Below are 121896 nucleotides of genomic sequence, written 5' to 3'. Positions count from 1 at the left end.
CAAATTCGTTTTTGCTTTCCTTTGGCTTTTGGTGAAACTCCCATGGAGAAAGTCGGCCTGCCCCAACTGTGCTAAGGCAACCAAAAGGAGGCGAGTGGGATGTGTGGCAGATAGCAACCAGGAGGGGATGGGGAGGGACAGCAGGAATCCAGGTGAGGATACCCAAGGTGAGCCGGGAAGGTGGCATGGATGTAAAAGGGCAGCAGCTCCCCTTCAACCCCCCAACACCCCGGGGAGTCTCCTTCTAGAATCCTATTCTGCACAGCCTGGAGGGCTTGACGTTTTTGTCATTCCATCCACTACACCTTTTATATTTCCACACAAGGCCAAAGATGCAGCCCATGATAAAAAGAATTCAGTGGATTACTTAGTGTTGGGATTTGCTGCGGGGAGTTGCTGACACCTTGACCACCTTCCGCCACAGGCTGGAAATGAACTTCCCACCGGCCCATGGTTCCCTGTGGTGATTTCATGCTCTCCAGGGTCCTTACTTCCTCCTCATTCACACTCTCTCACACTGAGCTTCTGAGGAAGGGAGTGAGTTTTTGCCACTAAGAAGTAAAGTGGAAATGGAGCGCGGGAGTCCAGGGTCTCTGAGCCAAAAGACAGACGGGCCAGGCGTTCCTGTTTGAGTCTCTTTTGCTACTTGCCCCTCTTCCTTTCGTTTTGCCTTCCCAAACTATGCCCCTGCATCTGCACCTGTCACTGCCCCTGCGACCCTGCATTCACCTTTCCTGTGTCAGGCTGCTGTGCTGGGTGATTGCTCGGCCTAGAATCCTGGAGAATCAGGGCCTCCACGTGAAAGGGACCTGGACCTGCCGCTGCAGCCACACCTTGTTAGCTTCATGGCACACCTGTAGCTGTACATCGTCGTCGTGGGACTGAGGGGAAGGGGCCTCTACCAGAAGACGCGGGGCCACTGACTGAATGACAACGTGCGGTGGCTGTGCCCAACCTGCGCTGGCTGCCGGCCCAACACCACTCCACCTAGTCCTTCTATCAGGGCAAATGCTTTCTGCTGCGTGTGACAAACAGGATTGGCTACACGCTGAACCAGAAGAACTGCAGCTGTTGGGGCAGCACTGGCCTCAGTCTGCTGGGGCCTCAGTGGCCCTGTAGATGACATGGATGTGGGCAGATGTCCACAGCAGCTGGGCATGGAGTCTGCAGACACCGCGGACTTCGGCTGGGAGACAGACTTTCTACCTCTGTCCCCAGGTCCTTACTATAATGAGCTCTACCTCTGGTATCGGGTACCTAGGGTGGTCCTCCCCGGCCAGTGCTGGAGTCCTTACCAGGTCCTTCTCAACAGATATTGTTCAGGTTACAAATAAACAGATGCCACCAAGGTAACCCGCTCAAGGCCACCCAGCCTTGAAGTGGAGGGCCTGGTTTCAAATTCAGATCTGACTCCAAGGTTCCTGCTCTCAACCAAAGCCACCCCCTCTGTTCGCCTCTCCAAGCAGCCTCTCCTCTGTCCTCAGAGTCCCCTAAGTTCCACACGGCAGCTCCTTCCCAGAAACAGGGTCATCTTGGGAGTCATTGACTTTTCTGCTCCCTGGATCCCCACTGTGGCTCTGCCCTGCCTGTTTCCTTCCACCACATGATGAAGTATCTGACCTGCCACCTCGTGCCTGGATGTTGCCCTGTCACCAGCCCCGGCAGAGGCACCCTCCGCTGGGCCACTCCCCGCCTCCAGTTCCCCGCCTTGACCAAGACCGTTCCCTGACCCGCCTCTTAGAGAACAAACCAGCAGCTCAACCCCTAGACAAAATCACTTCCTCTTTAATTGCTGTTGAAGAAGATTCACACCACCTGCCTCAGAGGAGATGGGGGGCCTTTCCCCCTGCCCCCATCCCTCTCCCCTCCCCAAAATTACCTGGTCCTTTGAAAAATATTTTAGCCGAGAGAGAGAGAGAGAGAGAGAGAGAGAGAGAGAGAGAAAAGAAAGAAAGAAAAGAAAAAAGACCGGAAACCACTGACACAGACGGCCCAAGGGCTGGATTGATTAAAGGAGGCAGGGCTGGGCCAGGTAAATCCACCCCACCACCCCCTTTCTGGGGATGGGGAAGGAGGCCTGGTAACCCTCCCAGCCACCTCACATCCTCTTAGCTCTGGCTGGGAGGGATCATGGGGTTGAAGGACGGGTCTGGAGCTGCTCCAGTGGAAGGGAGGGACTGGACAGGAAGAATAGTGGGGGAGGGGTCCCACTGTAGGGGTGCCCCCTACCCCAGATCACCACGGGCGCTGCACAGTCACAGGTACGCAGTCACGGTCACAGACACTCACAACCCGAGAGCACCCCCACCCCACCCCACCCTCTGCCCACCCTTGGCTTCCCCTACCCGGAAACGCCCTCCCCGAGCCCCTGCCCGCCCCTGCCCCCTTGTTGGGGAACAAAGCAATAAATTACAAGGTCCCTCCCCAGTCCCCTTAGCCCGCTCTGCTCCTTCTCTTCTCCCTCCCAAGATAGTAGTGAGGAGGGACCCAAGCTTTTGGCTCCCCCGGCCCTTTAGCTTCCATCCATGGGTGGGTGTGGGGGGACGTCCTGATTTCCACTCCTCATGGTCCCTTTCACGGAAAGGGTTGGGGACCCCCCTACCCCCTTGGGCAGCAGGGGTCCTGCCCCTCGCTGCCCTTCCCCCTTCACTGGGCAGTGAGATTAGCATGGAAGAGGTGGGGGCCCGGGTATTGGCCCCAAGTCCCGGGGCTAGCCCTCCCGCGTACTAACCCCTCCCCCTGGCGTGGCGTCGCCCCAGGAGCCAGCCTGGGTTTGTGCTCCAGCCTTGGGATTGTCGAGCACAAGCAGGACTGGGTCTTCCCCCCTCCACCCCTAGGGGGCGCGAGCGGGCATAGCCAAGCTCCCTGCAGCAGGTACCGCGACAGGGCGTCTGCTTCCGCAGACACCCAGTGGGTAGACCCAGCGCAATCCAAGTGTGGAAACGGTAGAAAGGGGGCGTGTTGAGCTGGGGTCTCCATGCCTTTTTGGGGAGAGGGAGGTGAGTTTGTGTCTTCTGGGAGGCGTGGGGGCTGTGCCCTCGTGGGGGAAAGAAGTGCTCCCGTGGGGCGGGGTGCGGTTTAGAGAGGTGAGTGGGTGCATCTGTCCAGCGGTCCACCCGGTGTGGTCGTGCCCGGCCCGCGTGGGAGTGGGGGTGTCTCTCCCGCTGGGCAACTATACCAGCGCGACGGGGGCGTCGGCACGGCCCATGCTGGCGGCGCTGCTCCTGCGGCGGGGGCTGGGCGTGGCGGTGATGCTGGGGGTGGTGGCTGCGCTGGGGGTGGTGGCTGTGCTGCCGCCCTCACCCGGGCAACCGTGCTGGAGAAGGATGTCGGCGCACAGCTGGCTTCCAGCCTGGCGGGCGTAGAACAGCGCCGTGTGGCCCTGTGCGTCGCGGGCGGCCACGTCGGCGCCGTACTAGAGGACAGAAACGGCCGCGTCACCAAGCGTCCCCGTAGGGCCTACACTCGCAGACATTCTCCCCACAATTTCCAGGCCCGCTTCCAGGATCCCCCGCTCCTGGCTGTTTCCTAGGTGGAGCTCTCAAAGACCCCTTTCCCCACCCCAGCACCCCCACGTACCCACAACAGCAGTTGCGTGATGACCACGTGGGCGAGCTCGGCTGCCAGGTGAAGGGGGGAGCGGAGCTGCGGGTCCTCTACGCTGGTGTCGAGGGGCCCGTGTCGCGCATGGGCCAGAAGCAGGAGAACGGTGGCCACGTCCTGGGCCTGCACCGCGGCCCACAGCTGGCGGCCCAGAGGCTCCTCTGGAGTGCCCAGCGGCGCCAGGAATAGCAGCTGCTCGTACTTGGCGCGAATCCATGACTCCCGCTCCTCCCTGCAAGACCAAGGATGAACGGGAAGGGCTCTAGGGACCGTCACCCAGGACCTCTGCCCCTTCCTCGGCGAAACCTCTCGGGATCCGCACACTCTAAGCGACCCCCTTCCCTCACACGTACCGCGAAGAGTCCCGCGTGGGTTTGGTGCGGCCCCGCGTGTCGCTCTCCCACACGCGGTTGGCCATGTCATTGCCAATGGCCGTCAGCACCAGGGTCAGCTCCCGAGGCCAATCGTCCAAGTCCAGAGAACGAACTCGGGACAGGTGTGTGCCCAGGTTCCGGTGAATGCCAGAACACTCGATGCAGATGAGTGCGCCCAGGTTCAAACTGGCCCACGTGGGGTCTGGGGAGGGAGGGCAGAGGTTGGCTTCTGGCCGGACAGGCAGCATTCGCCAACTCCAGCGAATCACATTCCCTCCCAGACCCCTCCGCTGCCCCCTTGCGCTCACTGGGGGCCCCGCAGTCCACGCAGGTAGAGTTGCCCTTGGCGTTCCGGATCGCCTGGATGGCCACCGCTTCACTTTGGCTGTCTGTGCGTAGCTGCAGAAAGGGTTGGGGTTTGTATTGACTCTCCCTCTGAGCCCTTCTCCAGACTCTTGAGACACTCATCTCTGCTCTCCCGCAACCCTCCCCCCGACCATTACCTTGACCTTGCTGCTCTCACAGCATTGCAGACTGGCTAGGATCTGACTTTCGATGGCCTGGACCCAGGCATCCCGCTCCTCAAAACTGGCTGCCTCAAAGTGCCACGTCTGACCAGTGCTGGACACGATCAGGAATTCGAAGTTTTCCTCTGGGTGGGGGGATGGGATGAGGGTCATGAGGGACAGGGTTCAAACAGGGGTTGCCTTCCCCAAACCCTTCCTCCCTGATGTCCATCCCAAGCCCCTGGGAGTGGGGCAGAGGGGTTGGGGAAGCAGAAGGTGGGGGAGAGCAGGAAGCCCGAGCACATGCAGGGGAAGGCAAGGGCACCCCCACCCATCTGCACCCCAGCTGAGCGCCCCTCCCAGCTCCCCGCTTGTTACCTGCTTTATAAATATTTCTTAAACTACCAAAGGATTTTAGTTTCCACATTTTGCGCTTGGCTGGTTTCCCGAAGCGAAGGAGATAGAGATAGAATGGAGAGCAGAACAGAGAAAGAGACCAAGAAAGGAGAAAAAGAGAGGCAGATGGAGAGATGGAGAGAAATAGTGACAGAGTGCCAGAGACAAAGCAGGACAGACAGATGGGGAGAGAAAGCAGAACTAAAGTCAGTGGCCCCGGAGCAGAGTAGAGCAGAAGCCAAGAGCCATGAGAGTAGGCAGATCTGGAACCTGGGTCTGAGCACCCAGCAGAGAGCAGGGCGTGGGGACCAGTTATCATGACCAATGAGGAGCCAGGTCTCTGGGAAGGGAAGGGATCTGAGTGAACACAGGGAGAGGGGGCAGAAGCTGAGTCATGGGCCTGGGACAAGGAGGTCCTGGGGTTCCAGAGGAGTCTCAGGGGTCTGGGGAGGTCACCAGGGGCAGGAATATGGATCACTGTGGTCAAGGGCTGTTGGCAGAGTTTGGTGACCATGAGAAGTTATGGGGAACAGGGGCTGGGTGGGTGCAGAGTCCAGGAGCTGAGGAGTCACTGGGGGACACTGAAGTCAGGTGATGAGTCACTGGGGACCATAGGGGGTTCCGGGTGCAGGGACTGGGATGGCAAGTGGAGTTGAGGGCAGGAACAGAAACCAGAGGGTCATTAAGAGAGGTGACAGGAGCTACAGACTAATGGGGGACATTGGGATGGGGAGTGGCAGGGCTGGGAACTACTGGGTAAAAGGCATCGTCTGGCGAACGGGAGGAGGGACAGGAGCTGAGTGGTCTTCATCCATTTCTTACTAAGTTATGTGCAAAGTGGTTATGATAGTCAAGCACTCAGCTCAGGCACTTTTCCTCCTCCTGAAGGAGCTAGGCCGGGGATCTGGAGTTGGGGGTAAGGGTCCAGGGTGGGAGTGGAACTGCCCACCAGGGCCTCACCTTCAGCCTGCCCAGCTGAGCCTTCGGTCTTGGACGGTGTTGTCAACTTTTTCCTCCTCTGCTTCTTCACCATGGGAGAAGGAGGGGGTTCCCGACTCAGGGGGCTCAGGTCTCCAGATGGGGTACAGTCTTAGGGAGGGGGACAGAGCTACTTCAGTTGCCCCCTCCACAGATTTCCTGATTTCTCCATAGCCTGTCTCCTCCCCTGAACTAGCTTGGGTCCCCCTCCTCTCCAGGAGGTCCCCCTTGATCATTCCTGGGGAGGTGGGCAGATGAGTGGTTTAGAGTCAGACCTGCACTCAGATCCTGGCTCTGCCACTGACTGGCCTTGAGACCTTGAGCAAGTCACTTAATCTTCTGAGCCTCAGTTTCTTCATCCCTAGAATGGGGATAACAATCTTGACCTGACAAGGTTGTTGTGAGGATGATTTGTTACCATTTACTTGTCACATACATACGTACATATATTATACCTCCAAACATTCCAAATACTGATGGCTGGCTATGTGCTGGACAACGTTCTCAGTTTGTTTAAGCCTCAAAGCAACTTCTGAGATAGAATCTATTATCTCCATTTTACAGATGAGGAAACTGAGGCATGGAGAGGTCAAGCAACTTGCCCCAGTGGCAAGCCAGGATTTAAGTTCAGGCAATTTAGCTCTAGAACCCACTTGTGTTTAACCACTATGATAATCATAGTATGACTGAGCTGGTGCCTGGCACCCAGCAGATGCTCAGTGTATCCACTCATACACTGATTCCAGCCTCCCAGCTTCTACCCCAAGTTCATTTCCCACCCACATCCCATTCAGATCTGGAAGACAGTGGATGGAGGGTGGGTCCTCACTGACCAGTGCTGAGGGCTCGGGCCAAATTCCGGTCTGGCTTCAGCAGGTGCTTGGATGTCTGGTCTGGTGGTGGCTGCAAGGAACTGGGGCTGGGGCTGGGGCTTGGGGTGGGAGTGGTGGCTTCTGTAGGAAGGGGAACAAGATAAAGCTTCAGCGAGCCCCTCTGTCTTTGGGCCCCACTCCTTATGTAGTCCCTCTTTATCACCTACCCTCCCACTTACCCAGTCCCAGCCCCCACTTTCCTCCTCCTTCTCCCCCAGCTCTGGCCCCTCTCCTGCTTCTTTGTCATGAGAACCACTCACCAGGACCTTCACCCATCTGCACAGTGCTCATGTCCTTGACCAACCCGTTGATGCTGGCTGAGGGGCCAAAAGCAGAGATGGCTCTTGGGGGCCTTTTACCAGGGACTTTGACTGTCGTTCGTAGCAAGTCCATCTCCTTGCCATGGGTACTGTGGATGTAATCCTGGAGGGGGACAGGGGTTGAGAGTACGGGAAGGCTGAGGTCCTTGGTGCTGCTGGGAAGTGGCCAAGAGTATGAGCTGGAGAGGTCCTAGGGAGGGGACACCGTGTTGGGGGCTGCCTGTGTTGGGACGAGCTTCTAGGGGATGAGCCCAACAGATCTGGCCTGCGACTATCTCCTCCAGAAAGTATTCCCTGGATGGCAGACCCAGTGGAGGTCCTTCCTCCATGCTCTCCCACTAAACTGCAAGTTCCTGGGGAGATGTCTTTATTTTCCCATCTCCAGCATGGGTGCACGGTGGATGCCTCACACATGGCTGCTGAACTTAAGAGAACAGGACCAGGGCTTGCCCAGAAATGACATTTACGTGTGTGAGAGCACAGACCGGTAGAGGCGGAAGGGTGTCCAAGGCTAGCCAGTGTGGTCCAGCCAATCTTTCCACTCACATTAATGCTGGGGTGGTAGAGTAGGAAGCCGTTACTGGACAGGGTCACGTATTTCTTCTTCCATTCTTTGTTCAAGGAGTTGCCACTTCGCTTCAGTAGGAAGCTCTGGAGTACGGAAAGAGACATGTGGGAGGAAAGCCAGTCAAGACCAGCTACCTGCCCCAACCTGCCCCCAGCCCCTGGACCACCCACCTGTTTGATGGGAATGGCTCGCCCACTCCCTGTTGTCTCTCCCCGACTGTCCAAACTGCGCTTCTCAGAGTCACTGCCCCGACGATTCTGGAATGGTTATTGGCATCAGTTAGAGAACGGATAGAGGGATCCACTGATGGAAGGATGGGGAAGACGATGAAAATGGGCCCGACAGAGGAGTCTAGGGACCAGGGAAGATGGGCAGGGAACAGGGAACAGGAGGATGGGGGAGTCATCGCGTCCAATACCGCAAAAAGGCTGGTCCTGCGCTTGGCTGCCCGGTGCAGGGACCCTGGAGTGCTCAATCCAGCCACTGCAGCTGCCTCAGCTCGGAGCTCCCGGTGACCAACATTGGGTGAGGATGGGAGGGAGGAAGAGTAGTCGCTAGTGTGGCCCCCATTGCTAGCCTGGGGATCGATGAAGGAGTCAGCAGAACAGTTGAGATGCTCCCGCCCCACCAAGCTAGAGTTACATCTAGTGATGAGGGATTTGAGACACTCCTTGATCTCATCACTGTTGACTTGTATTATTATTAATAATAAAACTCCTCACTGTCATAGTGCCTTAGGTTTTGCAAGTATCATGCCATACGATCTTCCTGAAACCTTGGGAGGTATGGGTGCTCGAGGACATTACACTGTTTCAAACCTGGTTGATTTCCAGCCCAGTGCCCTTTTTAAAAAATGGTGTCACTGCCATATCCATTTGTCCCCCTCCCCCACCTCCTTAGGTCCTCTGTACCTGTTCTTGGATCACCAGCCCCTCCTCTGCATCTTACCAGCTGTGGACCCTGAAACCCCAACTCACCTGTCCAGCTACAGGAGTGGAAGCAGCTGAGTGGCTTGGGGAGCTGGGCAGGGACTTACAGGCAGCCAGAAGCTGTTGCTGTTTTCGTAAGGTCACTACCTTCTGGGCCACTGAAGGAAGGGGGAAAGGAAGGATGCATGAACGGGGCAGATACCCAAGACCCCCCGCCTCTGTTGCCCAGTTTTGAGAACTCCCCAGGAGATAACACCGGTGCCAACTTTACCATGGCCTTCATGCCACCTGTAGCCTGAGCAGCTCATTCAGCCCAGAAAGACCATGTGGGTATTAAGCACACCTTCTCTGACCTCTCTGATCCCTCCTCCCTCCCATGCAGGCTAATTTCCCGTCACTCACTGGGAGCGGCCTCGATGCCCAAAGAATACCCCAGGCCCTCAGCTCCTGGCTTCCCACGTGTCCGGGGAGTCACCGTGCTCACCCTCCTGGAAGACCCGGTCCACATTGAGCCCGTAGGTGGCGCATGTCTCGTAGTAGCTGCAGCGTTTCATGTCCGTGCACAGAGCCCTGGCCCGGGCATCGCCCACCACTCGAGGGGAGGAAGCACTAATCCTGTCTGAGGGGACAGGAAAGGGGCAGGATCGGACGAGGGGGCCTTCCCGCCACTTTTCCTACTTTCTTCTCCCTTTGGCTCCAGTCCCAGGCTGGGCCCACTAAGGACAGGTTATGAGAGAATATTCCCTCCTCTTCGAATGCAGGGCCTGGCTCACAAGCCCAGCTGCGGTATGAGTAGGCTGGGTGAGCTCTGTGCACGTGTCTTCAAAGAATACTCGAGAGGTGAGCAGAGTTTCCTGACAAGGTCTGAAGTGGCTGAGACTCACAAGTGACCATCGCCCTGCCCTGCAAACCCAGTGAGCCCTGACCTGAGTGGGAGGTCATCTGGTGTGTGAACTAGGAAAAGGCTGAATGTCCACGGGCAACAGGTGGACTGTTCCCTCGGCAGCAAGGAACCAGGAGGCAAGCGGCAGGTGGAAACGGGCCCCTGCAGCATAGGCCTCCAGACAGAAAGTCTTGCCAGCTCAATACCGGTGGGTACGGGGCCATGGTGGCATCTGAGCGCCTCTGAATCACTTCTGTGAGAATTTTACAATTCTATAAAAATTCTCTGCCCCCTTTATTTTTGCCATCATTTCATTCGTGCTTTCTCTTTGTTAGATACGTTCCTCTGAAAGGTGTCCGCCTGACCCAGCTGAACCAAGGGAAAGATGGAAGGCTCCTGTCCACATCGGAGCCTGAGATTTTCTGTTTCCCAGGGTGGTGACAGGAAATGACAGTGTGAGAACACAAGGTGAGTGACACCTCAGAGGAATGGAGATTGCTGTGATAGCTGTCCCTTCCTTCCTGAAGAGTCCTCTTTTCTCTGCTCAGACCCGGGGATGTTTTTGTTTTTGTTTTTGTTTTTGTTTGTTTGCTTTGGTTTTTTGGTTTAATGGCTCCCTTATTTGGAGACCAGCCTCCTTCCAGGGGGTTACTGCAGTCCCAGGGCCATTTCCACACCTCACCATGCTCTCACCTATGTTGGGCAACACCTCAGCAGCCGTCTCAAGGACTCCCCTGAAAGCTGTGCTTCCCCAGACCCTCCTTACCTTGTGTCCCCACCAGTGCCAGTGCCAGGCCTCCTCGTCCTTCCCCCCGAAGGGAGCTCAGCTGCCCATGGAGACGGCTCACGGCCTGGAAGCTGTTTTCATCCTCCAGGCTGAAGACCAAAATGACAGCATCTGCCCAGCCTGAGAACTTGCGGGGCGTGAGGGAGCAAAGGGAGGGTCAGACAAGTCCACTCCTCTGGACATGATGCCCAGGGAGGTCTGGGGAACTAGAGCTTTCTCTCTCGGCCCCTGCCGACCCCAGCCAGCCTGCCTACCCCAACACCTTAGCTCTCACCTTGGCATCAGGTGCCCCGGCTTCCTCTCGGATCAACACTAGATGAGTCTGTCCATCCACCAACATCTCTTTCTTGTGTTGTTCACCTGTCCAGGAGGGTTGGAAGTGGTAGTAGGTCAGGGGTCACAGGTCACGAAGCTTCCCCATGCTTCTTGTACTTTAGCTATTATGGCTGCATCCTTTCCTCCAGAGGTCTCCAAAGCTGCCTAGTCATTGATCCTGGATTCCTGACCCAAAGCCTTAGCTTCCTATGGCTCCTGAGAACTCACTTTCTGTCTTCTCCAGCACCTGGTATGAGCCAGTCAAGAATCGGTGGATGAGAGATGACTTCCCGCTCCTGGCGTCGCCCAGCACGCCCTGAGAACAAGATTGTGGAGTAGAGATGGTGAGAGTTAAAAGGAGGCCAAATGCTTGGGCCTGAACGCTCCAGAGAACTCAAAGACTGGCAGTGTTAAATCATCCAAGCAGGAGCCAGCAGGGACCAGATGATGGTGGGTCAGGTGAGAACGTTCGGGAAGATCAGATGAGGATGGTAAGAAAGGATCCCAAGCTCAAAGTGGACCACAGGCTGAAGATTTTCAGCAACCCAGTACTGTGTATGTGTGGGGTGGGGGGAGCGGGAGGGGGTGGTCACGTCACAGCCCTAGACACTGGTTGGAAAGTTTTACCCAATTCTGTGCAACAGAACATGAAAAGCTAAAGGGGAGATGCCAGAAATGAGGAGAAGCCTGGAGGAGGACCGTGGACAAACAAGAAAAAAGAGACTAGAGAAGAAAAAGTTGTAAGGATAGATCAAGCCCCAGGAAAGTGCTACCAAGGCAGGATCTCAGGAGAACTGGAAAACTATTCCCCATTCCCACAGAGACAGGGAAGGGAAGAGGTGAAGGGGAGAGACTTGAGTGAGGTGGGTGGGATGTCGGCCCTCAGACAGACTAAGGGACTTGGTTACCTACCAGGCGCAGTTCAGGAATGGAGCGGCTCAAAGTCCATTCCTGGCTATTGACCACAGCTTCTGTAATAGGAAAGGAGCCATAAGAGAGGATGTTGCAGGCCCAGGAGCATCCCCACCCCTCAGCCACCCCTCCTCCTTTTTCAGCTTCCCTTAACCCCCAGGACTCTGGCTGGGCCGGAGAACTATGTAGAAAGGCTAGGTTTGAGAGTGGTCCCCAGTCCTCCCATCCTAGCTGCTGCTCTCCCCACAGCTGTTGCTGCCGCTCAGTGGTTGCTTAGCAACGGAGCCAGCTAGACAAAAATACTTCAGTTGGCATCTCCCTTAAAGCACATCCCCAAACGTAAGTCCCTGCCCCAGATGGGGGACCAGGGTTCTGACAGTGGTGGGTTTTTCCCTGTGGAAGCACGGAAGAGGGTCTCCTCCCTGCCGGCCTGACTTGGATTCCCGGGCAGATCCTGGGAGGTGGGGCTGGGACATGGAAGGGATTGGGTCTTCCTCAATCTCCACTTCACAAGAGAGAAACTGAGGGATATCCCTCCCCCTTTTCAAGGTCAATAGCATGGTGGCCCAGACCGCTTCCTACAGCCCGAGCAGTGGAGCTTGGATTTGTCTATGCTTCCCTCTCCCACACCTTCCCCACAAGCACCCTCTGAAAGAAGTGTGGGGAAGGGCTCAGTTTCCTGGCCGGGAGAAGCCACAGGCCTGGGGGCGGGGGTACGATGCTCCTTCCGCCCGCCGGTCCAGCCCCCGCGCCTGACACTGGCCGGACGTTCCCGGGGCGCCGCAGCTGCGGCGGGAACTCTGGGATCCGGAGCCATCTGCTCCCACCCGCTCCAGAGCCAAACCTCGGGGGCCGCCCCCGCTCCCGAACCCGCCTCCCCTCCGGGGAGTGTGAGCCGCACCAAGAGTCCCTAGCCTGTTTCTTCCAGAAAAAAATAAAAATAAAAATAAATAAATAAAGACACCCTCCCCCCGAAAAAAACCAGTACCTTCTCGGTACCCCCTCCCAAGTCTCTGGGGGGTAAAAATTGCCTTTGCAGCAGTTCCGTCCCCCTGAGTCACTCCAGGGCAGCCCCCTGGGGGTTTCAACGCAGCTCTGGGGACGGGATGGGCTGTGGGAAGTGAGGCCTCCCATCCGCCCCCTCTCACTTCATGTTCAAGTATTCATCACGTTCCAGCCCCCACGCACTCCCGCACTCCCGTACTGCCCAATCCACCTTCACTGCACGGAAAGAAACTAGAGTCCCTCCCTGCTGCCTCACTAGCCTGGTCTCAGCCCAGGGAAGACCTATCCCTGGCGAGCAGCTGCCTGCAAGGTCACTCTCCTGCCACCTGCCCCAAGCGCTCAAGAGAAACTGAGGCTGCTTTATTCCCTTCCCCTTCAATATCCCTCCGGGCAAGGCAAAGCTCTGTTCCCACGCTCTCAGAGTCCAGCTGAGACTGGAAGTGGGGTCTGAGCCTTCTCTGCGAGCGATTTCCTACAGTCACTCCGACCAAGGGCATTATTTTCCCAAAAAACTCTGAGGCTTTCTGAGTCCCTCTGAAATCAAGGCATCTCTCAGGTCGCACAAGGTAGCTACCCACCTCCTTTCAGGACCCCTTAGTCTTTGGAAGTGGAGTGAATTAGGTTCATCCCCCCACCCAAGAGAGAAGCTTCCTTAGGTCAACCCTGCACACCTCTCCTCCACCCCAAGCTGAGCATTCCACATGCCCTCCCCAACCTGTTCTCAGGCCCTGGTCCTACTCACTAGGGGAGGCGCGGAGCTCTGCGCCCAGCAGCTCCCTGGACCCGCTGCCAGAAGACAGGCCCGGGGGTCCGGGAGGGGGCCCGGAGCCAGGAGGCCCCCCTGTGCTCTTGGTGAAGATGCCGCTGATAAACTTGAGCATCTTGCGATCTCGAGTGGATGCTCGGCCCCCCTCCCGGCCCCGTTTCAGCCCTGGAGCTGGAGGCTCTAGAGTGATTGGAGGTGCAGGCCCAGTGGGCTGCGCGGAGGCGGCGGTGACAGCAGCGGCTGGAGCCGGGGTTGCTGGGAGGGTTAGCGGAGGAGGAGAACCAGCAGGCGGTCCCGGGTGCAAGTCACTGTTGTCCAAGGTCTTACTCTTGCCTTTCCGAGGGGACAGCTTCCCTCGGGCTCCGGACCCAGCCCCGACCCCACCAGAGGTCGTGGCTGCCGCTCCCCCTCCCCCGGCGGCGGCGGTGGCCGCGGCGGCGGTGGTAGCGGCGGCGGCAGAAGCTCCAGTCCCCGCGCTGCTCTTTGACCCCTTGACCCTGGGCTTGCCTTCGCTTTCGGGCCATGACAGGCGGCTACCCGCGCCCTTGCCCCCGCCGGCTTTGGCGCCACTCGTGGTCACGGTCTTGCAAGGCTTGGGAGCCGGCGGAGGAGGCGCCACCTTGAGCCTCCGACTGCCGGTGCCCGGGTGCGGGGAGGACGAGCCTGGGACGCCGCCGCCAGCCCGGCCTTCAGGTTCCGGCCCCCCCCAGCTCGGGCTGCTGAGCAAGGGGCGCCGGGAGGTGGGGGCGCCCCCGGGCTTGGGGTCAGGGCTCAGCCCCCCGGAGAGCGGGGGCCCCGGAGGGGCGGCCCAAAGGGAGAGGCGGCGGCCGGGAGCGGGGGAGACGGGGCGGGCCGGACTGGCCGGAGCCGGGGACAGGGCGGGGGGCTCGGCGCCCCCGGCGCCCGCGCTGCTCGTGCTGATCCACAGCGCATCCTGCCGGTGGAAGAGACGCTCGTGCCGCTTCTTGCCCGGCTCCTCCGCGCCTCGGGGGCTGCCAGGATCCCCGGTCTCGGCACCTCTGGTCCCGGGGGCGCCGGCTGCGGCCGCAGACGGAGAAGGCGGCGGCGGAGGCACCGACTCGAGCTTGACCAGGGTCAGCGAGATGAGGTAGGTCGTTGTCCGGCGCTGAAGAGCGCCCGCGCCCCGGCTCATGGGGCCCCGAGACCCCCGAGCTGGGGAGGGGAGGGGACTCCCCCGGACTGCCTCAGGGGGGCCCGGCCATGGGGCCGCCCTGCTCGCTGCCCCCAGCCCCCGGACCCCGCTGAGCCCCCAGCCCGGCTCCGCTGTCGCCGCCGCCTCCGCCGCCTCCGCTTGCGCCCCCCTCCCATCACACGGGGCGCCCCCTCCCCATGCTCCCCGCCCTGCGCCCCCACCCCGTTGGAGCCCCGGGACCTTGGTGCTGCTCCAGGGAGGCGCGCCGGACCTTGCACCCCGGCCTGGGTGGGGGCGCCGAGATGGGCGGAGGAGGGCGGGGAGGACAGTAGTGGGGGCAAATAGGGGAGAGGGAGGAAAAGGGGGCAGAAAAGGGGGACCCGAGGCTGGGGAAGAAGAAGAGCCGCTGCGGGGGAGGCAGGGGCGGGGAATGGGGACTCAGGGGACAGGGGCCGGGGATGGGGGTCGGGGAGGGGGGTCTGTAGGAAGGTGGGAAGCTAATGGGCTGGTCGTGCGGGGGATTCGCAGGGGCGCGGGGAGGATGCTGGGGATGGAGATACAGGCGCCGGCGGGGGAGGAAGGAGGGAAGCCTTAGGGGGTGGGAACCCACGGGTCTGGGGTCTGGGAAGGAAGGGGCGTGAGATCCCGGCGAAGGGTCCGGGGGGCTCGCCGGGGCTCGGCTCGGTCCGGATGCGCGCTGTGTCCGGGCGCTCCCCTCACATTGAGGAGGAGGCGGCCCCCCGCCCCCCCCACCCTATCTCCCCCCCAACCTTCTCTCCACCAGCTCCGCTGTCTGAGAAGGCGGTACAAAATCCAGGACTGGATTTCCCTCCCAAATCCTGGGCTGGATTTCCTAGAACTTGGACTCACCTACTCCAACAATCTAGCCCCCTCCCCCAGCACACCACGGTTAGGGAGCGCGACTGTTGGGTGTGTCATTTAGGGACCAGGGTAAAAAATCAGTTCGTGGGTGGACGGTCCGAGGGGGAAACGGAGCGAATTTAGGGGGTCACTGCCAATTTGGGGGAAGTTGAAGTAGGGAAATGGGGAGGCCTGAAATCCCTTTCCCAGTAACCCTTGTCTCCCCCAGGTAATTGCACGCTGTTCCTTTCCCCATCACCCAGCCGCCTCGCCCACCCCCACCCTCCGCACGGCGATGCATTGGTCGGGCCACGACTTGAGCCCAACTGTCCCAAAGTGAACTTGTAAAGTGTTCCCTGGGGATGGGGACAAACATGGAATTTAGCAGGGTAGGAAGGAGGGGGGTGCCTTAGGAGGGGAGAGATCTAAGGGCTCCAGGACCCCAGGCCAAAAAGTGAGTCAAAGGCTCCAGCTTGAGGTGGAAGGAGAAGGAATATGTCTACAGATTGACACCCCCCATACCAAAATGCATCCAGTCTCCATAGCAACCGTAGCTCCAAGAGTGCCTCAGAATCAGCGGGGATAAGCAGAGAGGAGAATCGGTGTGTATGGCGGGTGGGGGGGATCTGCCAGGGGACTGGGGTTAAGGAAGGCACCATCCTCAAACCTGATTACCCACATGTGAGGTTTTTAGCACCCCTGAATACAAGGACCCCTTCAGTTGAGGTGGGAGGCGGCATCTTTTGGGTTCCCATTCAGTCTCCTGAGGTTTTCAAGGTGGAGCTCTTTTAGAAGGTTAAAGAGGAGATAGAATGGAAAACGTCTGTCGGCTTTGTGTCTACCACCCTTCCAGGGACCCTGGAGTTCGACTCACTGTCCTCTACCCTGGGGAGAGGGCTGAAGGCGTTAGGCCCATGGGGAACAGAGGCTGAGTGAGACTTGGCAGGGATGGGCCTGAGTGGTGGGAGGCCTTCCCACAGGCTTGGAGACACCCCCCCAACCCACTCCCCTTCACCCCCCTCACCCCCCCCCCCGACTCGGGGAGTCTCAGTGTTCCCCTAATTTGGCGTCCCACCCTCCTGACGCAGCTGAGACTATAATAAGTGCTGGCGTGGGCGGCTCTAGGAGGCAGGAGCCAACAGCGTGCTTGGCCTGGTAGGGGGTGAGGGGGGGGGCGGTACCAGGATGCTGGATGCCCTTTGTTCTCCCTGAGACCTGTACCCAATCCCTCTTGGGTCCAGTCCTGAGGTCAGCACCCCCTCTCTCCACCCCACCCTGGGATGACACCATTCCCAGGACAGGAGACTCTTCAGTAGCCTTTTCTGAAAGAGAGGGTGAGGGAGTTTTGTTGATTCTGCCTTAATTTTTCCTTCCTTCCTTTGGTGGCCTCAGTTTTCCTTTATGTTCAGTGGGAACAGAATCCTGACTCTTAGAGGAGTTGAACAACTCGCTAATGAAGAGCGGAGTCTTCTGGGAGATTTCAGCCTCCACCCCTCCTCACTCCCTCCTTCTCCAGAGCTAAGTGGAGCTTCTCTACCTGGACTAAACCTTTTTCCTCCCCCTCTTTCTTTTCTACTGGGATGGGGCTTGGAGTTCCTCCCCTGGGAGGCCCCATGGGGCCACTCCCTCCATGTGGTCTTTCCACCACTGAGGCTGTAGGTAAGGCACCTGCCAGTGGTTGTTCTCAGCAAAGGGTGGGGGGGACAGGAGATGAGAGGGGCACTAGCCTCAGAAAGGCAACGGGAAAGGGATCAGACTGTCCCCTGAGGAACCCGAATCAAATGTTCCTTCTCCAAGTTACGGTCTGGTGGCCTCTGCAGTCAGAGAAGTCCGGCAGGAGGTATCCCTGATGGAAAGAATGGCCTCTCGACCCCCCACCTCCACCCCAAGTAGGCAGCTAAGAATGGAGCAGCTGGGAGAGACCAGGATATGATGAAGGATGTGCTCTTCCCAGACACCTTTCACGGACAACATAGCTGGCTTTTGTCGTTCTTTGCCACCTCAGAGGTAAATGGGATGACAACAGGCTGGAGACCACTTTCAGTTCCACCAGTTCCCTAGTGGTGGGGCCTTGTGGATATGGAGTAGCTGTTCCTGCTGGGGCCCCACCACAGGATTGAAGGTTGGGGTGGGCAGGAGGATGTGGCGGATGGTGTTGCCATGGCAGCACTTCCTCCCTGTGTTGTCATCACTTGTTCTAATGGCACTAAGGAGGTAGAGCGGAAGGTGTGTGTGCTGGGGGTGGTGGGGAGGACAGGAACAGGGGCATAGGGAAGAGAGGGGACCGAAAAGAGTCCTGGGGACTTCTTTGCACTTTAGCTGTGCAAAGCATGTAGTAGGAGTGGCAGTGTGTGCCTGGGGGCCTGAGATTCTCTGCGTGGTGTATTTTCAATGTGTGTGTGTTTCTCTCTACAGCTGGAGAACAAGAGGTCACCGATCCTTTGTGGGTCCTGGGAATGGACACATTATCCAGTCCCAGAACCTCCTGCCCCATACTGCTTCCTGCCCTGGACTCCCCAGGCAGGGTCCAAGTCTACCATGGGTCTGTCACAGCCTCTCTTCCCCATGCTCACCCACTTCTCCATTGCCAAGAAGGTCAGCTCAGCAGTGACTTGTATTTTGATCCCCTGGGAGAAGGATCAGAATTGGGGAAAGAGGGAGAATGACACCTCCCATATCTTTTTCCATCGTGTCCAAATGTATTCTTCCCCCGAGTCCCAGCTCCATCTAGAGGACTAGGAAGTGGCTGATTGGGAAGTGACGTGTGACACAGCAAGCCCTTCTATCCCCCTGCTGGTCCCCGAGACACCCAAGTTTGGAGCTAACCCTTCTCTTACCTCGCACACTGTCCAGTGAGGCCTGGATGCTGTTTCGAAGTTCAGGGTCGCCCACCCTCTCTGCCAGCTTCCTGAGGCGGCTTAGAGACTGCTTGGCCACCTCGTGTCGTCTGACTTCTGCTCTCACTGCAGCAACAGCCAACTGCCTCTGGGCATGCATGTTGCCCAGACCTGTCTTGCCAGGCTAACAGCAACTTCTGGTCCTGAAGCCCATGGCCCTGCAGTCCCCAAACCCCAGAAGGCCCCTTCTGCTGTGCCTCAGAGCTCACCGCTCCTGCCCGCCCTTCCGTCTGTCGGCCTCACTTCCTGACTGGTGAGTTTCAAACCCACAGCCCGGGACAGCACTACCTCCTGCACCTCCCACCCCCTCTAGCGTTGGCTCATCAACTTTGCCAGCCAGCCCCTTCTATGATTCCCCCAGCCAGGTGGATGGAGAGACCTTAACAAGGATCCTAGGGCCTCCTGTGGGAGGTAGCTAATTAAGATGGGTGTTGGTGCTAGGAGAATGTGGCAAGCCAGGCCCCGGGTGCAATCCCAAACTCTTGGTGACCAACAGATTTGTGTTCAGTCTCAAACTCTGACAGGAACGCATACACACTCGGTCTCACTCTTACAGCCCTGCATTCCAGCTTAGGATTGTACCCACCGCCCACACCACACATCCAAAGAGTTTGCATACCTACAGTTTGCTCCATAACCCTTCCTTAGTCAGCCACCCCACGGTAAGCAGCTTTTAAAAGGCCAAGTAGTTATGGGGAGAACAGGTTATGGAGGAGAACAGTAATTCTAACCAGACAAAACCACCAGGCTCTCTGCTCAATTACTTTCATAATAATTATCTATAACACTTAATAGTTTACGACGCACTTTCAAATATGTTGTCTTCATGACAGGCCCCAGGGGTGCAGGAAAGGAAATCGAAGCTCTGAGAGGCCAGTGTGAGGTGAAACAAATCTGTGGGTCTAGGTCTCCTTCTTTTTTCAAGTTTTTATTTTTAAGTAATCTCTACACCCAACATGGGGCTCGAACTCACGGCCCTGAGATCAAGCACCGCACGTTCCACTGACTGAGCCAGCCAGGCGCCCCATGGGTCTAGGTCTTCTGATTATAACCCCAATACTCTTTTCACTATACCCCCCAACCAAGATGCTTGCTAGTCAGTTTCCCTTATCCCTGATAGCACTGTCTTGCCCTTGATGTAGGACCTGAAAGAGAAGAGGGTGGATGAGGAACTGAAGAACAGAATGAAGACGCAGGGGAGATATTGAGAGAAAACAGTGGCTAGTTTGATCTAATCGCTTTGCTTCAGGACTCAAACCTTTCTGGCTCTGCCAAATGTCTCTTCGCCTGCATACCTTCTTGACATTAATTTGTGAAGGATAGCAGATTATAACTATGGATTCTTTATTGTATAGATAGAGACAAGGGAATCAGAGTTGGGGTTACCTACTGGAACTTATAAAACAGCCTGATTATAATAGCGAACATTGAGTGTTTACTATATGCCAGGTAATGTCATAAGCATTCTGCATATATTAACTCATTCAATTCTCCTAACAACCCAAGAGACAGGTGTATTGTTATTTATCCCCATTTACAGATGAGGAAACGTGCAGAGAGAGCTTAAGTAATGGGCCAAAGGTTACACAGCCAGTAAGTGGCAAAGTTGGAACCCGTGCAATCGGACTGTAGCAGTTAAGATTTACTGCTCATGCAGTCCTAGAATCTAAGTACATACAAACTGAAATCATCCCGTGGGGTTGAAGGGAGGTTTTTCGTTTGTGTTCCCATTACCACTGTTTCTCTTGGAAAAGAAGAATTATGCCTTTTCTCATCTCCGTGAAAAGCATTTATTCAATAATAAGCATATTTTAAATTTTTTTTTCAACGTTTATTTATTTATTTGGGACAGAGAGAGACAGAGCATGAACGGGGGAGGGGCAGAGAGAGAGGGAGACACAGAATCGGAAACAGGCTCCAGGCTCCGAGCCATCAGCCCAGAGCCCGACGCGGGGCTCGAACTCACAGACCGCGAGATCGAACTCACAGACCGCGAGATCGAACTCACAGACCGCGAGATCGTGACCTGGCTGAAGTCGGACGCTTAACCGACTGCGCCACCCAGGCGCCCCTCAATAATAAGCATATTGATCAACCTCTATGCCCACCTTCAGAGTGAAAATGTGGAGACTCCTCCTTCCTCTCATATTTATTCATATTCCAGACCCCTCCCTTTGGCTTTTTTTTTTTTTTTTTTTTTTTTTTTTTTTTTTTGCAAGCCATGGATCAGGCATGTGTTCTGAAGACACCGAGTACACTCATGTCTGCCCTTGTGGCTTTGTCACTTCAGAAATGTTCTGGCCCGAGGCGGCTGTTTTGCACACTGCATTTATAGCATATTCACACCCAGCTACGAGGGGATATGGAAGAGGATATGTGTACTAGTGGACACACCTGCAAACGCGTGACGATTTGCTGGATGTTGCTGTGCCGAACCCAGGGCTTCTGTGGCCGGGCTAAATAGCTTGATGTTTTGCTCCTCTGGGTGTTCTCGAGTGTGATGCAATAACAACCAACAATGGCGTCATCATGAGATCACTGCAGGACAAGGGGAAAGGGGCGGTGAAGGGCGCTCCCTCGAGGGGAGGAGCCCTTGGGCCCTGCCCTCCAAGCCGCACCTACTCGCTCTTCCACTGGGTTTCTCCTGGGCCTCCTTCCTCGCATTAGCCCTCTTCCAGCTGCGGCCACAGAAAGCTCCGCTTTCAATCCGGGGTTTTGAAGTTTAGGCTCTGGTCCCTATGAGAATCTATGGAAGCCCTACCCCCAGTTTTAAGTTTCAGCCAATAAAGAACCTAAAGGAGGGGCCGGCAGGCGGATTAGTGACGCAATGCAGACTGATTGGCATTCAGGCCATCGACGTCCTGGATTAGCCCCGAGTTTCTCCAATCCAGAGGCAGGGGTGGGCCGGTGCAGGCGCAGAGAATTGGGTTTGGCTGGACTCGATTTAAAGAGACAGAAGCTGTCGGGGTCCAAGAAGACGGTCCCCAAGACCCTCCCCCCAAGTCCTTGGGACCACTTGGGTCCCCAAAGCTGGGGAGATGGTTTGCGGTGGCTTTGCCTGCTCCAAGAATGCGCTGTGCGCGCTGAACGTGGTCTACATGGTGAGGTTTTGGAGGGGGGGGGTGGGGGGAGAAGCTTCAGGGCGGAAAGAGGAGTGGGAAGAATCTCTAGGGGACTTCCGGTGGGAAGAGGGGTGTACTGGGGGTTCCGGGAAAATTCCCGGGAACTTCCGGCGAAGAGGGAATTCCAGGGGACTTCCGTGGGAAGAGGGGAGACTTCCGGTGATCTGAGGGTTTGTGTGGAGGTGGGGGGAATGAACTGAAGGCTGTGGGTATAAAGGCCAATCCCTCCCTCCTGTGATTTTGTTTCTCTCAAAATAGAAGTAATGGATGAAACTACAGGTTCCTTTTTATATGCATAGACTCTCTGCCTGCTGCCCCCACCCCTGTCCCAGTCATTCTGATCTCCAGTGGGAGCATACACCTCCTCTCCTTCGTTCACGCAAGCCCAGTTCTTCTTTGTCCAAGACTCCCTTTAAGGCTTTTGGCTGTGCTGCACGCTAGAATTCTTTTGAGATGTAACGTGCTCTGTTTCCTGTAGCTGGTAGGCTTGTTGCTCATTGGAGTGGCTGCTTGGGGTAAGGGCCTGGGTCTGGTGTCCAGCATCCACATCATCGGAGGAGTCATTGCTGTGGGAGTCTTCCTTCTTCTCATCGCGGTGGCTGGACTGGTGGGTGCTGTCAACCACCACCAAGTACTGCTATTCTTTGTATCCTGACCTTAAGTGATGGGAGCACCCGGGCTTTGGGGAGGGCTGAATCTGCTAGGAGGAATGTTGGAAAGGGTAGACTTGAATGATCTTGGGGACGTGTCTCCTTGCCCTGCCTTATACCATACTTTATGAAACCAGACCTGATTTTATTGTTTTCAACTAACGTGGTTATAGTTCTGCGAACAGGTGAGATCAGATGGTTATTGTAGGTGCAACATAAAGGAATCTAGGCCTTTTTTTGTTTGTTTGTTTTTTTCCTGTAACTCTTCCTCTCAGTACATGATCATCCTCGGTTTGGTCTTCATCTTCCAGTTTGGGATCTCTTGCTCATGTCTTGCTATTAACCGAAGCAAACAGGTAAGTGGATGCCCTTTCAAGTACTTGCTTTTTTCCTCCCTCTCCCCTCTCCTCTCCCCCTCTCCCTTACTCCCCAACCCTAAGTCTGGACCTCTCAGTAGGCCCACTTCCAGACTCTTGAGCCATTTGCTTCCTCTGGGAAATCTGGCTAATTTTCCAGTATTTTCCAAAACCTGAGGTGGATTTTTATCATTTTCTGTATAATAAACCCTTATTTCTGAGGGATGTTGACTCCCTTTGCTGGAATAGGGAAATTGAGGTATTTGAGGTCAGGATGTAGGAGCATCCAATTTCCCTCTGCCTATATTCTCCAGACGGATGTCATCAATGCGTCTTGGTGGGTCATGAGCAACAAGACCCGGGATGAACTGGAAAGAAGTTTTGATTGTTGTGGCTTGTTCAACCTCACAACCCTGTATCAACAGGACTATGCTTTCTGCACTGCAGTGAGTTGTGCTGGGGGGAGGGGCGGTGTTGGTAGGAAAGCTGGTTAAGGACAATGCCCAAATTGGCAGATTTAAGAGTTTGAATGGGATTGTCTCTCTCTAGCAGCTCTCTTGCTGTGTGCTGGGGGGGAAGGGATGGATACAAAGGATAGAGAATTAGTCAAGTGAGATTTCAGTCTGTAGGAGAATAATCAGAAACTAGTAAAAATTTCTGGGGCCCTTCACCATTAGTGTTGGGATAGGGCAGCCTAGCAACTGTGCGTCCTACACACACACACACACACACACACACACACACACACGTTTTACCCTCAGATCTGCAAGAGCCGGAGCTCCACGTGCCAGATGTGTGGAGAAAAGTTTCTTAAGCATTCAGACGAAGCCCTGAAAATCCTGGGGGGTGTTGGACTCTTCTTTAGCTTTACAGAGGTAACATTCTCCATTTCTCTCTTATGTGTCTGTAAGTCTTTCTCTATACCTGTAGGTATTAGCTCCAGAGATTCAGAATTGGTGATAATCTCTTTCCCTTTGCTTTTTACAGATCCTTGGTGTTTGGCTAGCAATGCGATTTCGGAATCAGAAGGATCCTCGAGCTAACCCCAGTGCCTTTCTATGAGACTCTGGATCCTTCTGACTTCTCTCCTGCTCTCTGTTCTCCCTAAGCTTTTCCGCCCTTAGGGAAAACCTAGGGCCTATAGCCCTTTTTGAGAAAAAGGAAAGGCCCTTTGTCACATCCCCCAAAGATGACTGAACAGCCAGGCTGTGTGCCTTGACATGTTTAGGGGGAGCAAGATTATAAGGAATAAAGAGCAACTTCCTCTCTCTCTAAGTGGATATGGGAAGCTCCTAGGAGTGCATGAAATGGGATGGGGATTGGAGTCCTTCCTGGCTCTGTTTCCCCTCTTTTCCCTTCCACATGCTGGACCACCTCAACACATCTTGGCATGGCTGGCTCCAAGGGTAAATCAGGGACAGCCAGGAAAAACCATCAAGAACTCTTTCTTACAATAAGTAGGACCCAGTGTGGGGAATTCAGTGAATATAAAAATAAAAGCCATTTAAACTCCACATTCAAAGAAGCAACTTAAGTGCCTTTTTTTCTCTCTTGCCGGTTGGGCTCCACTGCCTACATAGGCTCTGTGACTGACCTGGGGAGAATCTTTCAAGATTCTATAGTGAAGTTCCATCTTCCAAATGGTTTTTCCAAATCCCCAAATGGCAAAGCCCATCAGAAGATGAAATATTTAAAAAAAAAAAAAGACCGTATTTCTTTGTTTTGTTTTGTTTTTCCTGTATAAAAAAAGATCCCAATATCAAGATAGGAAGGGGGAAAACAAGGAAGATACCCCTTGGTGTATGGAAATCGGGGGGGGGGGGGGGGAGGGGCAGGGGAAGGATAAGCTTCAAAAGGAGGGATGGGATGGGAGGGGAATGTCATTAAGGCAGCAAAATACTCTCTGGAGAGCTGGGAGGAGTTTCCACAGCCTCAGAGATGAAGCTGAGGTCGCCTTCTCAGTTGGAGGGCTCTCCACTTAAGTGTTCAAAGGAAGGGAGACGATGGCTTTTCTTCTCTTGGTCCTGTTGCAGCCACTCCACCGCTCACTCTGTGTTACCTTCTGCCTTTTGTAGATAAGAGTGCTGCAGGGCTCGGAAGGCAGAGATTCGCTTGTGTGGGTTAAAAGTCAGCATCTCCTGAGAAGTGGAGGCAAAAATCAAAAGACCGTGAAGACAAAAAAAAAAAAAAATGAAATAAAACAAAAAGACTTTTGCTCACCCCCAATAATACCTAGGATGGCGTATGTTCTACATCCCTCTTTTGGATGGCCTATTCACGGCAACATTAAAAACTAGCCCATCCTCCAACCAAGTCTTAGTCGCCATGACAGTTTAAGTCCCTTTTATACTGCTCTGTTTTCCTCCCCAACCTCCCCTTGTGCCCGTGCCCATGCGCAAGCCCAGTACCAGCAGCAGCTGTGCTCCAGACTCCTCCAACTCAGGTACCACTGACTGCACTGGACGGGGTCCTCTGGGGGAAAAGGCTCCTCGGGGCAGAGACACATCTCGGGGCCAGTCATCCTCTGGGGGCAGCCCGATCAGGCTATGGGGAGCAGGAGAACTCTGGTCAAGAGGGTCCTTCTCCAGCCTCCATTTCCAGGGACAGAGCCAGTTGCCATCCAGGGCTTAGCAGAAAGATTCAGAATGGAAAATTCTTTTCCCCCATGCTGGTCACTTACTCAAAGATTTTGCCTAACTGGTCAGCTTCAGAGTTTCCACAGAAGAGAGGCCTAAGGTGAGAAAGGACACAGGGAGCAGTCATTTTCAAAGATCTGGTAGTGGAATAATTATTGCTAGTGGCTCAAAACAGAGGGTATAGAGAATATGGGGCTATGAAGTTCCTAATTCCAGGCCGTTTGAGAGTTCCTGGTTAGGGACAAAATGGTCAAGAGTACTTAAGTGAAACAATGGGCAGGGAGTGGATGCAGTTTATGACTAAGAGATTTGGGAAACTCAAGATAGTTCAGGATACTTGGGTCTCATACTTGCGACGAAACATCTCTGCGAAGATACAGCCAACGCTCCACATGTCCACAGGTGTTGCGTACGTAGACTGCAGAAGAACTTCCGGAGCACGGTACCAGAGTGTAACAACCTAATGGGAATAAGAAAAGCGGATGAGGATTGTATGGGTTACCATGAACCACAACTGGTTAATTACAGTCACAAAACACATGACTTCTCAATTGCTATGGTCAGCCACTCCCCTACCCCCACCTTTCTACTGACCACAGGTGTAAGTGCCATCTGATAGCTGTAGATTCTGGCCAGGCCAAAGTCAGCCAGCTTGACTGTCCCACCACTTGTCACCAGAATGTTCTCTGGCTTCAAATCTCGATGAACAATGCAGTTGGCATGGAGGAAATCTAGGCCTCTTAGAAACTGGCGCATCAGATCCTAGTTTGGAAGGGGGAAACACACAGGAACTGGAAACTAGACACCATACCTGAAATCACAACAGGTTCTACCACAAAGGTCTCGATGTACCTCTCAGTGTCTACCCACCCTACCCACCTTGATAGTCTCCACTGGCAAGCCTGGTGGGGGTGCCTTGTCCAGATATGTCCTTAGGTCTTGGTCCACATGCTCAAACACCAGGGTCACTTTGGTCTCTCGGTCAGTTCGGGCAGTGGCACAAACATCCATCAGCCTGGCCAGAACAAATGGTCACTCACTGATCGATCCCTTTGTACCCAATGGCCTCCCCTATTTCCTCAGGGTCCCCACTTCCCTTCTGACCATCACTCCCCACCTTTAGGTTACCTTTTCCCCTTTACTACCCACTCCCAACCCTCCACCTCTTCTTACCGGACAACATTGGGATGTTCAAAAGCCTCCAGCCGCCTCAATAAGGCCACCTCACGAACTGTGCTGATGGGAAGGCCCCCGCTAGCACCTCCTCCGTTAGGGACTCTCACACTCTTGAGGGCCACAAAGTGGCCACTGTGGGGATCACGGGCCTTGTACACGGTTCCATAAGCACCAACACCAATCTCGGCCACTGGCTCATATCGAGGAGTAGCCATTCTCAGATCAGAGGAGACCCTACAATCACAGAGACTCCTGCCACTGAAAATCCCTTCCAAAGTTCAGATGGTGTAAGCCTGCAGCAATAAAGTGACTCCCACAAAAGACATTACAAAGACACCACATCAGCATCCCGTCCCTTCCCCAATCTTCCACGAGGCTGGCCTCTCAGGTAACACAATGACCCTAACTCCAACCCCTCCAGCCACGTGAAGCCCTAAAATAGAAAATTCCTCTTCCTTTGGGACAGACCATCGCGCCCCGCACAAGGTTGATCTCACACGACACACCCCCTGCGTCGAAGATCCGACATCCAGTCCCTAAAATGACACCTCCATATGACCACAAAGGAACAAATTACACCCTGCCCCACTTCCCGCCCTCGAGCCATCCTTCCATAACTTGCTCGGGTAGGAAGCCGTGCAGGACGAAAATGGTCCCCATTCCTGGGAAGGGTCTATACTTACCTCACTCCGTGCCGGGAGCTGCGGGGGCGGCCCGTTATCGGGGCCCCGGAGCCAGATCCTGAGGCGCCATACACTCGAGCTCTGTCCGGTGCAGCTGGACGCTACGGGCCCGACCATAGACACAGCCCGCAAGCTAGAGCGGCCCCCTTACCCCCACCCTCACCATGTGACCAGCTGCCAAAGAGGCGCGCGGAAACTGGAGGGGCGGGGCGAACGCCGGACGTTCGGGGCACGTACGAGACACTCATGCGCAGAGGAGCAGCCAGGAGAGGCTTTGACCGGGAAGGGGGCGGGGAGGAGAAAGGGGCGGAGGAGCAATGGCAGCCACGTGATCTGTTGCTATCACACGTGACCGCTTGACTTAGCTCTGAGGAGCAGAGGTGTGGTTACGCGGCAGGGCACGTGACTGACTGCCAGACCCTGGCGGGGGGGAGGGTGAGAGGAAGACAAGAGAGGGTGGAGTCCAATGCGGTGCCATGGCAACCTGGGCCACCCAGCTCCCAACTCAGGGCTGCAGGCCGAGCCTGAGCACTTCTCCAGTCTCACTGCACATCTCACTATATGGTGGTCTGGCGGGGAGGGGGCGAGACGTGGCGCGGTCGCCTTTCTGCTTTGAAGCCAACGTAAAACATACTCCCATTTGCGGCTTTGTTTCATTCATTCACTCATTCAACAAATTTTTACTGAGTGCTTGCTTCCTGTGTGTGTATGCAGGGTTTTTGTTTGTGTGTGGGTTTTTTTGGTGTCTCAGTCACTAGCCCTTTAAAGTAATGATGAGGCTGTCTGTAAAGATGTAGCCAACAGTGTGGTCGTATAAAACAGAGTAGACAATACCCATCCGAGGGCAAAACTAGGGTTAAATAATTGATGGAAGACAGATTAATGCAGTGATCCAACAGGAAGAGTGGCAAGGTAATGCCCTCCTCTCCTCCCAACTTCTACCCTTTCTTGGAAGTGTTAAAATTGGGAGTGCTTTCTGGCAGATAAGTTATCAATGAGCAAGAGACAGGAATGTTTAACCTTTAAGGTTCTTTCTAGCACTAAGATGCTAGGATATATATGTGTTTGTATATGTGTATACATATGTATACATTTTATACATTTTATATAGATACAGCAGTGGGCATGTGTGAAGGAGTCACCACTACCACCACCTTAGACCACTGCATTGCATGAGAATGATTTGTGCTTGTCTACAAACCTTGTGACTCCTTGTTTGGGGTCATTCTGCTTCTCTCTTTTCCCCAATGCAAGTTTTCTTAGCCCTTGCTCCCACCCAGAACACAGACTTTTCCAAATGGCCTCTATTCGCAGACACCTAGGTAGACAACAGACAGGTTTCTCTGACTTTCTTTGTCTTACTGGCTCTAACTTCCTTATTTATCTCCTAACTCTTCAGGGGAATGGGAATAAGGAGGGAAGGGATCAGTGTCTCATTTGTGAGAAATTGTCTAAAATCTGAAACCATTTTATAACTCTGTTTGCCACTCTTTCCATCTTAACTTCTATTCTCCTCAACCATCCTGCAGAGGATGTAAGAGTTCAGGCTTGAGATGAATATAAACTATGCTCCAGGGCAAAATGGAATACAGGTCAGTACAGATTCCCCCTCTTTGCATTCTGGTAGTTGTAGCTCTGGGCCCTTGCTGGCAAGGGCAGCTGGGACACAGGAAAGAAAGTCCTCAAGGTCTGAATTGGGTAAGGGGCTTCGGAGGGGAATGTTTTATTGGCTACCTTGCCGGGACTGGTTGGTTCATAAACCTTCTGGCAGACAAAGTGTCTCTGAGTGTGTAGAATTTCTTTCCTACGCCGGCAGGGTCCACTTCAGCTTCACCTTCCACAGCTTACTGTCTTTAGAATAGAAGTCATCCTCTAGGTTGCCTTGGGTTCCAGCCCCCTTTCTGATTCATGCATTCATCCATGCAAAGCATTTGAATGCTTCATAAAAGCATTACTCTCCTTAATCACTTCTATTGAGGAGACTTAGTTTGGCAGTCTGTCTCTGGTTCCATACCCTCTCTTCTCCTGTTAATTACTCTTTTGCTAATTAATTTTTTTTCCAGTGCGTTTGACCCAATGGGCTCCCCTGGAATCCCTTTTCCCTCAGCGTTGGAGAGGGGAGATGTAAGTGTAAAGCAGAAATGATGTGATGAGAGGGTAGAACTGGTTCTCAGGGTCAAGGCCTCCATAAAAGCAAAAGCAAAGAGGTGTGTGTGTGTGTGTGTGTGTGTGTGTGTGTGTGTGTGTTTGTGTGTGTGTGCGCGCGCGCCTGTGCTTGTAGTATTCACTTCAGTGTAGTGTTGTGGGGCAGGAGAGTACCAGGAAAGACACTTTAATCCCTTTAGTACTCTTGTCTCTCTTCCTCACTCACCTCCTCACACGTTACAATTACACACTTCTGTTTCTCATACCATCCAAATGCATCTCTTACTAATATGTTTTCCACTGCCCCACACCATGCACACTCCCGTCTTTTGTGTAAAAGTGTTTATTGCTTGAGTCCATCTCTTGTTCACCTTCCTCACACCTCAGACACTTGCATAGCTCTTTCTTTGCACACTCCTATCTTGCACAAGCTTCTCCCTCCCGGGTGCACCTGCGTCTTTGACCACTCACCTTGCTTCCTCGCTCGCTCACCAGCACCCGACCCCCATTAACACACCTATTCTCCTACCCGTGTGCACACTCCCCTTCCTTGGCCACTCCCCTCCCTCCACCCTCCCCCGGGCTCGCACACTCGCCCCCCGCCTCTGGGGACACCTGCTCGTGCGGGGCAGGGCGGGGATGCGCAGCCGCGGCCACTTCTCTCCCGCTCCCCGCCCCGCCCCTCCCTCCATCCCTCACCGGCTCCCCGGCTCCCGCCCCGCCCGCCCCGCCCGCCCGCCGCTCCGGGGGGGTCTCCGCCGCCGCCGCCGCCGGAAGGAGCCGCCATTTGCCACCGCCGAGCGCACGGGCCGAGCCGAGCCGGAGCCGGGAACCCGAGCGGGGCTGGAGCCAGCTGGACGGCGATGGGGGGCGGCCCCGCCGCAGGAGGCCCGGGGCGCGTAACCCCGGGAGCCCGGCCCGCTCCAGACCCGGACCCGCGGGGCGCGGCACCTTGAGCCCCCCTCCCCGCCCCCTGCCCCGGCCATGGCTGCCCGCCCCGCCGCCCCCGGGCCGCCAGCCCTCTCGGCCCCGAAAGCCCCGGAACCCCGGCTGTGGCAGCAGTGAACTGTGCTCTCAGGCCCCGAAGACCCCGGCCCGGCTCGGCTCTCCTGCGCGCGCCCCCTTCCCGGCCTTGTCCTCTCCCTTCCCCCCGCCGCCCGAGAGACCCCCTTGCACGCCGCCTCCCGCCCCCCCGGCGCCCGGACGATGCTCAAGTCTCGGCTCCGCATGTTCCTGAACGAGCTGAAGCTGCTGGTGCTGACGGGCGGGGGGCGGCCCCGGGCCGAGCCGCAGCCCCGGGGGGGCGGGGGAGGCGGCTGCGGCTGGGCGCCCTTCGCCGGCTGCTCGACCCGGGACGGCGACGGCGACGAAGAGGAGTACTACGGGTCGGAGCCGCGGGCCCGGGGCCTGGCCGGCGACAAGGAGCCGCGGGCCGGACCCCCGCCGCCGCCCGCGCCGCCGCCGCCGCCGCCCCCGGGCGCGCTGGACGCCCTGTCGCTCAGCAGCAGCCTGGACAGCGGGCTCCGAACCCCCCAGTGCCGAATCTGCTTCCAGGGCCCGGAGCAGGTCAGGCCTGGGCACCCGGCCGGGCGGGAGGGGTGGGGGCGCGTACCTGGGGCGCCCGGGCGGACCACGAACAGGGGGCGGGGCCTGAGGTGGCTGGGCGGGACCCAGGACCCAGAGTGGGTACTGGGTGAGGTTGGGGGGCTGACTGGAGAGGCCCCGAGCGCACGTTTGGGGTGGAGGGGGGTCAGAGGCTCCCGGGAAAGGGTGGGGCTTTCTCATGGGAGGACTCAAAATCCCTCACACCCACTAACAGGGACAGCCTTTCTGTCCCACTTCTCTCACCCCAGGGTCTCTGTAGGCCGAGGGGCCTATTCTCGGAGGTTGGCAGAGTGCTTCTATTCCCCCCTTGAAGGGAGGGACCCAGCCGGTGCCCTTGCCTCATTCAATATTTCTCTCCGTGGGGCACTTTTCTTCTTCCCATTCCATAACTTTCCATCTCATTCCAAAGAGTACTCTTTGTTCAAATGCTATGGACAAAGTTGTCCTGGGATGGTGCGGGGGCGGGGGGGGGGGTGTACCTTTGTTATGAGAAATGATTCCTTGATTCAGGGGGAACATATTCCCACTCCCAGGAACTCTCCCCCTTTTGATACTTGGAAACTGAAGACGATAACTCATCCCAGTCTGTACCACATCTGTGAAACACTTTACAGCGAAGGGATGGAGGAGGAAGGCATGGATCAGAAGCTCTGACCCTCCTGCCTCTCTGGAACCTAAGGGGTAGCTTTCCATCTGGGAAGCCTTAATAAAGAGCACCCTCCCCAAATTTTAGGAAAGGAGAAAACTCAGTCCTCTCCTAGCCCCATTTCGGTTCGTTCTTCATCTATTTGGGCAGGGAAGTTTACCCTGAGCTCTAACTTTTTTCTTTTTTCTCGGAGGCCTCAGCCTTCTTGCCCTGTTTTGGGTGAGAGGCCTGAATTTTTTTAAGGTTGGAGAATGACTGACCTGGAGAGGTTTCCCTCTCTTGGATTGGAGAGGAGTGGGGTCGGGTGGAGACAGCTGACCGGACCCTCCTCACTCTTCCTCCAGGGGGAGCTCCTGAGCCCCTGCCGCTGCGACGGCTCAGTGCGCTGCACACACCAGCCCTGCCTCATTCGCTGGATCAGTGAGAGGGGCTCCTGGAGCTGTGAGCTCTGCTACTTCAAGTACCAGGTCCTGGCAATCAGCACCAAGAACCCACTGCAGGTGAGATGCTAGGAAGGAACTTCCAGAGGGGGCAAGGGCTTTCAGCAGCAGAATTAGGGACTCTCCAGGGAGCCTATTTTAACCGCTTACTTTTTCCTCAAAGCACCCCTACCCACCATTACCATAATCTCCCGTCTGTCTGTAAGTCCTTCCTTCATTTATTCACATTTATCGGGAACCATGTGTATTCCAGGCACTGTCCTAGGCACTGGGACAACGAAAAGGCAAAAGACGATAATGCCGAAGGTGATGATGGTAGCAGACGTGTAGTGTGTTCTATGTGTCACACTGTTGGTGTGTAGCAACTCATTTAATCTTCATAATAATCCTATTAGTTATCTGCCATTATTATCCCCATTTTATTTTATCTTTTTATTATTTAAAAAAGTTCGTTTTAGCGTTTGTTCATTTTTGAGAGAAAGAGAGACAGAGCACCAGCAGGGAGGGGGAGAGAGAGAGAGAGAGAGGGAGACACAGAATCCGAAGCAGGCTCCAGGCTCTGAGCTGTCAGTACAGAGCATGACGTGGGGCTCGAACTCACCAACCGTGAGATCATGACCTGAGCTGAAGTTGGATGCTTAACCGACTGAGCCACCCAGGCGCCCCTTACTTTCCCCATTTTAGAGATGAGAACACTGATGCACAGAGATATTTAAAAACTTGCCCAAAGTTACTCAGCCAGTAAGAGATGGAGTTAGGATTTGGAATTCAAACCTAAATGGTCTGGGTTCAGAGCACTTGCCTGATCCTGTCTTTCTAACATAAGGCAGACAAGTGGTCTCAGACGGTGTGAAAAGTATCCCATACGAGGTTTGATCAGGACACACAGGAGACAGATTGTTAATCCTGCCTGAAGGGTTTCAGGAAGGCTCTGGAGCGTCTTCCTCTTCAGGGCCACTCACCACCTGGCCCTCTTTTTCTTTCTGTGACTTTTTGGAGCCCTTTTTCCCACACAGTGGCAAGCCATCTCCCTGACGGTCATCGAGAAGGTCCAGATTGCAGCCATAGTTCTGGGCTCTCTCTTCCTCGTTGCCAGCATCTCCTGGCTCATCTGGTCCTCACTCAGCCCTTCAGCCAAGTGGCAACGGCAAGATCTGCTCTTTCAGATCTGCTACGGCATGTATGGCTTCATGGATGTCGTCTGCATAGGTGAGGGCACCCCTCTCCCCCTTACCTACTCAGTGGTTTCCTCCAACTCACACACTTAACTTTCCCTGCCCATTCCCTTAGCTCCATAGCCACAATTTTCTACCACTGGGAGCCTTTAGGGCTATCTTGGTGCCCCTCCCTTCCCTGCCTCTTCAGGTCTTTTGCATACCCTATCTCCTCACTCTGGCCTATATTTGCTTAAGTACCCCTGGCCTAGGTCTGGGCAGCCGGTGACCCTGGATCTCTTCTCCCTTTCGCTCAGGCCTCATCGTGCATGAAGGCTCCTCTGTCTACCGCATCTTCAAGCGCTGGCAGGCAGTGAACCAGCAGTGGAAGGTCCTGAATTATGACAAGACCAAGGACATAGGAGGAGACACAGGGGGAGGGACGGCAGGGAAGCCGGGCCCCAGGACCTCAAGGACGGGCCCCCCCTCTGGGGCCACCAGCCGCCCCCCGGCTGCCCAGCGCATGCGGACGCTCTTGCCTCAGCGCTGTGGTTACACAATCCTGCACCTCCTTGGACAGCTGCGGCCGCCAGATGCCCGTTCCAGTTCCCATTCTGGCCGAGAGGTTGTCATGAGGGTCACCACGGTCTGAAATTGAACTCCAGGAGCGGGGATCTTGCATCAGTGCATCGGCCAGAGATAAGCTGTCATGGCTGCTGGAGGTACCACCTGGACAAGGTGCTTGGGGTGCACTGCCCCCACCACTGAGGATCTCTGTGGGCAGCCTCAAGCTGGAGACATTGTCTGGCCTCTACTGCCCATTGGGTAGAGACACCTGGATGACATTCCAGCCCCCACTGATAGTTCCTCACGCTTATCCTGGGGCAACCAGTGGGCAGGTGGGAAGAGCATCTTTTCTTCCCTAGAGAACCGTCCTTACCTCAGCTCCTAGGGCCTCCAGCCCCCCCAGCTCCACCATAGTGACTTGGTGAAGGGGGACCAATGCCAGAAGAAAGGGGTTGTAGACGCCCCATTCCCCACCCCATGGCCACAGGGCAGCTGGCAATAAGACTAGTATACATTGACCTCCCGTTCCCTGCATGAGGGCGGGAGGGACCTCCCCCTGCTCCACCCCCCATTGCATGGGGGGAGGGCATAAAGAATCATTTATATGCACGTGGAGACTCCTTTCTCATCTGGGGCTTTTCTGGAGGGTTGGGAGGTGTGGGGAGGTTTCTCTGCAGAGGTTGTGAATCCCCAGTGCAGCAGTGGGTTCTGAGTTGGAGCTGTAACTCCCACTTGTTGGTGAATAATTCACATTGGCTGCTAGGTGGCAGTGCTCAGAGGGACCTAAGGGGTGGGCCTGCCACCTGCAAGTTGTATGATCCAGAAAAAAAATCTCTCCGCCGTGGTTTTCCTGTCTACCTCATAGGGTTGGAATGAGGATAAATGAGGGACAGGTTGAATGCCATCACAAAGAAAATTAGTGATGGCATAAAAAGATTTCTAGACTAGCTGATGGTCCATTTATTTCAAATAGTAGCTGGTTAACAAATTCCAAAATGTGTTTTTTCATCTGGGGTTGCACAGAGCCTTGGAAATACATGTTGAGTGTCATAATAGATACGGAAATATGAGGGGAAATAGATACACAAGTGTGAAGGATGGTGGTTATTTGCAAGAATGAGAGCTCCCCAACCCCCTAAACATTGGGGACTGGGGAAGGATGGAGCTGTCCTTCTTCTTCTGGGGATCTTGTGGGTTCTATTGGTCCTTCCCAGGTAATGTGCTCACCCAGAGAAGTGGCATGAAATGAATTTGGACTCATTTGGAGTGAGACAGACAGAATGTCCCAATGTTATGAATCTCCAACCCCAGCTTAAGCTATTCCTATGGAAGTTCAGGGTCACAGGTCTGATCCCGTGCCCCAGCTAGTGGTATTAACTGGAAGGTATTGCGTTTGGAGGCAGCAGCATAGAGAGCTGTTGTTTATAGAGAAAAGGTTTGGGAAGGACTGGTTAAAATGTGGGTCAGCCTGAGGCCTCCTCCCTTTCTCCTGAGGCCTTGGGGCTGTGTATTATATGAATGATGGTGTCTTTTAAGTGAACTATTCATCAGCAATTAAAATAATTACTTCATACATTGTTAAGTCAGATCCAGACGCCTTTCCTATTATTGGTCCTTTCCTCAGGAAGATTCTGTTTTGCCTCCTCCCTGGGGATGTTTTTTGGGGAAATGCTTCTCTACTAAAGGTCTACTAAAGGTCACATCCTTGCCTTGGAAATGGTCTTCTCCATCCTTCTGTAAAAGGGGGGTGGGGGGGGGGTGTTGACTGCTGTCCATGGTGCTGGCACCCAGACTCTCCTGGGAATGGAGGAACTGAAGCTAAAGGCAGGTTTGAGTCATCTGGAAGTACTGGAGTATATCTCTTCTAACAAAAGAGAGGGAGAGAGATCAAAGAGAGGGGACAGAGGCCGATTTTTCCAGTGGGAAATTGTTTGCCTAGAGAGATAACCCTCCACATTCTTCACCTGGGAAGACAGAAGGGTCAGACTTTGCTGATTTGCTATTCACAAAATAGCTGGTAGGGACCAGAAGGAAGACAGCAAATCAGAGTGACTACTGGTACCTATCCTGGCAAATATGACAGGTAGGTATGACATAGGTGGGGTTTCTTGTGCCAAACCTGGGCTGTTCATGGTGATGGCCCTCCTTGGAAACTTAGACACACCAAAGAACATATACACACAAATGCACTCTCTCCAGTTTCACTCTGGGTCCTAAAATTAGGTCAGTTGAGACAGTATGTTTCCCTCCCTTTCAGTACCATTGGAGGTCTTGCTTGGTATGGGGGTTGGGACCAGCAACCAGTATGGTCCTCTCTCCTTCCTTTTTTCCAACTTAAAGAGACTCTAGTCTAGGAAAGGGGTCATGGGACTGCTGCCCTCAAGTGAGCAGTCCTACTTGCCCAATGAGGAGTGTGGGTGTACAGAGTTCTCATCACTGATTCCAGGCAGGGGACAGGGTGTGAGAGGAAGCTGGGCTTTATTCTCCCTCAAAGCTCAGATCTGCTAAAAATCAGGTCACTTAGGTTCAAGTTAAGCTTAGTGATAGAGGAGTGGGGGTGGAGATGGAGAATACAATAGAGAGTTGAGAGGAGGGGCAGTAAAGGCACACAAACCTTAGTCTCTGCACAGTGCCTTGGGTATATTGTGCCCCTCTGTAGATCTTACAAAAATGGATACCCCCAGAAGGCCCAGTAGCAGACAATGTCTGTGGTCAGGTAGCCATGTCTAGGGCAGGGGGCCGATGTGGTAGGGGAGGAGGAGGAGGAAGTGTGAAGTGAAATCTCCATCTCTATCCAGCTAATCGGAATGGAGAGGAGCAGGAATAAGGGGGGCAAGTCTTGACATGGGGAGGGGAATCTAGGCTACAGAGGGGCTGCTGGGAGTGTGCTGAGAGATTTATTTGTATGGAAGATGAGTTAATCTGTATACATCACAAGGGGAGAACTGTGCCCAGCCTCTGGGGGGGCCAGAGAATGCTGATTCAGGGAAACAGAGGCTCCTTCTGCCCACCCCCCTTCTGCCTCAGTGCCCCAGGGCTTCTGGCCACCCCCACACTCAGGTTTCATCCTGTCTGAATTCACTTCTGTGCATGTATCCCTGTCTTTCTCTGAAGGAAATTAGCTTGGAGCAACTTTTCCAGAGAGGGCAGACATCCTCCAGTCCTGGCAGTCCAGGTTCCAAAAGTACTTCCACCAGAGTCAGTTGCCTCTGGCCATCTCTGCAAATCCTGTGCTCCCCAACCCACTTTTATAGCCTAGCCCTTGCAGGTACTTTTCACCACCACCACCCCCTTAAATCTCTTCTAGGGAGCCAGACTTAGCTATTCCCTGTACAGACAGAAACGTGTTGGGTTTGTGATGCAAACCACTCTCCCAGGTATCTAGACCTCCCATTGTTATGGAGGTCACTCCCAGGACCAGAGAAATCAAAGTAGGGGATTTGGTTGAGGGCCTTGCCTCTAGGACTTGTAGGAAGTAGAAGTGGAAGAGAAGTAAATCAAAAGTCAAGGATGAAACATTCGATTCTTTTATTTCAAAACTATGAATATTAAAAAATTCCACATATGATAGGAAGGTGTAGGCAGGTACAGGCCCAAAGACGTCTCTGTCTGGGAACTAAATGGTGGGACAAGCCAACTCCTAATAGTGATTAGAGAGTCAAGGAGAGTTTTAAAACATCATAAACCAGGTGAGGGCACACTCTCCTTGGTAGGGGCAAGATGAGGAAGGAAGAGAGTAGACAGAGCCTGATAAGCTGCTTATCCCTTCTGCCACATGGTCCAGATTCAATCTGAGAACCTGTATGGAGTCACCCAATCAGGGATAGGCCTTGGCAGGGGATATAAAGACTGAATAAGGTCTCATTCTTCCTCTCAAAGAGCTCACATGCAAGGAGCCAGGTGCAGACCAGATGCACAATCACTTAGCTCACGTGGTGATAAGTGCTTAGCCAGCAGCTCCTAAACACTGTAGCAGCCCCAAAAGGGCAGTGGTTGAGTCCTTCCCCAGGCCACCCAACATTATTAGTTAAAATTTGAGTTGGCCCTTGAAGGGTACCTATGATATGACCAGAAGAAAGGATGAGCAGACACAAGGATCATGGTTTTCTCAGGGCCTGATGGGTGAGGCCAATGCCTACTTCACACCTTGGTCAGGGCTGCCTCAAACAGTTTGCTATGATCCCTTTAACCAGTCTGGTCAGATAGACAGGTTTCAGGGGGAATACATATCTCTTGGTCTTGTGCCTGATAGATCCCTGCAATGAGAGAAAGCGTGATGATGACAGCCTCCATCCACAGGACTATCTGTCCACAAACTGTAGGTTAATGCTCCTCTCCGGTACCAGGACAGTCCGGGTCATGGGTCTGACTGGGGCAGCACCGGGCTCAGGCTGCACCTCAAAGTGGGTCAAGATCTGGAAAGGGGAGGAAGAAGGCTATCACTATGGGAGGGGTCTACAATGGTGGGTTTGATTGGTAAAGGGCATTATTAGTGTTAGGTTGGTCGATGTTGAAATGGCACCTGTGGTCAGTAGAGAATTTCTTGGTTAATGAGGGTAAGGGATTATGGCAGGGAAAAAGATAGTCTAAATACCGTTGCTCACCTTCTAGACCTATAACAGGATTGCGATATTTCGGAGGATTAGGTTTACCAAATCATATATTTTCCTATGCTTGTCAGAAGAGTTCATGGCTTTAGAGGGTTAGAGTCTCTCATGTCTAGATCACTCACCTGAGCCAAAGCCATTTGCAGTTCAAGCTCTGCGAGGCGTCTCCCCATGCAGCTGCGTTTGCCAAAGCCAAAGGGAAGAGATGCGAATGGGTGGGGGGCTGGACCTTCCCCCAGCCAGCGAGCTGGACGAAAAGAATTTGGCTCTGGGAACTGGGCAGGATCCCTTGAAGTGGCATAATGACACAGTGTGACCAGCGTCTGGTGGGAAAGGAACATAAACTTGTCAGTTTGGGCCCATGAATGCAGGGAGGGACATGGAAAAGAGGATACATGGATTGGAGCAAAGGCAGGCTCTGGTTGGTTATGGTGAAGTTTTTTGGGGCTACTTTTGGAATGATTTCTCCACTGTCCCATTTTATCCTAGAGAGGGGCATTCAGGCCAAAGGGAGGGTGAAGGGCTTATGTGGAATGTTTGAGAAGAGGATGGGGCCCAAGAGAGTGAGGGGATGGCTTAGCAAAAGGGATCCATAGGCTCTACTCACATTTTTGGGGATAATATAGTCACCCACACAAATGTCTTTGTCTGGGACACGGGAATTTCCAGGTACCACAGGGTATAGTCTGGATTGCAGAGCCAGAGGGAAACAGCAAGGTGAGGCCAGGACTTGTAGCCTCCCTCTCATCCCTCAGCCCACAACGTCCAAACCCATTCTTGGCCAGGAGTAGAGCACCATTTTCCTCTGCTCTCTCTCCCTACTCCCACTCACTATCTGCTTCCCCAGGCCTTCCCAGCATTTTCTCTAGCTCCTCCTCTCCTGTTCCCTCACCTTAGCACTTCCTTGACCACCGCCTTCAGCAGGGGCAGCTGGGATAGAGCAGTAGCTGAAGGATGGGCATTGGAGCCAGGGCCCAGGGCAGCTGTGATCTCAGAGTAGAGTGCTGTCTGGACTTCCGGGTGCCGAGAGAGTTCATATAGAGCCCAGGAGAGTGTATTGGATACCTGAGAGGACAGGTGAGAGCATCAGAGGCGTTAAGAGTGGAGACCCAGTGAAGAGGGCAAAATATGAGGTAGTCTGGAGCTCAGGAGGTGTTAAGCCAAGCTGGCCTAAAGGGCCATAGTGGATCCCCTGCAGCAGCAGGGTGGCCCCTGAAACTGGAGAGGATAAGCTCTGGAAGGGCTCCCAACAGGGAGGAGAACCTCACTGTGTCCACTCCGGCCAGTAGCAGCTCTGTCACATTGCCCAGGATGGACGGGGCAGGCAACTCTTCCCGGAACAGGAAGTAGGTCAGGTGTGCCCCAGATCCCACGTCCTCCTCAGGCGTTCCCTTGCTCCTCAAGGCTACCTCGGCCTCTCGCCGCTCCACGTGCTGCTGGGCTGTGTGGGGAGAAGGTACAGGGATGCCTCACCATCCCCGAACAGCTTTATGTTCCCCTATCCTCACTTCATTTCCATGCCTTACCAAATGCAAACATGTGGTCCCAGTCTCGGCAGAGGCGGCCCCAGGGTCCGGGCACGAGGCGGTGAAGCCAGCTAGGCATCGCCATGGTCAGCAGCGTGGACACAAATACCGATCCCACCGCGCGGATGAAGGTCTCTGTGTCTGGAGGCACTTCGGCCTCCAGGCAGCCCAGGCGTGAACCCAGGAGCACGGCGGCTATCCCTGGGCGCGAGGGGGCGCTGTCAGGGCACTGAGAAACCCAGGCGGGTGCCTCCTACACTTGCCCGTGCCTTGGGACTCACCTTCTAGTCCAAACTTGTAAAACTCTCCTGCTACATCCCGAACCAGAGCGGGCGGCCCAGCGCCGCGTCCCCGCTGGCGCCGAAGACGCCGCACAAGGTCATGGACCACGTCGTCTAGGGTTCCGGCGTAGCGGGCGGCAGCTTGAGGCCGGAGGAGCAGCGGGGCCAGGAGGCTGCGGAGCCTCTGCCATTCTTCGCCTTCCCTACGGGTGTGCAGAGAGGGGGCGCATCAGAGCGGATGGGGGTGTGTGTGGGTGGCTGGACGGAGCTGGCTGCAGCGAAGATGGAGCGTGTTCGGCCGGGGTGGCCAGAAAGAGACTGCCGCCGCTCCCCTGGGGTACCAAAACCTGCCCCTGCCTGTGCCCGCTTTCCATTCCCCTACTTCGTTACTCATTTCCTGCCCCGGAGGGGCCTGGGTTCCTGGGTAACTTGAGTCACAGAATCTGACATTCCACCTAGGTCCTGGTACCTTCGCCCCTTCGGCGGATTCCCAGGATTTTGGCTTCAAAAGACAAAGAGATGGGCGGTGGGGCAAGGGCGGGGCTTTACCTGAGCTTGAGCGAAAATGGCAGGGGTGGGAAGCCCCATTTACCAGAAGGTTGAGGGAAAAGGCCGACCTCCCTCCACACCCCGAGACAGACTGTCTCCAGACCAGCCACAGGAGAGGGGCGCAGCAGGACGTTTGGGCTTTGAGGCCAGAGAGGACTCACGCGGTGAGCAGTCCGCAAGCCCGCTGGCGGCGGCGACGGTGCTCTGCCCAGGGTGAGAAGCTGCAGCGCTCGGGCCGGGGACCCTCCTGTCGCAAGAGCTGCTCGATGAGTGTAGGGGCCGCCACGTACACAGTGCGCACCTTCCCGAAGCTGGCCAACCACACGGGACCGAAGCGCGCGACGCCCTGCACCTGGGAGAAGGGGAGGCGGACACTGGAGAAGTGGGCCGCCGGCATCCAGCTCGGTCCGTACCAACTCCAAGGGTGTTCGCTGGGCTGTGCAAGGGGGAGCTTCAGTCTCTTCACGAGCTCCCAGCTGGTATGTAGCCCTGACGCTTCAAACCTCTCCTCCTTCTCTTTTCCTCGCTTCACATCCCTAGGAAGTTTGAGTGTGATGGGCAAGACGGAGGAACTTTGCACAAAGCGGACGGACATTCAGGTTCTCTCTTAGGTCGCCCGGGGTAAACCGAGGCGGAGAGATCCCAAAGGTTCCTCACGTGGACTATCTCGGGACGAGCCCCCAGCGACTGAATAGGAGCGCCTGTAGCTTTAAGCTGGAAACGCGGCTAAGGTACTGTGCGTTTCTGCCTCCTGAGCACTTGTTCTGGGCTTAACTCGGCCCCAACTTCTACAGAGCAAGAAGGCGCTTTTTGAGCGCACTCTTCTGCTGGGTATAGGGATGGACTCCGAGTAGGTCGAGCCACTGCCGGCAGCCCCAATTTCTCTATAGTTCATGGGCATCCGTTCTCACTGGTCCTCTTCCTACTTTCTGCACTAGTCTGTCCTTTCTAGCGTTGTCAAAGCCAATTTCTCCAGCATTAATTTCCAGGAACGACGTCCCCCCCTCTACCTGCAGCTCGTGTAGCCGCGACAGACCTCCCTTGCAGAAAAGTTCAGCAAGGAAGACGGGCGTGGATGGGCCTGGGATGTCCGCCAAGCTCCTGGGCGCGGAGTCGGAGCCTCTGGAACCCAGTGAGGCGCTCAGCTTGGGAGCACGGTGGACGCGATGAAACATTCTGGAGGCGAGCTTGAGAGTCTGGGTCATGGTCTAGTTCAGGGAGCCCGTGAAAGAGAGCACTTTTCCCAAGCACCTAGCTTTCTTGTTTGAACCCCTATTTAAGCTTTGGGAGGGATAGTGGTGACGCCCCCTCTTCAAGCTCCTCAACCAATCTCCTCCCGAGTGGTCAAGCTGGGGATTGGGGATTAATACCCAGGAACAGTAGGCGGGGCTGGAGTTGCCTGGCAGCTCTCTTGGGTCTCATGTTGCAATGACCCTCTTGGGAGGTGAGGCCTGCCTTAGTTTCCCCTTCTGGGCTGGTGCCCCAACCCAGCAGCCTGAAGATCTCTTCCTGGGAAAGGCTATTTGGTGAGGTTTAGGATACCGAGGTACAGGGTCAGCCCCTAGTATCCCCACTTCCCCAGGGAGCCAGGCCCCCTTGGGCCCATCCTCAGGAATTCCCCATCCTCCAGCTCCTTCCGGACTACTGTAGCTGTCTCCATAGTCTTGGCTTCTGGGGCTGCACCTTCTCTGGATATAAGCAGAACTTTCCCACACTACCACATCTCTCCCTCCCCCCTCCCATACCTGACTCTGGGCAGAGGGTGGGTGAGTTAATGGGTTAAAGTGGCTCCAGGAGCCTTCATCTTTGTTCCTCAGGAGGAAGGGGGTGGTGTTTTAGGTCAACAAACTCCGTCCTTCCAGCCATGGGAGTCTGGGGCTTGACGAGCAGAAACAAAGGAACTTTTGCAAGTTAGAAAACTTCAGAGATTTCTCTGGGCTCCTGGATGGAGCAAGGGCTAAGTGTTTGCTCTGAACCTCCAGCTGACTCAGTCCTCTTTGGGGGGGATTTCTAGTCAGCAGCTGATTTTCACTTTTAGCCTCAGAAGCCAGCATAGTTTAGTTCTCTGCTCCTCACTCCCCCACCCTGCCTCTACTGGGATCTGTGCCAGTCAGTTGGCTCTGAAGTTCTGGAACCGAAGGTCAACATGAAAAAGGAGAGGGTCTCTGTGCCCCCCGCCCTGACTCTCCTGAGACAGCAACAATAAAGGCAGCAGATTCCTCGGGTCAAGTCTCAGGCAGGGAGAGGATGGGGGAATGGGAGAAGGCACGTGACACACGCTCTGGTCTTTCCTGAGAAATAGCAACACACGTATACATGTTATCCCCAGGACTGCAAAGTAACACAAGTGGACAGGCGATCTGAGTCTAGCAAGCAGTTTAGATGGACAGTGGAGAATTCCATTCATCACTCCAGCTGAGAAGGAGAGATCCCAGAAGGAGAAGGAAGTGCTAAGGGAGAGCAAGACCCCACATCCTTCCAAACATCCCTTCTGGTTCAAGGTCTTTTGACCTTCCTAGTCAGTTTCTTTTGCTTTCTGCTGGTGGTAGAGGGGCAACAAGGTGAGGTCAGGGGTAGTTGTGAATCCCAGGTTTCTGCCCTGGGCAGTTTCCCAACTTCTTTGAAAGACTGTCGCCTCTTGGTCCTGGCAGTCTCAGCTCGGAAGGTCCAGGGGTCAAGCTAAGGCAAGGTAAGCAGTCAGTGGCCAAGAGAGGGGGGATTAGGAGTCACTGCCTGGAGGGTGGGATCCTGTATTCTTCGGAAGATGGCTGGGAAATTCTTGCCTCCATTGCGTAAGACTTTCTTTCCCTCTTCGGTTGAGGTGCCCAGGTGTCCCACAATGGGGTCTTCAGTCTGGGAAAAGGAAGAATCCAATAAATCCTTGCCCACCTTTCAGGTTGCCCCTGGCCCTGAGACTCCTATCTCATCCCCCTGGCACTGAGCTGGGTTCAAAGACTACAGAACCACTCTGGAAAAGGCCTGCATCTTTGCCATTTCCTTTAGGCCCCCTACTTACCAGTTCCTCCAGAGGCACACGCTCAAACAGGGGGTGCCTTTCAAAATGGGTGCACATCCAGTCGTGTAGCTCCAGCACATCCGTTATGGTATACACCAGCCCCTGCACAGGCAAAATCACTCTAGACAGGGGGCTGCATGCAATTGAGCGGGGAGCTGATGGGAGAGGTGGTGTGAGTCCTACATGCACCCCCACTGAATCCTTAGTGGAAGGTCTCTGAATAGGCCACTCACCCCACCCTCCCTCCTACTCCCGACTCACCCCGACTCTAAGCACGTAGGCATATTCTGCCAGCAGTGTGGGACTGATGATTCGCCACTTGTGCTTCGTCCGCTTGAAATGTGGGTCAGGGAAGAGGAAGAACATCTTTGTCAGCTGTGAGACAGACATGCATCGACAGGGTTGAAAACCTGGCCTCCGTGCCTCATCCGCCTACCAACCTAACCCATGGGGGCCCCTCCCCACCTGGCCCTTGCGGAAGAAGTTAGGAAGATGTTTCATGGCATTGCTACGGAGACAGGCGATGTTCTGGAAGCCACCTCCAGGAGCTGCTCGTAGGGCCCGAATCCGGTCCTGTACATAGTCTGAGACTTTCACCCGGATCTCCAGACCCAGAATCAGTGTGTCTGGGAACAATGGTGATAGTTCCACTGGGCACAGAAATAAGAATGGAATCGTCAACCTCATACTGGTTTTCATACACTGGTTTTCATACACCTCATACATGTGCAGGGTTTTCACACACTGTCTCATTTAATCCTCATAACACTCTGTGGTAAATTGTGAAGATGACAAAACTGAGGGTCAGAAATGCCCAAGGTCTTAGAGCTAAGAAGAGGCAGAATTGGAACTTGAACCAAGGTTTTCTGCCACCAAGTACCATGCTTTTCCTCTCTCTGTCACGCTGTTACCTCTATGGGAGGAACTAAAAATAGGGGTGCCTGGGTGGCTCAGTCGGTTAAGCATCCAACTTTGGCTCAGGTAACGATCTCACGGTTCATGGGTTCGAGCCTGGCGTCAGGCTCTGAGACACAGAGCCTGGAGCCTGTTTTGGATTCTGTGTCTTTCTCTCCCTCCTCTGCTCACACTCTCTGTCTCTCTCTCAAAATAAATAAGTAAACATTAAAAATAAAAATAAAAATAGAGAAGTGGCCTGGCATGCACGACTGGGACGATACAGACAATACAAGAGTAACCTGAAAACATGGGAGTAGAGCAGAAAGAATGAGTTCTGGTGAAGAAGGGGGGAGGGGAGGAAGAGTGGTGGAATCCCTGAGAAAGACAGTTCAGGATCACTGGCCACAGTGACTAATCTCTGACGCTTGTGCTGACCAGCTCACTGACCCGGCACCTTGCAGGTGAAGTGGCTCAAGTAGGGAGTGAGGCCGGGGTGGGGCCAGACAGGACAACAACCCAAGTTCTAAGAAGCATTTGAGACAACACCCTCCCTTCTCCAGGGCAAAGGCCACAGACCCCGAGTACAGGGAAGGTAGAGGCTCTCCACACTGATGTCACAGCACTGGTGTCTGGTCCGAAGGGGAAAGGCCAACTATGGCCCCCACCAAACCTGCTGAGGTAGCAGAACCCAGGCATTGCCTCTCCTTGCCCTAGAGAAAAGGCCAGAATGTTACCTAACAGGCCACCATAGCCACAGCCTATGTCTGCAAACTCTACTTGGGCCGGAGCTCTCTCTTCATTCTTATCCTTTGGGTCATCATGGCTCTTATTTTGAGTCAGTGGAGCGAAGAACTCTGGGTATAGCTCAGACCAGTCCATATCCTCTGGCTTCACAGGGCTATTGGAGAGAAGACAGGAGAGACGTGAGAAGGTGGGTCATGCCATTGCAGAAGTGGTACTACATGTGTGTGGGCGAATATGTAAGGGTGGGAGGTAAATGGGAAGAGCATTTCTCAAAAATTCTGTTAACAGTGGGCCCTGTGGTCTCTAGGAGACACAATGGAAACCACCCTTAACCCCCAGTGTGAATCATAGGCCCATCATGAGGCTCTTGATTGCTGACCTGTCCATCTCCACTTCTAGGAGTTGATGTGACTCCGGTCAGGCAGCTCTCCTTTCTGGGGCACAAGTTCCCCTCCCCCCGGAGACTGACTGACTAAGGCACCGGGACCTTACTCTTTTTTGTGTGCTTTGTGGTAAGAGGACAGAGTAAGGGGTGGGCGGGATTCATGTATATGTTTGTCTTTTTATTAAATCCGATCAACGAAACCGAAAGATGGAAACGCTATTCTGCCTGCATCAGTCCAGTCTCAGCAAGTTACTTTCTCTCCCCAGACTTGGCACCTCCACTGAGACTACGGCCAGAAGCCACGCCCCCTCCCAACCCTCCAACTCCGCCCCCGCCAAATCTCCGCGTCCCACCCCTAAAGTCACTCTGCCGATTATCCCTTCTCTGAGACCCCGCTGACCGTTCCGGCACAATAGTCTTTCCCGGCTGCTGCGAGCTGCTGCGAGCATTCCTCCCTCCTTTGCCTCCCGTCCCCCTCACTCACTACCGCAGCGTGTGGTCTGCCATGGGGTTGGAGTGAGCACGTTGCCGATAGTAGCGCTTCTGGGGCTGCGGGGCCTCGGCTCCTGCCGCGTCCCCAGTCTCGGCTCCCGCCATGATCCCCGCTCCGGGTTACTCCACTGAACCCACGTGGAGACCAAGGCCCGAGTCGCACGATAATGACGCATCAGGCAGGGTGTGAGCAGACCCCGCCTTTTAAAGACCCAGAGTGAATTCGGTGGCCCTCGGCGCGGAGGGCCGGAGGGGGTCAGAGCCCGAGGGCGCCTTTGAGGCACCGATCTCCCGCTGGACTGGCAAGGCTTGACTTGGCACCCTGCCTCTTTGCTTAGCCCGCTTCTGCGTGGTCTGGGTTACCATCCTAGTTGCAGGCACCTATGCACCCCGCAAGTGAGAGGGGTCCCAGGACCCCGCTTCCTACAGAATTGATCCTCGCTCCACCGCCCCCACCCCGTACCCGGGTCTCGGACCAGTCCGCCAGGGCCTGCCCCCCGTGGTTCGACGTGGGCCCCGTCGGGTGTCTGCTGGGGACCGGAGCGGGAGGGGCAGCTCCTCATCCCACCTCCAGGAAGTCAAAGTGCAGGAGGGAGGGCGGACTCGGGGAGGCGGGGCTCGGTGCCACGGAGAAGCCGAGTGGACCCGCAGCCCCCCACCCCTACCCCGCCTCAGATCCGGGATCCCAGAGCTGGACGCGGTGTCCGCGCACTCTCTCGGCCAGATGGCGGACCCCCGCGCAGATCCTGAATCAGAGTCCGAATCCGTGTTCCCGCGGGAGGTGGGGCTCTTTGCCGACTCTTACTCGGAGAAGAGCAGGTTCTCTTTCTGTGGGCACGTGCTGAGCATCACACAGAACTTCGGCTCCCGCCTTGGAGTGGCCGCGCGAGTGTGGGACGCGGTGAGGAGTGGGCGGCTCTGGACGAGGGTCCCGGGGAGGTCCAGATCCCCGACTCCCCCTCTCCCATATGGAGCCGTCCCCGCGACAGTTTTTTTTCTCTCTCCCTTTTTTCCCCCCGTAGGCTCTGAGCCTGTGCAACTATTTCGAAAGTCAAAATGTGGATTTCCGAGGCAAGAAAGTGATCGAACTGGGCGCGGGGACGGGCATCGTGGGGATCTTGGCTGCGCTGCAGGGTGCGTGAACTTCGTGGCAGGAGGGAGTGGCGGGGACTGGGTGGTGGAGGAATAGTCACTCCCTGGATTCTTGGGAGAAGGGAGTGGTTTGCAACCAGATCAGTCTCTTTTTAACACACTGTGTGTGTGTGTGTGTGTGTGTGTGTGTGTGTGTGCGCGCGCGCGCGCGCGCGCATCTTTCTGTGTGCCAGAGAAAGCACCCAGGGTAGTTGATTTGGGGGCCGGAAATAAAAATCGGGCAGGCTTTAGAGGAAGGAGTTGTTTCCACCTTTTTGCTCTTTGTGCTTTCGTGGACAATGCTGTCACTTAAAACCGCCTTTGCGGTTTTTGTCAAAATGCATATGTGGGGGGGACTCTGTAGGGGGAGCAATCTGCATGTATTAAACCTCAGGAGTGCTTTATAATTTTATCATGAATATATTTTAGATTTGTAAGGCTTTGACTGCTTGAGAGAAATAAGCTTCAGTTTCTGAGCGTTAGGGTGTGTTTTGTGGGAAGTGGGGTAGGAATTAGGCACCACAGACTTGGGAAAGGAAAAGGGAAGGGAAGTTTTGCCTCACTTTTGTCAAGAACCCGAAACTACAAAGGAAACATTTCCTTAATTTATAATCTAATGGACAGGCAAAACCTCACACCCAACACACTCATTTAAAACACTTATGATGTCAATGCAAATGTCTTCGTTCATGGGAATACAACTAGGTCACGTTCAGGGAGGTCTTCCCAGAGGCAGGCATTCATTCTTCTCTTCACTCAATCAGTATGTACTTGGAGTCTTCTATGTTCCAAGAATCATGCCAGGTATTGGGATACAACAGTGAGTAAGACAGCTTTCCTGTTCCTGAAGAGCTTATGGTCTAGTGGGGAAGGTAGAGGAAGATGTTCCAGTACTGGAATTATGGTGATGTATGCACAGAGCCAGTGGACATGCTCTGGCTATGTCTCCCTTGACTCCCTGGGAATTCATCAAGGGAAAGCTCTGTCCAATGAGAAGGTGAACAGTGTGAACACAGCAGGCTCAGAAAGAACCAAGGGAGTGTTAAGAGCAATTTTCCACAACGGATGAGCAGACGAGAGGTGTGCAGTTATGCTAAAATGGGAGAAAAGTGTGGAATATGGATGGGAACACCTGTTTCTATATGCTCGAAGACTGGCTTCACCTCCTTTGCCCCTGATTCAGATGCCAAGTAAGAAATCCGGGTGTCATCTTGTCCCTTGCCCTCTCCCGCTCACATCCCTGCAATCAGTCAATCCTGGGGGTCATATGTCCTTAATACTTCCCCTGCTGTCTGCTCCTCTTCCTCCCATCTCTAGTTCAGGCCACTTCCCTGGGTTTTCACAAGTGTCTTCCAGCTTTCCCCTGGGAAGTTTAGCATGCCTAAATTAGATCTTGTGATCTTCCTGAACCCAGGCTTCCCCATCCCAGTTAATCAAACCATCATCTCCCCAGTGGGAAACCTAGACATCACCTTTGACATACATGCCCCTTTTTCTCACCCCCATATCCATTACTCAACTCCTACTGATTTTATGTCCTAAAAGCCTCTTGAACCTCATGTTTTTCCATCGACACTGATGGTTCCTCAGTCCATGCCTCCACCGTCACTTGCCTGGATTACTACATTTAGTCAAACTTGTCTTTCTGCTTTGAATCCTTGCCCCCACCTAGACCTCTGCCCACTCTACCCAGCAGTCAGAGTGATCTCTTCAAGAATGCAGTTGTACTTACCTTTCACCTCCATCTTTCAATGACTTCTTGTTCTTTCAAGATCAAACCAACACCTGTAGCATGGCCTCCAAGGTCCTGCCTCCCTCTCTGGACTCTTTTTGTGCCCTCCCTCCCTTCTTGTACTCTTCGTGCTACATCTTGGCCTTCTGTCTGTGCCTCAAGTCTATCTTGATGTTCCCATCCTTGGAGCCTTCACACAGACTACTCTCTGTCTGCAGTGCTTGGATCACCTGGTTAATTCATACTCATCCTTCAATGCTCAGCTCAAACATCCCTTCCAAGGGAAGGCCTCTTTGATATCCCCATCTCCAGGCTAAGGTGGGCCCTCCTAGCGTATACACAACTGTGCTGACTGGTTTCATTTTAAATTTATTGTTACTAACCTCAGGTGAGTCCTTACCTGCCACCCAGCTAGTCTATTACACTTCCCTTGTCCACTTATTCGTCCACTCCTCTAAACATCTGTTGCTTACCTTTTCGCCTTCAAACCTGCCAATGCCTCCTCCCCCGTCTTCACCCTCAGCTGATGACTTTCTTGCCCATCTCTTCTGATTGCTTCTATTTTCCCATAGAAAATGTCCACATGTTCTTATCACAACGTCTCCTCACCTGTCTATATCTTTTTTAAGGGTTGCCTTCTCCCCTGTTACCATGGATGAACACATTGTGCCCCTAGTTAAGGTCAAGCCCTCCACTTCTCACAAGACCCTTAACCTTCTCATCTGCTCAAAGACATTGTTCCAGCAAAACTCCTCCCCACTCCCAGTCCCGCTGCATTATCAGTTTTTCCTTCTCTCTGGAACATTCTATGTGTGTGTGTCTATGCATGCATACGCATCTATATCTATCTATCTATCTATCTATCTATCTATCTATCTATCTATTTATCTATCTGGTATATTTTCTCCTATCTCAGAAGGAAACTGTTGGTTGTCCATATTCCTTCAGTTACCACCTCATTTCTCTGTTCTGCTTACAACAAAACTCCTCAAAAGAGTTACTTGTCATTGTCTGTAGTACCTGTCTTACTATTCTTCCCTCCATCTGTTCCACACTTCCACCTCCAGTTGCAGGAGTCAAGGTTGTGAGTTTCATTTCCAACTTTATTTCCAACCAGAGTCGGCCATGAAACCACCTTACTTGACTTTGCAGCATATGACTGCCCTTCCTCCTTGAGATGCTTCCTTTTGTTTCTAGAGTACCACACCTCTGCCTTCTGCTTACCTCACTGGCACTCTTTTCCAATCTCCTTTGGTTTCTTTTTATCTTGACAAATGGAAGTTTGAGTGTCCCAGGGCTCAGGAGCAGTCCTTTGACCCCTTCTGTTTTCAGTCTACACTCACTCCTGAGCAATCCCATCACCTCATGGGTTTAAATAACCTTTCTATGCTGATGACTCTATAATTCCCTCCTTTCCATCTCCAGACTTGTTTATGGAACCTCCTGCGTACTGATATCTTCACTGTCTGGGGGGGCATCTCATGCTTAGTGTGTTCAGAAAGGAACCCATGATCTTCATGTCTGGTCCTGCTCCTCCTATAGCCTTCCTTCTCTGAGTACATAGCAATTCGGTCTTCTAGCCAGTCAGGTCAAACATCTTGGACCCGTCCTCAACTTCTGTCTCTCTCTCTGTAGTATTTTGTATCCAATCTGTCAGCAAATCCTGTTGACTGTACCTTCAAAATCATTCAGGATTTGACCACTTCTGAGATGTTGCTACTGCCCTGGTTTAAACCACCATTACCTCTCACCTGGGTCACTGTAGCTGCCTCCTAACTGGTCTCTGGTTCTGGCCTTACCCCTCTGTGGTCCTTTCTCATCATAGCAGCTAGAGTGATCCTTTTAAAAGATATTTATTTTTAATGCTTATTTCTTTTTTGAGAGAGAGCACAAGCAGGGGAGGGGCAGAGAGAGAGAGAGAGAGAGAGGGAGACACAATCTGAAACAGGTTCAATCTGTGCTGACAGTTCAGAGCCTGATGCAGGGCTTGAACTCATGGACCGCGAGATCATGACCTGAGCTGATGTTGGATGCTTAACCAACTGAGCCACCCGGGCACCCCCAGAGTGATCCTTTTAAAGCTGAAGTCAGTTTATGCCATTCTTCCACTTAAAATTCTCCAATAGCTTCCTGTCTCAGTAAATGCCAAATTTCTCACAGCCTCCTTACAAGGCCCTGGTGAGGATCTGGCCCATGCTTTCCTCCTCACCTACTCTGCTCCAGCCACTGGCCTTCCTGTGGACACACTTCTGGTGGAAGGTCTTTGCCCTTGCCAGTCCCTCATTTGGTACGTTTTAGCCTGAGAGGTCCACATGGTTTGCTCCATCATTTCCTTCAGGTCTTTGCCCAAACATAATGTGTGTAGTGAGGCTTTTCCTAACCACTCAATTTAAAATCACACTCCCTGCCCCCTCCCATAAGCAGTTCTCCCCCTTCTCTGCTTAACGCTTCACCATAGCGCCTATTACCATTTGATGTACAGTGTCATTCCTTTTACTTGTTTCGTTCATTGTCCACTTTTTGCCACTAGACCATAATTCCCATGAGCGGAGGGATTCTTGGCTGATTGGTTCACTGCTGTATTCTCAGCACCTGGCATATAGGCACCTAACAAATATTAACGAAGAAAGGAATCCTTAGTACTTCCTGTTCTGTAACAGTCATCATGATCATGATTAGTTTTGCAGTACCTAGTGTAAAATAAAACTCAAAAACTCTGAAATAAAACCCAAGGAAGGCTGAGGTTTTATCTTGCTCACCTCTATACTGCCAGAACTTAGTAGGTGCTCGATACCTGTATTTCTTGCATGAATGAAGCTTTCTGAAGTGCTAATCTGATTATCTTCACTCTCTGCCTCTACCTATAAAACCCACCACCCTCGGGATCAAGCCTGAGTCTCTTCAGCATGTCGTCATTATTCTCTTGTCTTGACACTTTTCTCCTCCCTTCCACATGCCCTAAGATTCAGCCTTCCTTGAATATGCATGCCTCTCACCACCAGGCCTTTGTACTTTCTGTTCTCTGCTTGGAAGGCTCCACCTGACTAACTAACTCCTACTTGTTCTTTAAGGCTTGCTGAGGTCATGTCTTCTGGGAAGTTTTCCCGACCCATGAAGTTTGGTTTCGGTCAGTAGAGGCTGGGTGCGCAGCCCATGTCCAGCTTGGTCCTGCCCAGTCTTCTGCTGACAGCTGATTGTTGTGTGTTGGGCAGAGAGGTTGAAGATTAGCTCAGAGGGAACGCTGATGTTATAGAATGTAATGAGAACGGCAGTGGGTGAGATGGAGGTGAGAGTAACTAAAAGACAAAATGTTCACTTTGGGCTGTCAAGACACTGTCCTCTAGGCCCTGAGGTCTCTGGATCTTCTGGGCAGGAGCCAAGACCCCTCGACTGGTCCCTCTGACTTGCATTTCTCCTCCTTCCTCTCTCTCAGGGGGGGATGTTACCATCACTGACCTGCCCCTGGCCCTAGAGCAGATCCGGGGCAACGTCCAGGCCAATGTGCCGGCTGGAGGCCGGGCCCAGGTCCGCGCCTTGTCCTGGGGGATTGACCAGCATGTCTTCCCCGGAGACTATGACCTGGTGCTGGGGGCCGATATCGTGTACCTGGAGCCCACCTTCCCGCTGCTGCTGGGCACCCTTCAGCACCTATGCGGGCCCCATGGCACCATCTATCTGGCCTCCAAGATGAGAGAGGAGCACGGGACAGAGAGCTTCTTTCAGCATCTCCTCCCCCAGCATTTCCAACTGGAGCTGGCCCAGCGGGATGAGGATGAAAATGTCAACATCTATAGGGCCAGGCACAGGGAACCAAGACCTGCTTGACATCACCCTTCTGTTCCTCTGAACCCCTTGTCCTCAGAAAGAAACTGCCATATCTCCAAAGCCATAAACACAAGGAAGAAAAGTATGGGTTTCCCTTGCCTCTCTCTTTCCTCCTTTTTTGTCCCCCCCCCCCCCCCCGCCCCGATGCTCTTAGGCAAGTGCAGGAAGGTGCCTGCTTGCTAGGAGTCTCAGAGCCCTAACAGCACTGGGTTAGAGCACAAAGGAAGTCCCCAGCTCTTGTTCTCAGAGGAGGAAGATAGGAGGGTGTCCAGGATTTCTAGGGGCAGGGGAGGCAAATGGGAGGTGAGAGCAGTGGCTGCAGAGAGACTGTCACTGAACCTTTCTGGTCCTGCTCCAGGAGGATGGATTCCAGATTCTAATGGAATTTCTTTTAAAGGGAAAGAAGATCATTTCTGCATCCAAAGAACTCTGGCTTTTGCTGGGGTGGGGGTGGGGGCTAGGAAGGAAGAAGCCTCAGACCAGCCACTTCTTGCTTCTAGAGTCTGGTGGGACCATGGCCCTAACTGGGTCAAGTCCTCCCTGCCCTGAAGCCAGGGACAGGCAGCAAAGTTGTCCTTTGGACTCTAGCTTCTTTCATCTATTTTCGAGCTAGAGCCCTGACCACTAAGTACTAGGTTCTTCTCATCTTTGATTTTTCTTTAGGTTTCCAAGTGCTGTCGGTCCTTCCTTCCCAGCATGTTTTGTCTTCACCTGTATTCTCTCCCTGCTGCGGTGTCTCTGCTTGGGGCTCTCTTTACATACTCCTTGGGCCACATAACACCTCCTCCGGCCTCCTGGCCTTCAGTCTCTCCCCTTCAAGCCATTTATCAAACTCTTGTGATCTTCCAAAATCAGTTGTGACTGGCTTCTGCTGCCTACAGCAAGAATAAGCGCCTTGGCTTGGTGCTCAGTCTATCCTGTGTGACCCAAACCACCCTTCCATTGCATTTTCAACTGGTTTCCTACGTGTACTGCAACCCCTGGGCAAATTACAGATCTCTACTCTGTTCCCTAAATCAACACCCAAACTCCCTGCTTTCTTCATTCTTTTTGATGATTCCCTGCTTGGAAGGGCTATTTCTACCTGTCAAAATCTTTATTACTCTTAGCCTCTTTCCTGAAAAAAGATTTTACTGAGCCTCTTGTTTGGATGTGATTTCTTTCTCTCTAGAGACCCTGTCACTGTTCCTCTTATGGGTATGTCTTGGGTGGTCATTGGTACCGGTTCCCTATTTTCTCGCCATTAGATTACCTTGGAGGGTAGGGCTGGGGTTTACTCCTCTCTAATTCCGTGAAGCGTAGCACACCTCGCGGCATATGGTAGATGTTCAACAACTATTTTGCTCATTCAACAAGCATTCACAGGGTTTGTTGAAGGCACTCCACCCCTACCTCCTCCCTAGGCCACCTTGGCCAAATTTCTGAACCCACCCGCCTACCTTGCAGTTTGTCGTGTCTTAAATATATAATGACTGTGAAAGATGAATGGAAATAAAGAAGCATAAAGTGTTGCCACATGTCTTGGATTGTTATTTTGCGACGACTTTGTCTCACGGTTTGCGTTATTTTCACCGAGGGCGGGGGGGGGGGGGGGGGGGGCGCGGTAATTTCCTTGTGAAATGCAGTTGCGGAAAGTGAAGCCGAGTTGACGAGCGTGCCCACCCCCGGTCAGCAGGTGGCGCTGCCCTCGCTTGTGGCGTTGAGGTGGAGAAGTTTGGTCCCGCCGCCACGCCGTAGGCCTGTGGCCTCACCGCTGCGCCGGCCGCCGGAAGTGTGCTCGGGAGCCAGAGAGATGTCGCTGCTGCGGTCGTTGCGCTTCTGCCTGGTCGCGCGGGCCGGGACCTGCCCGGTGAGGGGTCTTGGCCTCGCCACCGTCCTGCTCTCCTTGCACATCTCCCGTGCGCTTGGAACGCACCCTTCCCTTTCTCTGTCCCCCCGTTCGACTCCGTCCCATCCTTCCTCCGACCTCAGTGTTTCTTCGCGGTCCAGTCCCCGGTTGGCTGCCTTTCCCCACCCCCCTGAGCCCCAGTCTCTCCTAAGGTGGCGTCCCTGCTGACGTGCTTTCGGCCTCCCGGAGCTGCTGGCTGCTTCCTGCTTCTCATACCTTTCTTCTCACCCCTGCAGGTGGGGCCCCTTCAGCTTCAGTCGTCTCAGCCCAGGCACACATTTCACACTGGGCCCAGGTTGGCTTCCTCGGCCTCCAGCAAGGAACTTCTCCTGAAGCTGCGACGAAAAACAGGTTACTCCTTTGTGAACTGCAAGAAAGCTCTGGAGGCTTGTAGCGGGGATCTCAAACAGGTGTGGGGGAGGGGGACGAGGGGAGCGGAGCGGGGCGGGGTAGTAGGGCCTGACCTCAGTGTCTGAGAGAGGTGCTTCCAGGGAGCAGTAAATCAGACCTGCTGCCCAGTGACCCGTAACGGCACAGCTCTAGATAGGATTCTGGCTTAAAATGACAACCTCACCCTTTTACTGTGTTTTGGCCCTAGAAGCAATGAGCTTAGGATCCCACGGTTAATAATCCGTATTCCAAGCACGACTGCTGTGCTGTTTCCTGCTGCTTGGAGCCGACAGGGCTTGTGTGGGCTTTGGGAGTCAGACCCACCAGGACTTAAACCGTGATCTTGGACACCTTACTTAGTCTTTTAGAGTTGCATTGTTCTTGTCTGTATAATAAAAATGCTATTGTCTGCTCCATAGGGTTGTTGTGAAGATTAAAGTTATCCAGAGCACCAGGCACTGGTGCTGGTATTTGGCAGTCGGTAGGCTGCCAGTAAATGAAAGACTACTTTAGTTTCCGTTATAGGATTGAAGAGAAGCAGAAAGAATCAGGGAACCTGAACGTACCGTAGAGCCCCTTTCAGTTCTAAATTCTGTGACTCCGTCATCTGCCCTGTTTTCAATTTATAGGCAGAGAGCTGGCTCCACAAGCAGGCCCAGAAGGAAGGCTGGAGCAGAGCTGCCAAACTCCATGGCAGAAAAACTAAAGAAGGTCTGATTGGGCTACTTCAGGAAGGAAACACAACTGTATTAGTAGAGGTGAGTTGTCCGAATTCCAGAGACCAGGAGCACTTACCTCTTGGGTGTGAAGCTTTGTGGTAGATACTTTGCATTCTTTTTTTATTATTTTATATTGTTTTGTTTTTCTAATTTACATCCAAGTTAGTTAGCATATAGTGCAACAGTGATTTCAGGAGTAGATTCCTTAATGCCCCTTGCCCACATAGCCCATCTGCCCTCCCATGACCCCTCTAGTAACCCTCTGTTCTCCATATTTAAGAGTCTCTTATGTTTTGTCCCCCTCCCTGTTTTTATATTATTTTTGCTTCCCTTCCCTTGTGTTCATCTGTCCTGTGTCTTAAAGTCCTCATATGAGTGAAGTCATATGATATTTGTCTTCCTCTGAGTGGCTAATTTCGCTTAGCATAATACCCTCTAGTTCCATCCATGTAGTTGCAAATGGCAAGATTTTGTTCTTTTTGATTGCCGAGTAATACTTCCTTGTATGTATGTATGTATGTGTGTGTGTATATATATATATATATATATATATATATATATATATATATACACATATATATATATATATATATATACACACACACACGCACACCACATCTTCTGTATCCATTCATCCATCGATGGACATTTGGGCTCTTTCCATAATTTGGTTATTGTCGATAGTGCTGCTATAAACTTGGGGGTGCATGTGTCCCTTCGAAACAGCATACCTGTATCCCTTGGATAAATAGTAGTGCAATTGCTGGGTCGTAGGGTAGTTCTAGTTTTAGTTTTTTGAGGAATCTCCATGCTGTTTTCCAGAGTGGCTGTACTAGCTTGCATTCCCACCAGCAATGCAAAAGAGATCCTCTTTCTCTGCATCCTCACCAACATGTGTTGTTGCCTGAATTTTTAATGTTAGCTATTCTGACAGGTGTGAGATGGTATCTCAGTGTGGTTTTGATTTGTATTTCCCTGATGATGAGTGATGATGTTGAGCATTTTTTCGTGTGTCGGTTGGCCATCTGGATGTCTTCTTTGGAGAACTGCCTATTCATGTCTGTTGCCCATTTCTTCACTGGATTATTTGTTTTTTAGGTGTTGAGTTTGGTAAGTTCTTTATAGATTTTGGATACTAACCCTTTATCTGATATGTTGTTTGCAAATTTCTTCCATTCTGCCAGTTGCCTTTTAGTTTTGCTGATTGTTTCCTTTGCTGTGCAGAAGCTTTTTATTTCAATGATGTCCCAGAAGTTCATTTTTGCTTTTGTTTCCCTTGCCTCTGGAGGTGTGTTGAGTAAAAAGATGCTGCGGCCAAGATCAAAGAGATTTTTGCCTGCTTTCTCCTTGAGGGTTTTGATGGCTTCCTGTTTTACATTTAGGTCTTTCATCCATTTTGAGTTTATTTTTGTGTATGGTGTAAGAAAGTGGTCTAGGTTCATTTTTCTGCAGGTCGCTGTCCAGTTTTCCCAGCACCATTTGCTGAAGAGACTTTCTTTATTTCATTGGATATTCTTTCCTGCTTTGTCAAAGATTAGCTTGCCATATGTTTATGGGTCCATTTCTGGGTTCTCTATTCTGTTCCATTGATCTGAGTGTCTGATTTTGTGCCGGTACCATACTGTATTGATGATTACAGCTTTGTAATACAGCTTGAAGTCCAGATACTTTGCATTCTTAAAGAAGAGATCTAAAAGGTTGCTGGAATTAAACTGTTGTGGGGCACCTGGGTGGCTCAATCGGTTAAGCATCTGACTCGATTTTAGTTCAGGTCATGATCTCAATGATCTTGTGGGTTTGAGCCCCAAGTCGGGCTCCACACTGACGGAGCAGAGCCTGCTTGAGATTTTCTCTCTCTCCCTCTTTCACTGCCCCTCCCCCACATGCATGTGTGTGCTCTCTTTCTCTTTCGCTCTCTCTCTCAAATAAGTAACCTTAAAAGGAAAATAAACTGGTGAGACCACAATTACTGTGAATTCACATAAGTGTAGAAATGCACAGGTGTGTTGACAATTAAAGGCCCAGCAGTCAAGAATATTATAGATATCCCCCAGTTTTCAAAAGCTTGTGTTACACACCCTGCTTTTACAAAAGACCTATATTTGTACCTGTTTTTGTTTTTTGTTAACCAAAGGAAATCTAAAGAGTACTTTCACTTTTATGAAAAAGGGTAAAAAGTGAGAATAGCATTCAGTGTTGGATTTGCACTGGGCCACTAAAGAGGCAGGGGATACTGTAGCAGTGAGAGTTGTCCTGCCAAACTTCTTCCCCCATGAACTATACTCAGCTTCCAGCCACCACAGCTTTGATCTTTGTGAGCATCTGTGCTTTATGTGCATTTATTTTGTGCATCCATTTCCATATAAATGAATGGTAATTGATTTTTCCGCTTTGTGCCATTTTAGCTTACGAAAAGTTTTATAGGAACACTACTTTTGGATAGTGGGGCAAACCTGTGCTTCTGAATGTGAGTCTCCTGTAGCCTTACACCTTTTCATGGATTGTTTCCTGGAACAGATTTTAAAGCCAGGAATTTATATTAATTAGTTGATGGATAGCAAGTAGCTGGTTTTTTTTGTTTGTTTGTTTTTAATTTTCATTTATTTTTGAGAGAGAGAGCATGTGGAGGAGGGGAAGAGAGAGAGGGAGACAGAGGATCAGAAGCAGGCTGTGTACTGACAACAGAAAGCCCGATGTGGGGCTCATACTCACGAGCTATGAGATCATGACCTGAACCAAAGTTGGACACTTAACTGACTGAGCCAACCAGGCGGCCCAAGTAGCTGTTTTAGAGGAGGTTTAGGGGCCTTAATTGGCGAAGAATCAGATGGGGATTAGTATAGAGTGAGAAAAGGAGATAGGCACGCTGACAGCCAAAGTGGTTTGGTGTTGGAGGAGGCTGGAGAATGAGGTGATGAAGGCCTACAGCCACAGGCAAGTAGTGAACTAGTAATGAATCCTTTGGGGACACCATGGAACCATCTTTTGAATGTGTGGGTCATTGCTAATTCACTGGCAGAGCAGGAACCGCTTCATTCAGTTTCTGACTTCAAGCTAGGAGAGGAACTGCAGCTTTAAAATTCTGGGGTCATTAAATGTCCATTGACTGATGAATGGATAAAGAAGATGTGTGTGTGTGTGTGTGTGTGTGTGTATACATACACAAAATGGAATATTACTTGACAATGAAAAAGAATGAAATCTTGCCATTTGCAAGATGGAAATGGAACTGGATGGAACTGGAGGGTATTATGCTGGGTGAAATAAGTCAGAGAAAAAAAATTAAATTCTGGGGTCATTTATTTCTGTCTTGTTGAGCCTGCAGCTTGTTCTACAGTACCTTGGTTTACTCTGCAATCTTAAGGCACTTTGGGAAACCATCAGTAAACAGCTTACACAGCCATGTAACTTTGTTCCCACAGGTAAACTGTGAGACAGATTTTGTTTCCAGAAATATAAAATTTCAGCAGTTGGTCCAGCAAGTAGCCCTGGGCACCCTGTTGCATTGTCAGAACCTAAAGGATCAGCTCTCCACATACAGTAAAGTGAGTTGTGGGGACTGTCAACATGCTGGGTTTGCACACACACCCCTTTCTTCGGGTCTTTGCTGTTCTCTTTTTTCAGACGTTCTCATGGGTCCCTTCCTTGCTTCCTGTTCCTGCTTAAATGTTCTCTCTTTGGAGAGGAGTATCATTCCTCCTGTTGCTCTATTCCCTTATTTTGCTTCATTTAAAATTTTTTGTTACATATTTACATACTGTGTTTTTATTTATTTATATATTGCCTTTCCCAACAGAATGTGAGAACTTGTCTTTTCACTACTGTGTGTCTGGTGAAAGAGGAGTGGGCCCAGCATTTGGTTCGGGCTCATTAAATCTGTGTTGAATGAATGAATGCCAGTGGGGCAGAGTCTGTCAAGTCAGGGGAAGCTTTGTATTCCGAAAACACAAAATTGGTTCTGGTAACTTAAATAATGAAGACTGTTTAAATAAATAACTATACTTACAATTGGCCTAGAGAGGATTTCTAAATACAGGTATTGGAGAAGGCACAATTTAGGAGAATAGGCATATTCTTGTCCAAAGAGGATCAGGATGGAATTATATCAGTCTACCTTTGGTTCATCCTTACTATTAAGGCAAAAACAAACCAACTGCTCAAAATAGTTTTTTTATGTTTAGTACCACCTTTTTCCTCCTATTTATCCTTCTCTTGAGAGCTCATAGTAACTGTTAATTGTTACTGGCATTAAGTAGTCATTATATGGAAAACCATGTGGTGATTATTGAGTATTGAGTAGATGAGCCACTTGAGCTACAAGTTCTAATTTTTTTTAAAGTGTGTTTATTTTTGAGAGGGAGAGAGAGTGTGCACAGGGAAGGGGCAGGGAGAGAGGGAAAGAGAGAGAACCTGAAGCTCACGAACCATGAGATCATGACCTGAGCTGAAACCAAGAGTTGGATGCTTAACTGACTGAGCAACCCAGGTGCCCCCCCCCCCCTTTTAATGTTTATTTTTGAGAGTGAGAGCGTGAACAGAGGAAGGTGCAGAGAGAGAGGGGAACAGAGGATCCGAAGTGGGCTCTGAGCTGACAGCAGAGAACCTGATGCAGGGCTCAAACTCAAGAACCATCATGAGATCATGACCAGAGCCAAAGTGGGATGCTCAACTGATTGAGCTACCCAGACAACCCATTTTTAACTTTAGTTTTGAAAAACATTTGGACTTACAGAAAAGTTGCCAGTGTTTTACAATAAGCTACTTGTATTTTTATGTAGATTCACCATTTATTAACATTTTGACTCATTTGCTTTATCATTTTTTTTTTTAAAGCTTATTTATTTGAGTGAGAGAGAGTGCACGCACAAGGGAGGAGCAGAGAGAGAGGAGAGAGAGAATCTCAAGCAGGCTCCACGCTGTCAGAGCAGAATCACAAATCATGAGATCATGACCTGAGCCAAAATCAAGAGTCAGACACTCAACCAACTGAGCCACCCAGGCACCCTGCTTTATTACTCTTTATATACATCTTATTATTATTATGACTATTTTATTTGATTTTATTTTTAAGATTTTATTTTTAAATAATCTCTACAGTGAATGTGGGGCTCGAACTCACAACCCCAAGATCAAGAGTCGTATGCTCAACTGACTGAGCCAGCCAGGAGTCCCATCAATATTTCAAAACTTTTTGCAAGTATGTTGCAGACATCAAGACCCTTTTCCCCTTGAACACATTGTCTCCTGAAAATAACATTCGTCTATGTAACCACAGTTTAGTAATCACATTTAGGAATTTAAACATTGATACAATATTTTTATTTACATAATATATGATAACATTGATATTTTGCCAGCTAGCAATTTTTTTTCTGTTCCAGGACAGTGCAGTACAGTTGGAATTAAGTGTATTGCAATTAGTTGTATGTCTGTTTAGTCTCCTTTCTTTGTTCCTCAGCCTTTGTCTTTCATTACATTGACCTTTTTTTCTTAAAAGATTCTGTTTTTAAATAATCTCCACATCCACGGCGGGTCTTGAACTTACAACCCCAAGATCAAGAGTTAGCATACTCTTCTGACTGAGCCAGCCAGGTGCCCCCATTGACATTTTTGAAGGGTTTAGGACAGTACTGCAGAATAATCTTCAGTTTGGGTTTGTCTGATGTTTCTTCATAGAGTATAGATTTTTAGCATGAATATTAAATGCTTATTTATTTTTGAGAGAGAGAGAGACACAGAACGTGAGTGGGAAAGGGGCAGAGAGAGAGGGAGACACAGAATCCGAAGCAGGCTCCAGGCTCTGAGCTGTCAGCACAGAGCCCGATGCGGGGCTTGAACTCACAAACTCTGAGATCACAACCTGAGCCCAAGTCGGACACTTAACCCCCTGAGCCACCCAGGTGCCCCTTGGCATGAATATTTAATAAGTTATCCTGAATTTTTCTCAGAATATCATATCAGGAAGCATGTAATGACTGTTGGTCCTATTATTGATGTTAATTTTGATCTTTTCTTGGTTAGGGTGTAAAGTTATTCTGTTCCTCTTTGTAATTAACAAGTAATCTGTGTGGGAGATTCTTTGAGACTATGTAAATGTCCAGTTCCCAAAAAAACTTACCTGAAAGTATTAGCATCCACTGACTCTTGTCAGGGTCAGTTATTTAATTTATTAAAAAAAATTTTTTTTAATGTTTTTATTTTATCTTTTTTTGAGAGAGAGTGTGAATGGGGGAGGGGCAGAGAGAGAGGGAGACACAGAATCTGAAGCAGGCTCCAGGCTCCAAGCTGTCAGCACAGAGCCCGACGTGGGGCTCAAACCCACGAACCGTGAGATCATGACCTGAGCAGAAGTCGGACATTTAACTGACTGAGCCGCCCATGCGCCCCATGTCAGGGTCATTTATTACTATGATAGTTGCGTAATGGTTATATTTTTAACTCTTACAGCTTCTTTTACATGTATTAGTTTTATCAGTTGGCATTCTACCGTAAGAAAGACTTCTCCCTGTGTTTAGTGATTTACTTAGTACTAGCATCAGTGCATGGATTATTTTATACAATATGTCGTAATTCATTATATGATCCATTATTTAGTTTGATGCTCAAATTATCCCTGGATTTGGCCAGTGCAAGCTGGCTGTACTGACCGTTTGAATATGTGCTCATTATTTTCTGAATATTTCCTTACTTTGTGGCATAACAAGATACTTTGGGCCTATGTCATACTTTCCTTGCCCCACCCGTGGAATTGGCCACTTCTCCAAGGAGTCCTGATCCTTTTTTTTTTTAATTTTTTTTTTTTTTCAACGTTTATTTATTTTTGGGACAGAGAGAGACAGAGCATGAACGGGGGAGGGGCAGAGAGAGAGGGAGACACAGAATCGGAAACAGGCTCCAGGCTCTGAGCCATCAGCCCAGAGCCCGACGCGGGGCTCGAACTCACGGACCGCGAGATCGTGACCTGGCTGAAGTCGGACGCTTAACCGACTGCGCCACCCAGGCGCCCCTCCTGATCCTTTTTAATGGGGGAATAGTTTTTAGAAACCAAGATCTGGTCATTACATATGCTTATTTCGACTGAGATGTCATTGCTGCTATGCTCTTTCAGCAGAGATCCAGGAAGAGAGAGAGAGAGAGAGAGAGAGAGAGAGAGAGAGAGAGAGTGTGTGTGGGTCTGTGTGTGTCTGTGTGTATCCTAATCCTGCATCACAGGGTTCTTCCTTTCCTTCCCCCATTCTATATTTGTATCTTTCTTCTCTCACAGTTAGTACACTTGGCTCTTAGCAACTTCAGTATGTTTACTTGTTTACCCATTGGTATAATACACACTAAATTGCTTTAGAGTTTCTATACCTGACCACTGCAAATAACAAACCTATGGAGTTCAAGATTTCTTTGATCTTCTTTTTTTTGTCTTTACACTTATGTGGTCAAAGGACTATTCTGAAAGTTACTTGGATTAGTTTTTTCCCCCTTTCTGTGAAGTTACGTTATTCGTTTGAAATATAGTTAGTCTTAGGTTTCTGTTTAGTCAGTTTCGGTTTTACCTCAGAATTCTCTTTAATCTAATTTTGTTTTCAAATATGTAAAACATTCACAAGATTCTGAAAGTTAAAACTGTAATGCACACACACACATCTCTCGCTACTTCTCTCCTTTGTACCATATTCTTGTCCACTCCTGTAGATAACCAGTTTCATCGGTTTTTGGTTTTCCTTTACCTTTTTTTGCAAAACTCAGCATATTTATATAAATACTAGTTTCTTATACAAATGGTGGTATACTGTACATGTGCTCTTTTAAATTGCTTTTTTTCACTTAATACTGTATCCTGGAAATAATCCATAGCAGCCTTTGCAGATCTTTCTTTCCTTTTTCCTTTCTCCCAGCAGCATGGTTTTCCACTATGTGGCCGTGCCGTGGTTTATTCAACCAGTCTTTGAGCTTTAATGTTTTATGATTGTTTGAAAATACTGTTCTTGGTATCTGGGAAATTACAATTTAAGAAGTTAGGCCAGAGGATGGGATTGGGATGGAATTGGGGGTGGTGCGGTGATAGAATAAAATATTTATAAAAATGGAACTGTTACATCTTTGGCTTATTGTAAACATTCATTTGTACGTAGTTGTCTTAAATCATTTTTTGAGAAATACGCTATTTTTGCCTAGACTCTTGATCATTTAAATAGGACAGAACTGATTCATTCATTTTCTTTATGCGCTAAGGGCTTCTTGAATTCCTCCGAGCTCTCTGAACTTCCCGCTGGGCCTGAGACCGAAGGCTCTCTCAAGGATCAGCTAGCCTTAGCAATTGGTAAGTATTTGTAAGCATTGTGGGAGCTGGAAGTTGAGAACTGGATCTCATGGTATCTTTGGTATTCTCCACACTCAGATCAAGAATCACAAACTCATGTGCCTACATGGGTCAGATGCTATGAATGTGGGAAGTGGGTCGTATTGTGTGGTAGATATTAGTGAGCTGTAGGCTCCCTGAAAAGCTCACGCTCTGCTGAACGAGACCATTACCAAGCTCCAGCCATTTGTTACCTCGGGGTCCCAGTGTGGTCAGAATTTTGAAATTCCTTTAAAAGAATTTAGCTTTGTATGCAAAAATTTTAGTTTTTTGGCTATTTGCTGCTAATCACAATCATTTTCGGCACTGCAGGCCTCACTTTACTGACCAAACTAATAAGCATGTCTTCAGGCAGGGATGGCCTTTGGCACCTTCCAATTGACTACCTCTCTCTCTACACTGTGGGAGAAACAGTACATCAGAAGTCATCTCACCTTCTTTATGGAGGGATCCAGGAATATTTTGGGGTGCCGTGTGTAGGAATTTCATCTCTTTTTTAGAACAATCTGATCCTGAATTTGTGAAGGTACGTTCTCTCAGAACCCACTGGCTGCAGGCACCACATCTGGGTCATTGTGCCAGAACGGGTGGGGATTTTGCTTTCTTTCTACATGTCCTTGATGGAAGCAGGGAAGTAGGGATGGGGTTGAGCTTGCTGGGAATTTACTACTCATCCGACGTTTCCAGTCAAGGCATCAATTCTGTTTTTATCAGGTTATCTTGAAGTATGTATAATTCAGTGAGTCATAGATGAGAAACCAGGCAGACAGCTGTGAATGAGACTTATTAAGAAATTCTGGAAGAACTGGGTGTTTCAGCCATGTCAGTTTCTGAGAATTAACTGTTGTTTGGATGCTTTGAGTATTTTTTTTTTTTTTTTTTTTAATGTTTATTTTTGAGAGAGAGCATGAGCAGGGCTGGGACAGAGAGAGGGAGACACAGAATCTGAAGCAGTCTCCAGGCTCTGAGCTGTCAGCACAGATGTGGGGCTCGAACTCACAACCATGAGATCATGACCTGAGCCGAAGTTGGACACTTAACCAACCGAGCCACCCAGACGCTCTGAGATGCTTTGAGTAGTTTTAAGTAGTTTTAAGATTGATTTCTGGATACTCCCCCCTTGAAGACTCTTAGATAGAACTATGGCTAATGCAGGGATATATACCCAGATCCCTTTTGGGGTCTTCTGCTCCTTCCTACCTTTTAGCTTATTTGAATTTCTGTTAGAGACAGGGAAAACTGGAATCATGTTTGTTTGTTTTTTTTGTTTGTTAATAAGTTTTTTAAAAGTTCTTTTTTTATTTTGAGAGAGATGGGCGTGGGGGAGGGGCAGAAAGAGAGAGGGAGAAAGAGAATCCCAAGCAGGCTCCATGCTGCCAGCGCAGAGCCTGACGTGGGGCTCAAACTCACAAACTGTGAAACCATGACCTGAGCTGAAACCAGGAGTTGGATGCTTAACCAACTGAACAATCCGGATGCCCCATTTTTGGTTCTTAAAAACAACTCTGAAAATGTTGCCTTTTTGTTTCTGATGGGAGGAAGTTGAAACTATCTGATGACTTGGGGTTTTGGATTTTCTGGGGCTTTTAGAGTTGTGGACTTTTTCCTGATACAGTGGACGATGACGAAGAGTTGTCTGTGTCAGTTAACGGTGATTTTCGGAAGGGATGGTAATTTGGGGAGGAAGAAAACTCTTACTTGCTTTGGACTGAGATGTGGGTTTTACTTCCAGCTCTGCTGTGTGACCTTGGGCGGGTAGCTTGAGGTCTCTAAGCCTAAGTTTAAGGTAGTAACAATAGCCCGCATTTGAGTGTCACTGCGTGCTAGATACTGTAGTTATGTGCTTTTACATGTTACTTTGTGTATTTCTCCTAAGAACCTTGCTTTCCGGTTATCTTAAGCAGTGTCCTCTCCATCTTACAGAGGAGGAAACCAAGGCTTGATAAATTAGTAAATGGGGTTATGTCCTTAAGTGGGTTGCCTAAGGTCATATAGCCGGTAAGAGGCAGAACTGTGTGACACCCTAGCCTGTGTTTTTAAATCCCAGGGTGGCACATAGTTGGTGCTCCATAAAGGTGTTCTCTATTTCTCCCACCCCCACCCGCCTACACACCTTTTCCTCTTTCTTTTTTTTTTTTTTTTTTCAACGTTTATTTATTTTTGGGACAGAGAGAGACAGCATGAACGGGGGAGGGGCAGAGAGAGAGGGAGACACAGAATCGGAAACAGGCTCCAGGCTCCGAGCCATCAGCCCAGAGCCCGACGCGGGGCTCGAACTCACGGACCGCGAGATCGTGACCTGGCTGAAGTCGGACGCTTAACCGACTGCGCCACCCAGGCGCCCCACCTTTTCCTCTTTCAACTGCAGATGGTATCTTTCCATCTTAAAGCATTTCCACAGTATGCGTGCAGAGGACTGTCTTCCAGACTTGACCATCTCTATGCATATTTTGGTACGACCACAGTCATCATCTCCTGGAAGTGTGTTATCTGCTTTTGCTTTCTTATAGGGAAACTGGGAGAAAACATGACCCTTAAACGAGCTGCATGGGTGAAGGTGCCAGCTGGGTTCTATGTTGGCTCTTATGTCCACGGAGCAATGCACAGCCCCTCGCCCCACAACCTGGTGCTGGGGAAGTACGGGGCCCTGGTCATCTGCGAGACATCTGAGCGGAGAGCAAACCTCGAAGACCTTGGCCGCCGCCTCGGGCAGCATGTGGTGGGCATGGCCCCTCTCTCTGTCGGCTCTTTGGATGATGAGCCTGGGGGAGAGGCGGAAACCAAGATGTTGTCTCAGCCATACTTGCTGGATCCCTCCATCACATTGGGACAGTACGTGCAGCCTCAAGGGGTGTCTGTAGTAGACTTTGTGCGGTTTGAATGTGGAGAAGGTGAAGAGGCAGCAGAAGCTGAATAGGTTCCAGAGACTTGGCCCGGGAGGAAATGCTTATTCTTAGCTCCGGACATCGTTATGAAGAGAAGTTATTTCCTGAGCGTCTTCAAACCCAGAATTTGTTTTTCATTTGCATTTATAATGAAGCGATATACTCAAAGGGTAAAGTTATTAAATAAAATTACATAATAACGAGAGTAGAATCTTTTCCTTGTTTGCATAATGCTGACTTTAGCTTTTCTGTCCTTACTTGTGGGAAGTTGTAGAAAACAACAGGTGGGCTTTATTGAGGTGACCGACAGCGTCTGCGGGGACAGGCAGGTGTAGTCATGCTGCTGCTCCCCCCAGCGTTATCCCTAAAATGTCTGACTCCGTTTATCCTACTGCTTCTGTGACCTGGGACTCTTGTTCTGCTTTAGACTGTGCTTCTATCCTGGAACTTCCCCAGTTACATTACTTCTGCCACATGGATTCCTGGGGAATTGTTGACTCAGACTTGTAGCTGTCTGGAAAATGTGGTTCATTTTGTTGATGTCTGTAGCGTGCTTTGAAGGCTCTCTGCAGTGGTATACATGCTGGGCTGGCCTCATTACTAAAATCAGTACCACATGGCTCTATTTGTCTTTTGGATAATGGGAGTGTAGATGGGTGGGGACCGAGGTTTCCTGGACAGCTGGAAGGCAGATTTTGGCATTCTTGTGCCAGAAACAGGACGTACAGTGGTCCAGTTATCCCGAGAACTCACTCAGCAGTGCCTCTTTATACCCGAGAGCTGAGACATTTCTCCCAACATAACAAAATAATCACCGTAAGAGGCAAACCCCAAATACTGAAAAGAACTATTTTCTCATACAGATATCTTTACTTGAAAAGTTAAAAATCTCTGGCACATACAGATCTGGGCATTTGGATTTTGACTTGGGGTATATATGCAAATAACTTCAGTGATTGGTGGGTTAAACTGATTTCGGAAATACGGATCTTAAAATTTATTTATTTTAAAGTTTACTTATTAGAGCACGCACAAGCGAGGGAGGGAGGGGCAGACAGGGAGAGAGAGAATTCTAAGCAGGCTCCACGCTGTCAGCACAGAGCCCGACTTTGGGCTCCAGCTCACGAACTATGAGATCATGACCTGAGCTGAAACCAAGAATCTGACGCTTAACCGTCTGAGCCACCCAGGTGCCCCCTGATCTTAACATTTAAAACCAATGTGCGTCCTTGCCCCATTATTAAACGCTTTAAACTTCGTTTTTTTTTTTCCTCTTACTTTGACTTCAGTGGATTCATGATGCAGGTTTAGTGCTTTCTGCTGGGACGCCGGAAGGCCACAAAAATCGAAAACTGAGTATTTAACATTTTAGGTATATAACAAGGAATGCAGGGATGAGAAAAATGGAGAACATGCTGTGATTTGCATCTGGCTTAAGGAGCTGGCTATTAGGCAAAAATTGGCAGGTAAATTCTTTTCCTGATATTGGCACGCTCTGCTCTCTTCTGTGGTCTTGCAGTAGGCATATAGCTTCTTGCCTTAGAAAAGCCCCTTTTCTTTCTTCATTTGGAGCTGCTTCCAGCCAGGCAGAGCAGCAAATTGCCCTCTTGTGATGCCAAACACAGAAATAAAGTCCTGTTCAGAGAGGTAATTCTAAGAGAGAAAACAGAGTCTCCAGTTAGAAGGAAAACATGGCACCTATCAATGCCAGCAGAAGTGGGGAGGGTAGAGCCAGAGAGTGTCTTTGAAGCGGGAAAGAGAGTGAAGTTTTCAGAAAGTCCGTAATAGACTTAAATTACTCATTGAAGAGTTCTTAGGTTGTGGGGTCTCATTTTGGCCAGAGGAGAAGCTGACTGGATTTGCTGCTCTCATGGTCCCACCCGGCACCAGTTTTTTTCCAGAAGAACAAGAATGGGTTATATATGATGAATTCTACACATTAGGTTTTGGCTGAATGGAGAACTGAATTGAGTGATGGTTTTCTGTGCTTCATGCCTTTATCTACCATTTTTATCCAGACATTTTCATTTTTTTTTTTTAATGTTTATTTTTGAGAGCGTGTGCACGTGTGTGTGAGCAGGGGAGGAGCAGCGAGGGGTGGGGGGTAGAATCCCAAGCAGGCTCCTCACTGTCAGCACAGAGCCCGACGTAGGTCTCAATCCCACGAACCACAGATCATGACCTGAGCCGAAATCGAGTTGGACGCTCAAACGACTGAGGCACGCAGGCATCCCTAACCAGACATTTCCAAATGCATGATCAAGTGGATCTTGTTGAGCGCATAAAATTCTCCTAACGTTTATTTGTTGATGCTTACTGAATATTTTCTGTCTGAATGAAGGTACGGCCTCTGTTTTCAAGAAAGTTGTAGTTCAGATACTTAAGAGTTGGTTGGGTAAGGCATTGGGGGAAACCCAGAGGCCCTTCCCAAATCAACTCCTTCAAGGGGAAAATGAGTTAATTAATTCAACGTGTTCATTCACTCAGCCAAAACTTAAAGAGGGCCTGCTTGTGGCAGGAACTGTTACAGGTGCTGAAAAGCGGAGAATGTGGTGGCGAATGAGACAGACAAGGAGCTTACTCTTAAGCAGTATTTGACAGGGTGGTCAGGGAAGGCCTTTCCGAGGGTGGGCATTGAAGCTGAGGCCTAAACAGTGTGGAGGAGCTGGCTCTGTGAGGATCTGAGAGAAGAAAGTATTTTTGGGTGGGAGCAGTAGCAAGTGTAAAGGCTTGAAGGCTGGGATGAGCAGGTTTGAGACAGAAAGGGAGCCACAGGCCGGAGGGGGTGGGAAGTGAAGAAGGCAGTGGTCGATGAGGTGAAATCAGAGAGGTGGGCAGGGGCCAGGCTGTGTAGAGCCTTGGAGGCCACAGAAGGGATTTTGGATTCTGTTCTAATTGCAGTGGGAAGCCACGTGAGGTGTTTCGAGCAGAACAGTGTTACCTGTGTTAAAAGCCTATTGGCTGTTATGTGGGGAACTGATCGTAGGGACAAGGGTGGAAATCAGTTGGGGGACTATTGCAGTCGTCCATGATGGCTGGACAGCAGAGAGATGGAGGGGAGGGGGCAGAGGCTAGCTGATGGGTTGCTGTGAGAGGTGATAAAAAAAAAAAAAAAGGAGCCTGGGGTATTGTCTTGAGCTACTGGGTAGCTCAGATGTCTGTTGAGGGGCCTACAATGTGCCAGAGCTGTCCTCCTAGGCCGTAGATTGAGACAGGTGCTTTCCTCATGGAGAGCTCCACTCACATTAGACGCAGCTCCTTTAGCTACTTACCTCCTTTTTGGCAGGGTTCACATCCTCGGGCAGCTCCTGATTTTGATTTTTCAACAGAACTTCTATAGGGTAATATTTTGGCTCAGAATTCAGGGAGAGGGTTGCATTCCTCATGTCCTGGGCAAGGTAAGAACGTAGACGGGATAAAAGACTGTTCCGGTTCAGTGCAATTGAAGTTCTGTATATATAACATTTAATATTTCGGCTTACACCACTGCACCCTTTGTGATCACCTTTTATTTTTTTTTTTTTAAATTTTTTTTTTTCAACGTTTATTTATTTTTGGGACAGAAAGAGACAGAGCATGAACGGGGGAGGGGCAGAGAGAGAGGGAGACACAGAATCGGAAACAGGCTCCAGGCTCCGAGCCATCAGCCCAGAGCCCGACGCGGGGCTCGAACTCACGGACCGTGAGATCGTGACCCTGAGCTGAAGTCGGACGCTTAACCGACTGCGCCACCCAGGCACCCCTGTGATCACCTTTTAGAACAATGGTCCCTAAAGCTGACTGCATGTCAGAATCATCTGGGAAGCTGAAATATTCAGATTTTGGGGTCCTTCTGGGGAAAACTGATTAAGTCTAGGGTAAATCCTGTATAGCCATTTTGGCATAAACGCTGTGCCTACATCTCATTTAAATACTGTGATCACATACCTTCTTTTGGCACTTGTATTTAAGCTCTACATTTCCAGCCTTTAAATGACTCTCAATTGAAGTCATACTATTCTTTTTTTTTTTTTTAAAGTTTATTTATTTTTGAGAGAGAGACACACATACACAGGATGCGAGCGGGAGAGGGGCAGAGAGAGAGGGAGACAGAATCCGAAGCAGGCTTCAGTCTCTGAGCTGCCAGCACAGAGCCCGATGCGGGGCTCGAACTCATGAGTTGTGAGATCATGACCTGAAGCAACGTCAGGACGCTTAACTGACTGAGCCACCCAGGAGCCCTGAAGTCATACTATTCCTACATATATTTTAAAGATACTACATCACCATCAGTTTTGGAATCTTGAGTTTGTAGAGCACAAAGGATAGAATTGCAGATGGTTTGGACACCTGGTACCATGTACTCATCCTGATGTTAAAGAAATGTTGGATTCCTGGCCAGAGGCTCCACTTCCTGTAGCCATTAAAACGGGGGTAATGGCCTGAGTTTCTGTGGACCTGACTGTCAGAAATCGGTAAGCATATCACGTAGGTTAAAAGCTTATTGTTTATGAAAAATACCACCAGTCAGTGTAATCTGTCCCGAATAACAGACTTGAATAATAAAATTAGTTTTTGTTTTTGTCGTTTTCATTTTGTTTGTTGTTTAGCTTAAACAGCAAACATTTATTTCTCACCGTTGTGGAGGCTAGGAAGTCCAAGACCAAGATGCCTGCAAATCCTAGGTCAGGCGAGAGGCTGATTCCTGGCTTGCAGGTGGCATCTTCCCATTGTATCCTCACATGGCAGAGAGCAGAGAGCAAGCCCTCATAGCTCTTCCTTTAAGGGCACTAATCGTATTCATGAAGGCCCCGCCCTCATGACCTAATTACCTCCTAAAGGCCCCACCTCCCAGTACCATCACGTTAGGGGTTAGGAGTTCAACCTATGTATTTTGGAGGACAAAAAATTTGGTTCATAATACTAGGTAGTTCATAGGTCGTAATTCCTTGTATTTATATTTAAAAATATGTTCGGCTTTTTTTTTTTTTTTTTTTTTTTTTTTGGTGGAGGGGAGGTGCCTGGGTGGCTCAGTCAGTTAAGCGTCCCGACTTTGGATCAGGTCGTGATCTCACAACTTGTGAGCCCTTGTCGGGCTCTGTGCTGACAGGTCAGAGCCTGGAGCCTGCTTCCGATTCTGTGTCTCCCTCGCTTTCTGCCCCTCCCCGCCTTGTGCTCTTTCTCTCTCTCAAAATAACTAAGCATTAAGGGGGTGCCTGGGTGTCTCAGTCGGTTGAGCGTCTGGCTTCGGCTCAGGTCATGATCTCACAGTTTGTGAGTTCAAGCCTGCTTTGGATTCTGTGTCTCTCTCTCTCTCTCTCTCTCTCTCTCTCTGCCCCTCCCCCGCTCTCATTCTGTGTGTGTCGCTCTCTCTCAAAAATAAACAAGCATTAAAAAAAAATTAATGAATAAAAATGTTTGTTTCTTTTTAAAGCAGCAAGTTGCTTCTAAATTCTGGAAGGCAGTAAAATGAGGGACTTGGCTTTGAGACCTGCTTTTCTGTTGATTAAAACAATCCTAAATCTGGGGGCACCTGGGTGGTTTAGTCAGTTAAGCGTCTGACTCTTGATTTCCCCTCAGGTTGTGATCTCTTGGGTTTGTGGGTTCGAGTTCTACTTTGGGTTCTGCGCTTACAGTGCAGAAACTGTTTGGAATTGTGTCTCCCTCTTTCTGCCTCTCTCCCGCTTGCATCCTCGCGCTCTCTCAAAATAAATAAACTTAAAAAACACCCCAACAATCTTAAATCAAAATGGACCACTAGAGTGATACTAAGAAGGACGAGATAGGGTTTTGCCCACATGACGTCTGTAGCATTTGCGGTTTCTCTCGGGCTCTGCTTGCTTCTCCAAGAGTAAACCCAACTCACCGCGGTGATTCTTGTGATAGCAGCAGTGTCTCCCAGCTCTTCTTTTAACTGTTCATACGATTTCCCTGCCTGAAACAGATACAAAACAGGACGCGGTGCTGTTTCTGCGGGGAGTGATGCCTCAGGCCTAGGCTGTACCCTCAAGGAGAGCAAACAGGTGAAAGAATCAGGGAATCAGAAGACATTGTGGGGGGGGGGAGCACAGATGAAAATCCCCCCTTCTGGTCAAGGCCAGGCTGGAAGGTACTTAAACATCTGCGTTCTTTGCTGGTGTTTCCTAATCCTCTGTACGAGACTGAAGACAGAGAGGTCGGCTAGGAGTCAGAAATCCTGGCTTCTTCCTATTGGTTAATAGTGACTTTAGACAAAACCCCTCTCCTCTAAGCCTCCTCATTCATAACATGGGAAACAGGTTACAAATGCCCCAGCTGCCAGGGTGGCTGTGAACCTCAAAAAGGTGATGTGTGTGGATAAACGTTATAAACTATTTACCTCCACGCACTGCTTATTCCTGAGACAAGCTGTGAATTTCCCTAACTGGACTTACTGCCATGGTGGGTGGAAAAGAGAAGGAAAGTAAAAAGCAGGGAGTGGGGAGGGGGCGGGGGGAATGTGGTCCTGGATTTACTCAGCCCTTAAGTCGGGACCCCACTTTCCCCCTGAGCTACCAGCGCTCAGCTCCCAGGCGGTAGGGATATCTCGCCCATGCTCTCTGTTCTTACACTCCACATATGCGAGTCCCAGGCCAAGAACCATCCTGTGAAGGTGGGAGGCTCAAACCCCTGTTTAATGATCAGGATCGGTGTGTCAGCGTCTCGGCCACTGGGGTGAGTGTGCAGGTACTCCGCGGCCGTCGTGAGGGCTCTCTCCCTCTCTGTGGCATTGGCCTCAGCCCCGATCCACAAGAATACCTGTTGGAGAGGTGGAATATTCATGTGCTTATATCAAGGACAAGGTGCCAGACCATATACCCTGCCCTATCTTGCCCCCTCAGCAAGTCACAGCCTCAGAGAACTTTCCCAGCTTGATTTGTTCAGCAGAGAGAAAAGTTTTCCCAGAATTCTAATTTTGCATGTGTCTCCTAGATCTCGTTAAGCTTCAGCTTCCTGAACCCAACTTCTTGCAGGACCCCCCCTCATCGTGGTCTCCGAGCACCTCAGCTACAACACCCCCAAAGGTGGCTCTTTTCTTCTAGACTTGGGTCTGTGTCTCCACTCTTGGTGAATGGCATCCATCGGGTCACCTTGGGCAGTGCCCCGGGAGTCATCCCAGATGCCCCTGTATCCGGCATTTGGCAAATCTGTCACCATCCCACTGTCCCCGTGCAGCTTATGGTGGCTCTTACTTGACTGTTACAATACTCTCCTGACTGGCTTCCCAGTGTGCAGTGTTCTGTTGTCCCGTCCCCCCCGCCGCCATCCCTCCTCTCCTACTTTCCAGAATGATCTATTGAAAGCACAGTGACCATGTCACTCACCTGCCTAAATTTCAGTAGCTTTCCAGGATGAAATTCAAACTGGGCCTGGTGGGTACGGCAGGTAATCTACTTCTTAGCTTCATCTCTAACTCCTTAACTCTATGGCTTGATGGGATGTCGATGGTAGTTCCCTGTGTATTAGACTCTTCCGTGCCTTGCTTTTACTTGTGCTGTTTCCTTTGCCCAGGACGCTCCCTCTACCTCTCTACCGAGCCTACTGGTCCTTGGAGATTCAGCCTGGGAGCCATCTCTTCTAAGGAGTCTTCTCTGAGCCCCTAAACGGTGTTGCGTGCCCCTAATTTGTGCTCCCGCGGCACCTCACACCCCCATCATAGCAAAAGGATGTTTCTATGTCCAGTTCCTCCATCGGTCTGTAAACTCTGAGAGCAGGGGCCCTTCACCTTGGTGACACTACACCCACCGCAGGGACTGGCATGAAGGAGGGGCTGAGTATGTGTGCTGAGCTGAATGTCAGGGAGGGGTTGCCCCAAAGATATCCCCTTTACAGCCCTATATTCCCTAAAAGGCCCATATCTCCGAGTGTGGAGCCTGTTGGCGGAAGAGAGAGGAGCGCCTGACTTAGATAAGATGGCCTGATTTTCCCAGGGCAAAGTGGGAAAATCCCCAAGGCGGCAGTTCTAAACAACCTTCTGATTTCTCCATCCCTGGCAAAGAGTGGGCTCTTCCATTGGTTACCCTTGACGAATGTTTGGTTGACTCGAGGGTGGGCCAGAGCTACCCTGGGTTTATCCTTGACAGGGGAGGCGCTACACAAAAAATAGCCTCAACTGTGGGGATCTCTGCCACTCGTTCTCTGGCTGCGTCTTACCTGGTCCCAGGTATCCAGGAGCATCACATCACCTGGGTTCAGGTCATCCTGGGTGAAGTCTGTGATCTCAGTGACAACGAACCGCCCTGTCTTGTTGGAACATTCAAAGAGACGGGGCTGCGCATCTAGGATTTCCTGCTGTAGTCTGCAATACAGTCCATTCAGAGGAACTGAACGACGTGGAAATCAGGTTTTTAAAACGGAAAGGCATCCTAGAGTTTGTGCAGTTCCCAAGCCTGGGCGGCAGGGGGAGCCCAGACGAGGGGGCGCTGTGTTTCCCTACCTTTTGTCATTGGCGTAGGCAGTCTTGCCTCCCAGCAGGTCCCAGAACTCAGCCGGCTCCTGGCCCTCGGCCACAGTGTCCTCGGTGCCCTCGCAGAGAAGGCCGGCCAGCTCCTTGGCCATTGCCCGCTCATCCCCACTAGACCCCTGAGTGGGGTGAGGAGAGCACAGGGGTTAGTCGTACATAGATGCGTTGACGTAGGGGGCGAAGCCACACTGAGAGTGTCCTGGGATCAGCTACCAAAGCCACAGCGCCTCAGGAGGGGGAGAGGGGTTTGTTCTAGTGCTGGGAGAGGAGGGGCGGGGGAGAGGAAAGCAGCGTGGTGGCAGAGAGCAGGACTGGACTCTGAAACCCACACAGAAGTCAGCAAGAGCCCCCTTGGTTTTGGCTTCACTTGGAATTTTAGCACCGACTTCGGATTCTTTTTTAAGAGAAAAAAACTTAAATTTGAAAAGTTACTTATTCAAGAAAATTCACTCTTTTTGGTGTACACGTCTATGAGCCTTGACAAACACACAGAATCACGTTACCACCATCAAAACGGAAGGTCTAGAACATTTGCCTCAGCCCCGCCAAAAATTCCCTCGGACTACCCCTCTGTGGTCAGATGCTCCCCACGTCCTTAACCTCCGGCAACCGTCGGTCTGTTCTCCATCACTACACTGTTGCCTTTTCCAGAATGTTATACACGGAATCACGCACTGTGTAGCCTTTGAGGCTGGCTTCCTTAGCACAGCGCATTTGAGATTCAGCTTTGTCGTGAGTATCAACAGCTTTTTTCTTTGCGTTGCCGAGAGGTATTCTACTATGAATAGTAGTATGAATATACCGCTGTTTTCATTTTCTAGTTGAGCTGCTTCCAATTTTGGGTGCTAGTGAATAAAGGTGCTATGCATATTTGTGTGAAGGTAGTTTTATTATCTCACATGGGTAAAACCGGGCGTGGGGCTGCCGGATCGTATGTGTGTGTTTTATAAGATTAACCGTCAAATTGTTTCCCAAAGGCTGTATTTGCACTGCCACCAGCAATGCCCACGAGTTCCTGTTGCTCTGTGCCCTCATCTGCACTTGATATTGTCTGCTTTTTTTTTTTTTCTTTTTTTTTTTAGCCACTCTCCTAGCTGTACAGTAGCATCTCTGTGGTTTTCACTTGCCCTTCCCCGGTGAGTGTGGCATTGAGCATCTTTCCCAGCTCCGTTCTCTTTTGTAAGTGTTCGTGCTTTTTAACATAGATGCGATCTGAATGGACAGAATCGCAGTTCTAGCGCTTTTGCTCAATGTTCATGCCTGTCCTGTTACATTCCACCAGACCGGTGTGGAAGGATTGGCTTATCCAGCCTCCGTCTGTGTAGAAGCTTATGGAGTGTCTCCTGGGTGTGAGCAATGTGGTCAGTGAGTTTCTAATTGCAAGAAACACTCGCACTCTTTGAAGATCCTTTAGGGAAAGGCTCATCTTCTTGAGGACTGCTCCGGTCTACTGTTTAGTTCCTCTGGCCTCGCTGACGGGAGGGAGGGCCCAGGGCAGGGCTCCCAGGGGCCGGTGTGTCTACCGGGGCCAGACGTCTTACCTTGCCATACCACAGGTAGTGTTCTGCTTGGGCCCGCAGCAGAAAGACATCATTGGAGTTTAGGGAGGAGGCCAAGGCTGGAACCTCCACCGCTTTGGTGTTGGATTTGTCATTTCCTTGAATCCGGAAGAGCCTCACTGGAGGGTCGGGCTCAGCGTTTCCCTTTCTGGAAGTCCCACCCTAGAGAGGAGAAGAGCAGAATCTGGTTCTCTGGAGCCCCACGTGAGCAGAGCTCTGGGGTCGCCGTTATAGAGACTGTGGATGAATTCAACACTGCTTTTGCCCACGGGGAGCTGCCATGCACACTGGAAGAGGTCAGGTGAACTGGCATCATGGAGCCAATAATATTAGCTCCCACTCTGAGACTTTTATTGTCTGTTAGGCTCTGTGGTTAGCACCTCACCTACATTATTTCACGGAACCTCAGAATAACCATGTGAAGTAGGTATGATTATCCTGTAGTACAGATGGGAAAACTGAGGCTTAGCAATCTGGTTAATAAATGACAAGGCTAGGACTTGACCACAGGCTTGTGTGATATCAAGCAAATGACATTACACATTCCTGGTGTTGCTTCGGCCAGAGCTTCATGGAGGAAGTGGGACTTGAGTTCGAAAGGGCACATCCAGTGGGGGAGGGAGGGTTGGACATGGCGGGGCTGGACGCGTGGCACACGTGAGGTCTCATGAGGAGACTCACCTCACTAGAGTGAAGTGTGTAGGTTAGGGAGCTGAGGGTAATACACCTGCAGAGGTAATATGGGTCAGATCATGAAGGACCTTGAACATTAATTGGGCAGTGGTTTGGACTTAAAGTCCTAGGCAGTTGGGATTCACCTGAATGGCTTGGAGAGATTAACCCTCTTCCCCTTCTTCTTTGTAAAAAATGTTTATTTATTTTAGAGAAAGAGAGAGAGAGAGAGAGGAGAGGGAGGGAGAGAGAACACGAGCGGGGAAGGGGCAGAGAGAGAGGGAGAGAGGGAATCCCAGGTAGGCTCCATGCATTCATTGCCAGTGCTGAGCCCGGCGTGGGGCTCAAACTCATGAACTGTGCTGAGCCGCCCAGCTGCCCCGAGATTAACCCGCTTCTTGTCTGTGTCTGCCCCAAGCCCTGGTCTCCCTCCCTCCTCTCCGATTCGGTAGCCTCCTGCTGACCTGCGAGTTCTGGGCATTCCTGCTCATGGTGTAATCTTATCTGAGGGGGTCTCACCTCAAAGATAACAAGCTTCCCCTTGAAGATGGCCATGAAGTGGCGTGGCTCCTTCCCCATGGTAACTCGAACCTGCACAGGGGCCCCAGCAAACTCCTGATCCACCTCCACGGCCTGGTATGCCGAGGCTGCCAGCTCATCCTTTGAGGCGTGGCGGCCCTGCGGTGGTTAGAGGGGGAGAAATGGGTCCCCGCCACCCCTTGCCCCCACTTAGGGGCCAGAGGAAGCATCAGCAGCCAGAGCTAAGAGCCTGCTTCAGGCCTACCTGCCAGATGTACAAGACGTAATGTGGCTTCCCATTCACCTCGTACGTGTAGAGGACCAGATAGCAGTCTCCCCCATAAAAGAAGCCATACCACTGATGCTCCACAGGGACCAGCTCCAGGTTTTCAATTCTCCAGACCTGGGTGCAGAAGGAGACACAATTTCCCAGGGATGGGGCTCCTGTTCGAAGGGACAGCTGCCGGAAGGGATTGGGCCGTGCTCAGCAGAGAACGCGGCAGGAAAGACACTAACGTCCACTGAAAAGTACACCTTCCCTCCCTGGTTCTTCTTTCCTCGCCGTGAGGGCTTATCACACTTGCAGGATCCAAATCCCGAGGAGAACCGGATCATTCCTGCTCAGGTGCGCCCCATCACGGCTCGGGGATGATTTGAATCTATCTGCCAGGTGAGTTATTGAGAGCACACTGGGCTGTCAGCCTTTCACGTCCCTGAGGCACTGTGGGAAAGCTTTGCAGACTCAGACACCTCTTAGAGACTGCTTCTGAGGTGCCAGAGGGGTGCCAAAGCAGACACGGAATCACCTGCTCCCTCCTCTCCAGCAGGACAGCCGGGAGGGCCAGTGCCGCCTGCCGCCCCCCCTCCCCCCCACCCTGAAGTGTGAATCACTGACTCACCTCAACTTTTCCATTGCCATCATCGACCATTCTTTCCTGGGCAGCCACCTCCGGCTTGGCGTGCAGCAGGGTCACATCAAATTTCTCCTGGAAAACTTTAGCTGCAGAGAAGGGGTTGGGAGAAGCCGAGTGAGTGAACGGCACCCGTGACTGCCTTTCTCGAGAGTCCTAGCCGTGAGAAGGCGATCTGAGGAGCAGCCTCACCGATTTTGCCAATGCCAAATGTTTTCCCCAGGCCGGTGGTCTGGTCCTTCACTGACCACTTCTGGAACAACTGCTTAAACATGGCCGACTCGGCACCGTCGTTGACGGTCTCTATGTTGGTGCTGCTGGGGTAGCCCTTCATCTGGATGAAGCTCTGCAGACACCCCCAACCCCGGAAGGCAGGTCAATCAGGGAATACACTGGGTTCTTTGCTCGGCTGCTCACTCACCCCTTTGAAGCCAGTTGATAGGATTGCTCCCTGCTGGGAGTCAGAATCAAATCCTAACTCACTTATGTGTAGTGGCCAAGTTACCTGTCTCAAGGGAAGGACAGAGGGAACAGTCCCAGTATCTCTTGATTGGGCTGTCATGATTATGACTAATTTTTTATTTTTCTTTTTTGCAAGATCGTCTATACTATGTTCTTGCAGCATTCACGTACTCCACTGATTTCGTGTCAAATTCGTTTGCTCGTTTACTGCTTTGTAAGTGCATCCTGCTGGGCTCATCTGCATGGGCCTGCATGGCATCCTAAGCTTCTTGAGGACAGGGCTGTCAAGCGTGATGGGACATCCTCTTCGATAACAGCAGCCGTGTTCTGAGCAGGGGTAGGGGCCAGGTACTGTTCTAAGTGCTTTGCAAATGTTATTTAATCCTCAGAACCCTCAGAATCCTCCAAATACCGGAGATGTATAGCAAACCTGGATTTGAATCCTAGTTTGTCTATCAGACTGAAGTTCACATACGTGACTGTGATGTTCTATGCCCCGGTTCCGAATATGGCTACATGTCTGAAGTGTTACTACCAGAATTTTGGGAACAATACCGTACGCCTGTGGCTCCTACCAGGGCTTTAGACATGGCTGTCTGTTTTTCAATCTTTGTGGCCCCTCTTCCTTTCCACACGTAGATCTTGGTCCCACTTTGGTCTAAGATGTAGCAGTCCTGAAGCAGTAGGGGATAAAAGTGGTTACTGCCACTGAGGAACATAAGGAAGATCTCTAAAGCCAGGGCTGGCCCCAGACGCCAAGCCCACCCAAGCTCTACTTACATCATGGTTCAGTAAGTCCTGGACCAGTGGTCTTGTTGCTACCTCTGTGACCGCCAGCTGCCCAGCTGAGTCTGAGACACTGGAAAAGGGGAGAAATTAGCCTGTGCCTTCTCTTCTACAAAGCGTTTGTAGTCAATCTGGTATTTTTGCTGGCTTTTAGTGTGGAGTTTCTGGATAAATTTTGACTTCTTATGACAGGGGTGGCTTAAATGCAGACAAGAATGTAATGGATTCTGTTCTCTAGAAGACTGCTGTGCATCTCTCTCCCAAACATTATCTCCTCCACCTCCCGGGGCATGTATAGACTCAAGTAAAGGAAGACCTTCCTCAAGAGACGAGGAAGGGTTGCTGACAAGAATAGACAGTAGCTGCCTCCTTGGGTGGGGAACACTGAGCTCCATCTAGAAGCTGCATATGAAAAGGGTTAAAAGAAAGCCAGACGCCTGTACCCAAAATGAGGAGCCAAGCACAGGTAGCTTGGTTTTCCAGGAGACATCTTCCCCCTACCCCGGCTTCCAGCCAGCATGTAGGTTTAGTTACTCACTGATACAACATGATGTTTGATTTCTGCTGCTGATCTATGATCTCATCGGGGACTGCAGGCTTGATAATGGAGCGTTGGCCGAGGGTGTCCTGAAGGACCTTCATCAGCTCCGGACTCGCTGCCTCCTTGTCTCCCTCGATCACACCTATTTCAGCACGGCCCCCTCGCTCTCTGTCCCGAATATCCTTTGCCAGAAGCATAGCCTATCAAAGAAGCCCAAGGAAGCAGTTAGCCCCACCAGGGCCCCTTCTGCACCTGCTGGCTTTGGGAGGAGCAACCCGGGTCCCAGACATAGGGGTTATTCTGATGCTTAGGACCCTGGAGTGAGTCACAGACTCACGCACTTGGCCTGTCTCTGAAACAGATTCTACTCAAAGGCAGAGGTCTGTCTTGCATCTCAAGGGAAGAGCCAGTGGAAGAAAGAAAAAGGAAAAGGCAACTGAGAGACTGCAAGCCCCATGAACCACACCTTCAGGCGCTCTCCGCTGTTGCTCTCTGGGCCATTCCATTGGATGATGACCTTCCCAAGGTCCAGCAAGAAGACATCACCTTGGTTAAAACTGTCCCAGCTCATTTCCACCTGCAGATGGGAAGCAGACATTGTTCAGGAGGAATTCTTAGGCGCCAGGTGGAGCAGACAGACGGTGGGGAGGACTTACCTCGGTGGCCCTGATGTTTCTTTTCCCCTTCACGTGTAGCAGCCGTTTCACGTCATAGGTGTTGGTCTCCACATGCTTCATCCCGGAGGCCACACCCCCCTTCTTGTAGCTGTGGGAATATCCAAATAACAGCCAGTTATTTACCGAGCACCTGCCACATGCTGGGTACTGGGGGGACCGTTGTAAACTACACAGCTGCGGCCTCTGCCTGTAGGGGCGACAACAGGACATAAGCAGGTAAACATGAGTGGTGGTCATGGCTGCCACAGAAGTAGACTGAGTGACAGACTTTTTGACAGAGTGGTCAGGGCAGTCTTCTCTAAAGGAATGGCAATCAAGCTAATATATTAAGAGGGATAGGAACCCGCCAGACAGAGGGCTAGAGTTCCAGAGGGTTCATCGTCAGTGCGGAAGACCCTGTGGCATGAACTTGCTTTGTTCTAGCAACTGTCTGAAGATCAGCGTGTGACAAAGAAAGGGGCACAAGTCGGGGAGCAGCAGAAGCATCAATGACACTCGGGCCTTAAGACAAACCCTCTCTCCAGGAATCAGCCCTCCTATCCCTGGTGTTTGTCCCAACCCGGCCTCCATCCCAGGGTCCTGCACCTGAAGGGCATGCAGAAAGCCACCCCGGAGCAGAAGGTTTGTCTTTGGGCTCCCTGGTGACACCTTGTGGTGCTCTGTGCCCAGCAGGTCCCCAGTCAGTGGGGACTGCCAGCCTGCAAGAGGCGAGCCTTGGACCAGCCTCAGATTTCTCCAGCTCGTTTGAATTCCTCTTGTTGTTTTTGATCTCAAGTGCAAAGTTTGGAGCTAATTAAACTCCTCCGTTCATGGGACATTATCAGCACTGTCCTTTACAAGACCCCTCGCTTGTTTTCAGTATTTATGTATTCCCTTTTATCTGCCTATGCTCGCCCATTCCTCTCCCTCCCACAGGCATCCCTTCCAACAGTGGAACAACTATCTTTTTCTTTTCATCGTGATAAGTGTGTCCTGTTGTTTGGTGGGCGTATATTTTTTAAAAACAGAAACTGGCATTGTCACGTAGTTCAAGTCTGTGTCTTTGTTCAGGAGCACCATGGATGTAAGACCCGCCCACACATTAGGCGTGTGTCTGACCCATTGTCTCCAGCTGCCACACAGTGCTCCTTGGCGTCCTGGAGTATTTCTCCTCTCCAATCTCCCAGGGGTGGGCACTCTACCTGGCCTACAGCTTCCTGCCACCACTAATGACACTGCTGTGGACATTCTGGCTCACGAGCTCTTGCAGACCCGGGTGTATGAGAAGTCCTCTGAGTCATGCCTCCAGAAGTGGGATTTGCCTCCGCGGAGCAGACTGCTCTCCAGAACGCTATGGCGGTCCCCCCGCCAGGGCGGCACGAGGGCTCCTATTTCCCCACGGCCTTGCCACCGCTTGCCACCACCCGGCCCTCTGATCCGGCCTTCTCCGACAGGTGGAAGTGATAGCTTTGTTTTGATTTGCATTTCTTGGACCCTTCACATATTTATTGGCCTTTGTGGTTTCCTGTTGGGTAAGCTGCCACTTATGTCCTTGCTCTGGCGTAACTACTCACACGATGCCCTGCTTGAAGTAGCCGTGGAAGGTGTCAGACTCATGGTACTGGACCTCTCGGTGCTGCACAGGGCTACCTCCCAGGTAGTCGTCCAGCTGTGTAGTGTAGATGGCCGCGCAGCTCTGCTCATCCTGGGAGGAGTCCTTCCCGATCCAGAAGTGGATGTCCTGGGAGAGGAGGCTGCCCACTCTTCGTGTCTGGGATGTCCAGAGAGATCGGGTCGGGGGCCGGCTCACCCACCCCACCCCTGCTCTGCTGCTGGCCCCTCCGGTGTGGGAGGGACACAGCATAGGGTGGCTCGTGTCCCGCCCTAGGGGGGCTCGGGGCCTCTCTCCCTTGCGGCAGTGGCCTCTGTGCAGACCTGCTGTGTGGCCCAAGCTCCAGCAGCCCACATTCCTCCCACCTTGGGGGCAAGTTGACAGCTTATTGTTCTCAAACTACATGGAGACCAGTGAGGATCCTTTCCAAGGCAGGGGGCAGACTTACCTTGCTGCCCCCCTGCCCTTACACAGCTGGCACAGCGCCAGTCTGTCCATCTGCGTGGCTCTGTTGGCATCGTTCTTGTGGGATATTGTTTCCTCAACTAGAACGAGCACTTTGAGGCACGGCCTTGTATTTACCTGACCTTCCTCCACACCACTTTAATGTGGGGTCTGAGCCCCGGGAGGGAGAAGTGATGCTTGCGGGCTACCCGCTGAGGTTCAGACTGAGGGCTCCATCCCCTAAGAACGGCCTTTGAGACTCAAGCTGGAGGCCTGTTCTGTAAAACACTGAGGAAAGACCAAGACGGATACCAGGGACCTGATTAGCGTCAGCAGCAGATCTCAGCGGAACCCGGGAACTGGCTCTCAGGGGAGAAGTTCTTGGGAATAAGGAGATGGTGCTCACCGAGAGGATGACGTAGCAGTCCCCCTCATAGAAGTTGCCATGGGCACTCAGGGGCACCAGCGCCAGCTCCAGTTTCTGGAAGGACAAGGGGTGTGCGTAGTCTGCAATCTACCCCACCCCTCCAGCCTCCCTCTCCTCTCCATCTTTTGGCACATGTGGCAGGGGAGAGGTAGGGGAGATGTCACCACTGATCCTACGGGGCATAGCGGCCGGCCACAGGATCAGCGGGGCCGCCCCCCTCGCTTTTGCTCGGCTCTGCCTGCATGGTCCCAGCTCTGAATCTGGGTCCCCATCTTCACCCCGTCCTCCTCCCCACCACCTGCATGGTCTCGTCTCACTACACTGTGAGGAGCCTTTGCAGGCTTTGCAGGCAAAAGAGCTGGATATAAGCTGACAAGTGAAATCCCACCTCGGAGCAGCCGCTCCAGGTGCCTCTAGCACTGTTCTCCAGCCCCGACCGCCCAGTGCTGGCCAAGGTCTGCAGACGGGACGTGGGGATACCATGGGGCTGTGGGAGGCGAGTGCCAGCAGGTGCAAAGGGGCTCCATGCCCGGTGTTCTGTATTGCAGCCTGGGGTGGGGGCCTGAGCTGCCACCTGCACGTATGGCTTGCCCCAGGAGAGCCATGCACCTGGCCTCACACGTGCATTTCCATCACTCTCGCCAAGTGAGGTAAACCTGAGTCATACTTGTGTGTGTTCTATGTAGAATGTGCGTGTCAAGTGTAAAAATGCTAAATAGACCATACTTTTGGTAACATTTAGTACCTAAATTGAAACGAACAGGTAGCCTTAAGTGCTTTGGGTTTTCTGCAGCAGCCCCTCTCTGGGCTCGGAGCAGGGAGGAGCAGGGACGTGGGAGCGCGGGGAGGGGGTCTTTACATCTGGCAGGTGGAGCTGCCCCGGGGCCAGGGCTGTTCCCAGCTACAGACTGTTGGAGCTGGAGCTGGGCGGGAGAGGCGCCCCTCCCCCCCTCCCCCCCCCCCCCCCCCCCCGCCCCCTACCTCCCCCGCCCCCTACCTCCCCTACCACTTGGCAGGAGCCAAAGTGCCCTGTGGAAGACAGGTTCTGGTTTTCCCACAGAAGCAGCCAGGAGTCGCAGGTCGCCCGGGTGGGCCCAGGCCCCACCCATCGCCCCAGGGCATTTACGGGAAGTGCAGACTCACGGAGCAGATGGCGGGATAAAAGGCAAGCTTATTTTTGCTTGGGGCCCTGCTCTCCAGGGCTAAAAGCGTTTCTTCCACCTGCCGCCACCTGCTTTGAGCACCCAGGAGGGGTCAAGGATAGGAAAAGGTGGCTCCGAAGCCGCCCCTTGCTGTTCCCAAAGACGGGAGGCTCGGGAGTGCCAGAGGGCCGCCAGAGCGTGCCCCGCGGTACGGGGAGGAAGGTGTGCCTCCGGCCCAGCTCACCTCGATCCGCCAGGTGATGATCCCAGGCTCGTTGCCCACGGCCCTGAAGGCGCCGCTCAGAGACATGGTGCTGGTCTTCGCAAGGCTGCCACGGCACAGAGTGAGCAGGGGAGACGAGGCCCCTCACGGGGGGGCACGCACCCACCCAGCTTTTCTCCTAGGTCATTTCCTAGCTTCTCATCAGCCATCCTGCCACGTCCTTGTGGTGCGCCCTGCGGCTCCACGGCGACGGGGGGGGGGGGGGGATGACTCATCGGAGTTCTCGAGGGAAGCCTGGCTGGTCTGGGGGTCCCCACCCAGAAGGTCTGCTCCCCCCTTGCTACTTCCCTTGTCAAGAGCTCTGGTCAGAGTCACGGTCATTTACTGAAGGGATCATAAATATGCCAAGCCAACGTGTTGGCTCACGTTATGTCACTTAATTCTTATAAACGGAGTATATTTTATCTTACATTGCAGGCGAGTTGAGGTTCAGAGAGGTTAAATAATTTGCCTAGGGTCACACACTAGAGCGAAATCCGTATCTGACCCTAAAGCCTGTGCTTTTTAGTCACTTCGATGTCGTGTAACCCTTCCTAAATGCACCTTCCTTCAGTGGCTCACGGGGAGAAAAGCTTACGTTGGAATATTTCCAAGCTGGGCTGCCTTCTCTCACTCATTCCTTCCAGCTCTTTCCAGAGGTCCTGCTTGCCAGGTCCTCTGCGGGGTCAACTCTCTTTCTCATTGGGCTTTTACTTTCCAGACTTTTCTAAGTAAACTATCCTAAAACTTGAACAGCTTTTTGTCTGATGACTAATATGTTCCCTGGGCCTCGAAGAAGAGGGAAAGTAAAATGGCAGAGCCTGGGCGGGGAGAGGGGGGACAGAGTTCAGGGAGCCAGCAGGGAAAGGCTGGGTGGCCAGGTCTTCCTGGGGGCTGATGCTCTCCTTCCCCCTCTCACACAGATCCACAGGAGCCAGTGGTTCAGTGGCTGCCCACGAGGCAGGGTGGGGAGAGGGAGGAAGTGGTGAAGAGAAGTCCGGTGCCCCACCATCTGTATTCAGGGCGTGTCCAGGGTTATCAAGTACTTACACACATGCATGGTCATGTAGGGGCTTTGTATAAATAAAATGCCTGCCTGTTGTCTGGTTCTTGCTCTCAAGGAGCTTGCATTCCGATACGGATAACTGATGAATGCTCTCAAGAGGCAAAGGAAAAAAGATGTGCTTGATGGATTTACAGAAACAAAAAAACCAAACCAAACCAAAACAAAACAAAACAAAAAACCGACAAAATAAAAACAGAAACAAAAAACAAAACATGAAACAACCCACCCAGAAAGGGCCGTATGGAGTTTTGCTACTTGGAGGCATACTGTGGATGAAGCCAGGTTTGGAGAGCTCGTGCCATTATGTAGTGTGTGGACTTTGGCAAAAAGCGCAGAAGAAACAAAAACAAAAAACAACAAAAAACCCAGACTCCATTTGTGTACTGCTGGAGCGAGACTAAAGCAGGGCACAGACCCGGAGCAGCCGGCGTCTGAGGATTTCATTGGATAACTTGTGCTGCCCCACCCTACCTGGTGCTGCTCAGAACTGCCAGGAAATATTTGTTCAAGTTCTCTTCAGACCCTAGATTTCATTCATTAAAGGCAAACGCCATGACCCAAATAGGGGAAGGGAACAAGGGCCAGTGAATTCATTCGTTGAAAATAGTCAAGCTTCCACCTGGTAGAATCGGCATTCATCAGGGCTGTGAGTCTGAGAGGCCAAAAGCAGTCCCGTTTCCCAGCAGGGACTTAGCAACAGGGAAGGAGCTCACTGGGCCAAGGTCCCCCCACTTAAGGAGAGGACATGCTCAAGGAAGGGACTTCCTGCCTCCCTGGGACACCCAGAAAAGTTGATGGCAGCTGTGGCATCAAAGTCCCCCAAAGCTCAATCTCTCCCTCCCTCTTCTCCAAGTCCTTATTAATTCAGGACTTTTGAGGCCCCTGCAGAAACCCTTGGGGTGGGGTGCAGTTTTGGAGGCCCAGGCTAAGAGCCAGAGGCCCTTAACTCTCACAGATCCCCCTGTGAACGGAGCCCAAGCAGAGGAAGCAGTTCTAACCTCCGCCTTGGCCCACACCGCCTTTCCAAGAGACGTGTGAAAGGGGTAGTCTCCACACTTCCCAGCTTTTGAAAACAGTGCTCTATCTGTTCAGTGGTTTCTAACAAGGGCCTTAACTTCGCAGCAGGAAGTTTGCACAACTCGTTACAAACTCCTGGTTTAATCCTTTAAAAGCCTCATCCAAGAAGACAAAGGCACAGAAATGTCGATCTCCTCTTCCCTTCGTTTCTTCCTTGCTCAGTAGGATTGCTCTGCTGATGGACACCCACACACCAAATAGACCTTACCTTGCCTTCTCCCCCACCGGTCTTCCTGGTTTTCTGGCGAGAAAGTAGCAGCAGTTCCGGAGAACCAACCCAAAGCAGAAGGTGCCAGGTTCCGCTGCCTTAGCCTAGTAATGGCTGCACAGACCACTGCCTTATATTTGCTTGTGTTTGCATCTTAACCTCATTTTCCCAGTCCTGGCCAATCACCGCCAACCTAGCCCTGGGCTTGACTTATTCAAACCAGAGGGGAAGCTTTATCTGTTCCTATTCAAAACAGCAGAAAGAAGTGCAGACTTTTAAAGGCTTCTTTTCTCTTTTAACTCCAGCTCCACGCCCTGATCTAATTGATTTTTTTTTTTTAAAGTGCATCACCCATCAATAATGCAGGGAAGAGGGTGGGAGGATATGAAATTCGCCATATTGTAGATATGGATGCATTATGCTGATGACAGGAGGCAGGGGCCAGAGCTGCCCCCTGAGTGCCTGTGATGTCCAGGCTAGCAAACGCCTCCCCGAGAAGCTTCTGGGCATTTCTCAGAGGGAGGGAAGTCTAGGAGAGGGGCGATCAGGTCATCCTGTTTTGCTCCTTAGGGTCTCCTTTGGGGTCCAAACATTATTGGAGTGCCTATTATGTGCCAAGAACCATGCTGGACTCCCAAGTTCTAGGGATCCCGCTTTGGGAGCATCAGTAAGGAACATGGGAGAGTGATGACTCCCAGTCCCTCGGGGCTTCCAGTTCGCCCTCAGAAGTCGATAGGACACCAAGTGTATGATTATTAAGCACCTGGATGGCAATGGAGTTGGTTCCAAACAGGGGCCAAGAAAGAACTAATGCAGCCCGACTTCTGTAACCTTGAGCAGAAGCCCAGTGCTGAGTCTGCAGCTGGTCTCCCAGCCGGAGGCAGCCGCTTGGCCAGCCTGGGTGCGCCAGCTTCGTCGTGACAGAAGGGGCTGCAAGGCAAGACGAGTGTGCCTGTGAAGTGCCCAAATGAATAACAGCAAGGTCAAGAAACGGCTCCCATTCCTGGATGGGTTTTTTTAAAACCCGCTTTTATTAATTGTAAGTAATACAAATATTCCAAAAATATAAACAGACACTTAATGGCGTCCTACATTTCAAGTTTTTGAATACAACAAATTTATCAAACCATGAATCTGTAAGCAAGGTAGTCAGAGTCCCATAGCCCAGTCACAGTGGGAAGCAGACGCCCTGCCCTCCAAATGGCATCTTGAGGGGGAAAGTGGCATGACCTGGAATGTGTCAAACTTGGGATACTATACGCAAAGCTCAAGGGGCCCAAAGAGGGTCTGCTCTGGGGCCCACCCCTACGGCGGGCACGGGACAGTGGGTCAAGACCTCCGCCTTCCCTCCCCTGCTCGAATGCAAATATTTATTGGCATTTTAAAAAAGAGAAAGATAAAACGAACTCCATTTTACAAAAAATGACTGAGGAACAGAGTGGTAACCGATTGAAGACCTGAAGGGGGCAAATAGGCTTACCTTCCACAGACACTTGGCCTGGCTGGGAATGGGAGGGAGGACAGCCTTCCCTGGGGGCTGCCCTACTGAAGGAGGCCTCAGGAACAGGGTAGGGGGAGCAGATTTAAATGGGATCCATTTCCCAGGGAATGACTGCTTTTCTACACTTCCCATGCTTTTAGCACAAAGATGCTTCTGGGCCACTGTTTATAGAGGTGAGTTTATACATTTACAAAATGGTCAAAATCTTTGGGAGGCAGGAGGAACTAAACGGAAGGTCCCAGGTTAACTGAAGGCAAATGTACTCAACCTCTTTATAGTAAGGGACCCCTGGGCCTACAGAGCGTCCCCTCTACAATGTGCAGAGTGACAACTCTTACCTTGACCGTTTCCAGACTGGTCCTGTGTCCAAAGCTCCCCCTATGAGAGGGACACGAACATCAGGCTTTTGATTTAGAAGCCCAATCAGAGAGACACAGTGTGTCCCTGAAGAGGCACCTTAAAGAACTGACCCTGGCAGTTGGGCAGGTTCCTGGCATGGCTTGGACGGGGGCTGACCAGGCACAGCAGCCGACTGCCTCCTGAAGACAGTCTCGGACAGGAAGGGCTGCTGGGAAGCCCCAGAACACATCCTGGGCTGAACTGGCTCCCTCCCAATCCCGCCCTCCTCCAAAATGGAGTCTGGCCTGATTCCTCTAAGGAGCGAGTTTTGCAATCATCACTTGCCCCTAACACACTGTGGAACTGGAAGCCAGACAGCAAAGGACTTCAGGTTGGCTCTGGTCCACACGGACGGACCCTGTTTAGGCTTATTTGGCTGAGCTGCTTCTCTGCAGACGGCAGGAGAAAGGGGACAGTGGGAATATGGGATTTCTGTTGAGGAACTGCAGGTGGGCAGGGCTTCACATAGAAGCAGCAGGGACACCCCTCACCAAGCTAACCGGGGGCTCTGGTCATGAGTCACACTCGGGGCATTTGGATAGGCCTGGTAGGAAAGGGGGAGGCACAGGCTCTTCCTTCACCTGGAGAAACATGGAGACCCAAAGGAGGGCAGAGAGGGACCTAAGAACTGGATCAGCTTAGAGCCTCTTATTGCTTAGTCAGAAAAGCTTGGCTGGGCCCAGATGGCAGATGTGGCCCAGGGGCTAACACTTAGGGTGGGGCTTGGGAGAGACACCCCAAGGCATTAGGGCAGAGGTCGAGCCAGGGCCTTAGAATCAGAAGCTCCCATCTTCCTTCAGGAGGTACCCCTCCCTGGCTAGCACCGGAGCCCTCTTCCCCTGCTTGCAGGACCCCGGGGGCCCCGGAGAAGGATACTGGCGGAAAGGGCCACACGAGCTTTGGGGACCTCTGTTCCACTTCTGTGACACCAAAGGGAAAGACCAGGCCCTTTGGCCTCGGGACGAGGAGGGGAGGTGGTAACACACAATGCTGGAGAAAGACGCTCGTCAGCCCAGTGCCACTCAGGACACCAAGCTGCTGCCCTACCGCCCGCTTTGCTCAAAACTCGTCAATTCCTCAGGCCGGACCCAGTGTGGATCCAGTGTGGACACTGCAAAGGGGAACAGGGCTAGGAGTCCTGAGTGGGGGGGGGGGGGGGGGGGGCGGGGGTGGTGTCCCCACACCTGAAGCAACTCACAAAGGCTCTGTGACACCTGCCTCCAGGGAAAACAGAACTGGGGAGGGGAGAGGAACTCCCTCCTGCCCTAGAAGGAGAAGGGAGGGGAGGCCGTGATTAAGGCAGTGATGCTGAGGTGGGGCTCAGCTCCTGAGGGGAACCCCTTGTGCTCCCAATTCCAGCAGTACTTCCTTCCCCTTTTGTTTTCCATCCTCAGGAAACATCCATTTTGTGGCTATTTTTTGTCTTTTAAAGCATTCACTACTGAGAAAGTCTGAAAGCCGGGCGGGAGGGGGGGGAGCAAAGTGCAGGTGTGTCAAGGGCTCACTCACACCTGATGCGAGAAGCAAGCGGCACGTGCATTATGCTGGCAAATGAGATGACGACAACGCCCGTTCCCCTCAGCCCAGGGAAAGCAGGAGTGCCTCTGAGGCCCCGGAGGAAAAAAAGCAACAGCCAGGAGGGAGGAAGACAGGAGTAGACAGAGAGAGGCACAGGCCAGGCCCAGGGGAAGACACAACGGGAAAGAGCCCTGCCCAAGAAGTAGGAGGGGCCGGGCGGGGAGCGCCCTTCCCGGACTTTGGAACACAAGCCCTCGCACCAGCACCAGCAGAGAATCCCTGAAGCACAGACTTAGGGACGCAGTCCCATACTGAGCTGATCTACAAGCCAAGGGGACACACACATTCATGCTTGGGGGGGGGGGGGTCTTCCTCCTCCCTGCACCCCCAGAGCCTCCCACATTCATCACAGGCCCAGGGCTGCAGCTCTGTCAGAAACAAAACAGGCCCAACACTCCATGTTTAGAAAGAGAATTTTAAAACAGAGTCGGAAGAACGGAAATCAGTTATCTGTCCTCTTCCAGGGCAGGGAGAAGACCTCCTTCCCCACAGGTTCAAGACTATGGCTGGGTGGTGAGGAAGGCAGGCCCGGAGCCCGAGCCTTGGGGAGACACAGAAAGGGCCCGTGCCAGGCACTTGGCTGGAGGCGAGAGCAGCCCTCGGACCACAGGACGTGATGGCCACTGGGGCTACCGGTTCTGGAAACAAGCTTTCATCTTTCCAGAAACGTTGTCTTTCTGTATGCAGAAAGCTGGCTGGAGAAAGGTTTCAGAAAGGTGTGTGCCTGGGACACCCGACGGCAGCCTTGGACTCCCTTTCTCCTTGGCACGAGCCTCACAACACTGAGGAAAGGCGCTGGGTTTGGCAGCAAAAGCCTTCAATCGTCTTCATCCCTATCGAGCTCAGCGGCTCCCAGGGTGACCGGACAGGAGACAGACTAACTCCGGGAGTCTTCATCTTTCAGTTTCTCCCTCAACATGAAACACTTATATCCCGGGGCCGCAGTTCAAAGGGAGACACACATATACACACAGACACACACAGACACAGACACACACACACTCACATCTGGGAGCCCAACTCAGGGAGCAGGCAGCTCTAGGTGCCGTCGGTCTGGGACATGCCCACTTGGCATCTATCCTGTCCTAAAGCTCTTTCCAACCACTTCTATTCCCAGGCCCCGTTTGGTGAGATGCTCCAGCTTCCGCTCTGTCAGGCTGGTCATAAAGGCACAGTGTAGGAAAGTCCCCTACTGGGATGGCCATTGCTCGGAAGCAGGGAAGGCTAAGGGGCCCGCAGCTGCCCGAGGCTGGTGTAGACATCCTCTGCTCCGCTCAACTCCTCAAAGATTGGGATTAGGTTCAGCAACTCAGTATCTGCCATGTCATCAAACCAAGACTGCACGGGCACCTAGGGCAGGGAAGAGGCAGCGTAAATCTCCTGCCAGTTCCTCCCTCCCTTGCCCCAAAGCCCCAGGAAGCTGGCTGGGTACACCTGGGTGCCATGCTCCTCTGGAGAAGCCCGGGCTTCCGATGCCCACTCCCTCTCCCCTCTGCCCGGGACTGGGACTCCCCAGTCCCTGCGGTGTGGCTGTGTCCGGACCACTCACTGCGTTTTCTGGGTGGAAGATGTAAGAAGCAGGAGAGTTGTCCAGAATGAGGGTTTTCCTCAGATCCCTTCCCAGGCGGCTGAGGTCCTTGACATAGCAGCCTTGGTGGAACACACAGGACTCCCGGAACAGGCGGGCCCGGAACACCCCGCACCTGTCCAGCAGGTCCGTCACTGGGTCGGCATACTGGAAGAGAAGGTGCTTTTGCTCAGATGCAGTCCTGGCTCCCCCCCGCCCCCACCACCGTGGCTTCCCGTGGCCCAGCAAGGGGCTGCGGGACACCCCCGCCCTGCGGCTGCCACAGCCGCTCTTGGCGCCTGACTTCCCTCCCGCCCTCAGGTACCTTGGCCAGGCTGGCAGTGAAGAGAACACATTCAAAGAGCTCCCCCATTCGTCTCAGGAACTCATCCACGTAAGGCCTCTTGAGCACATACACCTGAGGAAAAGCAGAGAGGCTTGTTGGACGCAGCCCCGTGAGGGTGAAGCACTGCTCATCCGTCAGCGTCACCACGTCCACAAAGACCGGCAGGCAGGTTCACACCATTCCTGGTCCGGCCCCTCCGCCCCAACCTCTGGGGCCACCTGGCTGGAAACCTTCTGCCCCCGCCCTCCCCCCCCCCCCACACACACAAGGGCACTGTATCACCTCCTCACCCAGCTTCTGCGGGCTTAGCAGCCCAACCTTGACCCAGCTCAGGAAGAAATGCACGCGCCTCTGTCCCAGAAGCCATCTCTGTTTCAGGCGGCGAACCATCAGCTGCCTCCAGAAACAAGTAATCAAGAATAGGCCTCACAGACGGAAACAGCCTATCCTGGATTACTTGAATCCAGCCACAGCCTCTGTGGGAGCTTCCTGTCCTTGGCTCTGGCGGGACACTCTGTCCAGGTCACCATCATGCGAGCCTTGGTGGAAACCAAGGCTGAAACCACACGCCCTCACACAGCTTCTCTGAAATGCACCAGGGAGAAGGGACTTCTCTCTGTCAGTGACCAGGTCAGATGCTCTGCGTCTTGCTCAAGCCCCACACCTGTCTGTGCTTGCTCCAGCCAGCCGCCCCGAACGCTCATGCCCACCTTTCATCATCTTGCACGTTTCGGCCTGAAAGGCTCATGGGCCACATGTACCTCATCGCTCTGCATCTACCGCTTCCCTGCCTCCGGGATCTCCCTCTCCCCTAGCCTCGATGCTACCAGAACCATTGCTTCAATGCTCTTGTTATCCACGGCACTCCCTGCTCAATGAACACGTGCCTGCCATGACTCTCCCTCCTTGGAGGTGGCCCAAACCGGCCACTGACTCACCACACCGCCGGTGGCTTTGCCACAGGAACCCTCGGCTCCGAGCAGCCACAACTAGGTTCCCCTGGATTTGCCGTTTCTTCAACCTTCAACAAGTCCCTCCCTCTTCCTGGCTGTTTATCAAGCCTGGCATCCCCTTGCCCCTCTTCTGCAGGTAGCCACGTGCCAATTTGAATCTCAGCTGTTTTTCATGATTCATGCTGCTCCTTGTTAATCAGGAGTTCACAGTGCGTATCTGCCCGTTTGCAAATATGCCTTCGTCTGGTCTCTGTGGGTTTTGTACATCTCCACATGTGCAAATGGACTGTAAAGGGTAGCTGGGCAGAGGCTGACCAGTCCAAGGGCAGAGGTGGTGTTAGGGATGAAAGCCTCTAAGGGACAGAGGACAGTGGTGACTTGGCAGGGAAGCCTCAATCCCCTCCTTCTCTACACATAAGTCTTCTATTTGACCAGGCCACGTGAGCAGGTATCAGGGCAACCCGGGTGTTGTTCCTGGTGCTTCCTGACGCGCAAGCAGACCTTCTGGGCAAGCATTTGGAGTAAATGCTTTTTCGCTATCAACACCTCATGATCCTGGACTGAGCAGGCTATGCAGGGCCAGAGCCTAAGCTTACTTGGATTTAAGTGCTCTTTGAATAACATTTACCGGGAGAGAATCCAGTGTAGGGACCCAAGGGGAGGGGGAGTAGAAAAGCTTCACAGAGGGAAGTGGAGAAGCCAGGGCTGGGGAGGAAGAAATTCCTTAGCCAGGAGGAGTGGGTGGGCCCGGGGAGAACAGGAAACAGCTAGTACTGGCTTCCTTGCCTGTTAACAGGCAGAGACACCACCTCTTCAGGATTAGAGGAAGTATCCTCGTTTAATAGCACTGGCCACTTTGGCCAGGAGGTGGTATTCAGTAGATCACAGCTATTACTATTATTAAATGATACTTTAATTTAACTTAATTTAATTAATTAATTAATTTATTTATTTATTTTTTTATTTTTGGGACAGAGAGAGACAGAGCATGAACGGGGGAGGGGCAGAGAGAGAGGGAGATACAGAATCGGAAACAGGCTCCAGGCTCCGAGCCATCAGCCCAGAGCCTGACGCGGGGCTCGAACTCACGGACCGCGAGATCGTGACCTGGCTGAAGTCGGACGCTTAACCGACTGCGCCACCCAGGCGCCCCAATGATACTTTAATTTTAAACAGCTTGGCTTCAAAGCAAAAAAAAGATGACAGCTGGATGGGGATGGATGAGAAGCGGATTTTTTTTTTTAAGATCAGAAAGCCTGGAGTGTGAGAGGTTCCAATACAGAAAGGAGAATGAAGTTGCAGGAGAGGGACCAGTGACGGAGCACACCAGAGGGGTGGAGGCCCTGAGGCCTCTAGGCTGGCTGTGGCCTGGCAGGCAGCTCACCTGGTGAGTGGTCCCCTCAATCTCAACAGGCACTATGAAATCGGCGTTGTTGATTGGCTGGAAAGCAGAAAAGTTAATGAGGTCAGCATGGTAGGAAGGAGACAAAAACCCTCGGCCACACCCCCACACGCGTGAGCACACGGTCCCTGCCACAGCACCACTGCGCTGTCCCCTGGGAGGGGCGGGGAGAAACAGGTCTCAGAGACTCCAGGAAGCTCCTCCCACCACCCTACTAAGACGCACGCACAGTATCCCCTCCAGGTTTTCCCTACTGCCACCACCCCCAATTTTACCAGAGCTGACAGAATTTCAGGACCTTCTTCAGTTAACGAACATCCTGACAAAATGGAGGGGGGCAAGGTCCGAGGCTGATTCAAACCCTCTTATATAGGCCTGCCCTGTACAGAGCTCTGGTGGTTCTCCGGGCTGTGTGACAGACAAAGCCCGTTGGCAGTGACTGGGTGGAGCAGGGATTCCTATTCAACATTCTTCCGTGTGGCCCCCGAATATGTGTGATGCCAGTGTGGCCAAAATGGCAGAGCCCCCATCCCCCACCCAGCTCCCCTGCCTCATCAACTTTATGCTGCCTCCGAGCACCTTCAGTTAGACAGGCAAGACAGCCCGAGATGGGGGTAGGGAGGACTCCAGATACGGAGTTACCTTAAAGGAGCTATGCACAAGGGTTTCATCCAAGTCGATGACCACGCAGATCCTTCCTTGATCTTCCTCTGTCACCTCTGGGAGCAGGCAGGTCCCCGGGATCTGAAACCAGAGCCAGGCTGCCGAGGTCTGCCACCAGGAAAGCCCAAGTGTTCTCTTCAGCAGAACTCTGGAAAGAACCAGGCTCATCGAGAACACAGAAGACCCCCGAGTTCGACCCAGAAGAGGTGCCGTTTGAAGGCCATGAAGTACACAAAGATGGAGTCGGTTCGTCGGCTCCAGCCTCCCACCGGACTATGGAATGATCTGGACACTGAGATGCAGGCCAGGGCGGCTGTGGGACGGATGTCAGCTGTCCCCCCCAAAAGCTAATGTCTTTGCAGAGTGGGCCCTCAGCAAATATCTGGGACAAATGGCTTCCCGGGGTGGGGCCAGCCAGGCACTGAGGAATAAGGGCGTCACCCAATGTGATCACAGGGTCTGGGGCTTTTGGGCATGTACCTGTCAGATTCCCATACCTGATAAAACTGGTACTGGAGACAGTGGAGCAGATCCGACTGTGGGAGGAAAGGAAGCAGTCAGTACCGACCGGCCAATGCCATCCTACCTGAAGCCCACTGCTTCCGCCTCAGGCCTGGTGGGTAAAATTCTCCCCAAGTTCCCAGCCCCCTGGAACGTAGGGCATAACAAAAGTGACTTTTGTTTCCTTCCCTTTCCATTTATTCTGAGAGAACAAGCGTGTGCATGAGTAGGGGGAGGGGCAGAGAGAGAATCTTAAGCAGACTCTGCGGCCAGCACAGAGTCCTACCGGGGGCTCAGTCTCCCAACGGTGAGATCATGACCTGAGCCGAAATTAAGAGTCAGACGCTTGACCCACTGAGCCACCCAGGCGCACCTCTTTTTTTTTTTTTTAAAGTAAGCACTATACCCAACATGGGGCTTGAATTCATGACCCTGAGGTCAAGAGTCACATGCTCTGACACTAAGTCAGTCAGGTGCCCCAAAAGTGACTTTTCTTAAGAGCTGCACAGGAAAGGGGAAAGGCCAGAGCTGCCTTTCAACATCAGGTCTGATGAAGGATGGAGAAGGCAGTGTCTCAGTTGGACAAACCGAGGGACAGGGAACTCAGTGGCTGATGCAGGGACACGGGAATCAGACAACCAAAATCGGAACTCCTCACTGTGGTGGTTCAGCGTCTTTGTGAGTCCTGGAACCCAGGCTTCTCTTTGAGAACATGTGTTTTCTATACTCTCTTCTGGGGGTGACACACGGTGCGGGGAGGGCGCCGAGCCCCTAGGATACATCAAGTATGCCAACGTGAGCCCACACTGTGGGTCCTGAAACATGAGGGGGGGTGGAGTACAGAAAGGTCAGAAAGGCTTCCCTGGCCTTTTGCTAATAATAGAGATGTTGTTATGACTGTAAAACGTGATACCTTGAGGAAACATTAAAATCCTAGCATTTAGAAAAAATTCACGTTGGCATTTTAGTGTATTTCCTTCAAGTCTGTTTTAGCAGCCCTTCCCCCCATAATACGTAATTTCACATTCTGCTTTTAGACTTAATGTTGCGACTCAATACTTTTTCCGTGTTACTGTGAACTTTGTAAGAACCAATTGCTAAGTAATACTGTCACATTGCACTTTATTTAAGTGCACTTCCGCCTACTGAGTAATGCACTGATGCATGTCTTCAGCCTGGTTTTGAGAGAGGAATCGGACAGCTAGACCTTGGTTATTTCGGAAAGAAGTAACCAATGGCATTCGGGGCAGATGGGTTTTTGGTCAGGGCTGTGCCCACCCTTGAAATGCCAGACATACCTTCTGTTCACTGGGAGGCTCAAAGACACCCATAAATTTCCCAATGTCCCCCCAAGACAGGTGAGAGTGCTGGAGTGTGGCAGAATTTCAAGAAGTCAAGTAACTTGGAAGACAGCTTTGCATAGTAAACAACAACAACAAACACAGGTGTCACAGCCAGAGAGATGGCTTGTACTCTGATACTTGCACTCTGATACTACTTACTATTTATTAACCACTAACTCTTCAGGGGCTACACAGACCCTCTGGATCTCTGTTTCCAGGTGTGTAAGTGGGAAGAGCCTGTGACCCTCCCTGCCGGGCTGCCGGTTGCACCACATGAGACAGTATATGCAAAGCGCCTTGTATGGTTCCTGGAACATGGGAGGATCTGGACCAGAGGGGCTCTCAGAAACCACAGGGATATCTGCATGGCCCACATCACAAATGGAAGCCAGGAGAAAGAAAATGGGCCACTCTAGGAAAGCCAGAGGAGGGGCCTCTGAGCCAGAGGTCTTTGAGACTTCAGGGAGGACTACCTTTGCCCAAATGCCATGGCTGCAGGGGCCCGCACTAGCAGTCCCCTCCTTGCTGGCGTCCCACCACCCTGATCTAGCTACCTTAGCAATGGTGTTGGCTTCCTCCTTGTATGCGGAGAGCTCAGTGGAGGAGCTGGACTGGCCAACATGCTGGGCGCGAAAACAGCAGAAAAAGGCCTTGAAGATGTTCCGTCCACGAGGTTTCTTAGGAGATGACTTGGAGACCAGGCCTAGGGCAGAGGGAACGATGAGGCATTAGCTACCGGGTGACTCTGTCCACAGGTGGCCCCGTGCCCGTATCCCCTCCAGTCCGGAAGCCCCACCAGGGCCCAAGCCACGTGCTGGGCAGATCGCCAAATACAGTCAACACTGAAACACACACGCTTATTCTGACGGTTCTCTAAAGCAGAGGCAGCAGGAATCCCCACTCTCTGGTTTAGGAAATGAGCTGCAGAGGATTCGGTCTTCACTCCCTGGTCGGGAGGGGCACCAGGTATCGAGTCCAGGTGTCCTGCACTCTGGAAGCGGCACACTGAAGGAACCCTCAGAAGTAAAATTCACCAGCGCAAAAATCCTCCTCGACCAACCCCAGTTCGCAGAACTAGCCGTTCTACACGAGGGAGAAACCTAGGCCCCTGCAAGTCAGTGGAGCTGTGGTTCTGTTCAGGGTCAGCTTCCCTAGAAGCTGGGTCAGTGGTGGCAGGACTGAGGCCAGACTGGAAACAACAGGCTAGAAAACAGAACAGCTGCAGCCCAAGGAAGAAGCTGTGCTCCTCCTTCACTGCCCCAGCCACTGTCCCTGCTGCTCTCCCCTCAAAGGCACAAGGCCTGATCCGTAAGCACAGGCACGCTGACCCCTGGGAAACACACCTGGTGTCGCGTTCTAAGCTAACGGCCTTGCTTCTAGACCAGAGCTGCCCCATCAGTCTAGCCTTTGTAACTCAGGCTTTGGATATACAAAGCCATGTTAACAGGACGCTCAGCAAGGCAGCCCCAGAAAAGCCAAGCTGATACAAAAAGCTATGGGCATTACAGGATCAACCAGAAATGGACTTCAGGGTATCTTTCCAGTGCCTCTTGCTTTTACAGGAACTGTTCTGGCAACTGTTCAGCAAGTGTAGGAAGACACGGTGGGTCCTGTGGCCAGGAGGTGGCGCCACATAACTGCTGCCAGACTGGTCCCCAGCCACAGGTCTCCACCTAGGCGGGAGGGGCTGAGGATTAAACCCAGCCCACTTCACCATAAAGCATGGGGCAAACTACAGTGCAGGAAACAAAATGAATCTGGAAACGCTTGTCTTTGTGGGGGGTTAAAAAGGCAAACAGAATGTGGCACCAAGGACAACCCTCCTCTGGCTGTTCCCTTTACGAAGGCAAGGGGGAGGCAAGCAGGTGGGGCCCACCCCAAAGCAAGGTAGGGGTTAGTCGTCAGAGCACAGAGGCCCTTGCAGAGAGGCGGTGGGACAGCCATTTAATACCCAGTTGCAGCCGCCTGGAACCCTGCAGAGGAGAGAAAACCAAACTCTATTCCTCATGACCCAGGGTGAGGAAATGGCCGCTGAACAGCAGTCAGTCAAGTGGCAGCCGGCACTGCCCCGGCCAACCTACTCCCTCCGACTCAACAGAAGCAGAGGGCTTCCTGCAGGTACAGGCTGGCATCTCTGCCCTTCAGAGCTCGCTCTCCCTCCCTGGGTGAGGCCAGACCCCCTGACACTGGTATGATCATTAGAAACCTTCCAGTAAGTGATCAGGCTTCCCTGGCAATTCGCCTACATACCCGGGGATCACTCTTGAGCTCTTGGCCCCAGTGGAAAAAGCAAGATTTCCAGGGACTGGGGATTCTGTGATAAAAGGAAGAAGTTGCACTGGGGCCCCCTCACCACACCCCCACCACGGCCCCTGTATCAAAGAGACAAACCTCAGAGCAGAGCCCAGTACTAAAGAGCAGGATGCCTGACTCCTTGGACTTTTTCCTACTCTTAATAATCTATGCAGGAATCAGAGGGCAAGGGCGGCTTCTCCACCTGCCTGTATGGCCCACATTCAATTCCGAGCCCGGGGACTCCAGCAGACGCTGACACAAAGCTCCAAGACCAAAGCTGAACCATCACTTTTCCTTTGGTTTATGGTTTCTTCACGCAGAACCACATTCAGAGGCTTAACCCGGGCATGGAGCCTTTCTTAAAAGGCCACACAGCCCGAGCCTTTCCTGAAGAGAGGCCGTCAAGAACGCAGTCAGCATCTTAGTGACAGACGATGTGAAGGCTGAGTAATCTTAAGAGGCAGGGGGGTGAAAGGGGCAGCTGGCTGGGGCCACAGAGAGGCCTGGCCGGTGCCCACTGTGGGAGGCCCAACAGGCAGAGGCGCTTGGGCCTTAGACGCAGAGCTTGGTGGGGTGGGGGGCAGGGCTCCTCAGCTTCATCTGGACTCAGCAGGGGATGAAGGTCTTCTCAAAAACACAATGTGACCAGGCAGCCCCTGGGCCTCAGGGACCACAAATGCCTTGACCTCGGGGGCAGGCACCTGGAGCAGAGCACAGAGCTGTGGCGCCTGGGGAGGGTATCCCAGGCCCACAGCAGCAAGGTCAATACCCCGCATGCCCCTCTGTTGGGGCCCTACTTCCCTCAATCCTTCTCCAGGCTGTCTGTCCTCCTTATATTTACCAACACTGCCTCCGAGAATCTATCAGGGCCTCTTTAGCCTCCTTATATTTACCAACACTGCCTCCGAGAATCTATCAGGGCCTCTTTAGCCTCCCCTCAACATGGCTGCCTCCTGATGGGGCCTGTAATGGCCTTGGCCGAGAGCATTCACCAGCCTCTGGAGCTCTGCACAGCAGGTACTCAGTAACTGTGACTGGCTCAGTGAACAACTGCGGGAACTCCAGGGCCCTGGGTGTCACTACTACGGAGCCCGGCCCCGTGGAAGCCTTCGCTGGTTTGCAACAACCCGGAAGACTTAGAAACAGAAAAGCATTCTCTATGTGAGGACAGTGAGGCAGGCACTGGAGGAGCGGAGCACCTGAGGCAATCCTGTTCGTTGTTCCGTGCCTTAGTCATGTTTACCACGAACTGATGACGTGCCAGCCCTCTCTTAGGACACTTGACACCATTACTTCATTTAATCCTCACTACAAACCCATCTGTAGGCACTAATGCCCCGTTTTACAGAAGCAAGACTGAAGCAGAGAGGTTAAGCAACTACTCCAGGTTACACAGGTAGTATGAGAGCAGAGCCATTGAACCTAGATCTGCTAACCCAGAGCCAGAGCTCTTACCCACTACCCCACAGGGCCCCTGACAGGGGGCATCGTGTACATTTATTCATATGACAGCAGGGACGCTTGTTTGTTCTACTCCTCTCTAGGCTAGGATGGTAAAGGATTAGTTTGGGGCCCACCCCCCTCCTTCACTGTCCTCTTGGGCAGGCCATGAAAGGTGCAAGGCTCTGGGATTCCACCCCAGGGCTCGCTTCACCCCCATCCCAGTCCTGTACCTGCTCTGACAGATACCTCTGGGAAATCAAGAGGACAATGGTGGAGGGAGAAGGGTAAGGGCTGGAGACGGGGCCTCTGGCCCGAGACCTGCTTTGTTCAGTGGGTTTAAGGGTAAGGGGGAACACTCATCAGAGTGGGATCTGAAACTTGTGTCAAAGAGTCTTTCAGAGGCTCCTTTCAGCCGGCACTCAGTATTATGCCCCTGACAGCCAGGGGCCCCTAAACCCCCTTCCGGGGCCGGGAACATGGGGCACGAGAGGACTTCCAGGTCCCTGGGGGGATTTCATTGCACACGGTCTCCCAAACAGGGAGGGCAGGATTCCAGGGGGTGCCATGGAGCCCCATAACTAGCTGCTCTCCCTCGTTCATTCCTTCTGCTACCCGCTTTGTGGACACCCAGCCTTCCTCTCCTGCCCGGCCACCGACCCGCATCTGCTCTCCCTGCTCCAAACATCTGGTGTGGGCCTGAGCGTCGGAGAGGACCAGCACAGACCTAATGAGGGGACCTCTGGCTTAAGAAGAAAGCGAGCAGGTGGCTGAGAACAGGGAAGCCAAGCCACTCCTCCAGTTCACTGGTGCAAGGCTTCCTGCCAAGGCAGGGTGTGAAGAGAAGGTGGGGTATGGCAGGGACCCCCGCTCCGAGTATCGCCTGGGCTGGAGGCCAGACCCTGCCAGTTACTGACTCTGACGTACAGCCTCTTTGACCCTCGGTTTCCTCATCCACTACCTGGGATAACACCAAGACCTCCCTCCTGAGTGAAGGGAGAAACAAAACCTGCCCTTCGCACGGCAACGTGCCGCGCAAACTCTACAACTCAATGCTGTGCTCGTTTTAATCATCTAAAGGGAGATGACCACTAGTGAGCAACACTGTGACCTCACTGCGGGAGACCAACAACAGGGGACCAGGGGCCCTCCCGCTCCCAGCATGTGGCTGAAGCTCCAGAGGAGACTTGTGAGCGAGGTGCCAAAGGACTCTGATCGTGAGCAGGTTTCACGAAGTCTAAACAGCCCCTACCTTCTTCCAAATCCACTACAAAAGTTGTTTCCCAGCTTGCAAACACCCTGGCTAATATTCTACAAATAACAGGAAAGCAGGTGAGGCTGCTCCACTTGAAATAAACAGTGCCCTCTCTCCGTCTGTCTACCACCGCTGCCCCCAAGAAGCACCAGATGGGGACGCTATTTGCCTCTGCCTCTTAAGAAGCTTGTGCATGTACAGGTCTGCGCGCACACACACGCGTACACACACAGATGAAGATTGGCTTTGCCAGGACAACACTATTTATAACCCTCTTCTGAAGGTCAGGTTCAGATATCACCGTTGCCAACAACACAGCTTCGTGTCCCAGCAAAGGAACTCCTCACACATCCGCCTAGGAGTCGGCAGAAGGCAAGCTCTCAGGCAATCGGGTTTTAACAAGCCCATTCACGTAGAAGGATGCTTTCTTGGTTCCCTCAGAAGTACTTCCTTCCCCACCATTTCCCATCCCCCCATAAGCAAAGGATTTAGTCTGGCTATCACTATAAAATGGCCTCTCTGAGGGGCCTCCCTCCCCTTAGCTATTGGAGGAAGGAGAGTATTTGGAGCATTTCCGGCCCTTCTTGGCCAGCTGCCTGGGCCCTGCAGCCAAGACACATCTGATTGGGGCTCCCCATGGAGAGGAGTCCTCCTAGGTCCACAGCAAGGGGCTCATGGGCCTTGGCTGGGGATAGGCCCTGAAGTGCCAGGTGGACGGAAGGGCTCCTTGGACCAGCAGGTGAGTCGGCAGGGGAACAAGAGGCTGAGAGATGCCTAGACATCCCCCCCACAGAAAAGACTGGAAACAATGGGGAGGGTATACCAGTTTTCACAATGTCAATTGCTGACACTGTTTTCTGCAGGTGACAAGGCAGGCAGGGCTTCACGCAGCTCAGCACCAGCTCCCGAAGTTCCAAAGAGCAACTGTGACTGTGATGGCACGGACTTTTAAAAGTAGTTTTAGGGGCACCTGGGTGGCTCAGTCAGTTAAGTGTCTGACCTCAGCTCAGGTCGTGATCTCGCGGTCTGTGGGTTCGAGCCCCGCGTCGGGCTCTGTGCTGACAGCTCAGAGCCTGGAGCCTGTTTCAGATTCTGTGTCTCCCTCTCTCTGACCCTCCCCCGTTCATGCTCTGTCTCTCTCTGTCTCAAAAATAAATAAAGGCTAAAAAAAAAAAATTAAAAAAAAAATAAAAGTAGTTTTAGCCAGGCTCTTTAGCTCACACCAGCATGTTCTATGCTGGTGCCCTCCCTGCTCTCCCGCATCCAGGCTGATTTATTCATGTGGTGTCTCTGTTAGTACCCTTCTCTGAGCGGGACAGCTCCTTGTATCTCCGTTTCTTCTAAGAAAGAAGAGCTTTTTTCAGTCCCGGGTCTTTAATGCCACCTGTAGGGTGGGGGTCACAGGTCACTAGCTATTCACCTCCTGCCCTTCCCCCTGCCTCTTCCCCCCCAACAATCTGGTCAACGATCTCAACACAGGGCCTCAATTTTAGGGACCTCCCTCAAGAAAGACCGTCTTGGGAGCAGAGGATTCCTGGTAACTTCTCAAACATGATCAAGATACTCTATCAAGCAACCTTTATACAAGTCATGGCCAAGACACCCACCTAGGCAGCTCTAACATACTTTAAAACCACACTGGGGTGGGGCTGGGGTTCCCAGAAGCAGCAGCAGGTCCTGGACTAGGGCCGAAGAAGCCGTTTCCTCACATAGGTGTCAGCGGAAGGCTCAGCCCCCAGCCGCACACCAGAGGGCTCTCAGTGGACAAGCGAGCGATGGCCCACAGTGGCAGCTGAGACAGACAAGAGATACCATCCGGGAGAACCCAGATAGCTGGATTCTTCCCCTGCCTCTGCCGGAGGCCTCGCCCCACGCACGCCAACTAGGGCAGAGATGTCATCGTGGGGGCCTGGAAACCACCTTTGCCCACCTTGAGCCTCTCTCTCCCCGTGGAGGTGCTGAGCAGGCCCCTGCGGGAGGCTGGGAAGCTAAGAGAAATCTGCCTAGCAGGACAGAAACACCTTGGTGGCTGTTTCAGCCCTGGTCTTGGCCCTCTGGCCGACTCCTGGAATGCTGGATTTGGTGGAAGGCCCCGAAGAACCCGGTGCCTCTTTCCCCCCCAGCTCCGTAAGCCCGCTTTCCGTGACATACGCATGAGCGAGACGAAGAGCAGTGAAGGCACAGGATAAAACGAGGGACCCTCAACCACCTCTCCTCCGACGGGTGAAAAAGACAGTGGTTACCCAAAGGGCCACGGACTTGGGTTTACATCCTGGCTCTACCACATATAAGGTATGTGGCCTTGGGCCTCAGTCTCTTCATCTGTAGATGGGAACTACCTACCTATTCCACCGAGCTGTGAGAATTATAAGGAGCCTGGGGTGTGGTCTGGCTCTAGTGTCAGCTGCTAGTCGTTCAGGGTAAGGCACTTTCATATCCTAATCTCGATCTCAAAATGTTCCCACTGACACAGACCACAGAGATTTCTTCTCATCCCAGAGGTCACACAGAGGTAGTGACAGGGCCAAGCCTGGGAAGTGGCCTTCCAGGGGACTCCACAAAAACCAATCAGTCTCTCTCTCTCACATACACACACACACTCACTCACTGAGGTTGACCAACCAGTTCCTTCCTTCCTCTAGTCGCTTGGCCTCTGCAGAAAGACTGGAAGGAGTCCGCCAGGGAAGGACTGCCAGGGAGTCTGTCCGCCTCCAGGGAAACTCACCTGCTCCTACCACACCCCTCCGCTTCACCTGGGATCAGCCAACCGGTATAGGTGTGTCCAACTGAGAAAGCACTGAGCTAGAAGTCAAGAAACCCCGCCCCACTTCGGCTTCTCAACCAGCTTTGTGGTCTTGCCTGAGGCGCAACCTCTCTGTGGCTCAGTTTCCTCACAGGTCAATGGGAAAAGGTCGACACTACAGGGTCCCTTACAAGGTGGCTTCAGATTACCTGAAGCTTGTGCTTTTAGAAAGTGGAATGCACAATGCAAATAAATGAGAGGCAGTGCGGGTCATGGTTAAGGCTTGACTCTGGAGTCAGGGTCCTGGCTGACACTCACTAGCCGTGTGTCCTTGGACAAGGTGCTTCAGCTCTCAGCGGAGTTTTCCTCATCTGTGAAGTAGAGATAATTCCCATCTCTCATCTCCCAAATCATTGTGAGGATTAAATGAGATGCTAGATATAAAAAACCAGGAACAGTGTCTGGTCCATGGTAAGTGCTCTATAAATCTCACCTGGGATCATTACTCTGTCCGTTCACACTCAGAAAACTTTAGGATTCCCCTTTACGAGCCACTGGATCTTTAACAAATAGCAAAACTGGATCCCTCCGGGGGACTCTTCCTGCTCAGGGCTAAGCAGGCAGTTGGGGCCATTGCTGTGTTTACCTGGCCCTTCTCCAGGGACACTTGTCAGAATCATAGGGAGCATTTGGAACACACACATGCCTGGCCCACCTGCTCATGCTCTGATTCGGCAGGACCCAGGTGGGGTCTATATTTTTAGTAAGTGTCACAGGAGATCCTGATGTGTGTCCCTGGCTGAGGGACAATACCTAAAGGTTGCCAGTGGTCCTTGACTAACCCTTCCAGGACTGGAGGATGATTCAGCCAGCGGCCCCTTGGTCCCTCTTCCCACCATGTCTCACTGGCTCAGTGTCTCTGCTATCTCAGAGGACTTGTACCAGCGGGGTCTGGTTTTCCTCTCTAGGAGTACTTGCTCTATCACGTAGTCAAAAAGCCTGCTATCTCTTTTTGCAGACCCCTGTTCCTGTGAAGGAGGGGCCCCAACCCCATTCTGCTATGGAAACAGAGGAGCTGGGACTCACCACACTGGGAAGGCGCTCCCACAGCCTGTGTTGTGCCATTTGAGCCTTCCCATGAATCTGCCTGGCTCTCACTGGGAATGGGGCTACACTTGTTCCCTGAGAACGGTGCAGGTGGGGAAGAGCAAATTCTACAGGATGCAAAAGCTATTCGTTCCTCAAGAAACGAGAGTAGGTATAGAGTAAAGACAGAGTATGAGCAAAGTCTCAATTTTAGGGGGCAAAAGAAGGACTAGGGGCACCTGGAAAGGGAAGGCAACTGTCAGGAGATGTACTCAGAGATCAGGTTCAGGGCTGACCCCTAGAAGAGGTGACCAATAAAACAGGACATACACACCTACTGCCTAGAGGGAGGCTGGGTGCTCCCTGGAGTACTCATTCTGTAATAACAGACCTGATGCAGGCACACAGACCTGAAAGGGCTGGGCCCTTTGCTGGACAAAGAAACTCTGTTCTAGTTGGTTTCTGGTCCAGAGAGGCTTCTAGTTCTAAGTCAATGTCTCCACTTTGATTTCTACTGGTTCCTTCATAAGAGTTGCACGTTAATAAGCTCATCTATAGTTCCCAGTTGGGAACTATGCCTCCATTTCAGAAGAGGGAGGGAATTATGTCAGGGCCACACCCAATCCCATGACCCCAAGACAAATGAGTTAATTCTGTGCTTTGCGAGCAGGCTGGCCTGAGATAGGATGAAAAGCAATTTAAGGCTGCTTTTTGTGCTTTCTCAATGCTGTACCCCCAAACCATAGCAGCAAAGACACAGCTTAAGAGCATCTATTTCTTTCCGAAATCCCAGTTTTTATTTCTCTCCTTGTTACTAGAATTCCCTAAAAGAAATGTGAATCTCACTGCGTCCATTAACCCTCCTACAACGCAGCACAGAGTTGTCCTAAGTGTTGATTATATCCATTTCTGAGAGGCTGAGCAACTGCTCAGAAGGCTTGGACTTCAGAAACTCTTCACAGGAGGGGCAGGGCTCCCTGGCCTCCCATCCCCAGATGCCCAGACGCCAGGCAGAGCGGCAGATGCCCTAAGGCACACGCTACTCGCATTAGTGCAGATAAAACCCCATTCCAAGTCACACAGGCACAAAGAAGGGGTCTCTGCAGCAAGGCTGTCTGCAAGCCTCAGAGGTTGATTCTTCCAGAAGGCCCAAGCCCCCACATCAGTGTCCCCTCTGACCCCCAGCCACCTGTCTTTAACAATAAAACCCACATGACCCTGTGCTGTTTGCACTCTGTCCTTGGGGGAATGGGAGGAGGAATGAGTAGTGGTCTGGCTGTGTAAAAAAGAAGGACATTGATGTTTATCAATCATCTCCTAAGTACTAGGCATTACAGAAGTATAAATATCAATATTCCTATTTCACAGATAAGTCACTCAGAACACTAAAGTGATCTGTTAAGTCTCACTGTGAATAAGAAAAGCAGGGATGTGCACCCAGGCCTGAAGCAAAGAACTCTGCTTCTGGAACAATTCTTTTTTTTTTTTTTTTTAATTAAAAAAAAAAAGTTTGTTTATTCTTGACATAGAGTGTGTGTGAGAGCAGGGGAGGGGCAGACAGAGAGGCAGACACAGAGTCTGAAGCAGGCTCCAGGCTCTGAGCTGTCAGAGGCTCAAACCCACTAACTGTGAGATCATGACCTGAACTGAAGTTGGACGCTTAGCCAACTGAGCCACCCAGGCGCCCCAACAATTCTTTGAAGTAACAATGACCACCTTGCTGCCCCTGCCCGCCACCCCTTCCCATTTCACCCAACACAACAAGCAAACTTCCCAAGATGGGAATAAAAGACACTATTCCTAAATGACCCAAAAGTTAGCAGGAAGAAAGCTGACGAGGAAGAGGCAGGGATATACATTTGCATATAGATATGTATGCTTTTGCATATTGTCTGTCTTTCCTTTTCCTTTTTTATAAATACTGCTATTATTTAATTCTCCACCAAGGGGCTGGGAGCATCAATCCACCTTGGCTAGAAACGTGACTTCTACAGTATTCACCATCTTGACAAAGCCCACGATCATAAAAGATGTGGCCATTCCCACAGAGGACGAAACAGCATCTCCACTGCCAGTTTCGGTAAGACCCCTATAGCGGAGAAGGGAGGAGACAGAAACACACCACCCGTGCCATCTCTGAAGGGTGTTTCACAGTAATTCCGAAGTCCTTCTCCACAGAGAGCTATGCCAGTCAAAAGCAGCAGCAGAATGGCAAACTCCCAGCCTCAGGATGTTAAAAATTTACAAACTTGGTTGCGGAGTTAGCAGCACTCTCCTGGGCTATTCCAGAGGGAACAAACACAATCTTTAAGTCACCACACAGGCCCCTATCCCACTCCAAGATGGAGGAAAAATTCCAAAGGAGACTTGCAGGGAGCCTCAGAGCCTCAAAGAGGCCAAGACTGAGAGTGGTTGGGGATACATGCACCCCGGATCCACAAAGAGCAAACTGAGGAAGAAAGCCCCAACGACATTTGTTCTGAGCTTTTCAAGTGAAGGGCCTGCCTCCGACATGAGAAGCGTTTGAGCTTTTTCATGAGAGAATAGGGCAGAATTTCCTCCTTATGGGGAGAAAGCAGGAGATAGAAAAATGTGCCACCGTCCTGATTCTGGGGGATGGTCAGCTACCAGAACCTGTGCAGTTTCTCATGTGAGAAGACAATCCCCACACTCTCCCTGAGAGGAAGGGTCATTAGGTCTCATGGAAAACAAAAAAAGGACCTGATTCCCCCCTGCCCCCCCCCCCCCCCAACTGTGGGTCACTTTGAGCCCTGGAAGAGGCTGCCTCCACTCCCTCCTCTTACGCGGAGAGGTGACAAGTTTGGTCCTGTTTCCTGGGCTTTTCCCCCATCTAACTCTAAAACCCCATGGCACAACCTCCCAGCAGCGGGGCCTGCACTCTCGTATGGGGCTGTAATAAATGGCTGTTCTCTGGCCAAACTGGTATTAACTTTTCCTTTTTACTTTTGATGTTACACACAACCCTGTCCTTGCTGTACCAGGAAGCCATTTCACCCATCTGGCTGGGAAGATGATCCAATTTTGGTCCTTTTATCAATGCTTTCAGTAACTTTTTTCTACTTCCCTTGCTGTAATTACTTTTGAATCATCAACACACCCAGCCAGCCCTAAAGCTCCAAGAACAGAATGCTAAAAAGGAAAAACACACACACACACACAAACCTAAAATCCTGTAATGGCAAACAACCTCACTAAAAAGCCACCCAAGCTGAGAGCAATTTAGTTTTCTCCTAGAAATTTACTTATTAATAAACTGCATCACACCCCCTCCCCTTTTTTTCAAAGGAGGCAGGAGGGCACAGAGATGGGATGCTGGCAGAAAAGGGGCAAGGAACTCATAAAGGAGAGAATTAAAACATCTCCCCACCCCCACTTAAAAAAAAAAGGGGATGCAGGATTTGTAAATAAGGAGAGACTCAGAAAGTTGGCTTGCTGGTTGCTGGGTGCCCAGGCAGCCCAGGAAAATAGTATGTCTTCTCTGGAATGCAGTCCAATTACATGGAGAAAGACCCATGGTTGCTGGCTTGGGAATTCAGATTCCTCCAGGGATAAGTCTGAAGGACAAACCACACACAAAAAGGAAAACAAAAAACGTAACTCCAAGAAAATCCAACCAACATCAGCAACCCAACACTGTACAGAAGCCAGCTGCTCCGCTTCCTGCTGTCATCTATTCTGTTCCCCAACACAGGCCCTTGTGGCTGAAACGGCCAGCTGATATGTAAGATGCCCCTTCAGCAGTCCTGCTCTGTCTCACTCCTGGTGTGATTCCCTCACCAGGAAGGCACCCTCTAGAGCCTCTGCAAGAGAAGGACCAGAGCAGGGAAGCACAGGGTGGTTCTTCCCAAGTGTCATTAACACAGGATTCCTATGGAATCCTTCCACGCCTAAGTTCTTCACTTATGGCTACCTCCTGGGATGAGACTGGGACCAGGCAGGAGTCAAGTTCTCAACCCAGAAAGCCTCCGCTCTTCAGGCCTCAGCACAGCTGGGCGGCCAGCAGAGGTGAAGTTTCCCCTGGGGTCACACAGCCTAGTTAGTGATGCAGCCAGGAGAGCAGGGCAGAGGGAGGCAGGGGTTTTTCTGGGATTGGGATCTAAACAGGCAAAGCTCTCCCCCTCCCCAGGGCAAGCTTAATTTAAAGAAGGCCATAAATTCAGGAAGCACACAGTGCCCCCTCCCCAATCCCTTCCACTCCAGGAAATAGGGAAAGGCTGACACTAGCAGCCCTTGCCCCTAGGCAAGTTAGGGGAGCTCCTTGGGACTGCGAACCCCAGGAATAAGTGACCTGCTGACTAATGTTTCCAAATAGGGGGGATGTGGGCGACACCGAGGCACCACAGCTGGCCACCCACCAGGGTCTAGGCCTGGATACATTCAATTGCAGTACTGGCCCTGCACGTCCTGTTCTGGGGGGGTCGGAGGAAGGGCAGGAACGCTTCAGATTTGGTACCAAGAGCGTGCTTTCCCCAGTCTCAGGGCCAGGTGGCCTCAGTCCGGGAAGTTCTCCAGAAAAAAACAAAAAAAACCCACAAAAAAACAAACACCCCAAAAAACCGACGCTAGTCCTTACTCCTGGCAGAAATTCTGTCCACTATTTTAGACACATTCCTCAAGGCTCCAGGAGGAACGTGGGGGAGGGGAAAAAGAGTTTCGGGGCTTCTCGTCACCGAACTAAGAGATTCCACCCTCGGGCCCGACCTTTCCCCGCCCTCGGGAGAGGCCGAGGCCTTACCCCGCTCCGATCGCCAAGACCACCCCAGAGAGGGCCCGCAACCCCCTCGCGTCTGCACCTGACCCTCAGGAAGGCGGGGGCCGCGAGCTGCTGCCCACGGAGAACTCGCACTTTTTCGCTGCGCGATTCAGAAACACGCCGGGTCTGATGCCATCCGGCGAATTATGTAACCAGGGACACCGCTCCCGGGCTAAACAAACGCGGCTCTGTGTGTGCAGCGGCGGCCCCGGGGAAGCGCACCGGGGCAGGGAGGGGCTCTGGCCGGGCCTCGGGGTCGGGCTCGTAGGCTCAGCAAACGCGGCAGGAGGCAGCCCAGCCGGAGCACCGCGCCGCCGAGGTCCCGGGCCCAGCGCAGGGCCGCGGGCGGGCCAGTAGGTCCCGCAGGCTCGGCCCCTCCCCCACCGCGGCCGCCCCCGCCCCCAGGCGGTGAACTTGGTCCCAAGTCCCGCAGGACGCCGTCACCGCCCGCGGCCACCGCGACCTCGGCCTTAGGGAGCCGCTGGGAAGTGCTGGACTCCAGTTCCGGCTCCATTCCAGCTCGGGACCCCTCCGTCCCCCTTCCCACCCCTCTCTCCGCCGTTCTGGGGCGGTTGCGCGCCGTCGTGCGGGAAAGTGACGACCCCACCTCCCAACTCAGGAGGGGACGGACGCTGGTGACTCGCGCTTCGAGCGCTACTCCTCAGTCTCTCTATACGGGGGGAGGGGGTGCAGGACGGGGTGACAGCTGCGCGGATGACGCCCCTCCCCCTCGGGCGCCGGGAGCCCGGGCCCCGCACCGCCCCCATGGGGGTCTGAGTGCGGACAGAGACGCGGGGGCGGATGGACTAAGGAGTCTGGTCGGAATCTAAGGCTCTGATCCCCGGGAGGTCAGGGGCCGGGACTCGGGTTCGGGGCTTGTGCTAGCCCCCCACCTGCCCGGGGGCGACGCAAAGTTTTGGGAAGTTGCTGCCCCTACCTTGCTTGGTGAGCACCAGGGCGTCTTCCCTCCGCGCCTGGGTGATGATGGAGCCGTGTTCCATCTAACAATCCCGCGGGCCCGGGCTGGCTGGGCGGGAGGACCGGCGGGCGCGCAGGCTGGGCTGGGCTGGGGGGCCTGGGCGGGGGCCCGCTCCGGCTCCGGCTCCCGAGACTCGGACTCCCACAGCTGTTCACATCCCTGCTCTCGTTCCCTCCCTGGGCCGGGAAGGGAGGCGGCCTGTACGGAGGGCGGGCGGCCCGGGCAGCGGCTCCCCGGTTGCCCCCGGCCCCGATCCCCCGGCAGCAGCTCCGGGCTCCTCAGTTTGGGTCCAACATGGAGAATCCGGAGCGAAAACAAGAGGAGGAAATGGGACACGGGGCGGTTTCCAGGCTCCCCCCTCCCCTCCGTACTCCGGATAAACAACCCGCGGCTGCAGCGCCCACCCCCGCGCGCCTCCTGGCTCCGGACCCGGCCTCTCCACGGCCGGCCAGTGCCTGCAGCTCCGGAGCACAGTCCTAGGCCCCAGGACCCTTCACCTGTGAGCTGCTGGGGCTGCGGAACATCCGGAGCTTTGCTATTTTGTTACGGAAAAAGCGAATCCCCGAGGGGGGTGGGGTGGCGGGCGGGCAGGCTGGCGGGGGAGACTTGAAACCGCTCCGGCGCTCCAATTGGCCCTCTTGGAGAAAAGGGGCGTGGCCCCTCCTTACTATGCGGTGCGAGGACCCAACAACATTCCAGTCGTTGCGGCCACGCCCCCGGGCCACTCCCCCCCTCGCCCCGCTGCGGCCTCCCAGTCTCCTCGGCCACACCCCCTTCCCAACTACTTAAAAGGACACTCCAAAGCTCACGTTTCCCTACTCGGTGCTTGTGTGTTCACGTCTGTGCATCTCTTCTCGGGTGACCAGGGCAAGCCGCGAAGCCTAACCCAGGTTGGGTCAGGATGGGAGGGTTCGGGGCAGTTTTCTTACTTCCTGCTTGGCCCTCGAATCGTGAACCCCCAGTTTCACATAAAAGAGTACAACCATTGAATCCCGAAAGAGATGTGTTGGGGGGGGGGCGGTGAGGGGGAGGCGGACTCAGGATCCCAGAATATCAGAACTGGAACTGATCTCGGGACGGTCTCAGCCCCCCCCCCCCCCCCCCCCCCAAATGAGACAGGAGTTGCAGGGCTTTGCTCAAAGCCCATCATTCATTCCCATTCAGGGCTTACTCTCCTCCCCCCACCCCCCCCAACCCGGTAGTCCCAGCCTCAGTTTAGATGGATAGAGGTCTCTAAGGGAAGAGCTTTTGCTCAGTGACCTCAATGCTGCCCTCCCTCTTTGCTCTTAGGCCTCAGACACCCTCCCTTGGCTATGGCTCCTGGACTTTCAAGGCTGTAGGTGAGGGACACACACACACACACACACACACACACACACACACACACACACACACACTTGTTCCCAAGAGGCTCCAGAAGGGCAAGTTTTAACTCCATATTAGATCCTTCCCAGTGAGCTACATCTGTCCACAGGTGATGTGAGCTGCCTTGGTATGAAGGGATTCAACACTGGCAGGAGTGATGTAGGGTGAGATTGCACTGGGTGACTTATGAGCTATTCCAACCCTAATAGTACCTGATTTAATGGAACTCACCGACCAAGGAAGGGGCTTCCAGAAGGTAAGGACTTCTCTGGTCTCTGGCAGCTGGGAGCAGCTGATGGCCTTCCCTCTGCAGTTCCCATTGCCCAACTTAACACCAGGTCTCACTAGGAGGTGGAGGACAAGTAGGTCATATCTGAACTCTCCAGGTACCATCAAATACCTGACCCCCACAGTCCCTCCTTCATGAGGACAGGTGTGGTTGTGATGTGTATCAGCCTGTGTGCCTTAATAGTGCTCGTGTGGGCCTGTTTCTTCTGTTCCTACACACACATTGACAAAACCTTTTTATATAACACTATTTTAATGGAAATGCTGTTTTTCCAAAATGAGAGCTGTTACAGAAGATCTGAATGATGCTTATGTAACTTTAAAAACTGAGTTTGGGTAGATCTTAATTTGTTAACGGAAGGGGAAAGGGAGGCGTTCTTGTGTATTTATCTCCCATCGTTATTAAAAGATCACTAAACCAATAGGATTCTCGAAGGTAAATCTTCATTAGTTAGGTTATGATGGGGCCTTTTTGGGCCCTGCCCCCTACACCTTTGCAAGTTAGTTCGGTTGATGGGAGGAGGGAGAGTGCAGGGAGGAGGGGAGAATTGAGGATTCAGAGGGACCTGCTACCCCCACCTCTGTAGTGGTGGACAGGACACTACATCTCTCTAGACTTCAATTTGCTCATCGGTAGAGACAATCCCTCCCTCATTTATAGTTTATAAAGTACTTACACAGACACTGCCTCTTTTAATCTCTCATGTCTTTGAGGTTGACCGAGCAGTTTTATGCCCATGTTGTAGAGGAGGAAACAGGGTCTGGAAAGGTTAATTGACTTACCCAAGGTCTTTCACAAGCTTAGTAGGAGGAGGCAACTCTAAACTCTTTTTTTCTTTTTTCTTTTTTTATAATTTCCTATGTGTAGAATGGAGGAAATACTAGAACCTAGTCACTGTCTTTTCTTGCTAAGAACTCTAATTATATCACCTCCTCTGGGAAGTCCTCCCAGATACCCACTCTCACATCAGGGTTTTACAGCTTCCTACATACTCTGAGCACTTAACATTTTGTCTTGCAACTGGCAGTTTGCTTATTGGCTTCCCAACCAGAAGATGGATTGAGATTAATTGAGACTAATGAATAATGTATTATTTATTAGTGTGTCTCTTGTACCTAGCATAGTACCTGCCACAGAGCAGGCAGCCTTATGTGTTTGCTGTATGAGTCTTTACTCTGTGTCTTAACCCGTGTTCTTTTGGACAGGGGTTCAGAGACCCACGGCAAGAAGCACATTTTATACTGCAAGATAACTAAAACAATTTTCACGGGACAGTATTTACCCGTGCTGTGTATGTGCACTGTGGTGTTTTCTATTGTATTCTATTTCATGTTTTTAAGGTGCTGTCCGTGACCCACTAATTTGATTTCATGACCCACTACCAGGTTGTGACTTTTGGTTGGCACAACACTGCTGTCATTTTCTGTCTGTTGTAGATGCCTTCTCTGTGTACTGTTGAACTGTCCCTAATAGATGCAGAGGATATGGTGCTCAGGTAGCCATTGTTATGAGGTCAAGGAAAAGTTTATATATAAGAAAACAGAAACCCTTCCAAGACTAGAGAGAGGCACAAGGGTGCAAATAGAAGCCAGAGGAGGGGGAAGGGATAGATGAGGGAAGGTCTCCTAGAGGCCTGCTGGGAACCTTTGTGCCTCCAGAAACTAAAAGGCAGTGCCAGCTTTACTGGAGCCTGGAACCCCAAACACGGATAGGCCATGGGACTCTTATTGATCTGCCCCCAGAGTATAGGTCTCCACTCCAGAAAGCTCTCTGTTAAGGGGGTGGGGGAAGTGAGGGGTAAGTGGACATTCCCACTTCTGCCTAAAACAGCCTCTTCAATAACCTCTTGCCTCTAGGCCAGTTGCTGACTATGTGACTTTGGGTAGGTTGTTTAACTAGGTTCAAGGTTGAGGGTTGCAGCCAGGGCTCTCTGGGCCTCACACCTCTCCCAAGAGAAAGCTCACCTACCTGTCCCATCCCTATACCTCACCGGGAGGGCTGGTGAGAGGAAGTGTGAAAACAGAAGCACCCCCACCCCCAACCACCAGCAAGTGCCAGAACAGTGGCGTGGTGAGGGTGGGGCTCCAAGGAGCGGCTGTCCCTGTCCGTCCCTGTCTGGTGGCCTGGACTGGGTGTTCCTGAGCCAAGGTTTGGGAAAGGGAAACAGAGCTGGAGGGGCCTCCTCTCAGGGAGATGCCTGCTGCTTCAGAACCCTGCCCCCTTCACCACAGAAAATAAACACAGGCTTGGGCCAAGGAAGACCTTTCATGACCTTCTGATGTCACCGAAATGTTCCATTGAAAAAAAATGTTTATTTTTATTACAAACGGAACACATCCATTTTCTTGTTTTCTCTGTTCCCGCAGAGTCTCAGTTCCGTTTTGTGTTGTAACTAGGAAGGTGGGGTCTCGGCACCAGAGTTTGAGAGCCCTGTGCCCTCTGGTCAGTTGCAAGGCTTGTTTAGTCCTTTCCTGGCTGCTCAGGGCAAAGTCCCTGGGGTGGGTTGGGATGAAGGAAAGAGAACCAGTTACCGTGACTGAACAGTTGGTGGGGGTACCAGGTACTGGGGGCTGGGGAGGAGCTAATGGTAGTGGGCATAGCTTCTCTGCAAAGTAATCTGGGACCCCTCACTGGGGCTTCAGATTTGGGAAGATGAATTCTGCAAGGTGCAGGCATGCTCACATCCCAACCCTACCACCTAGTTACTTAAACTTTTGACTACCTTCCTCATATGAAAATGCGGCTAACAGTAGTACCTACTTCATAGGTCATTGTGAAAATTAAATGAGATAATATGTGAAGTGTTAGTGCCTGAAACACTAGAAGTGCTTAATATTACTCTCACCATCATCCACCTTTCCTCCAGAACTGTTCCTTCTGCATCTGCCCAGTTCCCTGAGCCAGAAACCTGACGTCACCCATGCCTCTTCCTCCCGATTCATGTCCCCGCCAATCAGTCCTGAGGACCAGTGACTCTTCCCTTCCCAAGTATTTGTCAGGATTCGTTTAAAAAATTTTTTTAGGGTGCCTGGGTGGCTCAGTTGGTTGAGTGTCCGACTTCGGCTCAAGTCATGATCTCACACTTTGTGAGTTCGAGCCCCGCATCGGGCTCTGTACTGACAGTTCAGAGCCTGGAGCCTGCTTTGGATTCTGCGTCTCCCCTTCTCTCTGCCCCTCCCATGCTTATGTTCTGCCTCTCTCTGTCTCTCAATAATAAATAAACATTAAAAAAGTTTTTTTTTAATTTTTTTTAATGCTTTTATTTATTCTTGAGACAGAGACAGAGCATGAGCAGGGGAGGGGCAGAGAGAGAGGGAGACAGAATCTAAAGCAGGCTCCGGGCTCTGAGCTGTCCGCACAGAGCCCGATGTGGGGCTCGAACCCATGGACCGCGACATCATGACCTGAGCTGAAGTCGGATGCTCAACCGACTGAGCCACCCAGGCGCCCCAAAAAAGTTTTTTTTTTTTAACGTTTATTTATTTTTGACAGAGAGAGAGGGAGACACAGAATCCAAAGCAGGCTCCAGGTTCTGAGCTGTCAGCACAGAGCCCGACACGGGGCTTCAGCCCACCGACTATAACATCATGACCTGAGCTGAAGTTCGACACTTAACCGACTGAGCCACCAGACCCCCCAGGCCTTCCTTACATTCCCTGCTGGTACCTCAAGCGTGGCCGACAACAGGCTCCTAATCAAACTCTCTCGGTTCCAAATTTGAACCCTAGCACTGCTAGAAGATGCAAATCTCATCCTGTCTACAAGCCACTTCCAAATGGTCTTCAAGATCTGGCTCCTGGTGGCTTTCCTACCCCATCTCCTACACCTTCCACACACCCACTCGTGCTTGTGTCCGGAGGAACTAAACACTTGTGACACCTTTTGCCCCATACCTTTGCATGGGTAGCTCTCTCTGCCTAGATGCCTTGCTTCCCCAAATCCTCCCAGTTCTGTCCTAGATGCTTCTCTGTGCTCCTATATTTCCATTCTGGTATCCTGGATTGTCCCCCCACCCCCACCCCCACCCCCATCCCCTCCAGTATAAGTTCCTTGAGGGCAGGTACTGTCTTTTTTTTTCCCTCTACACTCCTAATGACTCTCACTGAGCCTGGCCCACAGTAAGCTAGGTGGCAAACCAGTGCCAGTAGGCATCTTCCTCCTTGGGCACTGCTTATCTCCTGGGGCACCGAGCCAGGAAGGCGGGGAGGCAGGGTGCCAGCCTCCTAGGCGCTTTCTCTACCACCCAGGAAGTGGGAGTCCCAGACCCGGAGTGGAGCCCAGGAGCCTAACCGCCAGCACAGGCACAAGAGCCTAGGACTTCGGAGTCCTATTTGCCCCGGGGTTTGGAAACTGGAGGCTTGGTGAAGACTGACAGACACACCTGGCCCAGGCAGTGGAAAAGGGCTCGTTGGGTGGGCGGACCTGCCGCAGGGAAGACCCTAGGCCTCCCCACCCCACGGTCAGTGTGCAAGAGTGTAAAATAAAGACAAATGGTACTCTTTGGGGTGGGGGCGGGCCGGCCAAGCCTGGACACCCGCCTCCTTCAATCCAGGTTCCTCCCGAGCACAGCCTCCCCCCATCCTTCCCCATCACTCAGTCCTAGGTGGCCACGTGACCTGCGCCCCCAGCAGCCACGGATCGCCTGGCTCCAGACCTCCTAAATAGGGAAGGGACTGAAGCAGATCGAGTTTCTCGGCCCGCATTTACAGGTTCCCTAGACGAAGCCAAACCTCCTCCTTCCCTCGCTGCTCCCCCGACTCGCCCAACCCCCCCCCCCCCCCCCCCCCCCCCCCGCCCCAGGCCCGCCTGGCGCGGTGGGGAAAGGAAAGAAGGGGCCCCTCCTGCGCCCCACCCCCACCCCTCCACTCGTTCCGGCCCGGAGACCGCCTCTCCCTCCACCGCCCTTCGGCCGGCCCCTCTGGGGGCACAGCTAGGGTCGCCACATTCCAAACCCCGGGCGGCCCTTTGAGGTCACGTGGCGCAGTGGGGGTGGGGCGGCAGGACGCCCCTAACCCGGCGACCTAGAGGCTTTCCAGTGCTGCAGATTCTGTTCCCTTCTCCCTGGACCTAGCGTAGGCCAGATTTGCTTTGGCTTCTAGAGCCCGGTGAGTGATGCACGGCGGGTTTTTACCCTCCAGCGTGTACTGTGTGTCTGGGCCACACTGAGCACTCAGGTTTCTTACCTCCAGCCCTCCCTGCACCCCAGGCATTGGCCGCATACCTTTACTACTGGAAGACACTAGCAGGCAATCGCCAAGGGAAGCCAGCTCAAAGGGCTAGAGTCTCAGCTCTTGGCCTGCAAAGTGGACAGGGAGGCAGGAAGGCTGGGTCGAGCCAGTCGCCGAGTTTAGGGCACTCTCTATCCTTGTTAGGCAGGCCGAAGTCAAGAGCTCACCATGTTCCCTCTGGTTAGCCTGGGTTCCAGATCTCTGAGAGCTGTCCTTTGGTTCCGGGGACAGGGAAACTAAGAGGGGATGGCTTTCCTTATGGGCTGGGCAGATAGTCCCTAAACTGTTCACTCCATTCTCGTGCCAACTCAGATAGAAAGCCCTGTACTGGAGCTGACCCTGGTCACACCAAGGCACCTTGGCTTCTTTTGAGGTTGAGAGGGGAGTGAGTGGATTGGAAGGTGAGGCGCTGGCCACAGCCAACCTGCTGGAGACGTATGACCTTGTAGGAAGGAGAGTAGATGGTAGAGTGGACATGGCAGAAGGGAGGCATATTTTGGGTGGAGGGAGAGGGCTGCATTTTTTGAATCATTAATTCACTCATTCGACTATTTACTGAGCCCTTACTAAATGTGAGTCATGTATTCAATCATTTGCAAAATCATTGACTTGCATAATCAGCAATCCGTCCTGGTGCTACTGTGAGTAAGACAGGATTCCTGTCCCCATAGAGCTTACAGTCCAGTGGGAAAGGCAGGCGAGAGAGGGGCATTCTCTGGAGCTGAGAGCATCGTAGGAGCAGGGTTGTGTAGAAGAGGAGCACTTCACCCAGATTAGGTGGGGGAGGAGGCTCCCTAAAGAAAAAGTGTTATCTAAACCGAGGCCTGAAGTATAAACCATCTTTAATCTGTTGGGCTGAGAGTAGGGAAGGAAAGAATAGCCTTCCAGGTAGAAGGCACAGCGCATGCAAAGTCCCAGAGGCACATTCTGGAAATTGCCAGTTAAGTAGGGTTGGCATACAGCCAGCCACTTGGGTGATGGCTGACAGAACAGGAGGAGATGGAGAGATTGCATCTGGGAGAGGAGGAGGGCTGAGCTGGTAAATAATGCCACCCGCGAAGATGGTCCTTGGAGTCCACACGGGGTGCTGCAGGAATACTGTACGGGAGGATGTGACGCCCTCCTTTTATAGTTGCTTTCTGAAATCAATATTTATTTTTATCAAGATACTACGTACACATAGCTTCAAAAATCAAATAGTTCTAAAGGGCTGTAATGAAAACAGAAGTCCCCTGGCCTTTTTCCCAATTTTTATCCTACGCCTAGGGGCAACCACTGTCAACTGTTTTAGCTGTTTCTTCTGGTATTTCCTTCCTTATTTCTAAATAATATACGCACTGCCATTCTGGATTCATCTATCTAATTTGTTGACTTCTTGTTTTGGTAGATGAGGATTTTGATTCTCTTAAAGTCTCCTCTTCCCCTGCTCCCACCCCACCCCCTTTATGTTTATATCATCATTTATGGTCAAATCCATGTTCAGTGATTTCATTATTGAGTTTGTAGATATTATTTACTTTTGAGGCAAGTATTCTGGTTACATTTCCTCTTCTAATATCACTTTTTGTTGTATGCTGTGTTTACATTTCCTTTCTTGTACAACTTTTTTGTTTTTCCTGGAGTTAATTGCCTCATTTTTTTCTTCGCGTGGTTTTCTTTGAATCTCTGGCTCTGTCTTCCCACACCCTTCAACAGTTCTGTGAAACGCCTTCTCAGTACAATTTTGCATATGGCCAAGGCTGTCATATAATCTTACCGGTTCTGTTTTGTTTTTCCTTGGAGACATTTGTCCTGGGGCATGCCATCCTTCCGCTTCTCTCTGGATGCATTGCTCTCCAGGTCTGTGGCACATCTGTCACCCTCGGACTTCCCTTTGCCCTTTTCCTCTTTCAGGGACTCAGTGTCTTTCTCTTTCTCTGTTTACTTCCTTGTTTGGATGAAACACATCTTCCAGATATTCCAGTAGCTTCTTGAGAGAGTGCCTGGGAGGTATAACATTTTAGAGCCTTTTGCATACGTCAAATGGTTTTACTCACCCTCACTTTTGATTAATATTTTTGGCTGGGTATAGAATTTTAGGTTGAAAATCGTTTTCCATAAGAATTTTGAAGGCCTGGCTCCTTTGTCTTGCAGTTTCTAAATGTTGCAGTTGAAAAAGAATTAAAAAAATAAATCAGTAAAATGTTGCATTTGAGAAGACTCAGGTTATTTTGATTCCTGAGACTTTGAATTCATCTCCCTCCCCCACCCTGCCTTCTCAGATTTTCTCTTTTATCCCTGATACATTAAAACATCACAGGGGCACCTGGGTGGCTCAGTTGGTTAAGCCTCCGGCTCTTGTTGGTTTCCGCTCAGGTCATGATTTCATGGTTTCGTGGGTTCAGGCCCCACTTCGGGCTCTGTGCTGGCAGGAGTAGCCTGCTTGGGATTCTCTCTCTTCCTCTCTCTCTCTTTCTCTGCCCCTCTCCCACTCACACTGTTTCTGTCTCCCTCCAAATAAACAAACAAACAAACTTAAAAACAAAAACGAAAACATCGTGATGTATTGACATGGGTCATGTTTCATGGCACTTGATAGGCCTTTTTAATGGAACAGTGGTTTTCAAAGTGTGGTCCCCAGACCAGCAGCATCAATACCACACGTGGGAGGGAACATGTT

General features: G+C 52.1%; 10 protein-coding genes and 2 long non-coding RNA genes across 22 annotated transcripts in view; 5 read left to right on the top strand and 7 right to left on the bottom strand.

Annotated features, from left to right (window-relative positions):
* Positions 1 to 2941: 2941 nt before the first annotated feature.
* On the bottom strand, positions 2942 to 18225 carry AGAP2 (ArfGAP with GTPase domain, ankyrin repeat and PH domain 2). Of its 3 annotated transcripts, XM_025926371.2 has the most exons (19): positions 13191 to 14469; positions 11444 to 11502; positions 10760 to 10847; positions 10491 to 10576; positions 10196 to 10343; positions 9031 to 9165; positions 8595 to 8704; positions 8036 to 8194; positions 7788 to 7874; positions 7596 to 7700; positions 6990 to 7152; positions 6691 to 6810; positions 5840 to 5968; positions 4862 to 4921; positions 4481 to 4629; positions 4286 to 4376; positions 3957 to 4179; positions 3580 to 3835; positions 2942 to 3415 (listed from the first exon to the last, which is right to left on the bottom strand). In XM_025926371.2, the coding sequence occupies exons 1-19, from the start codon at positions 14365 to 14367 to the stop codon at positions 3173 to 3175; spliced, it is 3588 nt and encodes a 1195-aa protein (XP_025782156.1). In that variant the 5' UTR covers positions 14368 to 14469; the 3' UTR covers positions 2942 to 3172. The 3 variants fall into 3 exon arrangements, with proteins under 3 accessions (XP_025782156.1, XP_025782157.1, XP_086569076.1); XM_025926372.2 differs by lacking the exons at positions 4862 to 4921; positions 13191 to 14469 and adding an exon at positions 18066 to 18225; XM_086712950.1 differs by lacking the exon at positions 4862 to 4921.
* On the top strand, positions 16927 to 19550 carry LOC147579083 (uncharacterized). The gene is made up of 3 exons (XR_015253526.1): positions 16927 to 17235; positions 17644 to 18378; positions 19268 to 19550. It is a non-coding gene; the product is annotated as an uncharacterized LOC147579083 (long non-coding RNA).
* Positions 19551 to 20711: 1161 nt separating this feature from the next.
* TSPAN31 (tetraspanin 31) lies at positions 20712 to 23767 on the top strand. 2 transcript variants are annotated; one of them, XM_086712963.1, is made up of 6 exons: positions 20731 to 21226; positions 21726 to 21893; positions 22173 to 22253; positions 22568 to 22699; positions 23015 to 23128; positions 23241 to 23767. In XM_086712963.1, the coding sequence occupies exons 1-6, from the start codon at positions 21164 to 21166 to the stop codon at positions 23313 to 23315; spliced, it is 633 nt and encodes a 210-aa protein (XP_086569089.1). In that variant the 5' UTR covers positions 20731 to 21163; the 3' UTR covers positions 23316 to 23767. The 2 variants fall into 2 exon arrangements, with proteins under 2 accessions (XP_086569090.1, XP_086569089.1); XM_086712964.1 differs by lacking the exon at positions 23015 to 23128 and having other exon boundaries at positions 20712 to 21226.
* Positions 23768 to 23965: 198 nt separating this feature from the next.
* CDK4 (cyclin dependent kinase 4) lies at positions 23966 to 26937 on the bottom strand. 2 transcript variants are annotated; one of them, XM_086712957.1, is made up of 8 exons: positions 26749 to 26937; positions 26063 to 26299; positions 25769 to 25904; positions 25472 to 25651; positions 25240 to 25349; positions 24934 to 24984; positions 24662 to 24797; positions 23966 to 24391 (listed from the first exon to the last, which is right to left on the bottom strand). In XM_086712957.1, the coding sequence occupies exons 2-8, from the start codon at positions 26278 to 26280 to the stop codon at positions 24299 to 24301; spliced, it is 924 nt and encodes a 307-aa protein (XP_086569083.1). In that variant the 5' UTR covers positions 26281 to 26299; positions 26749 to 26937; the 3' UTR covers positions 23966 to 24298. The 2 variants fall into 2 exon arrangements, with proteins under 2 accessions (XP_086569083.1, XP_086569084.1); XM_086712958.1 differs by having other exon boundaries at positions 25484 to 25651; positions 26749 to 26934.
* Positions 26938 to 29500: 2563 nt separating this feature from the next.
* Positions 29501 to 34891, top strand: MARCHF9 (membrane associated ring-CH-type finger 9). Its single transcript, XM_086712953.1, has 4 exons — positions 29501 to 30459; positions 31489 to 31644; positions 32601 to 32793; positions 33056 to 34891. Exons 1-4 carry the CDS (start codon positions 30100 to 30102, stop codon positions 33388 to 33390), a joined length of 1044 nt encoding a protein of 347 aa, XP_086569079.1. The 5' UTR covers positions 29501 to 30099; the 3' UTR covers positions 33391 to 34891.
* Positions 34892 to 36816: 1925 nt separating this feature from the next.
* On the bottom strand, positions 36817 to 42486 carry CYP27B1 (cytochrome P450 family 27 subfamily B member 1). Of its 3 annotated transcripts, XM_025926975.2 has the most exons (9): positions 41279 to 42486; positions 40430 to 40620; positions 39720 to 39922; positions 39439 to 39639; positions 39181 to 39353; positions 38805 to 38977; positions 38520 to 38598; positions 38038 to 38235; positions 36817 to 37720 (listed from the first exon to the last, which is right to left on the bottom strand). In XM_025926975.2, the coding sequence occupies exons 1-9, from the start codon at positions 41471 to 41473 to the stop codon at positions 37607 to 37609; spliced, it is 1527 nt and encodes a 508-aa protein (XP_025782760.1). In that variant the 5' UTR covers positions 41474 to 42486; the 3' UTR covers positions 36817 to 37606. The 3 variants fall into 3 exon arrangements, with proteins under 3 accessions (XP_025782760.1, XP_086569077.1, XP_086569078.1); XM_086712951.1 differs by having other exon boundaries at positions 40430 to 41420; XM_086712952.1 differs by lacking the exon at positions 38520 to 38598 and having other exon boundaries at positions 37595 to 37720; positions 40430 to 41420.
* Positions 42487 to 42627: 141 nt separating this feature from the next.
* METTL1 (methyltransferase 1, tRNA methylguanosine) lies at positions 42628 to 46254 on the bottom strand. Of its 2 annotated transcripts, none has more exons than XM_086712959.1 (6): positions 45798 to 46254; positions 44916 to 45079; positions 43750 to 43934; positions 43546 to 43659; positions 43285 to 43386; positions 42628 to 43121 (listed from the first exon to the last, which is right to left on the bottom strand). In XM_086712959.1, the coding sequence occupies exons 1-6, from the start codon at positions 45905 to 45907 to the stop codon at positions 42966 to 42968; spliced, it is 831 nt and encodes a 276-aa protein (XP_086569085.1). In that variant the 5' UTR covers positions 45908 to 46254; the 3' UTR covers positions 42628 to 42965. The 2 variants fall into 2 exon arrangements, with proteins under 2 accessions (XP_086569085.1, XP_025782772.1); XM_025926987.2 differs by having other exon boundaries at positions 45795 to 46252.
* On the top strand, positions 44989 to 54001 carry EEF1AKMT3 (EEF1A lysine methyltransferase 3). 2 transcript variants are annotated; one of them, XM_086712962.1, is made up of 4 exons: positions 44989 to 45112; positions 46478 to 46583; positions 46825 to 46936; positions 52099 to 54001. In XM_086712962.1, the coding sequence occupies exons 2-4, from the start codon at positions 46527 to 46529 to the stop codon at positions 52488 to 52490; spliced, it is 561 nt and encodes a 186-aa protein (XP_086569088.1). In that variant the 5' UTR covers positions 44989 to 45112; positions 46478 to 46526; the 3' UTR covers positions 52491 to 54001. The 2 variants fall into 2 exon arrangements, with proteins under 2 accessions (XP_086569088.1, XP_025782776.1); XM_025926991.2 differs by having other exon boundaries at positions 46478 to 46703.
* A 189-nt stretch (positions 54002 to 54190) lies between these two features.
* On the top strand, positions 54191 to 66930 carry TSFM (Ts translation elongation factor, mitochondrial). Of its 2 annotated transcripts, XM_086712955.1 has the most exons (6): positions 54191 to 54339; positions 54615 to 54788; positions 55398 to 55526; positions 58910 to 59032; positions 63714 to 63801; positions 66351 to 66930. In XM_086712955.1, the coding sequence occupies exons 1-6, from the start codon at positions 54283 to 54285 to the stop codon at positions 66755 to 66757; spliced, it is 978 nt and encodes a 325-aa protein (XP_086569081.1). In that variant the 5' UTR covers positions 54191 to 54282; the 3' UTR covers positions 66758 to 66930. The 2 variants fall into 2 exon arrangements, with proteins under 2 accessions (XP_086569081.1, XP_086569082.1); XM_086712956.1 differs by lacking the exon at positions 58910 to 59032.
* A 777-nt stretch (positions 66931 to 67707) lies between these two features.
* Positions 67708 to 85307, bottom strand: AVIL (advillin). Its single transcript, XM_025926726.2, has 19 exons — positions 85162 to 85307; positions 83755 to 83829; positions 82867 to 83063; positions 81293 to 81401; positions 81103 to 81213; positions 80634 to 80836; positions 80090 to 80168; positions 79885 to 79983; positions 79040 to 79193; positions 78836 to 78936; positions 78202 to 78339; positions 77937 to 78095; positions 76728 to 76907; positions 75160 to 75305; positions 74877 to 75021; positions 73293 to 73481; positions 72571 to 72639; positions 69998 to 70114; positions 67708 to 68378 (listed from the first exon to the last, which is right to left on the bottom strand). The coding sequence occupies exons 1-19, from the start codon at positions 85225 to 85227 to the stop codon at positions 68265 to 68267; spliced, it is 2451 nt and encodes an 816-aa protein (XP_025782511.1). The 5' UTR covers positions 85228 to 85307; the 3' UTR covers positions 67708 to 68264.
* A 3218-nt stretch (positions 85308 to 88525) lies between these two features.
* On the bottom strand, positions 88526 to 112881 carry CTDSP2 (CTD small phosphatase 2). The gene is made up of 8 exons (XM_086712960.1): positions 112314 to 112881; positions 98338 to 98486; positions 96437 to 96475; positions 95919 to 96020; positions 95259 to 95315; positions 92901 to 92993; positions 92558 to 92743; positions 88526 to 92358 (listed from the first exon to the last, which is right to left on the bottom strand). Exons 1-8 carry the CDS (start codon positions 112375 to 112377, stop codon positions 92233 to 92235), a joined length of 816 nt encoding a protein of 271 aa, XP_086569086.1. The 5' UTR covers positions 112378 to 112881; the 3' UTR covers positions 88526 to 92232.
* An 8870-nt stretch (positions 112882 to 121751) lies between these two features.
* Positions 121752 to 121896, bottom strand: part of LOC147579082 (uncharacterized) — a 7989-nt gene continuing 7844 nt past the window's right edge. For both annotated transcript variants that reach the window (XR_015253524.1, XR_015253525.1), the window contains exon 2: positions 121752 to 121896. This exon is cut by the window's right edge and continues 1559 nt beyond it. This is a non-coding gene — a long non-coding RNA (uncharacterized LOC147579082).

The sequence above is a fragment of the Puma concolor genome, chromosome B4, assembly GCF_028749965.1.
Source record: "Puma concolor isolate L17-30 chromosome B4, mPumCon1.1.hap2, whole genome shotgun sequence".
Lineage (NCBI taxonomy): Eukaryota > Metazoa > Chordata > Mammalia > Carnivora > Felidae > Puma > Puma concolor.
The sequence above is the reverse complement of the archived record's forward strand: the minus strand, read 5'-3'. Positions and strand labels throughout refer to the sequence as shown.

What these genes read in the sequence shown, in the direction of transcription:
- AGAP2 (XM_025926371.2), bottom strand. Translation starts at nt 14,367, where the DNA reads ATGAGCCGGGGCGCGGGCGCTCTTCAGCGCCGGACAACGACCTACCTC. An exon ending in GGTGCTGGAGAAGACAGAAA is followed by an intron (nt 10,577 to 10,759) that starts GTGAGTTCTCAG and finishes CCTCCTGGACAG; the next exon opens with GTGAACAACACAAGAAAGAG. An exon ending in CTCAGCTGGGCAGGCTGAAG is followed by an intron (nt 4,922 to 5,839) that starts GTGAGGCCCTGG and finishes TCGGGAAACCAG; the next exon opens with CCAAGCGCAAAATGTGGAAA.
- TSPAN31 (XM_086712963.1), top strand. Translation starts at nt 21,164, where the DNA reads ATGGTTTGCGGTGGCTTTGCCTGCTCCAAGAATGCGCTGTGCGCGCTG. An exon ending in CGCTGAACGTGGTCTACATG is followed by an intron (nt 21,227 to 21,725) that starts GTGAGGTTTTGG and finishes TGTTTCCTGTAG; the next exon opens with CTGGTAGGCTTGTTGCTCAT. An exon ending in ACTATGCTTTCTGCACTGCA is followed by an intron (nt 22,700 to 23,014) that starts GTGAGTTGTGCT and finishes TTTTACCCTCAG; the next exon opens with ATCTGCAAGAGCCGGAGCTC.
- CDK4 (XM_086712957.1), bottom strand. Translation starts at nt 26,280, where the DNA reads ATGGCTACTCCTCGATATGAGCCAGTGGCCGAGATTGGTGTTGGTGCT. An exon ending in GCAGAGATGTTTCGTCGCAA is followed by an intron (nt 24,985 to 25,239) that starts GTATGAGACCCA and finishes TTCTCACCTTAG; the next exon opens with GCCTCTCTTCTGTGGAAACT. An exon ending in CTGGAGCACAGCTGCTGCTG is followed by an intron (nt 24,392 to 24,661) that starts GTACTGGGCTTG and finishes TCCACTTCTCAG; the next exon opens with GAGATGCTGACTTTTAACCC.
- MARCHF9 (XM_086712953.1), top strand. Translation starts at nt 30,100, where the DNA reads ATGCTCAAGTCTCGGCTCCGCATGTTCCTGAACGAGCTGAAGCTGCTG. An exon ending in GCACCAAGAACCCACTGCAG is followed by an intron (nt 31,645 to 32,600) that starts GTGAGATGCTAG and finishes TTTCCCACACAG; the next exon opens with TGGCAAGCCATCTCCCTGAC. An exon ending in CATGGATGTCGTCTGCATAG is followed by an intron (nt 32,794 to 33,055) that starts GTGAGGGCACCC and finishes CCTTTCGCTCAG; the next exon opens with GCCTCATCGTGCATGAAGGC.
- CYP27B1 (XM_086712951.1), bottom strand. Translation starts at nt 40,863, where the DNA reads ATGTCCGTCCGCTTTGTGCAAAGTTCCTCCGTCTTGCCCATCACACTC. An exon ending in GCTTGCGGACTGCTCACCGC is followed by an intron (nt 39,923 to 40,429) that starts GTGAGTCCTCTC and finishes GCACACCCGTAG; the next exon opens with GGAAGGCGAAGAATGGCAGA. An exon ending in GGACCACATGTTTGCATTTG is followed by an intron (nt 39,354 to 39,438) that starts GTAAGGCATGGA and finishes CTCCCCACACAG; the next exon opens with CCCAGCAGCACGTGGAGCGG.
- METTL1 (XM_025926987.2), bottom strand. Translation starts at nt 45,907, where the DNA reads ATGGCGGGAGCCGAGACTGGGGACGCGGCAGGAGCCGAGGCCCCGCAG. An exon ending in GCAGACCACACGCTGCGGTA is followed by an intron (nt 45,080 to 45,794) that starts GTGAGTGAGGGG and finishes TCTCTCCAATAG; the next exon opens with CCCTGTGAAGCCAGAGGATA. An exon ending in GTGTGCCTCTGGAGGAACTG is followed by an intron (nt 43,122 to 43,284) that starts GTAAGTAGGGGG and finishes TCCTTTTCCCAG; the next exon opens with ACTGAAGACCCCATTGTGGG.
- EEF1AKMT3 (XM_025926991.2), top strand. Translation starts at nt 46,527, where the DNA reads ATGGCGGACCCCCGCGCAGATCCTGAATCAGAGTCCGAATCCGTGTTC. An exon ending in CCGCGCGAGTGTGGGACGCG is followed by an intron (nt 46,704 to 46,824) that starts GTGAGGAGTGGG and finishes TTCCCCCCGTAG; the next exon opens with GCTCTGAGCCTGTGCAACTA. An exon ending in GATCTTGGCTGCGCTGCAGG is followed by an intron (nt 46,937 to 52,098) that starts GTGCGTGAACTT and finishes CCTCTCTCTCAG; the next exon opens with GGGGGGATGTTACCATCACT.
- TSFM (XM_086712955.1), top strand. Translation starts at nt 54,283, where the DNA reads ATGTCGCTGCTGCGGTCGTTGCGCTTCTGCCTGGTCGCGCGGGCCGGG. An exon ending in CGCGGGCCGGGACCTGCCCG is followed by an intron (nt 54,340 to 54,614) that starts GTGAGGGGTCTT and finishes TCACCCCTGCAG; the next exon opens with GTGGGGCCCCTTCAGCTTCA. An exon ending in TCAGCTAGCCTTAGCAATTG is followed by an intron (nt 63,802 to 66,350) that starts GTAAGTATTTGT and finishes GCTTTCTTATAG; the next exon opens with GGAAACTGGGAGAAAACATG.
- AVIL (XM_025926726.2), bottom strand. Translation starts at nt 85,227, where the DNA reads ATGTCTCTGAGCGGCGCCTTCAGGGCCGTGGGCAACGAGCCTGGGATC. An exon ending in GGAAGCTTGTTATCTTTGAG is followed by an intron (nt 76,908 to 77,936) that starts GTGAGACCCCCT and finishes TCTCCTCTCTAG; the next exon opens with GGTGGGACTTCCAGAAAGGG. An exon ending in CTATCACAAGAATCACCGCG is followed by an intron (nt 70,115 to 72,570) that starts GTGAGTTGGGTT and finishes TACCTTGCCCAG; the next exon opens with GACATGAGGAATGCAACCCT.
- CTDSP2 (XM_086712960.1), bottom strand. Translation starts at nt 112,377, where the DNA reads ATGGAACACGGCTCCATCATCACCCAGGCGCGGAGGGAAGACGCCCTG. An exon ending in TCCAGTACCAGTTTTATCAG is followed by an intron (nt 96,021 to 96,436) that starts GTATGGGAATCT and finishes CTCTGGTTTCAG; the next exon opens with ATCCCGGGGACCTGCCTGCT. An exon ending in TTGTGCATAGCTCCTTTAAG is followed by an intron (nt 95,316 to 95,918) that starts GTAACTCCGTAT and finishes TCTGCTTTCCAG; the next exon opens with CCAATCAACAACGCCGATTT.